This window comes from Sparus aurata, chromosome 20 (assembly GCF_900880675.1).
Source record: "Sparus aurata chromosome 20, fSpaAur1.1, whole genome shotgun sequence".
In the NCBI taxonomy this organism is placed as follows: Eukaryota; Metazoa; Chordata; class Actinopteri; order Spariformes; family Sparidae; genus Sparus; species Sparus aurata.
Window position 1 is genome coordinate 16726150 of NC_044206.1, and position 121896 is coordinate 16848045.

A 121896-nucleotide genomic window follows, 5' to 3' on the forward strand; every position below is an offset into this window, starting at 1 on the left:
CAATCAGCTGATGGTCAAACTGACCAGACCAAAGGCTAGATGCTTGGCTAGCTGAGCTAAGTAGCTAAGGGCAGCTACAGTTTGATATGCAGCCTCCTATTTGTTTGGACTAGGAATCATTCATACATACTGCACCTTGAAAATGGAATGAGTGATCTCTACAAACTCAGACATTGCAACACTTTCTGCTGAAGACTCATTGCTTCATTATTTTTGCAATAGTTAGACCCACACTTCTGATAGTCGTACTCTTTACTTTCGAGGGAAAACAGATCAAAGCCCTGGTTCTCTCCTCAAATTGCTCTAGCCCTATGTAATAGAAATAAACTTTGGTCCGTTGCAAGACCTTCTGGCACAAACACCGATTTGCAGAGCTTCAGACAGCAGAGAAACCGCAGTATCACCTTCATAAGAAAATGAAAAAAAAAATAGGGTTTCTATCTCACAGTGAGTTAGCCTCACAGTGGAAATTGAACTGAATAATGGGAATTGGTAAAATCCCTAAGTAATAAGTCCTCCTCACTGCTCCCATCATTAATTGATAACTTTTTTAATTGTGTCAGGGTGACATGTTTGATTACCTGTCCATACGCTGACAAAAAAACATGAAAATCTGTGAGAAATGCCCAATAAACTATTGCCTCTTTTGAGTACACTAAACAAATGGCTCATCTGGGGATAATTAACAAATCCCTCCTACAAGCCCCGGAGGGATCATAGATACATAATGTATATATTTCACTGATGAACATAAGAAAGTATCCTGGTGAAGATAACTTTTTTCCAACAGGTCCTACACATCATTGCTCCTGTTTTTACTGCACCGCTTGTATGTATTTTTACTGGCTGTCCTCGAAACCACAAACCAACTCACAACAAAAAAAAAACCATGTCCTTCAGCCACAGCAGTCAGGCTTTAGACTGTGTAACAGCACAGTGACTACTACAACTGCGGTCGTGAATGACATTGTTAACCTGCCTGATAAAAAGCAACTCTGTGCTGCACTCTTTGTAGTTCAGTCCAAGGCCTTTGATACTGTTCATGACATGTTATTCAGTGAAAGGCTTTGTGTTTTCTTTTATGTTTCTTTCCACATATGCTCCGAATTATATTTCTCAAATAGAGTTCAAACTGTTGCAGATGAAGGTGCCCCTCAAGGATCAATATTATGCCCACTGCTATTTACAGTGCATATACTGTAATGCTTATTTGTATGCTGATGATACAACTTTGTATGTCAAACTGCAAGATTCTCCAGATCGCAGTTCTCGATGACCTCAGGACCTCCCTGTTTGATTGAAAGCTTGCTCTATACTTCTTAAAGGTCATATTGATGATATTTGGAAGTTGACAAATTACATCTTGGTGCAGAATAAAAGTTTTTCTTTTCCTAAAAACATTATTATGATTGTGAATGAATGATTGAAAAATGTTTGTTGGGTACAACATTTTTTTTGTTTTTGTTTATGTCTTTGTAAGAATTCTGACGGCTTGCTCCAGCTTCTAACAAGGTTTGTGGGCCAACAATATAATGCTGTAGGTATCAGGTGGAATCCATGTTTCGTAGGCATGAAGAGTCTTGATATTTGCCAGTTTGTGGGGGGAAAAAAATGCAATGATGACACAAAATGACAATTTCTACATTATGTTGCTATAAATTATGGTGTTTTCTACCACAGTGCAATTAAATGTTGTGTTGGACGTTCATCTCTAGCCCCGTAGAATACATTGCATTCCTATGCCTTCATTTAAAAGGCCATGCTATCCGTGCTGCAGAGAAATATAATATCCTGGGTTCAGGTCAGAGCTTCTAACCACCTTAATACTGGAATGTCCTGCAAAAAGACACTCAACTTTTAACCTTTAAAGCTTATAATTCCATTATTGTTGTGTGATTTTGCCAAATAGATCTGTATGTCACTAGGATTCCCTGAATAAATATAGCTTAACAAACTAACTAACTAACTAACCAACTCTGCCTGCTCATCAATCATGCAAGAAGCACTTGCCAGCCCTTAGTCACGCGTTACATTTTGCAAACCATCCGAGTCACTTGGGACCAATCCATTGGGCCCATAAATCAGCCCTGGATCTCCACACAAGCCAGCTGAGGCAGGCCGGGGGTGAAAGGGGGGCTGATGAGTCCTCCCACAATGAGATGCACATGTTGCTGCCTGGTGGGTGGGTGCTGCAGAGGTCAGAGGGGGTGTGCAGGTTAATAATGAGGTGAACTTGATCTTCTCCAGTCTCAGAGAAGACCGGTCGCTCTTTTTTTTCCCCCACAGAGGGGAGAAGACCATTATCTCAACTATGCATGTAAGAGGAGGAAAGTGATGAGGGAGAGAGTGGGGATTTTTTCTGAACTGCTGGATCAGAAAATTGTCGTGAGATTATAGATAAATTGATTATTAGTAAGAGCAGTAATATTAGCAAAAGTTTTACCGATAATATTCTGGGGATGAAGCAGGAGGTAGAATAAACAGAAACTCAAAAGAAGAAGAAATAAAACATTAACAAGGTAACCCAGGCTGCCAGTTGTAAGGCTGAGCATCATTTGAAATTCTTCCATCCGAATACCAATTCTGCAGCATTTTCAACACCAAAATGATTGTTATAAACGATACCGTGCAATGATGGGTAAGTATATATTTTTAAGTTTGAACAACCAAATAGCAATGTATAAAAAGTATGGTGGTTAAAATTAGCCCGACATTGACCTGCTACATCACAAATAGTAATGTTATTGTAGTAGTCTTGTGATTTAGTATGTGATACAGCAGCATTGCAATGAAGGGGGGCATTCAGTTGCTTGATAATGACTTTAACTTTTGATACGTTCTTTGCTGTAACTTATCACTGTGAGGTAAATATTGATTTCACAGTTTGATGACAAGAGGAAAAAAATGGGCATGTGGATCAGTTCCCTATAAACCTCACTTTTACTTTGCAGATTTGTCTGTCTGGCACAAAATCTCATGGGAAAATAAAGGCTGACTGGCGACCCAGACATGCTGGCAGCCTGGCACCATCTCTATCAGCTTTGATGACTCCATTAGAGACCAAATTAATGAAAAAACTCCTATTTTTGTCCTGTGTTATTGGTAGCTGAGATCCTGTAGTGTTTAGAGAGAAGCACAACCAATAATACCGCTTAGAAACACCGGTTTCCACTTTAAACTCACTTTTAACCACTATGTAATTCCTGTCTACTAAAGCTAACCCAGTGAGCCCCAATCAGGATTTCAACTTCAAGTTCTGGTTGAAAACGTTTTGTGGCCTGAACGTCTAAGATCTTTTTTCAATCAGCTAAAATGTGTCCCAAAACACAAGCCTTTTTGCAACAAAATAAAAAAAAATAGCATATGGTAATTTTGGAGCGTGATGGAGAGACCACATTCAAATTTCTCAGTTGAAAGCCAGTCTTGCAAATCCCCTGTAAAAAGTGTTCAATCAACATCATCATATAATCGGTGAAAAACATTCACTTTTGAACCAGTTCTCACCAGTTGTCATGTGTCAATGGCTCAAGCTCCCGGCACAAATCAAATTTAAGCAATTTCCAGTCAGATATTTTACAAAGTGCTTAGTTGGTAAAAATCCATCACGATTCCATTGTGGCTGCTGATCTTTCTGTTGTCTGAAGGGATTCTCAGAGGCGTCTTTCTGCCATGATCAGCATGGCTCAGTTATAATCCAGCGGTCAAGGGTGAGTCTAGCGCAGAAGTGCTCAAATAGCTCTAAACCACATATCTGGTTTATGATACGTGACGTGTTGAATGCTCTATTTATAATCAAACACTTTGTAACAAATGTATCTTCAAGCAGACGTTTTGGATGGGCTAAATCGTCAGAATAACTGCCTCATGAGATAAGACTGAAAATGTGCTGAGAATCCAACAGGTAATTTCTCATCTCTATCTGAGAGGCCCAGGGCCAAACATACAACGCTGTCGATCCAGTTTATGAAGTGAGTACTTAACACATTACATTATAAGCTATATGTGGAGAGTGTTTTCTGCCCCTTAACTGGCAGGTAATTCCTCTAAAATGTTTATGATTGAAGCTTAGTAGTTGCTGAGACTAACAGGATTCTGAATGGGCGTTTTTTCCGTGAGCAGTCGAATGTTGCATGTTTAAGAGTGTGTGGAAACGTGGTAGCTGTTGATGATAGATAAAAAAAAAGTAAGGATTAAATGTAATAAGGAGCTCTTTGGTCAATTTAGCAGGGTCAGTTAAGATGATTTTATAGATGATACAGGGTCTGAGATACATTCAACAGCCAAAGGCCCATTGAGTTCAAAACAGCCTGACAGCTGAATGCTCTGAAGATACCGATAGCAGGGCAAAAGGAGAGAGAAGGTAGAAAAGATAAAAAACCTTCTGGAAAAAAAAAATTCTGTCTTGTTTTGCGAGCTTTAAATTGTGTGACGAATGCAGGTGGGGAATTAAACTGGATTTTTATACTTTTTGAGAATTTATACACAGAGAAAAAACTTGGAAAAGCTGCAGAAAGATAAAATCCAATGAGCATTTTTTAAATTCAAATTAAACAGATTGTGAATCTTACTCATGGATAAAAGATCAGCGAAGCGGTTTGCTGCACTTGGTTGATGCCACTTAATGCCCTCCAGGTAAGGGCTGGAGATTGCTGATGCCTCTCTGTCACACACACACACACTCACACACACATATCCCACCCCCTTGTAAGAACGCTCAAGTTTGATTGATGAGGAAATAGATGGCAAATTGCAGTGTCCATCCTGATGGATGACATCATTTGGCCCAATGTGCTGATCACGTATGCCAAAACCGGAGCCTGACTCGCCCACACCCCCTCCCTCCGCTCCCCCTTTTTTTGCTTACAATTGATCAGTGGGAGTCTTGTACACCAGCCTCCTTTGAATTTAATGCATGAGGAGGGGAGAGCAGTTGACGCGGCTCTTTACAGCTCGTCCCGGTCCCTCGGCCCCCCTCCACTCCCCCATCCATCTTTATCTAGAGGGGTCCGAGCCGTGACAGATCCAGTAGCTCTCTGTTTGTTTACCCTCATACGCCGACGATCACTCTGCGTTAAGCGGCCCTTCTGCTTTTAGATGGATTATTGTTTGCACAGGTTCAATTACGGGGGGGGGTGTCTAAATGGAGACTTATTGAAGGGGAGACTAAGAAAGATGGGCAGGGATTGTCAGTGCTTGATATTTTCTGTCGTTTTCCCGTTTGTTCTCATCATCAAACTGGAGCAGACACTGTCGAGCCTTTCATTTCCAGCCACCTTGTTTGCCAGGGAATTTTGTAAAAAGCCTGTTTAAACAATGAGTGTCAACATTTGAGGCGAATATTCAAATTGATTTATAAAAGCCCCCTTTTTCCACAAGATGATGAGATAAACTTGAGAAAACAAGAGAGAAAACCTCTGACTTGGGTGAGAGGGGGGTTGTCACATCCGCTGGCACAGGAGAGCTATGCATATTCCTCAATCAAAATTCCTACACGTGTAAACAGTTTTGCCAGGCCGTGTTCTCCCAAAGGCTTATTCTGTGGAAGCCATCCAAGCGCCACCTCATATTCAAATGGGCTGACAGGTGAAGAAGAGTCAGACGAGGAGGAGGAGGAGGAGGCGGGGGTGGTGTGGTGGTGGTGGTGGTGGGGGGGACGTCTTGATTGATGGGCCAATGGCACGCGGTGGCGGCTGAGTTTATGAGCCAGAGCAAATCTGAATATTGAGAATGCGGCCATCGTGTCACACAACACAATATTAAGAATTATTTGACAATGCATTATGTTGGAGATCTGTCACGCAAAAAAGATGAGCGTGCCCTCCCCTGCGGCTGAAATTACAACCTCACTGCGCTGAAGTGAGGAGTGCCCCCCCCCCCCCGGCCGCCGCCGCCGCTTTGTGAATTCTCTGTGGACGGCTGTGACACGGGGGCCCATCGACAGGGGCCCTCCTCACTTACTCAGAGTTAGTTGACTGCCAAAATAAATGATAAAAAACATCAGTATGCATGGATTCCACTGTCGTTTTGAGTGTCAGATTTGTACTGTTGACCATAACCTCAAGTTTGCACGGGTTTCTTTCCTCTACAAGCGTTTTAAAAGGATAGTTCACCCCAAAATCGAATTTCCCCTCTTAGCTGTAGCGCTATGTATCTATTTAGATTTTTTTTTTTTTTTTTGGTGTGGGTTGGTGAGTTTCAGAGAGATTGCCCGTTGAGATGTTCTGCCTTCTCTCAAAGATTATTGATCTAGATGGCATTCGGCTTGTGGTGCTCAAAGCGCCAAGAAAAATAAATTTAAAAAAACTCAACAGCGATGTCTCTCTCCAGAATTCATAACCCAGATCCCCAAGATAATCCACACTTCCTGTTCCCTTCGTAAGGATTTTCATGTTGAAACTTTTTTCCTCCTACATTCACCGACCATATCACCGCGCAGAAAGAAGTGTCCATCTACTCTACGGACAAGAGGCCTCTATTTGTGAGAGCAGGGTGTAAACATAATGGCATCCTGCTTGGCAGGGATGTGACGTTAGATAGATAGTTAGCTTAGCTAGCTAGCCTAGCCATAACAAGACCTCACAGCACGGTCTGTGGATTATCCCGAGTAAACGGGTCATGATTTCTGTTTTGTTTGTTTAATAGCTATATATGTAGACATAAAAATCAATAAAGAAAACTCGAAAGGCACATCAGGTAGTATAAAAAACATTTTGAAGATTTTGTTTTGAAGGGTCAAACATGACCATGACATGACGGTTGGCGTTTCTCAAACACGCTCTGCTTTAGCTCCTGTCTCTGTAAGGCCCCCCTCCTCCGGAATACCCACTCTCCTCTGATTGGTCAGTTCACACGTGTCCGACCCAGCACTGCTTAAAACAACAGAGCGCCTGTGTTAAATCAATTCTTACTTGCCAAACTAGCCACTAAACCTAAATTATGCAAATCTGTGACATTGTGACATAGTGTGACTTAGGCGGGACTACTGACAAGGTGTTTCAGGAGCTATTTTTTCTGCGGTAGAGGGGAGCTTCTTTCCTCTTTCTCTGTGGACTTTGACCTTTTCAACTTTCAAGAACTTTTTAAAACAACAACAAAAATGAAAAAGCATAATAGGTGCCCTTAAGAACGGAGTGCCTTGGACTGTTTATGTATTTTTTGGCTCTTTGAGCACCACAAGCGTGTCATTAAGTGCCTTTAAATTACAGTATATTTTAGAGAAGGCAGACTTATGTACCGCCAATATCTCCAGAAACTTGGAAACTCATACCAAAACAATATACAGTATATGGATAAATAACACGACAGGCAAGAGGAAAAATACATATTTTTGATTTTGGGATGAACTGTCCCTTTGAACTTGAGCTAGGACTGGGCTTGCAGGCCTACATTTAGAGCCAAACGTGAAATGTTAAAAAGTGAAATCCTGCAGTGCTACAAAATTGTACCCCACGTGAAAGCAGTTAACTGCTGTTTAAGTCTTGGTGCTCTGTCAGTTCCAGTTGAAGTTTTACAGTTCACAGCTTTTCTCCTTTTACGGTTCCATGGAAATTACTTGGCCAATAAACATGCCACCTCAGGTCCATCCCCAGGCTATTTTACGCCGCGGACGACATGGTGCTAACAAATGGTTTCCACCTGGGCCTACTGGATCGGGATCGTCGGACTTGGCTCGCCGCTGCAGATAATAATAGCTTCCCGAGCAGCACGTGACCATAAAGCGAGCTTCATCTGGTTACAAGAGGCCCCGGCTAGACTGCTGTAATGTGACAAGTGATCTTTTGACTCCTGTGTTAGCAGAGAGTGTGGACGTGTGTGTGGGTGTCTCAGTACAACGTGTCAACCTGTTTTGTATGTGGACATTTTAATGAGAGAAATGAACCCCGAGGCTGTTTCTGTGTTCTTTGTCCACTCGACACACGCATGAAAAAAGGACTCTCTCGAGCCCCGCCGCACTTTGGCTCGTTCTCTTTTTCAAGCTCTTTGCGGTGCGTGAACTGAACATGGCAATCAAGCGTGCGCTGTAATGACTTCAAGGTGTTTAATCGGATATTCATTTAGATGTGAGCCGTGTTCCTCCAAAACGGTGGAGGAAACAAATCATTGGCCCTTTAATAATAATCAATGCCTGATCCCCAACCCACCACCACCACCCCTCTTCTCTCCCCCGCGCATCATCTGGTGTGCTGTTTGTGTGTGTACGTGTATATGGTATGGTGTGTGGTGTTTTCTAGGTGTACTCTGTGAGCCATGTTTTTTCCTCTGGGGGTCTCTTTGGCTGACCCCCCGACCCCTCTTTCTCTGAGGACAGCCAGCTAAGAACCAAGCAACATATCAAAGAGTGGGGGGGCACAGCCAGGCCACTGGGTTTCTGGCAAAATCATCTCAATAAATAAATATCACAAGACACCGCTGGAGGGGAAAGCTTTGATGTGGGGGGGTTGAGCCCCATTCTCTCTTTTCTCTCTCACTCTTTCTCAACTTTAATACAGGCGCTCTCTCCTCTAGTGTCTCTGCTCGCCGCCGAACCCTCACCACTTGCTCTGACAAAATGGCTCATGTGTGCTCCTCTATACGCATCCTCGGCAGCGCCAAACGTTCAGGGGCTTGCAGTTTTCCTCTCAGAGGAGGTGAGAGTTGGAGAAGCGCAGTTTTGTTATCGATAGATCCGGGGTGCCGGATTGGTCTACGAGCAGAGAAAAAGCCTTTTATTTACTTCCACAATGTCGGCAGGAAAAACAAGCGCCTGCACTTATTTACACAATATTTTCCGATGTCAGTTCTAGTTTTTTTTAATTGTTTTCCACGAGGTAGGATAAGAAAGGATTATTGTGTAGAGGCACCCTCCGTCAATCATTCTTTTGATTTGTTATAGTGGTAGCTCTGCAACGCCGCATGTTGGGGCAAACTGTGAGTAAATGAGACGTAATGGAAAATATATCCACAAAGCTTCCTCGAAAAAAAGACTCCTTTTTTTCTCTGTCTCATTTCCCAACTTTCAGTCTTTCTCTAATTGTATCAGGTTTCATACGGACATGATCTGCTCACATATTTAACAAGACAGTCAGGAGTTTTGTCACTGGGGGAATGTTTGCAGCCCGGGAAAAAGATAACAGTTGGAGAAAATGTCCTGATGTAAGTGTCCCAAATTTGTTCAAGGGAATTGCAACACTTTTTGCTGGCTGTTGCCTCAGTCTGTCACTAGACAGAGATGCTCTTATTTATAGGGGTAACCCTCAGGGATGAATCACGCTGTCTACTTTATGGAGGAATAAATACACACTGGACAGTACAAGCGATTATGTTCTCCTTTGCAGAAATTGCCTCATGCCTGTGTCTGCAAACAGTGAACTTGAGCACCGAGCGTTGGAAATAGCTGACTACTACTGAAAAAAACAAATCTGGGCGCACTCTCAGGCAAAAAAAGATGTGTAATGTCAAACGCTGTCTGCGGTGAGTGGCCAAAGCTGACAGCAGCATTGTCAGGTACTTTTGTGTGTGATCTGATGTGAACACACAGCGGTGTAACGAGTGGTCTTGAGGGTTTCTCAGGTTAGAGCACTATTTTTTTCCCTCTCCCCTCCTTTTATCCTCAGGTTGTGTTTACGTACGGAAAAGCGAGGATATTACATGATGTAGATCACAGTGAGCACTCAAGAAATCTTTTTGTCAGATTATGTTTCATCCAGTTTGAATTTCTGACTTTAAAGGCGCACTACGTAGTTTAGGGGAAGACATTTTAAACAGAAGAGAAAAATCTTCAGTGACTAAATAAACTGTTCAATGACTGAATAAACTGACGAAACAAATTTAAAGCTTAAAGGACAACACAGTTTCCTACCGTTACTTTGTTTACATTTGGCGGACCGTGCCACCTTTCTTGCTTCAAGCAAACAAGATATTTATCAGATATTCCTGATCATGCTGTGTTTGTATTATTACCTATATTATACTGTAAATAATTAAATTCTGAGTTTTGAATTTCTTCTCCAAAAACTACATAGTGCCCCTTTAAATAAGTCCAAAAGTGCATGCCGAATGATTCTATCTTGAACCTTCAACACGTACGGTCAGGAGGGCAAATTATTCAATGTAATATAATTTGTAAAGTCTGAGTATGAGAACATAAAAAAAATATTTTTTTATAATTCTGTTGACCAAATGCATGCTTGCTGTTTTGTTTCAACACACACAGAATTAGGTAGTGTTTGCAGGTGGGAGAGATTTGTCTGATCTGAGATGTGATGCGAGCATGTGATTATCTAATGCGCGGGTTTTGCCACATTTGCCAGCAACAATATTGGAAAAGCAATCTTTAGAGCCGCAGCATTTAGTGGATTGATAGATGAGTGGTCAACTGTTGAATTAATAGCCAACAATTATGATAATCGATTAATCAGTTTGAGTCATTTTTTCGTCATTCCAGCCTCTTGATTTAGAACATTTTCTCTTTTCTTTACTCCTCAGTGACCCCGAACTGAATATGTTTGGGTTGTGGACAAAACAAATAATTTGAGGAAGACATCTTGAGCTGTGGATTGATATTTTCAATGATTTTTCTGACATTTTAAGAAAATAATCAATGGATTAAAGAAATAATGAAAATAGCTGCCAGAAGCAGCCTCTAGTTTTCTTGTCAATTATTATTATTTTTTTAAAGATTTTTTCCAGCATAGACACCTTTATTAAGCAGTAGACAGATAGGAAATATGGGAGAGAGAGGGGGATGTGACAGGCAGCAAAGGACCTCTGGCCGGAATCGAACCGGGGTCGGCTGCGTATGTGGCATGCGCTCTAACCACTCGACCACCTGCACGCCCATCATTTTGATTTTAAACACAGCAAGTACTGTAACCCTTGTTTTAAAACAATAATAATTTCAAAATGTTTTCAATCAAACCAAATTTCATCTATAATCCATTTTAAAATCATCAGGTCGGCTCCATTCTGTGACAACTCTCCAGCCACCGTCGTCATCACCGTCTCCCATCACTGAAAGATTCTCGTCTGATGGAGCAGCATGAATAAAAAAAAAACCACAACATTACACGACGACAGGATAAAGGCGTGTGGACGAGGTGAGGGTGGATTGCCCGGAGGGTGAAATGTAGGCACATTAAGCTCAGAAATTGGTCAATAATGCTTTCCCTCTCACTATTGAGAGGCAACTGAGTGGAATGTGGATGTGAGGGTGTGTGTGTGTGCGTGCTCTAATACACTCAGCAGTATGGGGGTTAAACTGTGTGTCTCCGGGGAGCTTGTTATTGACTGTTGACCAGCCCAAATTAATTTTCAACAAGCCTCTTCAGGGGAACAATGGAGATGGATTATGGTTGTAAAGGGCCTCGTGTGCGTTACTCCAAGGTCCACTAAGTGGATGACTGGCCTCTTAATATGCCTCCACCTCAGCTGAGACTCAGCACACTGCCTTTGTGATCACTTGTTGTCGATTAGAATTATTTTTTCTGATGTGGTTGCGAGCCACGCACATCCACTTTAGATTTTCAGGTATGTTGACAGGAAGCAGCTTTTGTTATCTTCCCCTTTCCGCCCAAATTCTTTTTCCCGATGACGCTGAGTGCAGTCGTTATTTTCCAAAGTCTCGTCCTCGTATGGATTTAAATGCGCCTGTGTAGTTGATGTGCCTCAGCCGAGGAAGTCAAGCAGCTGAGTTAAACAAGAGGCCTCATTGTTAATTTGAGCATCCTGGCTTATTAGTTTGGTTTTGATCTATCGGAGGCGGCTGGGTGTCATCCCATCGCTTGTTTTTCCCTCTCCCACTTTGAATGGTACAAGTGACAAAAGGCCTCCCACACACAGTAGCTGGCGCAGTGTGATCACTGCACGCTGAGACACAGGGAGGTGTCAGCACTAATCTCCTTTAAAATGGCTCTCTTGTCTTACATCCGATGCTCACAGCGTACCCTCAACACTGTAATTGTGTCTACTCGATGAGACTTGCCGTCCCACTTTCGCACCACTTTTGTTTCATACAGTGAAGCGCGCGCCACTGAAGTTGCGATACATTGCACTTGACTGAGGAGTTGAGAAATCAGTGAGATGTTTTCACCTGCTATTCTCAGCCACATCAGCGTGTCGTGTGCTTTCTAATCTCCCATCACTAAAAGAGGTAATAAGAAGTAATATGCAGTACAAAAAAACACAATCTGCTCCCATTGTCAGCCTTGGGATGAAAACCAACTTGTAAGTATATACTCAGGCAAAGCGACTGAGACTGTTGAATTTCACAAGGGCTTTGGAATACTAATTGACGACCGCCTTCTTCTTCCGGGGCCTATATTCAGCGGCTCATAGGAAAATTGGAGAAGGATTTGAGGTTTTATTTTAGGGACTGCTCAATTTTTTATTTTTTTTGGCAACTGAAAAGAGGGCGACTGCCGCCGCTTTCAGTTGATTTCAGTGATGTTTTACATCCAGGTCTGCAGCTGGTGCATCTGTACATCACTCACTGCATCACTGTTAAGTTGTCACACACTGTTTTTAGATCGCTTTCTCTCCTTCGATTTAAGGCCAAGTGGTCTCTGTTAAGCCGCTCTGGGCCTTGGAGGACAGACTACAGCGTGTTTTGATTTTGTGCTTATAATCAGATATTAAAGGTGCGCCGTGTCGGTTATTGGGATGAAAGAGAAAGATCTTCATTGACAAACTAAATAAACAAGCTACTGTTTTACTTTGTTTTTTATTTGGCGGACCCTGCCACCTTTCTATCTTCAAACAGAGTTCTGGGGACCTTATTTTCATCTGAGAGCAGCGTGTTTATTCAGTTACAGGAAAAAATATGTATTTCTGAGTTTGTATAATTACCTCATTAATACTGTAAATGTAATCTAATACAACTTCACAGTACCCCTTTAATTAGATTTTGCTTATTAACTGCACATCAGAGGCGGCAAAAGTACAAACATTCTTTACTCGAGTAGACATTTCTATCAGCTATTTCTGTGCAAAACTAACTGAGATCTCATGTTATGTTGACATAATTCAAAACTATTAACCTTTAAAGTAGAAGCAGTGGGATTTTGTCTGGGCTGTCCCTAAATGCACCAGAATTCTGGTACGTTTCGGAACAGCTCCGCCAAATCCTCCTGACTCTTGTGGCATTGGGAAGGTGGCTTTCAACGACGCAAAGTATCAATAATTCCTCTCAAATGCACGAAAACCTGTGTGTTCTAAAAATGTAAGGGGTAGAGTTATTTTTAAAGATAGCTGATTGTTGAGTCTCCTTCTCAGGACGTAAAATACCAACATTTTGGGTTATTAGAGTGTTGAGCAAAAGAATGAGAAAATATGAAAATAGAGGCAAAGGGCTGCAGGGTCTCTGCATATACGAGACACCAATACGGATTTTCTTACTATTTTAGTCCCCCTCTCTTTCTGTTTCTGTCTTGTTACATCCTTTACTTTGTCTTGTCTTGCTACGTCTGATAGTCTGGAATCAGTCTTGTCGGTATATAAAGTAATCAATAATTCCTCTCTCGTGGATTAAAATAAAAGTCCAGTAATGTGGTATACTGTGGTTCAACTTCATTACTTTCTACCTCTGCTGCACACGTAAACTATGATGCTGTTTTGATGTTCAGCCTCTCATTCAGTGCATTATCCCTTTAATGTTTACTGTCCACTTGCTCTCCGTGTCAGCCTTTTACAAATGATGGCAGCCGTGTAGAGAGCGCGGAGCAGATCTTCCACATTGACGTTGGCCTCCGTGTTATTACACCGTCGAGGTCAGGGTCAGCCCAATAGCATCGCCTCTCATGCAGTAAGGAAGGAGGACGTGAGCCACTCCATCAATTCAACATGAACAGAGGACGGAGCTGGAGCGGTATGGCATTTGGAAAAGATGTTACCGAGGAATTCCTTCTGCTCCTAATCCCCGAGCAGCAAGCACGGCTGCCGTGTCTCTGCAGTATTCCGCGTATGAGCGAAGGCCCACAGCTGAGGTAGTTTTTTCCCAAGGTCACAGCCTGTGATGATGAGTAGCAGAGCTGACTTGACGCATCTGGACTTCATTATGGGAGGCTGGAACATGCTCTGCTATCATTCCCGCTATCTGCTTGCGGGAGATGGAAGACAGCCGCAGAATCCAACTTAGCGGGGGTTTGTCTTCCATCTTTTGCTCGTGTTCAGGGGGCTCGCCTTCCCTCTCCCTCTCATTTCCCCTTTTGTTATTTCGAATAACTTCATCTTCATCTCCGCGTTGGCCTCTGAAGTGCTGTGTGTTTATGCAAAACCCATGTTTGGCGCACTTGTCGAGACCTGAAGTGAAGATTGAAGTGCTCGTCAGTGCTTTTTCGCTTCAAGTCTGCCTCACTTGGATGATTCCCCCCCCCCCCCCCCCCCCCCCCCCACCTCTCCACCCCCATCCCCAAACCCCTCCACCTCTTCCTCCCCCCCTGCTTTCACTTTGCTGAGAAAGTTTCTTCTTCCTCTCCCATGCCTCGTTGTTGCCCCGGAAAAGTCAGAGCTAAGTCAGAGCTCTTCCCTGTCTCGCCCCCAGGACAAGAGAGCACCTAGCCACATGCCTCGTAGGCTCGCCAGGAGCTCAGCGCCTCTGAACTGACTGATTGCCAGTAAAAAAAAAAAAAAAAAAAACACCCACACTGTTGCCACTCTGCCATTTGCTGTCGTGTGCGCAAACATGGAGCACATCAAAGGAGCATATTCACTTACCCCCTCTCCACAACCTCATCAAGCCTTACACCCCGTTCCCAGAATCCCCCCGCAACCTCCTCCTCCTCCTACCCTCCTGCTTCCCTCTTTTGCCCGTTGTACATTTTTTATTTTTTATTTTTTTGCAGATTAAATCAAACAGACCTAATTTTCATCGGCGCGTCAGAAGCGGTGCACCGGACTGTGTGGCTAAGAGGAAAAATCAATGCAGCCCCTAAGTGGGAGATCAAACTCAATATGTTAGGTTTCGGATTGAGCCGTAGTGTCTTCATTAATATCTATCGTTCGTATATCAAGAAAACAACAAGGATCCATTATTGATATCTGGCAGCTAAAGTTGCATCACCTTGAGAGTTCCAAAGGTGAAAAACAACATCGCACAACTGGGTGTTTTTTTCAATTCTTTATTTATTTCAGTTTCCCTCTAGTGAGATGTCACTTCAAAAACAGCCCGACCAAGGAGTGTTATTGTGCTGAAAGAATGTCAGCCAGTTACAATAGGCTGCTTAATGAGGTAGTGTGGCAAACTTTCAGGCAGGCCATAATATGAATTATTTGTCGTTGGGCTCTGTGTATGTGTGTATGTGTGTGTCTTTGGAAAGGGCCCAGTGTAAAGCGGGATGAAGGCAGGCCTTGATGGAGAGATGTGGCACTAGCCTGGGGGCTCGCTCCACTGTGAGGGTAGTTAGCTCGCTGCACACCGCCATCATTAGGGACTAGGGCACTTGTGCTGGGAAGGTGACACACGAGCCCACATTCAGACAGCGGCGCGCGCACACACACACACACACACACCTGGATATATGCTGCACCTCTTCTCTTCTCTGCTGCTCTCTTCGCTCTCTGTTTTGGCCTCACACTTTGCTCCCAAGTCATCCTCCACATGAAGCACCGTTCAGTCGAAATGCAAATCGGGCTTTTGACTGTAAATACCGGGCCGTGAGTTAACTTTGAAAGTGTGACGGATGGGATGTTTATGGACCCGTTGCATGGATTGAACAGTATATCACTGTCGAGCATTGACAGGGTTGTTAATCAATACCACTGACCTAGTGGTGACTTACAGAGGTTTCAGGCACGGCTGATTATAGCTGTGCTGAGACGTTGATTATGGGCAGTGAAGACAAGCAGCAAACACAACACTGACGTATTACGACTTCATAAAGTTACTCTCGCAGTGTGTACATTTTTGTCTCCCCCTTCTGGCAGTGCGAGTAATAAGACATGCATGGTTGATGTGCTCATGGGCCCAGACGCGTCAAACTGACATCAAAGAAGTTGAAAGCTGGCCATTGCATCGTGTCACGTCGTTTGTGTCTCGGGCAAAAAAAGCTGCACTTGAACACACCGCGAAGACGACGGCCGACGGTGTTCACGTGAGAGCAAAATGTATATACTATACGACGACAGGCTCAAAGGGCTTTCTTTTTCTTTTGCCATCTCTCTCCTTCCGGCATGGATTCGCTTTGCTGAAAAGCCAATCAGAGTCATGTCTCTCACCGATGATCTCCACCACAGATTCAAAAGCCGAGCTAAAAAAAGTTTTGCTCACCGACATGTTCCTCGATTTTCGAACTCCTGGGAAGTTAAAGTGACAGGCGTGCAAATGAAACCCACTGTTACTTGACCAGCAGTGCAGATTTTTTTGGGGGGGTTGAACATTTCTGGAGGCATGTAGGATAATGTAAGTACACAACTCGATACAATATGTAACAAGGGGTCTAGTCATTGTCAACATTTTAATACAGAAATTGCACGTATTATATCTTCAAGACCCACACAGCAGGTTTACAAATGCACTTGTGAGCAACCATCTGCTTACTTACACATCCAGTAGACACTGAGCAGCATTGACATTTATTCGGAGTGATTTTTTTCTGGCCGCCTGATGAATGTGAGTCCAATATTCAATCTTATTTTTTTCCACCAACTTCCTCAGACTGAAGTTTGGCTCTGACTGCTAAATGCTCCACTATGTTCCCCAGCAAGTCACTGACTTTTGCGTGTTTGGATTTGCTAATGGCAAAAAAATAAAAGGCAACAAAGTAAACAAAATGGGAGCCCGGACAACCAAAACAATCAGCTAAAGGACACTAAAAAGCTCTGCTCTGTTAAGTGATAATTAGCTCTGGTTTTGCCACTACGAGTGACCCCTTACATATGCAGATAGTCATTTTGTCCTTGGTTAAAATGATAAAAATATAGATTTGAGCAACTTTGAGATCATGCAGTAGATCACTGAACTCATTCACTTTTGAAAACTACCATTTGAAAACTGTATTATTGATTATTCTCTTTATCTGTATTATTCTATTAAATTACCCTTTAAAAAACGTTTTCTTAAGTTCCCCGAAGCCAAGTTGATGTATGTCTCATTTCATCTGGCAGTTGAAAGTTAGAGCAGATGTCTTGAGCAGATGTCGCTTAAATAACGTTTGCAGGGATGCTCTGAAAGCAACTTATTGTCCTGTTGGCTCACATAGCACAACAGGAGGAATCGATAGATATTAAAATCTGTTTCTTCTCTCGGTTCTGTGTTGCTGCCCAACTGTTGCCACTGTGTGACCTTTGGCTTCATACGTCGGGTTTTGTAGCAATCAATTTTCAAGAAGGTCCGCAGATTTGTGAGAGAGACTCGAGAAAAGGAAAAAGGAAAAAGGCTCTCCATGTTCTGGTCTGAATGCTGAAATTTGTCGCGGATGGAACAGCCCTGCATTCCCTGTTGCTTATTCCTCTCCCCTCTGTACTTGATCGCCGCTTTCATTGTCCCTCTTTTTAGAATCCATTGTAGTGCGATACACACAATATGGCCTTAATGGGTCCAAAATCTTTCTGATTAAAGATGGCCTTGTTACTGGCACACTGCAGGATAGTCCTTTAGGAAAAGCATTGTGCACCAAATTGTACCAAAATTTCCCTTGTGTGGTAGCCCCTATTTATTTCTCAGATAAAAGACACTCTCTCATATTTGTAGGAAAAGGAAAAATCTCTCAAAATACCCACCTTTCATGTGCATCATTTTGTTCTTCAAGGTTGGAGGACAATTGTTACTGAATAAAGAGTGGGGTGATTCTTTGAAAAATCAGTTTTGGAGAAGAGCATATTTAATCTGCTAAGTGGTGTGTATCAGAACGGATGAAAATAGGTCTAGACAAGGGGTTTCGATCATCAAAAGCTAATGACATATGAGGACCAAAAGCACTTATAGAAGCAGAATTCTTTTACTTTCCAGGCTCCTGCCATCCAGGAGTTTCTCTCTCTCTCTCTCTTTTTTTTTTTTTACCTGTCTACTGTATGAGATTCATGCATTTTGCTTAAACTGCAAGTCATTTGTGTTTCCAAATAACAGACGGCGTGCAGCAACAGATGACCCTCAAAGACAAAAATGATGTGGAATAAGCATGCGGACATTTCAAATCGAAAACTTTAGGAACACTTTCCATGCAGCCCACATCTATGATGCATGATAACGCATCATGAACATGCTGCTAATTTGCCTTCCGTGCTGGATCAACACAGTTACAAGCACTCACAGATATTCATGATTCTTTATATAACATAATCTCAGCTCTTTATCACACAAATGTCTAGAATGCATTGCAGACATTATAATGTATGTTAGTGCGTGTTAACTAATTTTATGACTTTACTTGAAGCACTCAATGGCCAATTACAGTAGCTCATAATCACATTATAATGCATCATAATAGTGATTCTAATGTGTTGCAACTATGAGAATTTCAATACACTATGAATCAGTTATGAATTATTGACACTTGATCTTATACATCATCATAAAATGCGTTATACTCCATCATGATTATTATAAAGCATTCTGAACATTTATTTTTGCTTACATGCAGGCCCATTATAACACATTAGTATACTTTTAATGTGTAATACACACACACATCATCATAAGATATGATTATTAGTAAGCTAACACAGCGCTATGGGTGCATAAAAGGTGCAATATGTAAGATTTGGCCACCAGGGGCAGCATATCACTAAGAAACTGTTAATAGTTGCTTCCTGTAGCTGCCACTAGCTACTTAGGTAGCCATGAAGTTAGCAGTCCAGACTAGGAGCTCGGGGACCAGGCGTTGGTGTTTACACTGCTAGCACAGGTGCTTTGGACCGTTTAGCATGCTAACTTCGGCAGATCCTCACATTCTGTGGACAAATTTAGTCAATTTTCTATTTTTTTCAACTTTAATTCTCACACATTGCACCATTAAAACCCAGTATGTTCACAATATGTTGTGATGTATTACGGACACGGGCTTCATAGAAAGTGTTACCAACATTTTGACTTCATTTACAAAATTAATGAGTTTTGTAGCCAAATTTTCTCTACTGATGAGACCCCAAAACTGAATGCATTAGCCATGAATCCATTGACCTTTCACTGAAATACTGCAGCACCACAGTTAATGTAGAGACCCTGCTCTATGTGTCAGTCAGATGTTGTACTCATTTTTGACAAAGTGCTTTCCAAAAGCTTTCCAGAAGCCCATTTACCTGCAGCCTAGTTCTCACTCGAACACACTGCTGTTTAAGAGCACAACACAAAATCATTTGAAACCCTCAGACTTCACTTTATTGTGGGGTTTTTTTTCACCATCACCTCCTTTGTTGATCTGTTCTCTCTCACTCTCTTCACCTACACTGTGGAGTGCAAACTTGTAATAAGTATTGATGTGACCTCAGAATCCTTTACCTCTGTGTTTTTTTTCCTTACAGTCCTGCGGAAAATCAATTGACTCCAGTTCATCCTTAGACACATGACTTAAATCTTGAGATCATGAGATACGGTCAAGAACAGCGCAGAGAGGGCACTGGCTCCGTATTCCAATTCCCAAACAATTACTCAAGTGCTTTTTGAACCTATGAATTTTATTGGCCGCGCAGTGGTCTTCTTTTACGGAGCAGCATATCAAAGTGCATGAGGAATGAATGAAGGTTTTGCTCCTCCCTGATGAAGGTCACAGCGGGGCTTCAATTCATCGGAGATGGTTCGAATACATTCTTTTGAACTATCTGTGCAATTCAGGCTTCTTTAATTGTTTTGCTTCAATAGTGTTATGAGAACTCCTTTCACAAAAAAAAAAAAAAAATGGCTCCAAACTAAAGAGCACCTTCGAAAAACACATCTACGCCAAGAAACTGAAACAGTGACCCTCTCTCTCTTTTTTTTTTCACTCCGTATTAAACCTAATTGGGGTGAAAAGAGGAATGTCATTATGGAGGACAACATCAATCTGGTAATGGGAAGCTGTGTTAAAAACTGTCTGGCATTTTCGTCCTCGGCGAAGGAGACTGTAGATGTTTATGCTCGGCCGCGGCCATTTCTTCAACCTTTCAATTCTCCTCGGCGACTGTGATCAGGGTCAGTGGTATGCATCTCTCTTTTTAATAACATCGGAAACAATATCTTTTTGTGTTCTGTTTGTTGCAACCTGGGGGACATATTTAATGTTGTGCGATGTTTTCTGATTTGTATGCTTGCCTGCAGCGATGGCCTTCAACATTGTTCCTCCATGCCACGCTGACATCAAAAAATGTCATTTCTTTACTCAGGTATACAATGCCTTTCCTCCCATTTGAAATGTAATAGAACTGTGACGAACCCTCCTATGTTATACATTGCCAGCGGGTTTATAGTTCAAGGATATAGCCCACACAAATGCATTAAGTGTGCATATTGTATACATTCAAAGGGAACAAAGCAGAGTCCCGCATTTACTTGATCATAACTGAACCCATCCCCCTGGTTCTTCTCTTCTCGGTATTCACTAGAGGACGACATTACATTACGGCCCCGTTCATGTACAACACGCACGCTTGTACTTCAGCTACACTCTGATACTTTTTTTTGTTGTTGTTTGCTTGGACACTTTGTAGATTTAAGCAAACTTCAAATAAATAAGAAATCAATTCTGCTCTCCGCAGTGTACCGAGTAAATCCATAAAAATGCTGCACTCGCTTCTGTGTGCGTACACACAGAGGCTGTTTTTCCTTGCAAAAAGCTGTTGTTGATCCGTTGAGAACGTCACACAAGCGGAGACCAACCCAAACAGCACAGCCGGCTTTGAGTGCAATTTAACGCCTGTGTGCTGTTTCCAATACAGAAAATTTGTAGACAAAATTTCCTGACATATCCACCGATAGAACTCCAGTGGAGGGACTGACATGGTGCAGCGGCAAATAATTCACAGATAAAGACTCATCCAACAACCTCTTTACTGAAGGCGGTTTTGAAGTGCTGAATGCGCTCCTCAAGTATCTGAAATGTTCAGTCACAGGAAAATGGACAATGTGAACGCCCCTTTGTCAGCAGGAAGCAGCCTTGTTTAAATCCTCCCGGGCAAGTCACTGAATCCGTTCCCGAGGTGCTGCTCTGAGCCGATCCTGAACTCTGGCCTCCATGTAGATGGAAGCAAGGGAGTGGAGAACTTCCCTACAGGGATTAGTCGAGTATAGCTTAATTATTCATTTAGTGCTCGCGGTCCATTTGCATGAGACACAGATATGTGGTCAGACAATGTAGGCAAAGGTGATTCGTCTTATGTAAGGGTGAGAGCTTTGTGGTACAGTCGCTGAGGCATTTCCCTCCAGTTTCGAGCACAGTCCTGTAGTCTTCTCCACACATTTATATAGTCCTCTTTGTCCTCTTATTGATATTTGAAAAATGAATGAAAGCTATTTTAAATCACATTCATATTTGAAGCATGCATTAATCTTCAAAATACAGTTGATACGCACGTGCTTAATGATGCAATTTGTCGAGTGTGGCCAGAATTTGAAGGTAGCTCCAAATACAATGGCGGTAGCATATCGCCAGAGTAACCAACAATTGCCATCCTTGGCTGTAGCAAGTTAAGAGTAATAAGAGTATTTCATTCCTACATTTATTACGTTAACACTAATTTGACTATGGAACTACTGAACTGTCACCTCTTGCCAGTACAAAGTGGTATTACAAGGAAGGACTGGCTGGGGCTAGCTGGTTAGCACGCTAACTTCAGTAGACTTCTCTGCAACACAATACAACACTGTTGTCCTTGATAATTGCCAGCAAATTCTGGCCATATCTTGCAGATCTCTTTATGTCTCGATGAAAAGACTGGATCGCTGGATCGATGGCATCCTCCGAGATGTGCTTGACTTTCTCGTTGAGTTCTGGGCACCATCGTGAACTTGAAGGAGACCAGTATACAACTCTACACCTATTGTTCTTCTGATTCGAGCAGCTGAGGCAATTATCTGTGAGAGGCATCTCGACTGGTTGAAACAAAGGATCAACACAAGGTCGCCACTTTCCTTCTTTCTGAGCTACGTCTTGAGGTTCGAACACAGCTTAGCGACGTCAATATTGGAGCAGTGATCCAACGTGAACTTCAGAGACTGCTTAAGTAGAATTGTATGTAATACAGAACCACCATGGAAATCGACATTGAACTTTTTGGCTGGGGTTGCAAACATTATCTCAATTACCCGAAGTTGGGTGTACTTTCTGGGCCCATTCTGGCCTTTCCAGGTCGCAGCAGCAGCAAACAAGACTTTGGTGTTGCCGTGAGAACCATCCATCTGGAGGAGGACGCGGCTGAAGCTGACCACTGTGGATTCTGTCCTCTTCCTTCACGTCAACTCCAAATAATCCACGATGATTGGATTATGCAAATAGTTCAGTTAACAAGGGTTACAGGTGAGTTGATGAAGATGAATACTTGACCATCATCAGTCAATGGAATTCTCATTTATCAAAAGTCTGGACCCAGCATTGGGATTTAGCTGATGTATAGTTCAGAGTTCCACAGCTTTTTGCTGTGAAGTGTAGTTGAGTATAAACACAGTTTAGGTATTCACACCCTATAAAGTTTTATTTTTTGTATAACTCTAACAGTAAGCAGTCAGTATAAATTGGATTTGGGGTAATTTCTTTCAGAACAACAAGACAGACTTCATAAGAACTCTGCTGTTTGTGTTTGCTGTTTGTTAAATTATTATTGAGTGTATTTAAAGTGAAGGAGTGTGCGATGCCCTGCAGTTAGACTAATAAATGTTATGAAGAACGGTGATAAGTTTGTATGTTCGCAAACACAAAGCAGTGAAAACAATGCCATTTGGGAAAGTGTCCCAGCCCAAGGACTGTGAACTAAAACTTCCTGTCTGGATTCATTTTTTGACAATTACAATTGGAACCAAGATGACCAACTCATTGATACTGTTGGTGTTTATGCGGGTAACTATGAGTGTCTTCTGTGAACAAGGGTTTGAATATAATTACCATTAATCTGGCCACTGAATGTAATTAAACCTAATACAGAAGCGGCATGATTCTCAAAAGCAACCTCAGACGCGATCATTGACGATCACTCTTAACATTTTCTTCTAAGAAGCTACCTAAGTTACTGTGTCATATCCTCTGTTATAATTCCCTGTTTTAAACTTTAGAGGAGAAATGCAGCTGGGCAAGAGCTTCCGGCACAGTTGCTGTTTAAACGCTTTCTTAGGGTCGCCGCACCTGCCCGTGAATTTCAGAATAAAAGCAGGACAAAGATGTGCACATACTAAGTTGCTTTTATTAATACAGAACTGCATGCTACAGAGACTGTACAGCATAAACATTTATTCATTACAAAAAAACATGGTTTTGGAACCATTTAAAATAACAGGAAAAAACAAACGAACAAAAAGATAAGAGCATAAAATAGAACAGGAACATCACAGCCGTTAAGGAAACATTCAAACTATTTATCATTAGCATCTTAATAAACCAGAGAAGAAATCGACAGGTTACAGTCGCGTCATGTCAACTACAATGGCACCGAGTGGATGATTCTCTTGTAGCTTTTTTTACAGCCTCTTGCAACATCAACATGCCTATTTTTTCTATCTACCTATATGTAGTAGTGTACTTAAAAGTGGCAGTTTGTGTATTTTTTTGTATTTAATAGTTTTTTTATGAACCTCCTAATATACATAATTTGGCCCTTGTGGGTTTATACAGTATGATGTCCGCCTTTTTATTAAGTTTAAATTTTAATATTTGACAATTTGCTACCAAACACATTTGTTATAGCAACATTTATACTACATACATAGCAATCTATGTAACGTCACAGCAAAGAATGGTATCGAAATAAAAAAAAAACAAACGACAACAAAACAAAAACAAAAACAAAACAAAACAAAAAAAGATCCCTACAGCGTGGTTAGAGGGGCAGAGAAAATTATCACAAAATTTGGCACGGAAAATCTGTACACGAATCTACAGTCTGAGAGATGTGACTGTGCAATAAAAAAGAAGGGCTTTAGACACTTTTCCAACTACTGAAGACACGGTACCAACTGTCTCTTGTTTCAAGTTTATCTTTTCTTCTTTTTTGTAAAATGGCTTATAGACGCATTTCTTGAAATGAAGTTGTGCATACTTCTGTTCATGAGATCTACACAGTACACTGAGTGGAATCCAGGTTTTTTTTTTCAGTGAGGAAAGAAATCAATAACAAAAAGATTTGCCTTTTTAAAACCTCCTTGTAAAAATGGATCATTCATATATAAGTCGCTTACCTTAAGAAAAAATATTTGTACAATGTATTAAGAAACAAAAAGTCAAAAAGAGACACGTACAAGATACAACAAGCAATCTCTAAAGCAATAAATACTACTGGTCCTAGCGTTGTGACATTTTGAATTTAATAACCCGCGACCCTCCCACCCCGACCTCCCCTCAAGCCCACCCAACTTGCCTGACTCCACCCCAAAGGTAAACAACAAAGAAAAAAGACAACGCAGTGGAAGAATGCATATTTAACACAGTAATCCCCCCCTCCCCATTATTCTGTACATTTAAACAAGAACAAGTAACATCACAATTAAAGTTGTTCCTCAGAGAGGTGTCACCGCTAGCCTCATGCCCCCCTAGAGTTTGAACAGATGTCAAATGATTGGTTCGCAAGCTCGTATTTAATACAAATAAAGAAGGAGAACCAACTCTTTCAAGAAAAGGGCTCGCTGAATAATCTAGCCTACCTTTTTATATCCGTCTTTTAAACATTTTGAAGTTGAACTAAATAATTTTTTCTGTTTGCACTGTTTTAACACTACAAAAAAGACAAAAACAAAATTCATAAAAATTTTGGCAGATTCACAAAGCTATACTACAGCTCATTGTATCATTTCTTTATAATAATTAGATTTTTTTTTTTGATAATGAGGGGTCAAATATTGACCAATGAACTTTTTAATAAAACAAAAACTAAAATTTCAAGCCGTATGGCACAGAAACAGAAAGAGAAAAAACGAACTGACGGCAAGTGAAATATAGCAGAGGGAGGCCCTAGAAAGGTGTGTGTGTGCAGAGCTAGAAAAGAGGAGAAGAATAGGGTAGACTATTCTATAGACTTGGTCACTAGCGACAGAGGCTGAGGGGCCGAGGATGGGAGGAGTGAGTGGGAATGACACAGCGATGCCGAGGGCCGGGCCATTGAGGACACCACAGAGGAGCCCGGCTGCCGCGAGGACGAGACGTCGCCGTGCTCCAGGGCTCCGTTGTGGGAGGAGGCGCCGGGCGTGTTGCTAGCTGCAGCAGAGTTTTCCAGCTGAACCAAAGATGGTGGAGGCCCAGCCAGGAGGTGCGGGTGGTGGAGTGGCTGGTGGGCCGGTTTCATAGTCAGTGAGAGAGGTTGCATTTGTTCAGTCTGAGGTTTGGACTCTTTTGAGGAGGGGGAGGGAACCACTGAGGAGGGGGAGGATGGGGGGGAGTCTAGTAAGCTTCCGTCCGTAGAGGGAGGACTGGCACAGCTGCCTTCACCTTGGATGTAGCGAATGCACTTTTTTTTTCTCCTGGGGGACAAGGCAAGAGAAAGAGAGCATCTTTTAGCATCACGTATTCAAACCGCATCGCCTCTTAGCACGGTTGCTGACTGAAATGCGCCTTAAACGAAGGGAGAACCATTACTTTGGATTAGTTTTACATGACCAATCACATTCTGAAGGCGCATTTAAGTCAACTTGTGCTAAGATTGAAAGGTGCTAGAAATAACAGTCAGTTTCTCAAGGCTAAACCACCAGACAGGACAGACATGGAGGAAGGATCACAGGTGAAGCACCTGGACAGGAAGCAGCGGGGAAATGAAAAGCACAGCACAGATGTGAGGATGATGATGATGATGATGATGATGTTGAAAGAACAAACAGAAGCAGATTTAGATGTAGTGATGGTTGCTCTCTGGATGTAAACTCAGCCTTTCCTAACAGGCACGAGCTACAGCTGGGGATCAGCCTGTTCTCTCCAGCAACGCGAGGTTACTGGACCTGTCTCGCTCCCCTCTACCTCGATCTGGCTCTAACTCGCTCATCTCCTCGGGGGACGGAGTTTGGATGCGAGGCGAAAAAGTCAACACGATCCACACTACCCCGTCTCTGCCCCACAGACACGAGTGTGTGTGCGTGAGGGGTCAAGGCATCATGTTTGCATTCCTGCCTGGGGTCGGGACCCCTCCCCCCCCCCCTTGCCTGCCTGCCTGCAGAGTCCCGAGGCCAGGCCCGTTGCGCTCAGTGGAACCCGACGAATGAGCGCGGGAGGGGGGGAAGGGGAGGCGGGGGGGGCTGGGAGTTAGGAGAGTAGGGGATTGTTGCATTTATCTGTGGTGACTCTGCTGCGAGTGTTCAGATTTGGTTAAGGGGGAATCTCTGCCCACTTCATCTTTACCCTGACCCCGACAGTGACCCTTCTCTCAGCTCTCCGTTCTATCACGAGGAAGCCCCGAAGGCCGTGGAGTTTCGGTATGTTTAAGGCTCGGGGAGGGACACGGAGTAGGTAAAAGGTGCTTAAACAAGAAAGACTGAGCCTTTTGTAACATGTAAGGCGGATTCTACCGTTTAATTTAGGCAAATCAAACCCCCGTTTGAGGTACGTGAATCGAGAGAGCAGGTTTCTGAGAATGAAAAAGAACGAGGGACATCGACAAATCACATAAAAGGGCTCACGAAACCTTGATCGCATTCTGGGGTGAAACACAGGCATGCATTTCCACACAACACCGGACAGCGGAGAACACTAGAAAAATCTGTGAAAGAGCGGGGATGAGGCTTTTAAGTGCACTCTGCACTGATACTGCAGCACCGGGCTGTGCGGGAGGGGGGGGCGGGTATCGACCGCCCGTAAAAAGCTATCATTTTGCTTCTACGTACACATCTTGCTCTCGATAACTGTCTGTCAAAGCGCAACAAATGAGCTAATATCCATTTTTTAACAGACATATCGATTCATAGTATGTGCCCGTGTATGTTATTGATTTCTCCGTCTCGGGGGAAATTACACCAGATGCATCTTTTAGGAAACGGAGCCCAGAGAGAACTTTTAACCTCTCGGCTCCTAAAACGGAAGGGAGACTATAATTATGGCGCTTCCCAGTCTCCCGAATCCACACGATCTGCTATTATTGTTTAAGGAATAAATGGAGTTATATTTGATATAGTCCGTGTCAGCTAGGAAGGAGATAAGAGAGCGGAGAGAGGACTGGGTGGACGGCGGTTGAGCCTAGGACGATTTTAAGACAAGAATCTACGCTTCTTGTCGGACATTTGGAACTGCGGCGTCCTTTTGCACAGATTTAGAGCGCGGCAAAAACACAAAAGTCACGCGATTCAATTTTGATCTTCGAGGCCGACCCATGAGGATGACCACAACAAATGAAAGATGTAGCAGCGGAAACAATGTATGGCGATGGCTGAAAGAGTGGGGGGGGCGGGGGGGTGTGGTGCAAGCCAGACACAGAGAAGGGTATTACTTAGCAGAAACAAATACCTACCATGAAAATATTCCCAATTCAAAGACTGCTTGTGTCAGAACAGAAAGACAACAGGTAGGGACTAAGTAAGGGTTATTGAAGAGGAGTTTGGAGGAAGAAGGAGGTTGGAGAAGGAGGAGGAGGAGGAGGAGGAGGAGGAAGAGGGCACAGAAAAGAGTGTCACTGAGCAGGCCCTCAGAGAAAGCAGGGCTAAATTTGTAAGCATAACATTGTTATTCAAAAAGGACGCCAATTAGAACAAACATGACAGTTAAGATGGGAGGGAATTATCCACCGCCTGGGGAGAAAATGGATTTCAATGAGTCCGATTGTAAGGGAAACGTTATTCCAAATGACACTAGGGGGGAAGCCGTGATCTTGCAGCGGGAGACGTTTGTTGAGATAAAATATTTGTTGATCTTACTTAAGAAATCCATTTTCTGCCATTGGGCTTTGAACCGAGTTCAATGAGGGGGGAGGAAAAAAAAAATTGCTGCGAGGGGAGTTTTACAGCAGGAAGCTCCTCGGTAAAAGCGAAGGAGCGAGAAGAAGAGTTTGCCATCCGTTTCCACACGGATGGAAACTGTGTTTTTTAAGAGGGATATAGTAATAATCATAATCAAGGAGAAAGAAGCTGCTCATTGTGGATGTCTTCCTCCCATTGGCACTACAGCAGTTATACCTGCATGGTTTGCACCATAAACTCAGCTGGTCAAGCCCGAACAAGGCACGACACTTCTTTGGGGTATTTGCATCTGTTAGCCAAAGAGGTAGACACAAACACACACACAGAGACAAACAAAACAAAAAAAAAAAAAAACAGAAAAGAAAGAAAAAATGGACACGTCATTGCACAGACAAAAACATGTAGCCAGGGCTTAGGTTTAGGCTGGCAAACACTGGGATGTCCTCCATATTGTGACCAAACCATCAGGCTCCAGATCCTCCAAGCCCCGACCTGCCAGTTTAGTTTACTGTACTGTACATCCTGCAATGAAACCCCATCAATACATACGCACGAACACCATTCACACAAACACTCTTGCATGTGCTGTTAACAACCCTTCTTCCCAAACAGGAGGTAGAAAATCAAAAATTGTGTGTGTGTGGAGGGAGGGGGGGGGAGGACCTAGAGATAGACCGGCAGGGCGTGGCTGGAGGAAGCTGAGAGGTCACGATAGCCTGGCGGGGACAGACAGAGGGAGGGGGAAGAGAAGAGGAAGAGAAAAAAATAAAGGCAGCAGCGGGGAGAGCGAAGGAGGAAGTCCCAGTGTACAGATAACCCAGCCTTCACCTGGCCCCGGCCGGTGCAAGCACACACCATACACACCTGCACGGGCCACACCAGTTATTCTGTTGATCGAGCCCAAAGCGCGCTCGACACTTCTTAGGAGCGCTCAGGTCTGATGCCGCAACAAGGAAGGGGGGGAGGGAGAATGGGGGGGAAGCCAGCAGAGAGGAGGAATAGAACCAAAAACCATAAGGAACAGAAATCAAAAAAAGGGGGGAGGAGAGAAATAAGGAGAAAAAACAGGTAACAGTGAATCTATGAAGCTTGGCAGTGGCTCATTGTGCAAGAGTAAGAAAACCCCCAACATACCCTTAAAGCCATTCTCAAGTGTGCCTCAAGTGCGTCTCAAACATTAGTGAAACTCAAGGTGCATGCAAATTATAACATTAAAACTGGAAAAACTTTCAGTCGCGTAATCTAAACTCTAGCTGGGAGTTAAAGCAGAAGACAGGAAGTGCTTATTGGGGTTTGAGCAAATGCAGATCGGATTAATTTTACCGCTTAGATGTTAGCATCAGTGCACTATGGTTTTTTCGAAAAAAAAGACAGGGGGTCAAGGTGCTAGAACTAGGCAGCGGTAAGCAGGGTGCTAAAAAAAGCACGGTGGTGAGTTAGGCCTAGCCAAGGGGGGGAAGCGTTAGGAAAAAAAAAGGTCTGGAACCCAAAGAGGGAATCTACTTATTAGACCTGGCATCAAACGGTTGACTGTTTTCCATCAACGTTGGCTGCACTGTCCGAGAGAAAAGCTGCCAGTCACTTTGCTCCATCCAGCAACGGGAAGTGGAGCAAGAGTGACGGCAGAATATTGCGCCGTTTGAGTCCAGGTCTTGTCTCATTAGAGGCAGTTTTAAAAGAGGGGGAGTGTGCCAAACTCATGCTGGCCTATAGGAAAGGCACAGGCAGCAGCTACTGAAGCATATAGATTAAGGAGGTTTACCCTGACATCACAACCTTCAGAGATAACCTAGCTTAATATCATCAGTTCCTGAAGCATACTGCACTACGATAATGGAAAAATGCTCTTAATAACTGAATAACAACATGAGTGAATGAAACATAATCTAGCTCAAATTAACAGTAGCAACATTTTTTTTAGAAGAAAGCAGCAAACAAAGGAAAAAAAAAAGAGCATATTTCAAAGTGAACTTAATCTTACACCTGCCTAACATTGCACATTCATATACATTAATCAATAATGATAATAAAAAAGAGAAGAAAAAAATAATAAAACAAGTTAGTAATTTAAAATACTCAAAATGACATTAGCACCTGTAATCGGAGGGAGTGAAAGGCAAGGGTTTGGAAAATATTCTCTGTGTTCTGAAAAAAAAGAACAGATAGAGAAGGCCTTCAAGAAGAGATCCGTCACCAGAACGAGCGCAAAACACATGATAAACAAAGTCGCTCCTCAACAGTTAACGGTCAGGAAGAATGTGAATCATGGAGAAAATGGGGTAAAAAAAAAAAAAAAAAATCATATAGAATTAGCAAACCTCCTTAATTAAAAAAAAAAAAAAAAAGATGTGAGTGATTCCTCTGGTATAAAAAGCATGCAACGAGGAAAGCAAGCGAGGGGGCAGCCAAGCAAGCACACGCGCAAACAAGCACGCACGCACACACATAGCACTGTAGTGCAGTCTATCTGCAGGGCACAGGCATTATAAAACGGGAAGGAGGGGGGGGCACACACGCACACACACATAACACTAGCAAAGTTAATGGCTCTCACAATGCTTCAAGTTCACATTCTCAAAAAAAACAAAAAAAAAACATACATATCACAATACCAGAACGCTATGGGGCAAAGTGGGGAGGGGAGGGGAGAGAGGGAGGGAGGGGAGGGGAGTGTCAAGAGGGGAGGTGAGAAGCAGTGTGGGGAGGGGGGGGTGTCATGCATATTCAGTTGTTATTAGCTGGGGAGAGGCTAAGGGGAAAATGGGAAAAAGGGGGGTATTACAAGCAACTCTACCATTTAAATATTGCATTGGGTAGCATAACTATACCACAAAAAAAAAAAAAAACAGAAGAGAAAAAAGCCAGGCACAATAACACACACACACACACACACACACACACAAAAGAAAAACATAACACTAGCACACACACACACACACACAAAAAACACTAGCTTGACTTTTATCTTGCAAGATGTCACATCTGCCTGACACATGATGGGGCTCTTCTAATATGAGAGATAATTGCAGCTCACTTACCATTGCTCTCTGCTTGCTGCTTTTCCCTTTTTCTCTTCTTCCTTTTCCCCTGTTGGTTAGCCGCCAAAAAAATAGAAAGAAAAAAATAGACACAGACAGGAACCTTAGTTATTATATTGCAGAATGCCCAAAACATGAAACAGAGAATAGGACTCATCTTTGTGTTTACTTATTTATTCATTCATTCTTTTCTCTGCATGTTTTTTTTTTTCTTCTTCTTCTTCTTCTGTCTCTGCCCTCCGGTTTGTAACAGCCACTGCAGGCCAGACCACAACTCTCCCTGCTCTCTGTTTTCTGTCTTTTTCTACGCTTTTCTTCTTTCGCTGTAATCTTTTGTCTTATTTTCCCTCTGCTCTGTGAACATCTAGACGTCTCCTGACGAGCTTCTGGTCTTTCACCGGACAGATTTTTCTCTACGGCTGCTCGTGGACGACTCTGGTCAGCTTGAAAAACTGGACGAAACCGAAGAGAATCCGCAGCACTTATGTGTCAGAACAAAGCGTCTAGAGCGCGGAAAAGACATTCACCGCGGATTCGACTTTGTTACAGTTATTGGGTCAAGGCAACCTGTCCGGTCTCATCAATACACATCCGAAGGAAAGGGTGAAAGGAAAAAGGCAAGAACTCATCCTGATCATGTCACCTAGTGGAAGAGGGAAAGAAACAGGCTGTTACGACTTGTAAACTTAAAAACTTACATAGTTGTCTCGTGCTGACCAGCCCGGGTACAGCTGCATGTGGAGCTGTCGCTCTTTCCTGGCCAGCTCGTAGTACTTGGCCTGCTCCTCCCGCGATAGGGCGTGCCACTGTAAGATGAGAGACAAGACACAGGAAGGAAGACGGAGAAAGATTTTCAACGTGAACACGAAAAAACAGACGTAATGCAGGTTCTGAACTGGACTTAACGTCGGGTTTCCACATAGTTCTGTGTAGGCAAAAAGTTCCACGGCATATCTCGCTAACATTCGTTGTAACATATAGAGTCTTGGCATAACATTAGTGGTTTTGAGCCTTTTAACAAAATAATGAATAAAACCAGCTTCAGGCCTGGCAAGCAAAAATGTTTTTATTCATCCACAAAGACATGCATTTCCCCGCATTGAACACTAGGGGCGTACGTCTGCAATTACGGACACAGAACTCTGTGGAAGCGAGGCATGAATCTACAAAACTGGGCCATCAGGTCACCATGAAGACCTCTATGTCTCCTAACAAGCCTGTGAATCCCAACAGCTCTGCCAATCTTCTATCCTACAAGGCATTCACTCTCAACCCCTGGTGTATAATAGCCCATGTTTAACATAAAACTAGACCTGAGCACCAGGATTGAGAAGTTGGACCATTCCAATGTTAGTGTGCGTCCGGTGATGGGTTCGGACTTACCCTTCGCCCCAGGATCTGGTTGATGGCGGCACTTTCCTTCAGTGTGCACTCAGCCACCACCTTGGCCCGCATCTCCTTCATGTAGAGCATGAAGGCGTTCAGAGGTTTCTTTATGTGGACCTGCTTCTTTTTCTCCTCCTCCTTTTTAGCGTCTGACTGTTTCCTGTGGAGCACCAGAGAGCGGAGAGGTCAGCAGAGTCGACTTACGACTAAGACGGGGATTCTGAGACCGAGTTTCGGGGCGAAGTGAAAGTTTACTCACGAGCTGTTGAGAGAGCTGATGTCACTGTGGGAGGATTCCTGCTTGACGTTGGGTGTGACGATGGCTGGGTGTGGGATGCCCGTGGTGTGCAAACTGTGGTGAGGGGGCACCATGTGTGGGGGGAACCTGGAGGACAGAAGACTGTGTAAATCGTCAGAATGGACACGGGTGAAATGAGGAGATGGAGCACATGTATACACAAGACTTAAAGGGGCCGAATTCCATTTCTGTCGCTCAATGACACGTAAAAAGTCGTCTTTCAGTTTCTTCAACAGAAATGGAATTGGTCTTTAGTCACAAGAAGAAGACATAAATGCACATTCAACAACATCCACACAAAAATGTCCAAGGCTGATTCCTGTGTCGTTCCTCACGACCAATCAGAGCAGGTTTCTCTCAAAGTGAGCTTTTAGGGTCAATCGGAGCAGTTTAATTTTAGCACAGAATTCAGCCTGGACAGCTATACACATTTATGACAAGATATCAATAAACAAAAGGTGATTTGAAAAAGCTATATTATGTGCCAGTCACACACGAGTGCAATTGGACAAGGATAAACTCATTGAGAGGCTGTACACTAAACATTTTATTCTCGTCATAGATTCAGTTGAAATGTGTTGGCTTGAGGGCTCCGTGCACTTTTCCACTCATGGTCACAGAGACACTGTTCAGACTCATACTAGCGCTGAGACTTCGAGATCCTAGATCCCCCTCACACTCTGTATTTGGGGAGGAAATGGGTTTCCCGGTGAGTTTTAAGTGACACCAACGATGTCTTTCATCCGTTAAGATGACAAATGCCAGTCGTCCAAGTTCAACTCATCGCAAGTGTTTGAGAAAACTGCATTTTTAGCAGTTGCATTGATATGAAAATGTCAGGTTTTGGAGGAGTAAAAACTGAATCATTCTCTCTTATCGAGGAATACTGCAAACCAGATTAAAAATGCTCTATCAAGGTCTGGTATCACTTCAGGTATTGGGTCTCTATTTGCTTCTTCCCCCGACTCTTTTCTGCCAATTCAGCAGCGTCAGCAGCGCTGACATTTTTATCTTCATCCCTCAACGCTTCTATCATCATTTCATCATCTCCAACCGCTCAACACATCCAGGCCAGAAACCCCTTATTTACGAAGACACTCGCTCTACTGTACGCGCCGGCGGAATGTACGACACTAATTATTTGCGTGCGATTATTTGAACGCGTCTATCTGCGTGTGTGTGTGTTTACGGCGCGGCGCCTCGGCTCCACGTGACCACACACACGCATTTAAGAGAGGAGAGGAGGATGAAGGAGAAGGAGAAAAAAAGGAAGAATAATTCTTCTTCTTTTTCTTTCTTTTTTTTTTTTTTTAAAGCAGCTCATTATCCGGCTGTGTCTGGCTGCATGGCTCCGAGCCAGAATATAATGATGAGGATAAACTCGCCAGGAACAACTAGTTTCTGTTGGAGGCCATCTCAGGGGAGTGCCAGTGTGCTCCCCCCCTCAAACTCTTTCCCTCTTTTTCTCCTTTCCCCTCTTCTCCCTTCATCACTGACACATTGGTGTTTGTGCCATGTCATCCGTTGATGGGGAGCTCGGCAGCGGTGGCTGCATATCGCCCATCATTAGGGGCTGCTGCATTTTCTTCGCTCACTCCATTTCCTCTCTCCCTGTTCACCCTCCCTCCTTCTCTCTCTGTGCACTTGTTAAAATTTCCTCTGTTCCAAGATCTATTTTTTTCTACTCTTCTTCTTCTTCTTCTTCTTCTTCTTCTTCTTCTTCTCTACTCCTCCTCCCTGTCCCCTCACCACCTCCGCGCTCCTTCGCTTCCTCTCTCCTTCCCTCCCTCCCTGCCTCCCTCCCCTCCCCTCCTCTCCTCCTGCTGCCACTGCATGGCCCAGGTTATGGTTTAAACATGACGGCCATCCCTTTGAAGCGCGGGGGCATCATCATCATCATCCGGGCTCATCAGCAGCAAGCGGCGCCTTGGACCAATTTAACCAACACAGAGAGAGGGAGACGCAACGGAGAACCCCCACCCCTCCACCCGCCTCAACCCCGGGGCTCCTACGTCTCAATCTGAAAAGGTAAGAATGGCTGGCGGTGTTGGGGTGTGTATGTGAAAGGGGGGGGGTCACTGGCGCAGCGAGCCCAGTGTCAGCCAGTGCCATTTAATTGCCAATGCGAAGCAGTAGCCCCCGTGCCTGTTTAATGTATAATGATCCGGCCGGTGCTCCTCTCCCGTTCCCAAGGAAGAGAGAGGGAGCGGGATGATGGGGGGAACATATCAAAGGGCAGGCTTAAGCATAAGGGGCAAAAGGGGCCTTCACATCCTCCCACCTGTCACACATACATCCACACGCGCACACACACACACAATACAGGGGGACCTGCGCTGGCTCCAACCCCATTATCAAAATAATGTCTTTCATTTGCTCCACAGATCGTCTTCTACTCTCCTCGGCTCTTTTTTCCCCATTCCGTCCAGAAAGAATGCATTTTTTAACAGGACCTAGGTGTAAGGTGCTCATCGCAGGACTACCAGCTACCACGTCCACTCCCTGCATCCTAATTCAGCACGGGCTGTAGCACAAGGGACCGAAAACGAAGGCTCCCGCGAAAGAACCGGCTCCCCGACAAGAGTACAAGGCCAGGACGTGTATTTCTCTCCGATTTTTTCCTGCACTCGGCCTGCTCCCTACAAATCGTTTGAGCTATCACAACAGTCTGGTCCATTCTTTGAACAAAAAACAAAAAAAAAACAATTGGCTGAAGGCTATGTATGAAAGGCTCCTGCCATTTTGCTGACAAAATTAGACAGATTCTTTTTATTTTTTGGACTAGAATTCGTCAACAAATTGATTATTTTTCTCCACACTTTCAAAGTCAAAATTTAGGGATGCATAAGGAGGGAGTTGGGGGATTTCTTTTTTATTTTTTATTTTTTTGGGGGGAGGATGTGTTAAACCCTCCCATCCTCCAGAGAGCTCCCAGAGCCCTCCATCTATTCAGTTATACTAATTTAATTAGGGGCCTCATCACAGGGCATTAGCTCTTCCCCATGGCTAGTCCCCCCCCTGCACCCCAGCCAGTATATTCAATTAACTGCACTGGAAATAAGATGATCACAATGTAGAGGCTGTCATTAAGGGACCAAATTAGCAGTCACTTATAGCCCATGTTGGATGGGCGCTGCTGCCAGATGCCTATGTCTGGACAGACCCTGCCGTCTGACCCTTTGCACCTGAGACTAGGTCGGGAAAAGGCCTGGGAGGAGCAAATCCAGACACCCTTTTTCTACCACAATGAGTTAAAAGTTTGATACGAGAAAAGGGAAAAAGAGGGAAACAGTCTGTACGGTCTGGCTTTCCATTATTCTTAGGGCCACGCTCCCCTCCCCTGCGACTCCTCCCTCCCCTGCATCTACATGATCCATCAATGTCACGGTGGCCTAAACACGCCGCCCTCAGGAGCTGCTTTTCCAATCAGGCTGTAATTAAACTAAAGCTTGGCCTCATCCCTAGACTCTAAACCAGCCCAAAGTCCCCTGCTGCAAGGGCGTATGGAGGGAGGGCGGAGGAGGAGGGAAGAGGAGGAGCGGTGGGAGTGGAGTAGGAGGCTGTTTGTCTTTTTTTTTTTTGCCTTGTTGCTTTTTTGGCTCCTTCAGACACCACAAATCACCGGCCCTTTTCAGTCATCCCAAATTAATTCTTTACGCTTCCGAAACCAATATAGAGGACACGCGTCTCTCAAGGGAACATTAAGTAGTTTAACACCGAAATGAGAGAGAGACACACACACACAGACACGCACATGTATACAAGATGGCAAACGAATACACATACCCCCCACGGGTGCACTAAAGTCCACAGCAGCACTTGAGCTTGGACCCTAATGGGCTGGACCAAAGCGCTAGCCAAGTGTCAGGGCCCCGGCTTATATCAGCCTAGTCCCCCTTCAAAGTGTTGCCATGTTTGTTTATCTGTCTGGCTTCTCAAACTCGCAGCGAGGACATGCCCTGGCTCATTTTCAGATCTGCCTGACATGCAGCGGGGGTAAATGTTCTTCAGGGGCCTCATTAGAAAATGATAAATATAATTAATATTTGAGCGCGCTAGCTGGAGCCCCCCACACTGGAGGATTGGCCTTTTGAACACAAAAGTGGGGGAGTGCGAGCTCTCCTTAAGGGAGAAGTTGCTCGTCTCTGCGCGCGAGCGTGCACGCGCGACCCTCGCAGCCAACACAAACACACGAGTGAACAGAACGAGTGAGAGAACGTGTGCGTGTGCATGCGTGCAGATGTGTGTGTGTGTGTGTGTGTGTTCAGCTCCTAGGGCTCAACTCACCTTGACATGGATGCGTTGACAGTGAGCGCAGTTGGGTAGGGGTGTCTGAAACCCCCTGTTGTGATTGGATAAACAGGTTGACCTTGCCTGGGAAGGGGGAAGAGAAAGAAGAAAGGCGAAAAAGGTAAAGGAACGGGGTTGATGGAAGAGGAGAAGGTAAAGCCCTCTGTCTCTCTCCTCTCCCCACCGTGGGCCTCTTTATTCTCATTTGATCAGGACAAAAATCTAGGGGATTGCAGAGCGCAGATCAAAGGGAGGAAAACTCTGAACAATTTGAATGCCACAAATCTTGATAGCAATGGCTAATTAAATTTCATAACCCTTCGCTCGGTGTCGACAGAGTGGGGCCCTGTTCCTCCCCAAGCTGGAACTAGGTGTTTTGTTGTGATAATTAAAGACGAAGCGCGGGTCTCTTTAATGGAGCCATCACGCTAATTGAGGTCTACACATTCAAAGACAAACAATAATGAATGTAAATTTATACCAAAATAAAGTGCAGCAAATCAAAGGGCGCCATGGCTGCGCTCGGGGCCTCTCTCGGTATTTAGATCGCGGTGAGAAAACATTAAATTAACAGAGCTTAATTTGTAGCCTTTTGTCATATTAACAAGTGTTGACAAGAGTTACCAAGGGAGAGCCCCCGTGTGGAATTGTGGGTAAAATACGGGCAATCATGGTTCATTGCTTTAATTGGACCATACAGAGACATGCAAAGTAGTATTCGCCACAAAAGTAGCAAGTTGAGGCTGCGATTGGGCGGCTGCGCTCCGGCGGCGAGTGCGTCGGAAAGTTAAGGGATCGAGTCGGGAGTTTTTAGAGGACTCAAACGCAGGGAGAGGAGACAGAATTGACTTTGTGTACGGAAAAGACAGAGCACGGCACACATGCATGTATGGTAATATCTTGCTTTCATTGTTCTTCTCTTTGATACACAGTACATGCTTATTAATCGCTACAATACGTAGGCGTTGCTAGCCTTTTCACACAACCCATCAGAGGATACAGTAGAAAGAGGAATAATAAAAAAAAAGGGTTCGCTTACTGTGGTACTAACCATCCTAGCGGATGGGGGATCTGGCCGACGGTGCCAGGTGACAGTGGGTAATAAGGAGATATATCTGGAGGATGTGGAGGCCTTGGAATTCCTGCGGAAGAAAAGGAGGATGACAGGAGAAAAGAGGAGGTGGACAGACAAGAAGATGACAGAAAGACAGAGGGAGAAAGAGAGAGAGAGAACCAAATCTTTGTCAGTGCTGAATTCATTCTTTGTTGAATGGGGCAGACATCACAGGAGTGCAGATGGGAGGAAGAGGAGGAGGAAGAGGGCTTGTTGCTCGCATGTACACAGTGCTAAATCACACTTCCTGATCAAAGGCCTTTGAGGCGGCGGCGGCACAATGTGTTGGAAGAGGCAGAGGGGAGAGAGGTGAGCAGAGAACACCAACACGATTCTTGTCACATTTGTCTACCGATTCAGCTCTAATGATACAAAATGACTGAAGTGTAGAAGTTAACAAAACACAACAATATAATTAAAAGCCTTGTCTGTGATCAGAGAGCTGCTAATACGGGGATACAGGTTGAGTCGGGCTGATTTGTCCTGACATGTTGGATGGATTCTATATGAATAAACCGATATTAGAAACAGGTGCAGACTGTGCAGCTAAAAGTCAGCACAGATTTAACAAGTTCGTTCCAGTTCAGGCTGTTCTCAGAGGAAAATAAGGTCCCCTGGTTTTGAGGCTAGAAGGTAATACCGGATGAAACTGTGTTATCTTTTAAGGTCAGGTAGATCTTTCTATTCTCATTAAAATCTCCTCCATTTTCACATTTTGCACCTTTAAATAAGTACACATGGAGTGCTGTCGTAAGTGTTTTAACACGTTTATGACAACGCTCAACGTTCTGCATTTATCGGCTCATTGGTCTCCATTTGTCCAAACCGATCCTCAGATTTGCGACGAAAACCAGCAGCGGATTCTGTTTGCTGTCCCCCGCAGAGGAGCGGTGACAAAGTTGTCCAATTTGAGGACAGCTCTCGTTGAGGGCCAACGCCGAACAATCACGGCGTCCGCAGCGTCGCCTTTTACTTTCCCGCGGCAGCTGACAGGCGGAGAAGCTGCATCGACAAGCTGCCCTGAACGGATGCCTTGAAAAGGTCTCGTACACAGCCAGGTGTAAAAATAACTTTCTCTCTCATGACAAACTTGAAACAGGGAACACTAGACACATGTAGAAAAGCACAGCGAGGAGGTGTGTGCGTGCTCAGTAGACCAGGAACTTGGGAGGGGGGGGGAACTTTCATTTTTTTCTTCCACACAGCTGGCTCGCCTGTGCAGCTGTTGTTGCAGATATTCCGACCCGTGCCAACACGACGAATTAAGAGCCAGATCAGTCTTCACGGATCAGAACTTGGCGGCTGCTGGTGGTTACACCCAAAGCACGCAGCTGATCCAGGTTGTCCAGGAACCGACTCCGGAGGGGGATTCTGTATCTGATGGACAATGTGCCGTCCAGCAGTTTTGCGTCTGAGCGGAAAAACTTCTCTTGGAATACAACAAAGGCGAGTTCTATTTTAAAAAAAAAAGAAAAAGGGAGAGCCTATTATCCCAACGCCACCCAGCGCTGAAGACCTAATATAGCTCATTAATTAATTAAACACTGAGCCCAATTAAGCAGCCCCCATTAAGCACTACATTAAACAGCAGCTGGCGCATTATTTCCCCCTTGTAAGGACCATCATAATAAGGGAAAATTATTACCTAAAACATTGACTGAATCCACCAGAGACCACCGGAAAAAGCATGAAATTATACACCGCCCTGGAAATGCATTAACCTGAAAAGGACGGGCTGAATGACAGTTAACAAAAATTAAGTGCCGGGGTCAAGATGTTCACAGAAATGAATGAAATTGCCAAAAAATGTATGCTAAACGGCTGTGGGAGAGAGGGATGTGTGGGCAGAAGCGACTGCTAAATACGGATGCTCTAAATCAACAGGCTGTAGAGACGTAGCTGCAGAGCGCTCGGATCACATCGTCCATCTCGAGAATTTATGCAGCGGAAGACATCGTTCCTAAAACACGGCCTCTGATGTGACTTGTTGACTTGTGCCTTGTTTTCCGAGCCTTGGCCAACAGGAGTTGCGGTCACTCGCGGCTGCGGTCGTTTGCCGAGCTCCGTGTTTAACGAGACGTTTATAAGCCACTGTTCAGGTTCAGGTTCTCGCGTGTTGGGCCGCTTTCCTGCTGGGGCCAAACCACACTAAGAATTAGCATGCGAGCTAAATCAATGAGTGACAGGCGAGGGCAGCAGTTGTCAACAAGAGGCGCTTCAGATGACTTTGTCTGACTCTGGCCATCGCAATCTCTTCCTGAGATCATTGAATAAGCAGTTAATGGGTGGTGCCAATGTTGAATAAGACAGTAGTTTAAACAGTGGAGTCTGCTCCGCCTGCACGTGACATCTGAATGGTTTTAATCTCAATCTGTTTTTACAAGAACGCGTCTGCAGACAGACAGACGCCATCAAGACAAACACAGTCCTGACTATGTGAACCGTGGCGGTAATAAAACATTTACACACCCATCAGTGCAAAGAGGTGACGCGCCTTATCTAAGGAGTGCTGCTCCTGTGTTTTTCCTCAACTTTTATGTTCACAAGTTTCTCACCTGACACCCTTTAAGACACACTGTACAGTTTTCTAATGCTGGTTCTTTCTTGTTTTGTTTGTTTTCTAGCAGGAATCGAGCAGCACGACGCTAACTGCAACTCAGTTTTGAATCTCAAAGTCAAACATGAATGCGGCGGAGAGAAGAAAACGTACCTGTTTTGGGATCCACGTCTGTCTGTAGGTGAGGTGGGGGGTTCCCCGGTGTGAAGTGCTCATTGCTGTAGGTGATCAGAGGCGTGAGAGGGTGCACATGGTGAGGGTGCTGTACCACTGGAACCTTATTAGACTGCAGGGATAAAGAAGAAGAAGAAACAAGACAGGAAGGCCGGGGCATTAATATTTGTGTTAAAGGTTCGAAGATTGCACACGCTCGCCACACGATTACAACTTCGGTCTGCAGGGCCCTCGGAGAGAGCGGCGATCAAATTCTGGGTGCTCTCGAGGCGCCAAACCGCCAAGCCACAGCGAAAATAGTGTGGTTTGTAATTAAAAACACTTCTGCGGTGTCACCCTGGAATTCGGTAACACAATCTAAGAGGCTTGGGGGGTTGCCAGTTCACATTTGGGTCTGATGTGTGATGAGGCACTTTCTAAACCGCGGCTGCAGTGAAGTAATCGATCATCTGTAAACCACGAAATCAAGGCAGCGCGTGTAAATCCACAGTCATTAGCAGCTCCAGTCGGCGCTCCGCTCTCAAGCCTCTTCTCGGCCTCCCCTCTTTCCCCCCTCGCTCCCCTTCCCCACATCTATTCCCCCGGGCCCCCCCCGGTTTGTGGAGGGGAAGGGGTGTATTGTAATAAAAGGGTTAGGAGAGAGGAGGTGGGGCCCGAAAATCCATTTCTGCATTTTTGCCAAATTAGTTTTAGCTATGTAATCTTCTCTTTGTGCTCCTAAGTGGCGCAGGCCCCCTTTTTTCAATTACCCAAAGATTACAGTGGAGCTTTAGGGGTGTGCTGCCGTGGGCCCCTTGCGTTAACCGGAGCTCAGCCCCTCTCATCATGGCCAGGCCCGAGACAGACACTAATACGCACACACTAGCGCACAAGTCCCCCCGACCACAAGATAACCAGATTAGAGCTCTGCTGTAGATTAGGGCTGGTGGAAGAGGCTGCTCTCGCCTCTTTACCCACACATCCTTATCCTGCCCTCAGCAGTCAAAGAAGCAGCACTAATCAGGCTTATCATAACATGGATGATATGTTCAGGGGGGAGAGGAGTGAGACACCAAGCTGCCTGTGTGTGTGTGTGTGTGTGTGTATGTTCAATCTGCTCCCTCATAGGCCACACACCCTCATTAGCGACTTTAACCCATGCAAAAAAAAAAAAAAAGGCTCCACTGTGGCACATTTCCAGCAGACTTTGAAAAACATTAATGGGACTAGATGTTGGCAGAAGGGGGGCACACATGCATAAGATGCTCATTGGCAAAACAAATGCAAAGCGGTGGGCCCAGGGCGAGACAAGTTAATGCCGCAAACTAATCATGTGCCCGGGCCGAAGTTAATAACGGGCCCGATGCGCCAACAGTCCATTCAGAACCCCCCCTCTCCGTCCACCATGCTAAATTTTTACTGGCTAGTTAAAGCTGTCCATCTGTATGGCCCGTAAGAGCCCGGCCATCCACACCCCTATTCTGTAGTGGGGGAGTGGAAAGTGGAGAAGGGAAGGGAGGGGGGTGGTTGGGGTGCGGGGTGGGCATTCCCTATTGCCATGGTCCCAATGAAAGATTAATGAACCCCAGCAGAACTCCAGGGAGGCAGAGAGACTCCTGGGACTCATTCACAGCCCTGAGCTGAAAAGGCTATGGTGGAGAGAGGGAAGAGAGAGGGGATGGAGGGGCGGAGGGGGGGGGGGGGGGGGTTGGTATATGTGTGTGTTTGTGTCGGTGGGTGGAGGGGGCGTTAGGTGGAATGGGATTCGTTAAAGAAGAAACGTAAACCTCCTCGTTGCTCCTGATCTGATCTGATCTGCACATCGCAGATAGAAGAAGAAGAAGAAGAAAAAACACGCAGGGAAAACAATCGGGATGGGGGGTTATGACAGCTGATGAGTCTGCAGCCGAGCACTGGAAGACGACGGCCTCTGTCTTTACTCTCCTCTCTTTTTTCTCTTGTCGTCCTCCCCCCCCCCTCCTCCCCTATCTCTCACCTCCTAACCTCCTCCTTCACGACTCCCCGCTCCTCCCTTGGGTAATGATGTGAAAGAATGTTGTCAATTCTTCATCTCTTGGCGCTGAAAAAGCTTTAGTGGCCATTTAAATGAGTTCTTTTGTCCAGGGGCCGCGGCCATTGAGAAGACAGTTCAAAATGCCCATCCACTGAGTCCACATTTAGACAGAGGGTGTTAGAGGGTGTGTATGGGACCGGGAGAGAGCTAGAAGCCAGCCGATTTACATCACAGTCACTTGTGGTCTAAGAGTGTGCTCTTTTTTTTTTTTTTCCCCCTCTGAAAAGCTCAGAGTGAGGCAAATAGCGGTGGGCTGGACTGACTGCGGCCTCTGTGGTCACCTACAGAAAGTGGCTGGATGGGAAGCGAGTTCTGCTGCTTTCCAATAAAAGACAAACTGCTAAGCGAATTGTACCTCACTTTCTATCATTTCACATCCTTTCAGAGGTCTTTTCCTTTGAGTTCTATCTGCCGACTAGGGCTGAAACTCAGGACATTCACTGCCACTGCCTAACTTTAACCCTGACCAGATCAAACTGTTGATCACCCTGTCAGTCGGCCGACTTCCTGTGGTCCGATGTCTTCAATCAGCTCACCTGCTCCCCTCCGCACGCCACGTGATCACCGCACACCCACTTTGTCTCCCGCTGACGTCAAGGCAAGCACCCGGTGGTCCCCACAGAAAAGGAAGGCCCAGCACCTGCCCCCGTGGTCACCGTGGGACAATGCGAGCCCGGGACTCGTCTGGCAGACTGCTGGGCGCTTCAGCCGCACAGAGCGGCGAGAAACAAAAGCACAGGCGACGTGGGAGGCTTTACTCTCCCGGCTCCACAAAAAGCCAGGGGAAAAGAAAGAACATTTCCTGCCCCTACACCCCCGCTGACTTGCATCCTCCTTCCCACCACCTCCGTCATTACAACAAACAAAAATACAGCGAGAAGACAAACAGAGACGCTGCTCTGTAGTCATGACGATGATTCTCCAGCCTCAAAAATAAAGAAGAAGGGATCTTGCATTCAAAAGACCCTGCAGAAAAATTTAAGAGCGCACTCTTGTACAAACATCAATGAGCAGCACATTGACTCTAACCACATCCAGGACACATACGGCGCCTGCTGCTGAGGAGGGCCAGCGCTGTGAAGTGCAGGCAGCTCACTTAAGTGCGGCAGACAAACAGAAACAGTGGCTGCCGCCTCTGGTCATGTTGTTGATATCGCCTTGGCTCTATTTACTCTATTCCATCCTCATCTATTCCTTTATTTCCTGCATGCTTGGAGGAAAAAGGGACTTATATGCGTTTGGGTTTTGTTTCCTCGTGTCACTGATCAGTGGGCGCTTCTCTGCTGGCCACAGACGGCTCGCAAACGCCACCACTTCCAGTGATGTAGCTCTGCGACTCACGTCACAAGCTGCATCGCCGCTAAGTCCAGAACACCATCTCAAGTGTAAAGTGTTTCCTATGCTCGCTGGTGAGAAAACGCTGTTCTGCGTGAAAAGAGCCCTTTTTTTTTTTTTGCAAGTGGACAAATGAATGAGCTGCTTCAAGTCAGACCTCTGGGGAGAGGGAGGGAGGGAGGGGGGGGGGGAGTACAGGAGAAGGCAGAGAGGGGGTGAGAAAGTGACAGCAGGACGGAGCAGGACAAAGGGAGGGGAGACTGAGAGGTTGAGGCTGGACAGGAAAAAGCTGTTGGCCTTGCATTTCCGTCTGGTGGCACCTCGCAGGGCCAATTTGAGCCCTAAATGTGAAGGTGGCGACCTTGCGGGCCCAGGGGGTGGCCGGGGTTTGGGGAAGGGGGGGTGGGCTAGAGCCTCTGCCTCTCTGCTTTATGTCATGATATGATGAGTTGTCACAACAGCTCGCGGGGCGCTAATGAGCTGTAGTGAGAGGCCGGGGCAAGGGGGAGGAGAGGCCGGGGGAAGAGAGGGAGAGGAGAGAGGAGAAACGGGGGGAATGACAGTGCCGTGATGGATTGGGGTCCTCTCAGGCCTCCGAATTCCAAAGCAAGCAGAAAAAGCTGCCAGAGCGCCCTGAGCCTCTCCCAGAGCGTGCAAGTGGCCCGCGTCCAAGGCACATGGAGTGACACCGCGCAGAAAACACACAACAGCAATACTGGGGGAAGCTGGGGGAAAGTGTCAGAGGGAGAGCGCGCGTGTGTGTTTGATTTGCGCAAAACAAAAAGTACAAACTGTGCTGCCACCGATCTGACGAATCATCTGGTATCATTCAGTGTCGTCCCGTTGAAATGTGTTTACACACACGATTGCTGTTTTTTTTCTCCCCACTATGGGAGGTATAGAGTGCCCCCTCCAGGCTAGAGATCTTCATCTCCCTGCAAACCTCATATCAACCAATGTTCACACACACTGGCACACACACACACACACACACACACTAACCCTGGTAGCACTCAGTCAAATCAATCCGCAGATTCAAGCAGACAATCTAAGGGAATACTCAGAGATTAACGGCAATGGAATATGAAATGCTTGGACAAATTCAAGGCTTATCAGAGCCGCGATCCTGCAGCACAGCACGCTGATTAAAAAAAAAAAGAAAACCCTGCTCAGTTCAGAAATAATATTCCTCGGTTAATCATTAGAGGAAAAAAGAAAAAACTCTCGCCAATATGAAGAACCAGGGAATTGTGAGGAAGGGGTGTGTGTGTGAGAGAGAGAGAGGATTTAAAAAGCAGATATGGAGGTGTTGATCAGTTTTCTCTTGCAGAGAAGATGCGTCTCCGAGGGCAAGGGGCTCCCGAGACCACAGTATATTTAAAAGTTAATCTATTCACTTTGCTGCAGTGACATGCCGACTGCTTGATCACAGCGCTGAACAAAAATATTATGTGGGCCAGAGCCTTTGCTCCCCTTCCTCCTGCTCTCTTCACTAGCACTCAAGTCGTTCGTCACCATTTATTTTCGCTTCCCATCTTTGATAGTCGGCACATCAAATAGAATCGCTAGAAAGGACATGTTCTGATATGTCACAGATAAATAAAACTGCGCACAAATAGCTTAAATATGAAGTGGTATTTGGTAGGAACTGTTGTGTGCTGTGAAGACAAATCACCTCTTAAGACGCACGTGTGCGTTAAAGCTTTTTCTTTTCAATGTAAACAGCCTCTTGAGCTCTCGTACCTGAGTTAAAGGGGGCTTCTCTGAGAGGTGATATTGTACGGCGGTGTTAAGAGCCAGACTGAATTCTGCCTTTTGAAATGCAATCAGCCCCTCAGAATTTCAGTTGAAAGCCAGGCAATTAAGAATTTGAATTGGATGGCAACATCGACAAAGGGATATGTTAATCTGTGAGGTTATTGAAATCTTATTTTACATTTCATGGTTAAGACATGAGCTTGATCACATCATTTATTTTGTCAAGGAAATAATATTCCTCTCGAGAGAAAGTGAAAGTGGATGCACTTTTTAAATTAACCCAGATGAACTGTGTGCAACGTTTTATTATTTAGGCCTCAGTTTAGGAAAAAAATAAAAAATTCAAAGTGTGTGACGGTTGCAAAAAGTTTGCCTTGGCATGAATGTATAGTGTGATTAGAACGAGTACACACACACACACACACGTAAACACCAACGTTTTCTACTTCAATTGAGATGACCATGACTCTCTCCACCCAAATACCAAACCCCTCCCTTCCCTTCCACTCAGCGAACCTGCACCACCACCACCACCACCACCACCACCACAACAACAACAACAACAACAACAACAACAACAACAACAACAACAACCTGTCAGAATAATGCTAAAAGCCCTCAGAGGTGAGAAAAAGGGATGCAGAGACGGTGAAGAAGAAGAAGCAGGGGAGCAGTGCGTCGTTACTCACCCAGCTGCTCAGACTGAGGTGCCAGCAGCCCACCTGCTGGAGGAGAGAGAGCCCGGGGCCCAGGACTCCTGCCTTGGCTCCCGTCTCCTCCGGCCCGGCTGAAGCTCCATCCCGCGGGTACATGACCCCCTCTGTCCCACCCCCGCCCCCGTCTCCTCCTCACCACCTCCTCCTCCTCCCTCTTCCTCCTCTTCCACCTGGCCTTCCCCACCCCCAGATCCTCCTTCCCTCTCTACGCCGGGGAGAAGCCCTCTCGCTTCTCTTGGCCGCCTCTCTCCTCCACTTCTCTTCCTCCTTCTTCTTTGTCTGTCTCCGCCTTGGCTCCTTCCTCCGCTCAGTGTGTTGCCGGGCATGTGTGGCGTGCGTTCATGTTTGTCATCCCCCCCTCTCTTTGCACTCCGTGCCGCGGCCGGCTGACCATTGTTCCCCCAGGTTTTGACATTAGAGCATATGTATCTCTTGAGGCGTCTGGGTCTGAGGCCTAGTTTTTTCTCCACTCACACAGTCACCACAATCCTCCCCACCCACCCACATCCATCCTTTAAAAAAAAAAAAAATCCCCCAAAATCCCCCACTCTAACCACAGAAGCTCTCAGCTCTCAGCTCTCAGCGGCCAGCAGTCCCTCTTCTTTTTTTCTCTCAGTGAAAAGTTTTGATGCCGGTGACAAGAAGTAAAAAAAAAAAAAAAAAAGTGAGAGCCAGACAGAGAAAAAGGAAAAATTACTGCGAGCAGCTTTTCAGCACGGCAGCAGTCTTCCCACAAGCAATACTCCAGAAAAAAAATAAAGAATATATACACATACACACACACACACACACACACAAAAATCAGTTATTACCCAAATCCCTGCTGTACGTTGGGTCTGTGTATGTGTTTGTCTTAGAGTATGTGTGTGTGTGTGTGTGTGTGTGTGTGTGTGTGTGTGTGTGTGTGTATGTGTGTGGGCTCTGCTGTGCCTCCAGGATGCCCAGAGACGAACTGGCAGCTTGAAAAGGCTTTGGCTACAAGGTAAAGCGAGCAAGGCGAGAGATTGGAGACAAAGAGGAGGTAGCAGGAGAGGGAGAGGAGAGAGATAGAAGAAGAAGGCGAGCAAAAAAAAAAAAAAAGAAAAGGAACAAGACACAACAACATCCACAAAGGGAGGGCAGGCTCAGCAAAGTGTGGCCAACAGTCACTTTATCTGTGTGATGCTGACAGTCCCCCCCCCACCTTCTTCACACACACACACACACACACCACTTTTCCAGGAGGGGGTGAGCCGACTGGAGGGAGAGAAAGTCTTCACTCTGACACGGATGTGGCACCTTTCGTCGCACTCCACCCCTGCCCCCCCACCACACACACTTTCCTCCCTCTCATTCCAAACAATACCTCAGAGTTCAGAACAATTCTTTCTCTTAACTCCCCGCCTCGACTCCATGTCTCCATTCAAGGTTCATGTGAACAAGGCCTCAAGCCCCCTTCCTCGCCGCCCTCTTCTCCCCATTCTCCTTCTATTTTTTTTTTCTCTCCTCCTTCCCCGCAACTATTTCACCTTCAAATCCATTTATTCCTCTGAATGCCGGAGTCAAATGATGAGCCTCGCACGGTCACGACTTTCTTTCAAGGAGTGCGCGAGAAAAATCCAAGAGATCTGTTGGCCAGCAGTGTGTAAACAGTCAAGGTGCTTTTCTTTTTTTGGGGGGGGGGGGGGGGGTTCCAACAAACTTTAGTTTTTTTTTTTTTTTTTAATCTAAATTTTATTTTGAAAAGCAGAACATTGTCCTAAAATGTGCAGCATTGTTCCTTTTTTTTAAATATGTGCCAATAAAAATTTCAAAAGATTGAAGTATATGAACATTTTTCCTTAGATGAAAAAAGATTTGTTCACAGATTAAACATTTAATATGAGGGCGCTTTTATCTACATGCTCAATAACAAAACAATTGTGTCAAAAAAGGAATGTTATATTTCATTACCTTACTTTTTTTTTTTTTTTCTTTTTGAAGAACATTCTGAAATTACTCTGGATCATTTTACATTTCCACATTCTATAATTAACTCCACTTGTCAGCCTTTAATTACCTTTTATAACCTCTTACAACCTAAACCTGACTAATGACCATGACAAATTAAATATTTATGGGAAGAATTATTCCCACCTAAGCACAGTAACATTTCATTTATTTTTAATTCAGCCTGATGAAGGTTATTGGAGTGAAAGATAATTAAGAAGAAAAAAATCAGCTCAAGTGTTTAACCACATTGTGATTAAATGGACCAAATGTATATTTAAAAGATGAATGTTTTCCAGCTGCATTAAGGTTTTTCAGTAGTTGGCAACAGATATATCTCGAAGACTTTCTCTTAATACGCTGTTCCTTTTTTATTCCTCCTTTTTCCCTCCTGTAGTCGTTGAGCCTCTCTGTCACTGTTAGGACCCTGCTCTTCCCCTGGCCTGCAGCAGGCAGTCCTGAGGCCCTTAAAGCCAAAACAAAGCCCTGGGAATGTCCTTTACACAGCTCGGACAATAGCGCGGGGGGCTCCAGCCTGACAAGTAAAAGAGCCCCGACAAGGCGGTGGCTAATTGCCTGCCCTCCCTCCATTCAGCCGGCCTGCCACGCTCCTGCCATCTCCTTTTGTCCCACGTGCACTTTCTTAAGTAAACTGCCAGTTCGCCAGCGAGTGATGGACAGCTCCCAATCACCCAGCCACAATGGCATCAACGCCACAAACACAAGAGGAGCGGAGGGGGCGAGCGAAGAAAAAGAAAAAAAAAAACCTTCTATCCCTACTCCACCGTCTGAGGTGTTCGCACGAGACCCCAAAAGTGTGCGATAATAGACAAAAAAAGAGGAAGGGGACAAAAACTTTTTTTCACAAAACAAGCTAACGGAATGGCCTCTGACCTTTTACGAACTCATTACGTTCTCAGATTAATTTTAGAGCAATACAGGATAAAAACAGGAAGGAGGAATCAACGACTTCAAAGTCCTGCTTCTTTTCCTCTAAGCACACGCTATAATAATTACAGGGTAATTATGCTATTTACAAAAAAATCATATTTCATTAAAAATGATTAAATATTTCAGACACAACCTACAAAAAATATTAACCCTGATTTATTAATGTTAACAGAAGCACAGGCGCAGCGAGATGAGACACACGATCAAAACGACCTAAATCCACGTGTAAATACAGCACATAATATTTTAAATTGCCCCAATGTATTTATCAGTGAGATTTATTAAAACTGCCCTGAACATCTAATAAACAATAATCATATTTAGTTTGATGTCTTAGAATAATACACCCCTGTCAGGCTTGTCAAGACAAAGCAATCAAACACTGCCTTTCATTATCCAAATTGTCAATCTGTCACTTAGCAACATAAGTGTTATAAATTGCCAAACGGAGCCCAAGGAAAAAATAAACCATGAATAAATCCAATCAAAACATAATATTTAAAGCCAAACAAGCAGCAAGAGAAAATCAAGCAGAGCGGTAATTAAAATGTTGAAAAAGTCTTACCATTTAAAAGAGCTGTATTTGGGATGCTGCTCGGTTCCTGGTTAAAACAAGCATGCTGGCACTCGTGGTAGTGCACAGACTCCAAGCAGACTCCCACCACCATGTCAGCCACTAATCCACTGGGGGGCAGCACCTCATCTACGGCAGCCCCCTTTCGCTAAACGCCCGATGGGTTAAGCCGATAAGAGAGCGGCCGGAGGACCGGGCGAGAGCCAAGGGTGCGCTGGAGCGACTTAGGACGGCAGCCCGTCAGGTCCCAGAGCAGCGAGAGGACCGCGAGCGGGTGGCCGGAGCTGCCCGATTCACTCTCAGCCCCCACATGCATTCAGACGCACACTCAGGCTGCGCCGCTCTTCTCCGCGTCTGACCGGGACTCCCTCTTTCCCCCTCGCCCATCTTCATATCCCCCCTAATAAGCTCTTTTGTGTCCATCTCTCTTTTCTTTGATAAGATGAAAGAACAACAAAAAGAGGGAGAGAAAGAGAACGGCTTTCATTCAGCGGCTTGGCAGACATAAAGGTAGTGGAGTGCCGTCTATAGGAGTTGCCCTAACTTGGCTAAACTCAAGCAGCGGGGTGTCTCTCGTCATGTCATTAATCCCCCCAAAACTAGCCACGCTCCATTCACCGCTAGTCACACTAAATTAAATGCAAAAATCAAAAAAAAAAAGAAGAAGAAGAAAAACACAAACGCCGGGCAGAAAAAGTGTCGGAGGAAGAAGAGGAAGAAAAAAAAGGCTAGAGGACGCGTTCTGATCCAGGGCAAAGGGTGCGTGGTGCCGCAGCCACGCTGCCCCTCTCAGTCCTGCCCGTCGCTAGCCCCCAATTTTTGATGTAACGAAGCCCCCCGGAAAAAAAAAAAATCAAGCGACACACAAAAGACAAAAAACAATTTATCACCAAAAGAGCCTGTCTTTGTGGCGCCCGCTTTTGCACCTCCACAACTCTCCTGCCTGAACTCTCTTAAGACAGCTGAGTGGGGAAAAGGAGCCCCTAACTCCAAAGTCAAAAACCCCGCCAGACAAAACAAGCCAACAACAGCAGTTAAAACAATAACCTCCCCAAAAAAATACCAATAAATGGATACGAGCCCCGTACGGTTTTTGCGGGGAGAGCTGGCAATAGAAAATTCAACCCCGGCCAACTGGTGGCTTGAAGAGAGGAAGCCCACTCTTAAAGCCGTGATCCGACCATCCACCATACCACCGCTGTGAGCCTTTTAACCACAGCAGAAAAAAAGATGACTATTGATCTTCAAATAGCGATAATTGAAAAAGATCAAAACGATTAAACAAACAAAAAAACAAGAAATGTGCTGACTTACCATGTTGTGCTCCTTTTTTTTTGTTGTAGGTTTTTTTTTTTTTTGTTTAAATACAAAAAAAAAGGCTCGCTCAAAGATGCAGCATTGGAGGTGTCAAATATTTGTAGCCGTCTCTTGATCGTATTACTTCCACAGTCCTGGTTTCCAATGCGTCTGAACTTTTTCCCTTTCTCTTTTATTTTGTTTGTGGTACCTAGCCTTTTTTTCCCCCTGCTTAAGACTTTAAAAGCCTTCAGCTCAGCAAAGCAGCACAAATTATCTTGCCACCTTGCTCAGCTCAGATGCTTTGGCCGCTAACTTTGGAAGGCCCTTTACTACTGCATCAAAATTAGCATTGTCAAAGCAGTTAATGAATATTAATATTGTATTTGTCATTGGAGCTGGCCCATTGCTGAACTCCAAGTCATCCATCAGGGACAAGATTAAGCACACAATTATTTCTGACTGACAGGGACCAAATCTGGAAGATTTTTTTTTTTTTTTCCTCCAACAATTTAAAGAAAAAGACACAGCATCATCTTAAGGTACCTCCCATGAGACGAGACAAGATTAATACACTTTTAATGAAGCAAGATTTCATGGTGCACGAACAGCAGGAACCTCGAGAAAAAAGGAGAGGAATGTAGAAATATTTTCACTCTTAATTCCACCCATTTTTTTTTTTTTTTTTTTTAAGGATTGAAATCATAAATTACAAATAAATTTGATGACGGCACACAAAAAAATTTAAATTCAAAGAACATCGTCCTCTTTTTTTCCCTTTTGATGATCAGATTTATTCTCCTTGATTTTCTTTTTTACAAGAAGATCAGGATTTTCTTTCCTTTCTTTTTTTGCACCTTTCGGTGGAACATTAAGAGAAATAAAGATGTACAAGCGCTGCACTGTGAACAACGCCAGCGCTAAATTTAACATGAAACAACCATTAAAGCCCACGGACCTCCAGCACTCTCAGCAGAGCCCAGCGGAGCACGGAGCGCTTGAGGACCACACAGGCAGCCTCCATCAGCACCACCCGCTGCATCCAGGAGCTGTCTCCCTGCTCCCGCTTACCACAGAAACAGCCTCACACTAGGAAACCGCGGTTCTGTCAAACACGGCTCTCTGCACAATTTACCAGACTTCCATCAAATATGTCACAATGAACAATATTTAAACATTTTCCAAATAATTATGTCAGTCCAATTTTTCACACAAGAAATATTTCTGCAGTGACTGAATAAATCTAAATCTCTCTTCATATCTGAAATATCTGCCTGAACGGGAAAGCACTCCTACCTGCACCTGTCTTGAAAAATTAAGCAGATGACAAGCCATCTTCTTCATTCCTCTGTACCGAAAGCATCAGTTTCTCTTGCATGATTTTAATAAATCCAACCCTTTTTCTCTCTTTTCTCACATATTGTAAATTCTGAACGACAGAGAGTCAAGCTTTAAAAGCAGCGTCCGTCCTTTCTGCACAATTATGCGATCAGCTTTTTCTCCGTTCGATGATTTTTCGGTCGGAGGAGCGGCCGAATGCGGGATCTTATTCGGGTCAAGTTAAGAAGTATTTTCTCTCTGCGCCCCGATAAAAATAAAAGCATTCAGGGGGTCGCATGAGGGGGAAAAAAGTGGCAGATGTGGGGCACTAATGCCAGCAGCCCGGTGAATTGTTGTGAGTGCGGGGGTCAAGCTGCGGGCTCACCTTGGAGCGCCGGGCCCCTGCCGACCACCCTGCCGGCTCCCTAATACCATTAGCAACCCTTAGATGAACATACTAAATTGGCCTTTTGTTCTCCAGGTGCCGATCCAGCCTCGCTGGTGTCACCGAACCAAATACAGATGGTGCTGCCTTTTTTCTGGAAATGAATAGCGCGCATAAGAAAAGCGCCTCCGTTTCTCCTGATTCTCCAAAAGCCGTCGGCATTGATACATTTTTTTTCCGTCGGGGCTCCGTTCACATTTAAAACAACGGATATCAGTTGTGATATTTAGTTAATTTTGTCAAAATGTTACCTAAACATGCATTAAAATATAAATAATTTAATTAAAATGTAAAATGTACATTTACAAAGATCTCTTAATGAGATGTCTACTGAATTAGACTTCAGCAGTGAAGAAAGATAAATGTGATAAAATCGCAGAGCCAAATCAGAAATAAACTAAACATTTTATCACATTAATTTGAGTCTTTTGAAAATAATTTGGGGGGTAAAAAATGTAATTATTTGTTGCTTTAAATGTCAATAAAATAAAACAACTCTATTGCAGCTGAGAGGGCTTTAATTCACACGAATGAGCAGAGCCTTTATACGGCAAACATTAAAAATATGGATGTAAAACAAGGGTCTTAAAATACGAATGGCTGCCAAGGCGTGATATAAATTAAATTCCAATTAAACAAAACAATCTTTCAACTGTGGTGACGCAAGCACGGGCGCTGATTAAGCGCTCACGCGAGGCCGCCTATGAAAACAGGCACCGAACACAGAATCCCACGGCGGCTTAATTCGAGTTGAGAGCCTAAAACAGGTCCAATCTAGGTGAGGACGAGAGACGGGGAAGGGAAAGAGACGAGCGAGGGGAGCGGAGCAGGCAGCTCTGTGGCCCAGCGTGATCACATCAGCGCTAGTATCAAATTAACTCTCTGACTTTGAAACTTATTGATCTGCTATTAAGACACTAGTGAACTTGATGAAGTGAGTGCTGTAGGTGACTCTGGGACTTCAAAGTCTCGCACCAGCCACATAAAACAAGCCACTTTGATCCCCGCTCTGCTCCTCGGATCTGGAGAGGGGGCTTCAGAGGAACCCCCCAATTCTCCTCTCCTCTTTTTCTCCCACTCACCCCAGGCCCGGGCTCCGGCTCTCTCTCCCCTTTTCCCTTTTCTCCACGTCTGCCGACGATGCCCCGAGAAAACCCAGGCAGAGAGCGCCGGTTTGCCACACAATGTTCAATCGCGGCCGCATGTTTCTTTTCTTTTTTTCTCTTTTACAGAGAGAGTCAGCAAGTTGAGAGCACAGTGGTGTTACAGTGGTGCAGACAGATCTCCTTTTCTGATTCTCCAGGAAAATAATAAACAACACACACACAAACACACAGGGAAATGCAATATGATGTCAAAACAAACTACTAGAATGAGGCGGCCATCTAAGCGCGCTGGCATTAAAATTCAGTGTCGATAAGAAGGGGGATTCTTCATGCCAAATACGGCATGTAATAAGGTCGGCGATGAGAGAGACAATGCAGAGTGGGAGATAGCAGCACTATTGTGCGGTGAATACATCCCCCTCTACGCTTAAGGCAAGTCTTCCCACTACATTAAATACTGTGTGCTGCCAATCACACCTGCCTTTTTTTTTTTTTTTTCAAATTTTTTTTTTTTCATTTTGTGCCACTGGGTGGAGGTAGCAGTTAATGTTTTCAACATGCACCGCATCACCGTAATATACTGAAGCAGACACAAATCACAGCCGGCCCCACAGAACACCTCTCCTCTTCCCTGCCAGCTGAAATCATTACGGGACAAATGTAAAAATAAATACAAAACGAGAAAAAAAAAAAAAAATGGACAAGAAATCCATCTCTTCCACCTGAATTTGCAACAACGGTGAGAGAAAGGAAATCTCGCGTCCGCCCTCCACTGAGCCGCTAACTTAGCACGACTGAGTAAAATAAATATTAACGGCTAAATTAATCATCGGCAGGACAGTGTTTGCGCTCAGGCTCCAGCGCTCACAGGCGGGGTGTGTGTGTGTGTGTGTGTTTGTGTGTCTGCACTTGGAGTGCCGGGGCTAAGCTGCGTCTGTTTAATTAAGAGGGGTAAAACAGATGACAAATGCGAGACAGTTAAACATTTAATGTGTGCTTATCTCCCCCCTCATTTATTTAGTTGGGAGAGATTCAGAGTGGGTGGCGTTTAAGAGTGATGCGCCTGGCGGGAAAAAAAAAAAAAAAACGCTGGTGGAATCAGAAACGCAGCACCCGCGTGCCGTGACAAGTCAGCGAGCGACGACGCAGCCATTTCCTGACAATTGTTTTGACGTTTCGCAACTTAATTCCGTTTGATGAGAAAGAAAGGGATTACGTGAAAAATCAAATAAACACAAATGCGGATTCCGCAACACAGCTGTTTGTGAGGGCAGGAGAGAAATAAATAAATGAGTCTCAACGTAAATGACACAGTGTCACTTAATTACGGATATGGTATTTTTAGCAGCCTCGCCGAAATTGTCAAAATAAAACCGCGCAATTAAAAAAATGCAATCGTATCAAAGGTCTAGTTTCTCCTTCATTTCACCTGACAGAGATTAATTTTTTTTTTTCTTTCTGGATGATCCCCATTGTGTATGTGGTGCTGATGCACATTGCCTAGAGTCAATGTCAAATCCCAGCTCCAGTAGTCCCGCAAAAAAATACAGAACGAACAGCGCCCGCGGCACACACATCCTTTTACTCAACCCGCTCGCAATATCTCACCAAAAGTTATCGCTTCCATTGTGACAATGTTAAAATGAAAAACTACATTTTGATTATATATATATATATATATATATATATATATATATATATATATATATATATATATATATATGTATATATATATATATGTATATATATATATATTTGCAGTGTGAGAGAGAGAGAGAGAGAGAGAGAGAAAGAGAGAGAGAGAGAGAGAAAGATAGATGGGTGGCAGGGGTGGAGGGGGGTGGATGGGGAAAAGAGGAGCTGGAGCTAAAAAAGCAAAAAAAAAAAGAGGTAGAGGGAGAAAAAGAAGAAAAGGAGGAGGAGGTGGAGGAGAGGAAAAAAAAGCCCTGTGCCACGAGCATATATAAGAGAAACCTTCACCAATTAGTGGGGAGAAACGGGAGAGGGAGCTGCCGCGGCGTCGGCACTCAAAGAGCCAGGCCTCGCGGCGAAGCTGTCATGTCGGCAGGATTGATCAACAGGCCTGCTATTTCTAATGGCATGTTGTCATGAAGCTGCAGCCATGGGGAGCCACCTGCCTCAGTCCTCGCACAGCACTCCGTATGTGTGTGTGTGTGTGTGTGTGCGTATGTGTGCGTGTGCGCGTGTGTGTTTGTGTGCATGAAAGATGGGGTTGGGGGGTACTGCAGCATCCATACCTATTCTGTGCCCATATATCTTTTACTAACAATTTAAAAACAGCCTGGAATCCTCCTCCCACTCTCTGGCAGTCTACCTTGCCGATCCCTGAAGGTGGAAGAAATGTGCCATCCTGGATTTGTTCTTTATTCTCGCCCAGCAGAGCCAAGCTATTGTAAAAATCCAACACAATGGAAACAAAGTGTATACCGTATCGAGGGAAATTGTAAATAAAAGCAGAAGGTTTCGGTAGCTCCATAATAACAATAATAATCATAATAATAATAGATCAGTACAAATCTGAATATTATCAATTATTCTTTTTAATCAATTTCACTTTCTTCATGGAGAATATTTCCACCGTTCGACAAATTAATTCCTCAATCACGCCGGAATTAACACGGATCGTTACATGGATAAAACCATCCTGAGTTATCATCTGAAAGGCATCGCATTTGATTATAGCCCATTTTTCCTTTATAAGACAAAAAGCTGTCAAATAATCAGCGGACAATGGCGGCTCGCCGGCAAAATGTCGTCGCAGGAAAAGCACAATCAAAAACAAGGAAATTGCTTTATGAGGAAAAAAACCCCCCAACAAAAAACGGTCACGTTCGCCTCATTTCTCAGTCATACGGCGACAAAAAGCCGCTTCGTTTTTTTCGGCCTCCGCGGCCAAACAAGCCCGGCCTCGCTAACAATAAAAAGTCAAATAAAAGTTACAGAACTTGAGAGTTCAAGGTACCGCGGGCTGCTTGGAGTGCGTGTCACGTACAGTTAACCTTTTTATCGGGCATGCCTGTGGTCTCATCAGTCGATGAAATTCTTCGCCCGCGGCGGTGGCTTAGCCGAGGGACACGGACCAATAGAAAAATATTTCATTGTGTTAGCATTTCAAATGGCGAGTGGAGGGTGGAGAGGAGGGCATTTGGAGGGGCGGTGGGGGAAGAAGCTCTAACCGATCGTTGCCAGCGGAATTAATTGCCTATTCTGAGAATAATGTCCCTTATCCGCGATCCTCGGAGGGCCGAACGCTAGCAGAGGCCACTTTTTTTTTGTTTTGTTTGGTGTCTTCAAAAAGAAGAGCGCTTAGGGGTACTGGCCGTATTAGGGGTTTAGCTCGGTCCCCTTTAGGCCGGGAAAAATAATCAGAAGCACTGAACCAGACTCAACTAATCTGTGCCCCAATTAAAAACGCAAAACCCATTACACCTTAATGTGAATCCACAAATAAATACTTTTAAACGAATCATGCGATTGGTAAAAATTCGGACTAATAATTTGATTATTCGATGAAATTCACTTTCAGCAACACGACGTGAGAAGTGAATCAGCTTCGTTTTGGCTTCCAGCCAGCGCTCGATAAATGGCTCAAGATGGAGCGACCCCGGTGGTGCTTCTATCCTTTTATTTAAGGGGATTTAAGTTCAGGCTCTGTTACACATTGGCCAAGCATATGCAATGACCCTAACTGATATTGGTGCATCTTTTAGCCCCATCTTAATCTAACCTTTTTAAAGCTCTGCGGCTTTTCAGAATCAAAACAGCATTAAGAACGAGCATTGTTCGAAAAAGGAGGCGGCCCTGGGAGACGAGGCCACGGAAAAGCCGGGCCCGGGCTGGGGCGGGAGCCCTCTGGAAAAACAGCTGCTTATGCACTCCAATCAGTGGGAAACAAAACCGAAACCCAACTGCTAAGACGGGGGGAGAAAAAAAAGTACTTTTTTTTTTTTTTACGGAGGTGGAGGGGGCATCCCAAATGCTCCATCCCTCCATATCGACCTCTACGGGCCCATTCGCGCTAGGTGTCGATTTCATCCCTCAGCAGATGGACGGGCGAATTCGCAGCAGTCCCCATTACACGCCTCTCCTTCGCTCATTGTGAATTCAGTCAACGAAGTCAATCTTATTAACTTCCGCGCCGGTTCACACATGACATTTTCTTCAATTTTCTCGCCGACATCAAAAACATCAATTAGCAGCTCGAAAATGGGAAGGAGCGAATGACAGAGTCCGATAACGCCGACTTATTTGAAGCCGAGGGTAAATCTATTCTCCAGTTTTGAATGTGTTCATTACAATTGCATTTTCAAAGAAGACCTCCAAATAGCAAAGAAATTAAATTTATCTCCTAGAAATGTCCAGAAATTGTTTTTTTCCCCCCTCTTTCGTTCTTTCTTTTTTTTTTTTTTTTTTAATCCTGTGTCTATCTCTCAGCCTCAGTGGGTGACACAAAGCATTGTGGTGCTGCATTTTTCTTTTTCTCATTAGAACAGATCACAACTCCCACAGAAGTTGAAACCCTATACTGTAAACTCTGTAAAAATCATTTTTTAAAACGCGGCCCCGACATTTCTTTAAAGGGAGCCCGATAAAGTAACCCGCCGTTGACCCGCGGCTTTAACACAAAAAAAAAAAAAAGCCAGACGATAATAAATGCAGTGTCTATTTTCATCCAACAAGGGGAGCTATTATCAGATAAAAGAAATAAGACGCTTTGAAGAGAAACGTTCAGTCGCTTTTTTGGCATTTATCAATCTTGAAAATCAATCTTCAAAAAGAGCATTTATTGTTTAATTAACAGACGTGTCGAATCGTTTCAAAGTTATTATTATATTTTGTTTGTCTTGAATTGATATTGTGCTAATTTTATTATATCTATCTGTATAAATAAAGGCATATATTTATTGCAAAACACGTCACATATATTTAAGGAATTAAACAATTTAAAAGCAGAATTTAAAAGCATTTTTCTCGTAAGTAATAAAAACTGTATTCTCTTTGTATTTACAAATTTACGGTGGAAATATTGCAGTGCATTTTAAACAGATTTCCCTTTGCAACCGATTTTAAAACAGTTTTAAACGTATTTTGCTCCAAAGATCAGATGTTGCTCTTAAAAACACATCAGTCCAAAAAAAAACCAAAAAAAAACCAAAAACAAATACCATTTTATCCACCGCCTTATTGATCATTTCCTGCCCCTCCACATCATGGCTACATCAAAAATGTGAAACACAAAACCTACACATTAATGAAGCTCTCTCATGGCTCAACTCTTCTGCCTCCCATCACTGACGAACGTGTAACTCAATAAACCTCGGCTGGTAACCTTTAAGTAAGGGGCTATTTTTTGCCGATATCCAAACATTGTCAGACGGCTTCCTCGTGCTTGAGTTACATCTCCGAGGGGGTGAACAAAAGCAACTTTAGTGGCTGTAGAAAGACACTCGTAATGCGGGGAAGGGGTGGGGTGGTGCTGGTGGTGGGGGAGTCGCATGCGGAGCCGTGCGGATCACGTTCCTCCGGCCCATTGATTTCTGATCTTTTGACATTATTTAGTTGCTTTTTATTTTCTTGCCCGTCTTTTATTCCATGTCACAAAAGACAGAAATGTCCAAACAAGTGATGTCGGGAATATCTACTATCTGTCAAAAGAGCAGGCTTTTCCCGGCATTAAAGCGACCGAATGCTCTGACGCAGTGCCGAGAACCGGCGGGATGAAAATATCACTCTTTATAATGGAGGCTAATCAGATTTCGGATGCCGTTTGCCTTCTAGCTAAAGGGAGATGGAGGCGCGTGGAGCGGTAGGGCTGAAACCAATACACTCCCGAGTTCATCGCCACCCTGACCTCCAGACAAAAGGCCTGGCGCTTTATTTCTCACATTTGATCCACGTAAGTCAAAACGGGTCACACAGTCAAAATCCAAATTAATACTTGACCTAATTTTTGCCCCTAATTTCTGCTCTAAACACGGGCGGCTGAAAGCAGAGACAGACGAGGAGATGCATCTGTATCAGCTGTCGGCTGAATGTTGAACACACAGTAGTGATCAGTTCCATTAAGCAGGGATTTGATCATCTCCCCCATGCGCTTTCACAGCCCGGCTTCAGATTAGATCACTGTGAAAATGGTCAAATGTTGTGTTTATCTCTCTGTAATTATTTTGATGCAGATGACAGAGATTTAGTTGTTTGCATGTGGCTTGATGAGTGTGCACAGTGTGAGCCAAGACGCGCACGCACACATACGAGCGCTCGCGCGCAGACAACGCGCGCTGGCGTGGAAAAAAGAGCTGAATGGCTCCTCTCAACGCCATTAGCCCATTAGATAGTTTCAACAAAGGCCCCCGAAATCATGTTTTATGTGCTGAAAACGACTCAGAGCGCGGTGCACACGCAATTACGGCGCCGTAATCCCCAACTTATGACTAATATTAATGTTCTCGTCGGGTTGACACAAATGGACTTTCAATGAGACTGAAAGAGAAAACCCCAGGCGACAATGGAACGTGTTGAGCTAGGCAACAAAAAGCAGGAAAACACCGCCGCACACATCTGATCCTCGGGTACTCTGGTAAAATACAAAAAGAAATATTTTGCTCTCCTTCTGCTGACAAAAATCTGGGGTTTTTTTTTTCTGATCCCAGGGCAGGCTTTCCAAAAGAAATTCCTCACATTAATGCAGTTTCTTTTATGGCAATTTTGAGAAGAAAAAAACATTCGTATTAAATGCAACAACATTTTAAAATGTCGGAATATTTGCGGAACAACTCTCCCCGCTTTGAATGAACCGACCTCTATTGTGCGAGGGAGGTGCTGCTGTGCGGTGACCTTCGGCGAAATTGTCTTTATCCCGAGGAGCAACTTTTAAGAACTGAATGCACGTTCAGGGTAACGCGTGCGATGGATCCTTTCAATCCGCCCGTCGCCCCCTGTTCTCAATAATCACCTCTATTTTCACTTCACTCGAGTTAGACTGTCACTAGATTACTGGCCCTTCGTATCTACCTTTCCAATTACTTTTAAGAGTTTTGGATGGACAAATTTGCGCTTTCATGTCCCGTGTTAGCGGATGAGTCGCTGCTCCTGGCCATGAAAGGAGAGTTTTTAATGAGCTGAGGTGAGGTTAATTGGTTCGCTAAGATCCTCCGAGTCATGTGCCTCTATATGAAATTAAGTCCATTTCCTGGAGTTTCCCCCGGACGTATTTAATAACAAACACTTCAGCCCAATTTTCATTTCCCACAGACGGGAGCGAGGGTGGCGGAGAGGGGAGGGAGGGAGGGAGGGGGTGAGAGTTTGGTTTGTTTGTGCTTTTTTTTTTTTTTTTTTTTTACGTGCCCCAAACCATAAGCGCTATCTGTGTTTGTGTTTCTTCAAAGACCAATGGTGTAATGTCAGCTCCCATTCAAGAATTCTCCTGGATGTCCTTTTAACTGCAAATACAGCCGTGTTTTCCGCTGATACATGAAAGCTAATTAGCAGCCAAACGTGCGTTTGTTCATGGCGGGACAATGGGACCGCGTGAAGCTTTTGCTATTGTTTCCACTTTCCGAACAATAAGGGTAAATTTGCTGCAGCCGCTCGATCACCGCGAGGGGACCGCTGCGAACGCACCACGACGCACTAATCCTCCGCAAATGACTGGGCCCTTTCACTTGCCATTAGGAACTACATGATGTGAATCTGCCCGGACTAAGAGACCTTGTAATCAACACTGGTGAAAATGTGTTAAGTTCAACGTCTCGTCGAGGGGGTTCAATGGTCCTGACAGTGTAATTACGGGTTGCCGCCACAATGCAGCGGCTGGAGCACTCAGCGCTAATTCAATCCATCTTCATTTCCACGAGCAACGCCCATATCATTGATGGATAGTTATCATTAGAGAGTGACAAAGCGCTGAGACAACTGAGGCGTGAGCGGCAAAAAGTGTGTGTGTGTGTGTGTGTGTGTTTGTGTGTGTGAGGCCAGAATTCAAGGAGCAGGAGGATGTGTCCTCTCAGATTCACACTATTGCCCAAGACAGCAGGATTATATATTACGACAGGGATGAGTACTGGGAGACGGAATGGGGAAGGAACTGTGGGTCAGGGAGCGTCCTTCACACACTCACACACACACACTCACAAATAAATACATAGTATACCCACATAGGGAACGTGTACGTGTTCGCACACACGCACAAACAGTTTGGCTCGCTGTGACCCCGACACACAGAGAGGCTATGGCTCGACTCACCAGCCTTTTATAGCATGCTGCTCAGACTGCTGACAGACACACACACACACACACACACACACACACTTGCGCAGGTCTGGGCACTGTCTGCAGCCAAACACTAAACCGCAGGCTGCGATTGAGACCGACTGGTCTGCTCCTCTATACTTTCAGTCTATATATTCAGTCCACCCTGGGCTGTATATCTTAATTATGTGCTCTGCCTCTTTTCCTAAAAGAAGGGGTGACAGAGTCAGCTAGTCAGGCACTGGAGCAGCAGCAGGCCACTGAAATGAGGCCCTTCCAGTCTTTATGGGGCCTCCAGCTCAGCCACTGCATCATTACATGACTTTTAAGCTCCGAACAAAAACACAGTGGATGCCTCCTTCCCCGTGTCTTTCCTGGCGTAACGTTCCGCAACACAATGGAAACCGTCCTGTTTGTGGCGTTTCTCGCATCAAGCTGCACGTCTTCAAAAACAAAACTGGAACTCCCAAACTTTTTCGGGAAGACTAACAGGCTGTGAAAATGCTGTAATGAGTAAATAGCTCAAATTGGGGGGGGGGGGACACACACACACGCACAAATGGCCAAAAGAATTTTAGCACAACGCTGCGCTCAATGTGATTATCTCTCCTTTTTCCTCGCGGGTCGCAGCTTTAGGGGTCACCGCAGTCTCACACTCTCCATCTCACGCACACACACAGGTTGGGCTTTGCCATTTCAATGACTCAATCGCATCTGGAGCCCTCCATCGATTGTGCTCAGTGACCCAGCAAAGGCCCATGCGGCGAGTGCCGGGCCCCACCTCCGTGAATTAGACCACATTCGAATAAGAGCCGGGATCATGATCGCTCCTGTCCGTTAACCAGGAGGTGGTGCTGCTGGGATGTTGAGCGCTACTCCATCTCCATCTTTTTTTTTTTTTTTTTTTTTTTGCTTATACCACTGAAAAGCAAGGCGGGGATTTGTTTGGTAGGGGTTTTTTCATAATAGCGGGGATTTAAAAAGGCTTTTCTGACACCTGGAGTTGTAGACACTTCCTCAAAAACACAGACGCACTCTTGTTTTACTGTCGGTGTCGATTTAGCGGCGGAGAGCGCTGAGAGATTCACATTCAGGTGATGCCGCCTGCTTGAATGCATAAGATTCTCAGACTTGTGAGCTCTTGTTCACTTGGCTCACTGCGAGGAATGAACGGCTTGCTTACATCCCTCAAAAACCTCACATGCACACACGCCCACGCGATTAAATTTGATGCTTACTCGTGCACATTCCTGGCGCGCTATTGCGCACTCGCATGCGTTGCACATTCGCGCGACCGGCCTCGGCGATCTGCACACGTACGTGCAGGCATGAGCCGAGCGGCCAATGCGCTGCCGTAGACTGGCTGGCCTGCTTGCAGACCCTGCAGTTTGTTTAGTAACACTCCTTTTGACGACGCCCGAAGGGTGCAATTAAGCCCAATTAGAGCCTGTCAGTTTTATTAAGAGGCACAGACTGGCCAGGCTCGGGGGCAGTGAGGGGTAGAGGAGGGAGGAGAAGAGGAGAAGAGAGGGAGGAGGAGGAGAGTCTGCAGCACCAAGCTACCGCTACTCTTGAGAAACCAGGCAAGCACCGCTGAGAGGAAACTGGTGTAAATATGCTGAATGCCAACTAAACAGAAATGACAGCTGTGACACTTAAATAGCTAACTGACGCTACCAGTGTTGGACTTAGAAACAACAAAAAAAAAAATAGCTGCCAAGGGGGCCCTGATTGAGTCTTCATAACCAGGTCAGGTTCTGCAGGTAACCTCGGGTGCCCTCAGTTCAAATGCGCAGAGATTACCTTTATGATGCGACATAAAAGCTACTTAAAAGTGCAGTTTTGTGATCAGAGAACCTGGAGGGATCAATGGATGACAAGACCAACTCGTCTATAAATACTCACCGGCTACAGTGAATGCAGACATGTGTGGATGCAGATGTCACAAAGCATTTTCGGAAGGGGGGGAGAGGGGGGGTGGTGGCTGTGTAGTTATGTGAGCCTGCCCTGGTATATTAGTGTGGTTGTGAATAGAGCAATACAGCTGGCTCGGAACAAAAAACCGCAGCATCTCTTTCATCAGCGAATCAAAAAAAAAAAAGAGAGAGAACGCAAATGAATGTATCATTCCCTCACAATTCCTTTTCCGTCGACCCCTCGACAGAGATGTTTACAGATAGCTATCATTCCCCCTCTTTTTCACATTTGCGCTTGGACATGTTTCAAAAGACGGGGCCTTTTCATCTCCCCTCTCGCTGTGAGGAAATTTGCTCCTTAATGGCTTTCAAAACAGGAAGCGCAGACAATAAAAAAAAGGAGAAGTGAGAGGAACGCTCGCGCTCCCCAGTCCCCCCTTCAGTCGACGCATCCTTTGCGGCGCTGAGTGCTGCAGCTTGTGCCGCCGTGCCAAGGTGCCAACTGTGCCAGTCACACTGACCTCCATCTGCAGGCAACTTGATACCATCTCTCCAACCGCCGCGTACTCCCACTGAATGGGTTCGCTCAGTCACAGTGAAGTCTGAATGGCATTCAAGGCTCAGGCTTGGAATTGTGTTTCGAGTTTGTGTGCTATTGTATTCTTTGTTCACAGCTGCTGTGTAAAAAAATCCTTTATCACTAAACTGAATACTAAAAGGGTTGTATTGGAGGAATGCACACAGGAATACATTACTGCCAATGTGCAAATCATTCTACTATCAGGCAAATTAGAGCTGATTTTTCACAAGTCTTTATCAATGACCCTACGAAAGAGTGAGGTTGAGCTGCTACGGACCAGCTCAAATTACTACTCCTAGGATTGTCTCTTGCCAAGTACTAGGCTTACTATTTTAATAGTATATGTAGGTGTCTGTTTACTCATGTTGTATTCATAATTCCGCCTCCTGCAGGGCATCCGTGTCCACCGAGTGCCCTTGAACATGCCATGAGTAGTCTTTCTGCGCTTCAACTAAAAAGAGACCTGAAAGACAGCTACACACGCTTCCGCACAGTTGGATAAAACAAACCTTAACCACACAACTCAACCTCACCAAAGAACTTGCTTTTTTCAAAAGATGTTCAGAAGACTGTTTTTTTTTCTCTCTCTCTCTCTCTCTCTCTCTCTCTCTCCCCCCGTCTTTGCTTTTTCTCTCCCTGGGTAAAACAAATGCATCATTTTTCAGTTTATAAAAAAAAAAAACTAAACAAAAAAAAAAACATCTTCACTCCCTCCTCCTCTCCCTCCCATTGTGCCATTTCCGTGTATGGAAGTGTTCCCTCCCATTGATTTTTTCTCCCAGCCAGGGCCCTACCCAACACGAGCCGCTTCCTCGCCGGTGTCATCTCCTTGTGCCTTTCTCCTTTTAACTGTGTTTTACTCTTGTGGCGTAATGTACAACTGCCAAACTGGCGGCAGGGGAAGGGGGGGGGGGGGTTAGGTTGCAATGGAAGAAAAAAACTGATGCACGAGCTCAAAAGTTTTGGCTATTGATTGATTTCTTTTTGATGCAGATGGGGAAAAAAAGAGAACTGTTCAAAGCCGCGGAGAGCGTTTTTTTTTTTTTTTTTTGATCACCACTACAGTCGAGCCAGTTGGTAATGTTGGTTGGTAGTACGGCACAAGGATTGCACATGTTTGTCCGTGCATTACACTCCCTTTGTTATCTGTTGTTGCGGTTCCGCGCGGTCAGAAGGGCTTATTAAATGTAGTGACCGGCGTGCACTCGGCGCCAAGGCTCGCCGATGCGCTTGCATCATTAATGTGCGCGATCGCCTGGAGAAAGTGATTCTTCCGATGGTGAATGTCAAAGTGAGCAGATTAGGCCTACAGCTGCATCTCAGAAAAAAGAAAAAAAAAACATAACGGCAAAAAAAAATAAAAAAAGGAAAGAAACGCAGGCTTGTCAGAAAACACAAAGATGAGTTACTCGGGGGAGTTGCCAGGTTTTTTACAGAGACGAAGAAGACTGAAATGTGCAGCACAATAAATGAAGCGAACGGTCGAGGAAAAGAGTGATATATGTAGGGAATATTTCTGACATCCATATGCGCTAAGGACAGGCAATCAAAGGCGCCGGCGAGCCGTGCGCAGATATCAGGAGATGAAGGGGTGAAGCTTGCAGGAGTGTGTATTCCAGCCACTGCAGCTCCTCATCCTCAGCCTCAGCTCCCCTCTCTGCCAGCCCTCTGTGATGAGTGCCTGTGTCCACTGGGGGCTACAATTAGCCCATCAAACTCATTCCAGCCGGGAATCCACACCGCCTCTCCAATCCCCTTTTCTGGCTCTCCGAAGCCCGGGCTCCTCCAAAGAGACAGGCAACTTGTAAGACTAGGGGAGGTAGCCTTTGATGTGCCAGGTTCTGCCGAGGCCTCCCTTTTTGCTCATATCAAGGCTGAGGAGATATAACAATTAAAATGGCGGGAGAGGCAGGCTGACACTGCGGTGTGCTCCGGCGCAGCTCATGTGCCACGTGCTCGCCCCCCGCACACTCGGAGCCTGGCCTTTACAGGTGTTGGGGGGAGGGGGGGTGCACCTCAGCATGAGAGCAGATATCAGATTCCACGGTGACTGTTGAAGCAACGAGGAGTCAAATTAAGTTGAGAGATGATCTTTACGCCGAAGATATGAATCTGTCTCGTGGCTTCTTCTTACTTCAGACTGGCTGGGCCTGTTTCTGTCTATGTCTGTCAGTAAAGAGCTCTCTGCCCTGTGGCTGTGATGCAGAATTTCACAATATTCTCTGGCGTGTGGCCCTGGATTTACAACTAGTCTTAAAAATGATTAATCTATAAGCCAATTCAGCAATGTAAATCAAATCAAGAACAATAATTGTTATTTAAGTATTTAAGTAATTATTTTTCGCTCTTGGACTTGTGGTCGGACAAACTAAGCAATTTGAACATATCCGGGCATATATGGGCTCCGACTAGCGATTATTGTCATTAGCGATCAATCCGACAATTATTTTCACTGTTAACTGATTAATCGTTCAGTCATAAAATTGTGATATTTAGACCGATTATCAACCTGGCCAATCATCGAGGTCGATATTCAGCATTTTTCAGTTATCGATATTTGTGATCTTTCTCTGTCAGATGGCCAATAATAATAAGCGTATTACAAAGAGCGCTTCTTCAGCATCCTCTCGCACAGAGTCCCGCCCACAACAATATCTGACTGGTAACAGCGCGTCACAATTAATAGACTATAAACACTTAAATAATCTGAATCTGCAAAGTAACATTAACTCAATGTATCAAATAAATGTAGCAGAAAATGGGAATTATCGAGTAAAGTACCTGAAAATTGTACTTAAGGTCATTACTTAGGTTCATTTCATCAGTGGGTGATGGAAACTTTGACACACAGATTTCAATTATATATTGCAAATGAATCTCAGTCCAAAATATCTTTGCTTTTTCAGGCCAATTATCAGAAATCGAGAGGCTGAAATTCAATGTGGGTGGGTCGACCCTGAGTGACGTCTTAAGATTTTTTATTTAGTCCAACCATCGGTCCAAAACTAGAAGACTCTACGTCTGCTATCATAAATGATGAAGAAAAGCAGCAATTCCTTACATAAACGAAGCTGAAACCAGCAAATGTTTGACTTTTTTTTTTTAAAAATGACTGACACTATAAATCAATCATCAAAATAGTTGAATATTTTGTACTACTATTTATCATGATTCCAGCAACAACAGCTGTTAAGATCTTAGGTGACAATGAGTCAGTTTTATTTAATATTTTTCATGAAACTAGCTCCAAACATCAGGTCTAAATATATACATTTTGATTCATCAGCCTCTTATAAATCTCCCCTGACCTCGCCAGCGTCCCAAGAGATCCCATGCTGTATCCAAACCCCAAAGCTGAACAAACTCTGGGCCAGCGGTTCAGACGGGCCGCTGTGTTACGTTGTGTAAGACACAGCTCCACTTCTGTCTCTGCTCCAGTGGGGCTCGGTGGCAGACAGCCAGGTAATTACGCAGCACTGACTACCAGCCAGGAGAGAAAGGCCCACTACCACACGCATACACAAAAACACTTATTTTGAAAGCGCCGAGCATCCAGATCACACATCCCCACCTGCACACACACACACAATATCTTTCTCCCCATTCTCTCTCCTCACACACACACACACATACACAGGCCCAGCCAAACACAAGGACTACATTATGTCAAGGAGTATTACAATGACTCCGACGTGACCCGGCTGCGCAGCTGCTCTGCCTTTGGCGTGAGTGTGCCTGAATTTACTGTTTGAGGTAAAAGACTGTCCTCAGTTTAAACAGGTGTGTACTTATGCAGATGCGAAGCTCAAGCATGTGGTCTGCATTAGCTGCTGCAGGGGAGGCACAGTGAGCTTTGGCCGGAGTCAAACTCAACCCGGGGTTGGCAATCTATTCCTAAAAAATCCCACAAAACATGAATGAAGACGTTTCACAGTGCCACCATATGCAGATTTAATCTCTGACAGTGCTGCTTTCCAGCACAGAAATAATATGTGTATTTAAAGGGGTTCTTTACTTGTGATTGCATATTTAAGGGCATTCCTCGTCAACCAATTAAAAAAAGGGAATTTAACTGACCACGTTGAGTATTTACCAAGGTTTTCTGCCAGTGTCACATCTCATTTAATCACATTTTATCAGCCCTTTCTCACGCTTGAGCTTGGCGGCGCACACAGACCCTGCTATGACAACACTATTTCTCTAAAAGCCCTTGCAACAGCTCAAGACATCCAAACACAATGGTGCATAACAGAGTCATGACTAACTCCGCCACTCAGTCTGAAGCCTGGATGTCACTTCAAAAGCAGATATTTTAAATTATCTTCAGGGCTGATTCCATCAGTTTTCTGTTTTTCTTCACTAATCCCAGCGGGTATACCACTTGCTTTGAGTTAGTTGACTGTGAAATAAAACATCAAGAGTGCAATGATAATTCATTACGGTAACATGATTATTTGCAATTATCTCGAGCACATTAACATTTCAAAACCTCCATATGAAGTTGTACAGTGAGTGAATGAATCCATGGCTGGGATACAGCAGCAGCAGAGGTTGGCCATTTCATTCTGACATTACAAAAGCACCAAAAAGTGAGTTGGAATAATAAAAGTAAATTGCACCACCAAAACAAAGAAGAAGTCATGCTTCAGGGAAGCAGGAGGTATTCTCTGTCCCCTTGTTGGTTATTCCAGACTTCTTCCAAAGAAAGAATCTTGTTTGAAAAAAAAAAAAAAAAAAAAAACTGCCATGGATTCCAGTGAATGCCAGTGAGAATCAAGCGAGCTATTCATGCTGCCAGTTGATTTAGGCACGCCTCGCTACACACCAATCAGCCCGGCCCCGGCCTCGCCAGCCACTCACTTGTCTGCCATTCCAACACAAGATGGAGACAGTGCCAAAAGTTCCAATTAAAATATCCATTTGTGATGTCTGTGCAGAAAAAAGGAACACATAAAAAAAAAAAAAAAAAAGAAAACAAGTACCAGGCTTTTTCGATAGCGTAGGAGAAAATACAACAAAAGCTGCCAAAATTCTGTGGACAAGCCACATACTTAAGAGTTTTTCTGTCTACACAAACTAAATAAGTGTGAGGAGTGTGTGTGTGTGTGTGTGTGTCTGTGTGTGTAGGCAGAATGTGTGTGTGTGTGCGCGGGGAGGAGAGAGACAGACAGAGCGTGTGTGTGTGTGTGTGTGTGTGTGCAATGCGAGCGGGACCGTCTTGTTATGGAGGAACAGAGCATGTTGCAGATAAGAGGGCGACGCTGTTCAAAGAGAAAGGCAGGCCGGTAAAGTGCGCGCCGATTCGACATCATCGCCTTACTGTCCCTTAATGAGCCTGGAGAGGAAGTGCGGTGTCCATAGAATCCGCTCCTGTCTCGCTCCAATCACGCTGCCGGGCTTTTTATTCAAATCTCGCACACAACTGTCACACAGCCAGTCTGGCCGCGCTGTTTATCTTACTCCGAGAGGATGTTAACAAGACAAATGAATGAATAAATACACAAATAATGCGTTTAGGTAATGTTAATAATGTATGAAATGGGAGCTGCTTTTTGACAGTAGCGCCGCACTAAGGATTCTTCCCAACTTTGGTGACAGGCTTGTTTATTCTCCTTCCCAGCATGCATTTCTCTGCATCAGGCAATGTCTGGCCGGCGCTCGGCGTCTATAGCACGTCTCGCTGATGAGAAAAAGTGGCCTGACACATTAGTTTAGATTTCTCTGCCCGGATACCATCGTCAGGATTGAGCCGTTTCTTCCTTCATCCAAAACCTCTTGTACAGTGATCCTCCTTAATCTCGTGGAATCCAGGTCTCCGTTTCAGCCCGTCACACTTCCCTCCTGCTATTACATGACTGATTTCAGTGACGTTTTAACAGGCCACTCAATTAGAGTACATATTTGGGAAGGCTGGATGAGTAAATGCGAAAAGCGTGTGCGCACCTGCGCAGGTATGCAGTCGAGTCGCAGCATCACCTGCCTCAAAGAAGTGTCCCAAACTTCCAGGACTATTAGAAAAAACAAAACAAAAACAAAACAAAACAAAACAAAAAAAAAAAACAGGAGCGGGGGGAAAAATGCTCAAAGAAACTGACTGGGTAGGAAAATAAGTCTCACATCAAATTCCTTCCCTGGGCCGAGACAAAAGCAGGGCCTGGCACTCAGGCACAGTCGACTACACAGGCTTGGAAGACAGAGGAGAGAAAAAATAAAAAATAACAACGCGCACATCAAAACCCGAGCCAAACAAATCCAAGAAAAGTTCAGATAGGTCTTCAGTGGAACTGCCAAGAGGAACAAAATCAAATAAATTGGGGGGTTAGTCTCGTTCAGGCTGGCCCGACAAACCTGAAAACACTGTTTAGAATATGTGAGGAAGGTGGCAGAGGACGATGCTAAATGACTCAGAAAGCACATACCCGGTGTTTACCCCTGAAAAAACTCCAAAGCAAAGCCCCCTCTCCCGTTGTAACGCGGGTGGGAACAGAAAATTCAAGGCAGCTTAAGTGCTCTCTGGAATCACTCAGCATTCCACTGTCTCCAACACACACATACACACACACACACATAGACATCCACAGAGTTAAAATTTGACTGTGACAGTGTATTCATCCATAACTGTAAATTGTTCTTTGGGGAATTTGGCGGGGCTTCGTACTCTCTCCCCCTATCTCCCCACCCCACATCCCCCACTCCAGTCCTCTTCTTCTCTCCCTTTTCCACATAGCTGTCTCCATCACTCTCAATCACAAGCCGCTTGTACATATGTATACGACAGGCAGTCGCCGGAGCAATTGTGGGATCGCTCAACACCAAGTCATTACAAAACCAGAGAGATTCACGAGGCCACACAGTGATCTGGAGCTTATAATTAAGGACGCACCGATAACTTGTTTGGTGCATCCTCGAAACTCTTCAAGTTCCGTTATTGATTGCTTTTCTGATGATTGATTGCTTTTGTGGCTTCTTGTAACAGTTGGGATTCTTCAGAAACCATCTTAATTTAGCTTAGCGCTGCCATATTAGCCCACAAGTTAAGGGTATAAATATTTAGGCGTCAAGTGTCAAAGAATCTGAGAGTCAAACGTTTCTCGAGGTGGCAGTCCTACTCAAATCCAACCTTTACTTCTCCTGCTTCCTTGCACCTACTACACTGTGAACCCAGGTCACAAGTTTCCCTTAAGAATGGCTGCCATGAACGCTACTTATGTCCAAGTCCCTGCTCTTGAACAGCGACTCAAACAAGACATCCCATGCACTGCCTGCAGAGTAAAACATCAGACAAGAAAGCCACCCCTCAGCTGCTCCTCCGCTATTTTCCACAGTTTTATTCTGGTTGTTGTAGTAAACTGACAGCTTCCTGCATATAAAAAAAGCCAGACTTGTCTTTGTTGTGATTGGTCGGCTCAAACACACACACACACACACACACACACAGACATATGCACAAAAAAAGCGTGCTCTTCTTAAAAGTGAAACTTTTCTTAACTTCAGAAAGCCTGTCAGTTTGAACGAGGCACCCTCGCCATAGTTATGTGTCTTCGCCCCCCTCAAGGAGAAGGAGGCGATTTCACGGCACTCGTGTACCTGCTGCACATCCGTGCCACGATGCCTGTGTGTGCCGTGTGTCAGTGTCATAACACTCCCAGGCCAAAAACTACTCTAAATTCTGCAAGCCCTCCCCCCCCCCCGGGATATTCGCTTAATCACTTCAACCCACTCTCGAAAGTTCACTTCCAAACTTCCTGGAAAAAGGAGCAGACATTTCTGAGGAATAACAAAGCGGGGTTAGCGGGAGTAATAACATTGTATTTAATCCCACACAATTCTGCCCCATACTGGAGCGAGAGGAGCGAGCCAAGAGGGACTTGCAGCGAAAACAAATCAACGCGCCTGCAGATGGATGTGTGTTGGCAACGCACGACGACAGAGTCAAGTGTCTGGGGTTTGTAACAAAAATGACCTGGGTTCAGTAGGTTAGGGTGAGGGGTTAACTTTGGCTGAGGTATGGTGCACCCTGAGTGAAAAAGTCGCCATGTGTAGACGCTGTGTTTCACCTTTCTCCCTGCTACCGTCCCTCTCCTTTTTCTTTTTCTAAATAGTTCCCTTTCTCTTTGAGGATTGGGATTATGGTTACGCTGAAAGGACAACGCAGAAGAGTCCTGCTAGAGATGATGTGCGCGTTGAGTTAAAAAGTTGCCCTGTGTTGACACCGTGTTTCCCCTTTTCCTCTGCTCCTGCCCCCTCCTACGTTTTCCTACGTAAGTTCCCCTCCTCCTTGTGGGCTCAGCTCAGACCTCAGCCCCTTCCATACCGCTGCTGGGAAAAAAAAAAGGAGGTCACGGATCGCCTTACTCCAGCCCGTCTCCGTATGGTCACAACCCTCCCCCTCCACACCTTCCCCTACCAGCACCTCTCACTCAAAATCTCATTCCATCACTGTGGCCAAATCCGCCTCATCCATTCTCCCTCCTCCTCCCCAGCCCGTTTCACTTCTTCCCTCCCCTCTTCTACTCCACTCCCACCCTTCCTGTGCCCTCAGCCCAGTGCTAATTGGTAAATCTGTTGAACCATGCCAGCCCCAACAATGAGACACCTGGAGTTCTGTCAAAACAAGTTTCCCTGTGAAAACGGCCTCCAGTGTTAATACAGTAGCGTAGGGGAGCTGCTGAGTCTCTTGTTGCTCACGAGGGCCGGCTGCAGGAACGGAGCCGGGGACGGTGCTACCACAGGGGGAATCTGTCAGAGATGAGTGCACTGGACTGTCAGTCATAAATTAGATTATCTATCAATATCACTTCTGAACCTTGATCCTATGTGAAAACGAACTATGACAGAATTGCGATTACCACACAGGTTTTTTTTTTTTTGGGGGGGTTTTTTTAAATCCGCCTCACACGGGCCTGCAAGTCAGATTTCTGGGTCAAACCAGTTCATGTTATTGTATGCAAACACATGGAGGTTTAGAGCCCGGCCCGACCGAGCTCTGACTACTTGTCATCCAAAACTCAAGTCACACCTTAGACACAAGGATACTACAGATACGCTGGTCTAGACAAAGGTGTGTTTGTGAGACACATGCAGAAAGACAGGCACACCCAACAGTGATCCTGCCAGACCTTGTCAAACAAGTTCCAGCAAAGGCGCTTGTATAAGAGAGGGAGGGGGAAGCAGGCAGCAAGCTGACGACTACGCCGTCATATTAATAGCTGTTTTCGCAATAAAGCGTGATTTACCTTCCGTCTTCCTTCCTTTCTTTCTCTCTCTTGTTTTGAAGGACTCGTGCTGTTGACTGGCAACAAAGGCCCGGCGGAGTGTGCAAAATCAACAAGCAATTGATTAGTCAAACAATTCAAGTAGGCAATCCACAGAGTGATGGTCGCCTCAGAGGAGATTAATGGGCTATCCTCTGGGCCAGCGTCTTTCCAGCTTCACAGAGTTGAACCGAAGGGAACCAAAACAAGGCCGACTGATGTCTGCTCTGCGGCAAAATCAAAACTAACTTCACCTTTCCGTTTCAACTTCCTTCAAATGACATATTCAAGGGATTTTTATTTCTTATTTTCAAAGAGGTGCAGGACAATGAAAGGAGTAATCTGGACTGTGACACTGTCATCTTTTAATCTGACAATTTTAGGTTTCAATCACGATCTACTTTTCAGGCGAATCGCAGGGATTGCGCTATTCGACGTCCTTTTATTTCGGTTCCAAACTTCTTAACCTCACTGACTGGCACATCTAAACCAATACAGTGATGTGGAATGTCTTCAATTGGCTCTTCCTTGGTTGCAAAATTGTAGACAATGCAACGTATGTTGGCCGATGAGGAGCTTGTGCTGAAAAAGTGCAATCTTTAAGGCAATGTTGGCAAATAAATGCACCCTTAAATGCACATAAACACTGCGATATTTTGCTCGATCTACCTCTTTGTCTTTGCTTCTTCGATAAGACATACAAACCAAACAGAAGTCTCACTTCTCCTGCTCCTCCCAGAGAGTGGCATTAAACCATAGCGAGCCAGAAACTGACAAATAAAGAAGGCAAACAGAATCCAAGAACACGGAAGTGATGCTAAACAAAGCTGGACGAGGAAACACCTTCACTACTCTGCAAAACCTGGACATATGTGCCATCCAAAACATCCCATCACCTGGATTGGCATTTTCAAGTCATCACAAAGCACACCAGCAACAAAGCAGCAGCACTGGATTACAGCACAAAGCACAACACAGCATGATTATCAGCATCATCACCAGGATTTTTATGTCTGTCATTCATTATTTTTGTTGTATTTTTTTAGGAAAGAATCATCAATTATCAGTTGTTAATTTGAGTGTGTGGAATCAATCAAAAAATCCAAACAAGATATTTTTGGAATTCAAAGGTCTCTCACCAAATGAAATTGGTGAAGGCTCAGATCTGACTGTCCGGGGAATTCCCAGCAGAAGGGCCCCTGAAAGGCAAAGATGGACGTTCCCAAGTCACACAATTATATCAGCTCTCCATCTCTTGTTCGTTCTCTCTCTCTCTCTCTCTCTCTCTCTCTCTCTCTCTCTCTCTCTCTCTCTCTCTCTCTCTCTCTCACACACACACACACACACAAACACACGTATACGAATGTGCACACAATCCCAGCCAACCAGGTTTTTATGCAAAAGCAACGTGTTCTCCCTGGAAATTATGCATCCCCTGGCTTTTTAGTTATTTAAACTACTACCTCGTCTCTGCTGGCTCAGCTTTCTCCTGGGTACGTGTTCGGCCCCATTATTACTAATTTTACACAGAGAGAATAGGAGAACACTGGCTCTGCGCTGGTTACACGGCTGTCGGTATCGGCTGGCTGGTTGTTAAAACACTACTTTGCTTTGGTAGAACATTTTATCTCCTCAGCGTCGACACCTTTTTCGCAGACGTTCAGGGGCAGTCAGCTGGTCTGGGGCTCCACTGTCACCTCCACGTGTCTCAGCACAGACTGTCCTACATATCTAGGGGCGCAAACAGGTACCGTGACCTCACACAGAGGTGTATATAATTTGTGCCAGAGTAAGGTTTTCGCTATGTTAAACGTGAAATTATAAAGTAAATATATGAAGCAAAAAGGGAGTCCCTAAACTTCTAAATTAAAAAAATCGCAGTGAGCGTTTAATTTAAATTACTGGATCAAAAACAGGATTGGCAGTTCTCCCTCTCGCCCTTCTACGTACTTCCAGCTTGCGGTTGTGTGTCTCCGAAGAAAAGTAAAACACAAAAAATTGAGGTTATATCAGACTTGATACCCTGTTGCCCATCTCTTTTTTTTTTTTTTACAGAAGATTGCTACAGTTGGCATAAAACCAATGATGTGTTGATCCTTTCAAATCAAAACTTGACACTCCAACGATGGCGTTGGTGCTGAAATAAATGTAAAAAATCGAATCGAACCCTGACTTCACTATCGAAGGACAAATCGAATCACGGATTTCTTTTTCTGGGGGGGGGGGGAGAGAATCGTGACACATTTCCTGATATTTTTATCACTTTGCTTTGTGCGCTGAAATTGTGAGCTGCATATTCTTGGAGGAGGAGGCACTCTGAGGTTAAACTTGAACATTTGTACCTGCTGACATTCAGATCTCACAACTCTCTGACAGACATCATGAGGCGATAAAGGACAGGAGAGGCAGGAAAGAGGAGGAAAATAGGGAATAGGAGTTATTGATTTCCAAAGGAAAGTGCTAGTAGAGGGCTCAGAACATGCAGAGAAAAGCAACAGTTTACTGAAGGGCTCCTGCATCTAAAAAAGCTACCGTGTCGGTGGCGTTCTCTGCACTGACATCACTGAGTCCTGTTTGTACTTGCGCATGACCCCGAGGCCAGCCAGATAACTTTTCAGAACAGATAGACAGCGAGCACTGCGGTTATTGGTGAAGTGCACACACTTAAGAGATACAAATGTGCATTATCCTTTTTAAATGTGCATGTCCAACATAGAGTCACACATTCCCTGGGGTAGCCTCAGTTCACGGGGGTTATTTGACGGTCAAATACCACAGCAAGGGAACAGGACGACAATGGCCCTCGAGCTATTGACACACAGAGAAACACACAAAGACAATACAACAAACTGCTCACAGTTTCACAATTCCCGCAAGCATGTGCTATAATGGAGAGGCTCCTTAACGACACACATTCAATAATACGCGTTTGACAGAAAATACGCAAACATTTCGAAATCTGGTCGGCAAATTATCAGGTACTTTTAAAATGCTTAAGTATTCTGTTAAGGGAAGACTCATGAGTCATTGTTGTGGTATTGTTGCTGACTAAGCCAACAGTGAGCGGATTGTCTGTGGGAACAAGCGGCCGTCCAGACTGCTGGACCGATGCAATGACCGAGGTGCTCTCATTTTCATTGTCACGGTTCCCGGGGCCTGACGCCACGTCTCGACACGGCCTCAGATTTTGGCCCGAGCCCGATGATGTAAGCGTGACCCCTTGAACAAATGTCTTGTTTGAAGGAGACAGCGAGAGACAGCGGACAGACACAATAGTCTCTATCTGAGGTTCTGGATTGAGTTTTTTTTTTTTTTTTAAAGAACTGGGAGATATGGATAAAACATTCAGCAGCGGTGTATCTGAGTTTGTTTTGTAAATTCAATTGAGGAACTATTTTTGGGAGATTAACCAGTCCACTTCTCTTCCATTCCCATACAAGAACAATAAGAGTAGAAGATGCAGTCTTGGTTTTCTGTTTTTAGAGACTGAAATGTCTCCAAACTAAGGACATGTTGTGTCTGGATATTGTTGTAGAACTGCGTCATTCACAGTGAATATGACCTCTGACCTTTTGGATATAAAATGTCATAACTTCATAATTTCAACCTATCAGACATTTATGTAAAATGTTGTCTGATTTATCATATGGGTTGTTGAGTAATGGCCAAAACTATCTTTAGTGAAGTCCTTGACCTTTGACCTTAGACCACATAGTCCAAATCAGTTTAAATCCTGGACATTTGTGCCAAATTTGAGGAAATTCCCTCAAGGCGTTCTTGAAAGAATGGGACGTACATATAAATGGACAGACAGCCCCAAAAACATAATGCCATGATGCAGATCAGCGGCGTCAGTCCAATATCCAGTGAGCGAATCAGTATCGACACCCAGTACCAATGCTGGATCTGATTGGTCCCAACTCTATCATTTATAGGTAAAAGAAGCAGATGGGAATGTCTGTAATACGGCCCTATCCTGCATGCCAAAAAAACTATTTGCAACTCTGGATCCAAAAGTGGCGACGACAACAAATGCCTGAGATATGAGCTTTCTTTGCAGCAAAGGTTAAGGGTGAATGGAGGAATGCGTGCACAGAAAGACGACAAAAGGGGGCTGAGAGAGGTTATTTGGAGAAGGCTTAAAATGCAGAGTGAAAGAGCAGTTTAAGGTCGGCATAAGGCAGGACGGAGAAAAGCCTTCGAGGTAAAGCCTGTGGACAGTGCGTGGGTGGTGCCTGCTGACCATGGGGTCGCTCATTAACAGCTGAGGAGGCCAGGCATCCCAGAGTCTCGGGCAATTGTGTGGCTAGCCCAGGTGCACGGCCCATTCAGAGCACAGGAAGCCCCCTTTATCCCCGGGCCTTCAAAATGGACAGAGAAGCGGTCAAGGGGGGTGAATGTGATCCTGGACGGAGAGCAACAGTCGCACTCTCATCAGCCGAGTTATTGTGGCATGTGTTTACTTAACGCTTGACTAAGACGCGGTCCTGCCCTTTTGTTTTGTCTTTTTTTTTTTTTTTAATGATATCAAAAACACGTCAGCTCTTTTCACACAGCCTCCTTCCAGTCCACATTCTTCGGAGAGACAAGCAAGACTGAATGAGAATTAAATAAGCATGTTCAGTAGTTGTAAAGACTCAGGTGGGAGGTCTTGCGGGCCATAAAAATGGCCGGATTCCATCACTTCCTCCACACTAATTACCATACACTTGGTGCAAGTGCCCTCCCCTCTCCTCGTCCCTAGGCCCATGCTTCACTACCTCTGACACACATAGACACACACACACACACACACACATTTATACACACAGAGGCACAGTTGGGAAATGGTTAACACTCCAGCCGTCCCCTGCTGCCAGTGAAAGCCCACAAAACAATGGAGACATTGTTCGAGCAGGGCTAGGCTCTAGACTCTGAGGCTGTGTGTGCGCGCGCGTGTGCGTCCGTGTGTGTACGCACGTGAATGTCAGGGGAAGGAGTTGGTGCGCATATGCTCTTAACATTTGCATGTTTCTGCCCCAATTCCCATGATGGCAAATTAAGAAACGTGAATCAATAAGAAACTGTTTAAGATGCCTTTATATCTCGTCCCGGGGGTGCCGCGCTTTATCTAAAAACTGAACACGAAGTCTGATCACATGACCACGAGATGAGCCAAATGATGTCATGACATCACAAACATGAGACCGACTCCAGCTGAGTCCTTTACTGCATCACTGTTGATGCTACAAACCGGAATCAAGCTAGTGTGGTATGTTACGCTGTGTTACAGGGTTAACACAATAATTACCGTCTAAATAAGTGTAGAAGTGTTTTTGGGGGGGGGGGGGGGCAAAAACAATTAACATACACAGACTTCCTAAATTCCTCCACCAGTATCCACAGAAGGCTCTTCAAGTCCACAATGTCAAATTAAAACATCACAATAAAGGCAAGTTGACAAAGCAAGGACTGTTTGTGATCTTTCCCTCAGGAGCTGCGCGAGGCATAAAAAATGTTTCTTGGAGTCTCTCCCTCAGAAAACACACATCAATAGGTGGATAAATATTGAATAACTTTCGGCCAATGGCATAAAAGTTCAGTGGCGGTGGGTTTCGAGGCTGCCTGCGGGGTGGTCAGGCACTTCAAAAAGGCCCTGCGTGGCCCCCTTTGAGGGCATGGTAAACCAGGGCATACGGCGTGCCCTCGGACTGACCAGCCTGCGCGAGGTCACTTCCTCCACCTCGACTGAGCCTCCCAGCCGCAAATGAGACCGCCTTGTCTGCATGTCCACGTCTCCTCCATCCTCCTCCCTCAGCCACAACAGACTCTATCTGCAGCCATCTCTATCTCTCCTCCAGTCTATCACTGTCTATTCTATCGTTGTTTCAACTGTCTCAGGGTCACTTAAGCTTCAGATCGCTGTTATCTAGCAGGCCAATCGACGGCTGCTTATCACTGCCAATGCAGCCGGCTAGCGCTCCAGGCAGGGAGAGGTCAAGGTGTCTGAGTGTTTCCTTGCATTTGTAAACAAAAAGAAACTACCGTTTACAGCCCAATTTATTGATAAGAGGATCACGTACTGGTACATGCATGCCTACATCTTGTACAAAAAAAAAAAAAAAGATCAACTGATTGAGTGACACCAGTGGGAGTCCGTGTGGGGCATCATTGGCATTCACAATGCTGTCCGCAGTTGTCCGTCTTTTCTATATGTACAACAGGCAGTATGATGCAAACCAGGGAAACATTCAATCACACTTCCTTCTCAGTCAGAGGTGGATGCCGGAGCGGGATGGTAGGAGCGGCAACAATACAAGCTGCATTTCACATTCAATTTATCACTTGTGCTAACAGCGAGTTGTGTGCCTATGCCGCGATGCTGCAATGCCTCTGATCTTACCAGCCTGTGTATTCTATCAAACAGATCACACCAGGGCTGGGCAATATGAGCACTAATATTACAATATATTCCCTGATATTGATCAGTGTCAGTACTAATCACGATATTGTTTAATGGGGCTCCAACTGCTCCATTCTGCTGTTGCTTCTGTTTTGTGCTTAGGATAAAAGCACAAAGAAAAACTCGAAAAAACGTCAGCTATCAGGTTGTCCGTCGTCAAATTCTACTGTTGTTTGACCCCACGAAGACACATCTCGAATTGTTTTGACATTTTGTGGCTGAAAATGACCTAAAATCAAATGTTTTTTTAAAAAAGTAGTTTTGAAAATTTAACACAAATACCTGGATAGATGGCAGAACATAAGCGTTTTAAACTCACCACAGATGTAAAACGCAGATTGTGAATGAAAATTCTGTCACAATTTAGTGTTACTTTAAACCGTGCCACGGCTTCATCTGGCTTGAAATCACACGCTTTCTGTACGCTCTGTGACTTTTCCTCATTTTCATAGCACGGGCATGTTTTTAAGTGATTAGCACGCGTTGTTCAAAAAGCTCAGTCTTTTGTATCACAGTCGCTGCATTGTGTTGTTGTGAACGTCTGTACTTCAGCGAGGCTTATTTTTTCCATCTGGCTGGTTGTCCATCTTTGTTGTTTCAAGTTTGTTTTTGCCCCAAAGCCAGTGTCTGTTTTGTGATGAGTTGCTGGCATTGCCTGTTTGTTCCAAGCCTGTTAGTGTTGCACGCTTGACTGTTTGTATTACAACTGTCTGTGTACATTGTGAAAAATAGATGCCTACGTGTATTTTCCCGAAAATAAAACCGACAACTGTTTTGTTGTAATTGTGGATAAGTTCAGCACGCAATTTGTCAATGAGCAATCTGATTTAAACGAAAAAAACATGATCCAAGGGGAACATAAAATGTGTTTCGACGTCACTAATCCATTTTAAGAAGTTTGAGCTGCGTTACACTTTTGGGTTGCTCTCAAACTTCCTTTAAAAGTGAGTTGTACAACAGGAGTTTAGGTGGATGTGAGGTGGGAAGTATTTACAGCCATATGACTCATAGCAGGATAAAACCTCAAGTATTTACCTGCAGCTTTTTGCTGCCTACGACCAGTTTAATGACTTCATAGGAGTTGGTAACTCTTTTCTCAGTGTCTCCTAAAATAACAGAGTACGAAGAGGCCCCTGAACTCTTTGGTATAAAAATAACACCAGCAACGCAGGGAGAGATAAGGAGGGCCTTAACCGGGCTTGTTTTGTTCAGAGTAACACTGTCATCGCTCGCTTTTTGTCTTAAACACAACTTTTGACAAGGTTCCTGTTTCAAATAAACAGCCTTGTCGCCTCCTGCTATTTTAAGACGTGCTTAACTTGAACGGGCAAAACACCAAGAAGGCCCTAGCCTGCCAACTTTTGAGTAACTGTTCAGGATGGTATTTATTACAGACCATAAAAGTAACTTATATGATCAAATGTCAAATGTGACTGAGAGGGACAATGTGTCTCGGCGGCGTAATTTGTGCGATAACAAAACGCCACTGCCTTCCGTGTGAGCTCCAGAGCCATGACGACTACTAACTGTGTTGTTGCATAAACAAAAAGGGTCAGCGGTGTATTATTAGCTCCGGCACTGAGCTGTTACCACAGGAGATATTGTATTCATGAGCATACAAACTTGGAAAGCTTCTCCATCTGCAATCGTTAATGCGCTTTTCAATTTTTCATTTTCATAACGATATGTAGAGGATGCGTGACTCCAAAACAGAAGTAACAACTGTGCCAGTAAATGGCCGAGGGCATCCGTGATCACCTCACTAATTCTGCCCAATCCTCACTCTCATTGATTTTCCTGGCTCGCTAACCCTGTGACCACATACGTACACCTCTCTATGTTCAACCTTTCCCTGACCTCCTGAAAACTTCATGCCTTTGGCTAACTACTAAGTTCACGTTCCAACTGTTCATTCTAGAGCTGCTTTCCTCTTAGATATCGACATGCCTGGGGTGGATGCTCTGTTATGTGCATCTACTGCATATGCCCCTATCTCTGTCCAGCCAACTCTCCTGCCAGACTACTCCTCCGACTACGCAGATAGGGTAATCAATGTTGAAGGAACGCCCACACTTCCCTCAAAGACAGTATGTTAGCAGCCCAGCATTAGCTCACTCTCGTGAAAAAAGTTGACAACATCAGACCAGTTTTCCATAATCATCCAGCTCGGTGCGAGGCCGGGCTGGGAGTTATCGTTTCCTCTGGGATTAAAGGCGACGAGGCTGTCCTAAGAACAACTGCTGCACCTGCCACAGTGGCAGCCCCCAGTCCCGATCGCCACCTGATCACTCACTAACACACCAACTTTCTGGGATTCATCGCTGCCTCTGTTAAACCGACTGTTAGTGACTGAGATTAAACGGTAAATGCAAACCAATGTGCAAAATGGAAGGGCTTTAACACTGAAGCTGTTCAGAGGACGGATGAGAGAAGAAGAGTGTGTCTTTCTGTCATAAATAAGGGAGGAAGAGCTGGTGAAAGAGGAGAAAGTACCGGGCGGAGTGTTACTTACAACGATGTGTGCCGGTGACGGGGACCTGGCATCTTTAAGTGCTTGTCTACTTTGAAGACTTCCTTGTTGAACATCTAGCAGGGGCCATTTCATCTGTAGGTACTGAATGGCAGAAAAGGAAACAGAATGGAAAGAAAGAAACAAAACATGTTAACAATGCAGAAAGAAAACAACTAAAAGAACAAATTAAAAAACAGGACAAAAAAGGGGGAGACGACATTTCTTGACAGGTGTGTGGGTGTGGAAACTCAAAAACATGGAAGAGCAAACAAAGATCTTGAGGCGGATGGTGGATGGCGGTGAGGATGGCCTCGAGCACGTATCGGAGAGTCCGGCAGCAGTGCACACAGTACATAATTACACAATTACACTTACACTCAGACACATACAGCACAGAACTGTTAGCCAGGCTCCTTCAGGTATTTCCTAAACAAAAAACTTTTGATAAAAGCAGCTGAAAAGGTGACTTTGGATTCCATTAAGTCACTAATTTGGAGTCTGGCAGGGCAGAGGTTAGGGTACTGTACACAGCTCAGGGCTTTAAGATGACCTAATGTCGTAAAAGTGGCTGTTGTCAGGCTTTTATTGGAACCCATAAAGAGGTTAAAGCGTGGCAGCTAACCACACTCCTCTGAGGCTAAACCTCCTGACTGCTCCCATAAATGATTGACTTGGCCTCTATCAGAAGTCTCCCTGTCTTTCTCCCACCCTCTTGCTCTCTCTCTCTCTCTCTCTCTCTCTCTCTCTCTCACCCACACACACACACACACACAGACACACACACAAGCACACAATAACAGATAAGCAGAAACAAGGGTCATGAGAAACATCTGTCTTTGTGTTATAAACTTGGGTGGAGTCCTTTTAATTTCACGTCATGCGCCTCGCTGACTGTTCTATCGAAAAATGTTCTACCTCGTCTCTCTTCCCGAAATGAGCAGCTCTGTCCACATATTTCTATATCTGATTGTAATAAAGGATAGTACGTTTTCAAATCGCCGAAAAAATGCAAAGATTCATGCGAAAATGGCCAGACATCAGGTTTCTCTGTGGATTCTAAGACTGCCTGGTGGTGACCTTGCAACAGTATGTGGTCCAGACTCTGCTTATCAATGTCAAGGCCGCCTAATTTGAGGGAAAGAGGTAACAGCAGCTGTTTCAGCTCTGAGGCCTTCCGATGGGCACTGACTAAGAGATGAATGGCCTCAAAACTGGCAGTTCCCTCAGTTTGAAGAGTCAGGGTTAGGTTTAGCAATGAAATTTGCAATGGCTACAGATACTTAGCAAAAGATTAAGCACTGTTAGGTGATATTAGAGCCGGATCCAAATATTCGACTATTCGGATATTCGCATTTTTGCTTTCTTGCTTAATGTAGGCTTGGGATTACAAACATGCATACAACACACCAAACCTTATGGCAAATGTGTTTTTATTCAAAATTAAACCGAAAGACACCATCGAGAACAAATTCCTTCGCGAGACATGATCAACTCTCCCTCCTTGCCCAACCAAAGCTTTGAATACTTGCTGCTGATTACTAAATAAGCCCCAAAAAATTGTATTCGGGACAACAGTCTGACAGGTGAACTTGGACTTGATCTGTGTCTCTGCAATGCCAGTTGGATGCAAACCTTCAACATGATCAAGAAATCGTGCCTTTCCTCTCAAGACTCATGGAGTCTGTTGCTTCACTTGGAGCTATCCGATTCACATTAAATCATATTTCATGAGTGACTAAGTGCTTCTTTGCAAGAATGACATAAGACCTAGGCGGCTCATGCAGTCCTGCTACATTTCATAATTATCTCATGATCATTATTGGCCCACAGCCCAGGATCTTTTTTGGCACTTGGTGACAAAAAGTTTAGACACTGCCGCTTGATAAACGACATCAGTGCAACCATTCAGCCGTCTTGCACAACCCAGGAAGGGAAGTAAGCGTTGGTTCTCTGGTAGTGGTCTGGTGATGCAGGTACATTAAAACCAGTTTTCTTTGTGCGGCCATCCAGCGAGGGTGACCGATAGTTTGTATTCATGTCTGAGGGCGCGCGCGCGTGTGTGTGTGCTGTATGTGTGTCAGAGCTGGTCAGAGAGTGAGTGTGTCGCGACCCTTCCTGAGACTGTGTCTAAATCAGTGGTAATTAGCGAAGAGTTCACTGTGGGGTGCCTGCCAGTGGAAGACGCTGGAGGGAGTTATTGACTCCATGTCCTCAGTTACAGCCCCTGCAAGGAAAAAAAACAGTTTGCTGCCTGGTCTTTCTCCACCACTACCACTCATTTATGACCCCGAGACGGTTTTTACTGCTAAAAAACAGGGTTTGTTTATGCTTGTTTGTATGTCCTGAGAGTGGAAAAAGGAAAGGTTGTAAAAACTCCAGAGTTGAGGTCTTGCGGGTTTTTTATGGACCCCCCACACTGGGTATTAATTGCCATGAAGGGGAGAGAGGAGGAGGAGGGGGGCGGGGGGTGGTGGGGGTGTCGTAACAGTAAAAGAGGAGGAAGAGAGTGACGGGGCTGCTGTCATCTATGAGGTAATTCAAGACAGTGTCCATTGGTGCCAGAGGGGCTAGGAGACATGGCAGCGCTGGAGAGAAGAGGGGGGGGGGTGAAATTGTGAATCCAGTCATGGGAAAGTCCTGCCATCGCGTGTGCACACATGCTCACACATGCAAATATTCAAACACAGCTGCAGCCGGGGAACGGGGTCGAACAAGAGGACGTTCTGAGTAGGTGGGTAAGGAGGGTGAAGGTGACACCCCTGAGTGTGGCAATGGGGTAGAGAGACATTGAAAGACTACAGAGAGAGGGAGGGTGTCGCAGCGCATGCCCTGACAAGTGGCTCCACTTCAGCCTTGCTATTGCAAATATTCTCACACACTAATCTCTCCTGCAGGTTTTACAAGCATGCCAAGGAAAACGGAGCCCTGGCAAGCGCCGGGCTTTCCGACCACCCCCTTCTTGGCCTCCTTCCTCTCCCTCCACCCGCCCGCCTGCCCTGCTAACGGACGCACCGCCCGGGCTTGAGTAGGCCATGACCTCTGACCCCTCTCTGCTGCTCCAAGCCCCTCCCTGTTCCCCACTCCGCGACCTGAAAACTCTCCTGCTATGAGGGGGCCCCCCGGGTAACTCAAGAGCCATTCCAATGTGACAAATTGCTCCGGGAGTTCCAGGATAACTCTCTCCTCTCCTCTGTCTCTCTTCCTGCCCCCCCCCCCCCCCCCCCGCACACACACAAACACCGAGCAGCCCCCCTTTGACAGACCCCCACCCCTGTAAGAGCCACCCAGTGGTTGTGCTCCGGGTCCAGGTTGTGTAGCAGACGGCTTCTCCTTTTCCCCTCTCCCTTTCAGCCTCCCTGCCCCACCTCCCCCGGTTCCCTTCCCCTTCCCCTTCCCCTTCCCCTGCCCTGCGCCCCTCCTCGCCCGGCCAGCACCACAATGGGAGCTGAATGACTCAATTGTCTCTGATGAAGTGAAAGACAACGGAGTCCTCTAAATCCTTACAGAGGGATGAACTCACTCTCACTGTCCCGAATTTGCTGTCCTCCACTGCTTTCCCAAGCACAAGAAGGGGGCTGGTGGTGAGGGGCGGGAGTTGTTTACACAGGCTAATGATTATTTGCATTATTGATTATCTTTTTTCAATTAACCAGACCATAAAATTAGCAATGTTTAGCTATCAGAAGTTCCCAGAGCCCAAGGTCCCGTGGCAATGACTTCAAATTGCTCGTCTTGTCTGACCTTTTGTCCCAAAACACATCCAAGAGAAATAAGCACCAGAACCAACACAGTTTGAATAAATACTGATGATTGACACTATAATTTCTTTTACTGAGGATAGTCGTCCAATTATCGGCCAATAATCAGCGCTGGTAACTTCAGTTATGAAAGTGCAATATTTGTCCCAAGAGTGAAAAGCTGCTGTGGTGCAGCAAAAGCCATTGGAAATAACAAAAATCTCAAATGCAAGTGTACTCAAATACCATTTATTAGGCTTGTTGATAACACATGATCAGTAGTGGCATCAGCCCTAAAAAGACATATCAGTCAATCCCTATTTTTTATTATTCTGTGTTCAAGCAGGTGCTTTCTACTTGCTAGACCTACCCGCCTATTTGTGAGTGACTGCTGCTGCACCAGAGTTTGACATATTATGGGCCACAGAGTGTTAACCCAGATCCACACTGACTGTCATCACAGTGACAACAAGCTGGGGCCCTGGTCCTGGTGTCACAGCTCGTGGCAGAGAGGAAGGACGCTGGAGACAAATAGAGGGGCATCCAGAGCTCTCACACATCATCCTCACGTCTGCACAGCAGCTTCCACCACTGTTGTTACTAATTCAACATGCTGGCAGAGAAGCAATTTGGCTTAAAACACTCCTTCCTGCTACCAGTGATAGACTCTGATCTTTCCAAAAATAAATTTTCCACATCCTATCAAACATTAACCAAACGTCAATATGTGCTATTGACAAAGAAGTGGAGAGAAGTCTTAGTCATGAATCTTTTATTGTGAATGACACACGCCGAAAGTGCAGGATTGTTCTGCCCGTTTCTGATCGGCAACCAGCTCCTTTTCCATCAAGCCCACATCTGATGTGTTTATCACATTCGGCCTGGCGGCTGGGGCCGCAGCCACCGCACGGCTTGTTCGTTTTGTTTTGGATTAAGAGCAGAGGGCTTCAGACCAATCAAACAAACAGAGCTCCTTATGTGCCAATGTGGCTCCCAAACACTAGTCCACTTTCCAACAGGGAACCATGGGACAGATGACGAGGACCACTGGGGGCTCCAACAAGCATTCCAGCCATGTGAGCAATGTGAGAAAGGAGGGGAGATGTACACAGACAGACAGACAGATAGCAGCTTGGGTTTAAAGTCAGCATATGGATGCTGGGTGTTGCTCTAGAGAGTCCAGCAGATCTTCAACCCATCTGTGGCCGCCTCGTATCACAGATATGGCCTCGCTCTACACAGGGCGCCACGCAGATAACACATGTACATTCGCGGTGACCCCTGTGACATACTTTACATGCTTACTCACTCATTCACACCTGAACAACAATGCTCACCCACATTTGAACAGCCTCTGGCCGACAGGCCCGGCAGCTCCTCTGGGAGAGCGCTCAGAGATGGGATTGACAGCTTGCAGATTACACCAATCAGACTGCTACTATAAAGAGCTTTATTTAAGTCTGAAATGATCAAGGCTAGTAAGAGGAGCCCATTCAAAGCTCGGCAAGTAAACTGCACAGAGCTTAAAAGATTAGTTCATCCAGTTTGACTACAATTTTATCCCTTTAAAAACGAGAGCTGAGCATATTGTCTCGATCTGTTGCGGAGATTGCCAGCAGTCTTTGTCCTCACTCACAAGTGCACGAGAGGAAGCAAACATGTGCTTATACAAACACGTAATTTGTTGAGGAGGGGGCAGTCGTTTTCTGTAATTGAGGGAGGGAGAAGCTTAATGCAACACAGACCCTTTGAAATTCCCCCTGGTTAAAAAAAGAAATCAGCATCCAACTCAGCAACATGATACGTAGTTGTGTTTGTTTCTGTGCGCATGTCTTCGGAGGAATGGGATGACTTTAACGCGAATGGAAGAAGTATTCTTGACAAAACTGGGAGAAAGTTAGCTGACACAAGAGGGCCCATCATGGCTGCTTTGGTTCTGCTAATGCACATTTTATGAGTAAATATTAAAGAAAAAAAAAAAAAAAACACCCCACCTGCTCTGATAGCCAGAGGCATTTTGCAACCAGGAAAATAAAAGTGGAATGTGGGAAGGCCTGGGGTTTGTGTGCCCTGGGGCAGGAAGGGGTCCACTGGGCCCATATTTACTCCAAAGCCAGAACCGCTTGGGGGTTCCACTGGCCCTGACAGCACTGGGGCCGCTGACCTGATCCAAAACCTCTCCTCCTCACCTCCTACCCCTTCCCCCTTTGCCAACAGTCTCCACCTCCACCTCAAACTCCCCTTCTCTCTCCTTCTTGCAGAACAACTCAACCTGACACTTTCATATGAGCCTTTTCTTTTCCCACATGGGGAACATGCACGTGACTTCTCCTTTCTCAACTCAGACTGTACTCACTCCTAGAAAAAAGGCTTTAGAAACAGGCTTGTGAAACAACTATTGTTCATAATATCTCAGAAAGCATTGCAATCTTTGACAAGAAAGGGGGGAATTGCTTGGTTTTTAACTGATCTGTTCGGTGTCCTTTCTGTGGACTTATTTTTGTGAACACTTGACTTTTATCTGTCCTGTCCTGGAAGTTAGTTTCGCTCTCTTAAACACTGGTTCATGAGATAAGTATGGCATTGCTGTGACACTGTTTACTTAGCAAGTGTGGACAAATGTGCTGTTCAAACACCAGCTGATTGACCGGAAAGTTTCAAAGGATTGCGCAACATGTAGTCGACACATTTTCTAACAATCACAAAGACACAAAATTGTCAACCAGTCGAACTTTTCGCGAAAATAGAGTTGACTGCCTTTAATTAAATTGATTGGATGATGATAGACTGTCGCAAAGATTGCACCCTTTTGGATGCACATGCAGCGTTCTCAAAGGAAGTGTGAGGGTGACATGATTGCAGTCCAAAACACCACCAACTTCTCAACAAGCCTCAGAAAGTAAACAGTGTTCCATTTCTGACTTTTGCACCCCCCCCCCCCTTCCCACTGTCCCTCTCCCTGTGTCATTAAGAGTATCTCTTGGCTGCTCTATAAATATGGTGGCAGGGAGGGTGAAGGCCAGCAGGAGCTGGCTGGTCTTCCATCAGCCCCGCTAATGAACAGGCGCTCTGGCACCTTTAGCATCAGGCTCTGCTGCACAATGCCGCTGCTTTCAGGTGTTTCTCCCGCTTCACAGAGCTGATATTCTATCTTTTCTTTCTTTCTCTTCCTTTCTTTGTTTTGTTTTTTTTACTTGGACACAAATATAACTTGGGCTTTAGGGTGTTTTCACTTGCCTCCATAATCCCTAGGGTGACAAATGTAGTCGGTTGCGTGTTATGGTGCTGGAAGCTCTGCGGCTTAATCAAAATGTCTTACTTACTCCTATTAGGGATGTAAACGGAGTTAACTTAATTAATGAACAGAGTGGGATTACTCGTCAATACTCTGGTCTGGTTGTTTTTCCATGGTCTGTTTTTGTGTTCATGCCACATGGGCTAAAAAGATATCTAGATGCACAGTGCACAGTTACGTTAAAAATACAAATATCATAGATGAAGATTGATTTTTTTGGCGTGACACCAAAACATCTTTATGCAACTGCTAAAACTGACAGAAATAGAAAGAGAGAAATGTTTTAATTAAGGTGCTCAATGAAATCACGGGCATGATAAACAAGTTCCTCTACTTTCCTTCCTATTAACATCTTTCAGTCATCCATGTAACAGGATAACTAAATGCACTCAGTCAAGGGCAAGCGGATTTACTGGTTTTGTCTTGGGGACATTTTGTCACTTATCAATTCCGAGAACTCATACGCGTCTTGGATTAGTGGTGCAACTACTACTACTTCCCTTTGAGATTTGTTTTTTAAATAATCCTTTTTTCCTTTTGTGTAAGCTTGCCACACATTAATTGTAGAGGATCCACATCTGGAGGTAGGCTGACGGATCGACAGGCCAAAGATCAGGTCGTGGACCTTCCCGGCCGGAGTCTTGCACACACTGACCTACTTCTACGCGGAGGTGAGCGGGCACATCTGCGGGCCTAGGTGTGCCTGAACTCCTTACGCAAGGCAAGGGCCAGGGGAAGGGAGGAGAAGAGGGTTGGGCGACTCATGCGCTCACTACATGCTTACCTTTTGTTTGCAGGAAGCCGGGTCTGAGGCGTGAAGGGGAGAGTTAAAAAAAGGTGAACAGCAGCTGAGCTCTGCTGAGGGAGGAAAAGTAAGCTGATTGCAAGCGCCCACATTGTGCTGGAGAACGCTGTATTTGGTATTGTGCTGGAGGAGAGCTGAACGCTGCCCTTGATGTTGAGTGTCTGGTTTTGTTCTGCGAGAGTTCACTATGAATTAGTTAAACGCTAGACTGGATATAAGGATGCTACGAAACATGCCTCAGAGGGAGAGAATGTGTACACTCTGAGGCTTCACAGAGACTTCCGATATTCTGAAAACACTACACACTATCACACAATCCCACCTACGCATATTCATCAATCAGAAAGCATTATGTTGAAGGCATCACACGCACACACCAACAGGCAATTAATCTTCACAAAAAAAGCATCATACGAAACCAACAAACATTCAGCCTGTTCTGTGTCTCTTTCACACTTGCACATACACCTTGAAGCAGTTCAGCCTCCATATTCATGAGGCCTACTCCCTCAGCATACCTAAAGCCGGGGATTTTCAAGGGGTTTCAACTCAAAACTCAAATATGATTTTAGGTTATGGATCTGTAACCCGACCCACGAGGCTAATGCATCGACTTCAAGCTATCTATTTCGGGTTCAATTAGCTTTAACCTCACCTATTATTGTTGTTACGAAACATGGTATTTACTATGATATCGTGCGTGAAAAAAAACATTCCCACACAAGCAATTACATGCACGCTCACACAGTGGGGTACTGCCGCTTTGCCGCGGTAGCTTAATGAATAAATAAGTAATAAGGGCTTGGTTATTGGAGCTCATTAAAATGGGAGATGCTACCGTGACAATAAGACCTGAGGAGGGTCAGGGGAGGCGTCGGTGGCCCGAGCTACACGGCCGCCTCCCCTCATCCCTCCACAGCCTGACCACGTGCCCCCAGCGCTCACCTCCAAATCAACTCTGTCGGCGATGCACGACAGAGTCCCCCCCCCACCCAAACCTTACCCTCTGCATCCCCACCTTTCCTGACACAGCAGCGCACGCATCCTCATGCACCTAGGCGCACACACACACACACACACACACACACCTCTCTCATGGTTAATTACCACTTAGCTCAATCACATGGTGATCCGTCCAGAAGAGCCACCCCCACCCTCCTCCCCCGCAACACAAACAGCGGCGCACATGCCAATTATTGATGAATCTTTAATATGGCGTTTTACAAAGTCTCCATCTCATTTCCTACCACTGAGCAGGTGATTAGTCTTCCAATAGGACAAGTAATGTGAAAAAAACAAAACAGCTTTAGCATCTAAAATGCAACATGCATAAGCTTGAGATGTAATTAATTAGCTTAATGTGATATCATTGAAGGGTTGAAATAAAGTGGCCTGAGCCATTTGGAGAAGACAGCCAACTTCATTTTTTATTTATTTTTTTTCCCTCCTCCTGCCTTGCATCTCCAGCTAGCTCTGTCTAAAAACCCCCGCACAAAAATCCCACGCCGCGATAGCATGTCAATAATGAGCTGAGGCCATCTATTGATCAGCTTAATTTTGCATCTATTAGCTAGGGAACGGCTTGCTCCGGGGGCGAGGGAAGCCAGGCGCTAACACGCACCGACAGGCTGGATGGAGATCATTACAACTGATGTTCACACACACGCTGTGATTGACATGGAGATAAGGCAGGGGAGAGCCCGGGCTCGCACGCCTCCCCGCACACTAAGCTAATGATACACCAAACGTGTGCTTGGTGTGTGTATGGCGGTGTGTGTGTGCGGGAGCATGGTAGAGAGCGTCTATCTAGAAAGAGAGTTGGAGCAGGGGAGAAAAAAGAGGAGAAGAAAAGCAGGCCACACGCCTTTGCTAATTGGCTCAGTCAGACAGGGAAGCTCATAAAAGACGAAAAAGCATTTAGTGGAGCACCTCAGCTTTCTGGATCGCCTTATCAAGTCTGTGTCATTTAAATACCGTTGACTACACCGCAGAGAAGCCCGGCTTTGACCTGGAATGCACGGCTTCATCTGATACTTCCTTAATTTAGAGAGTTTGCATAAGAAACTCAGTCGAGGCATTCATTATGAAAATCGTTTGTTTTTCCCCCGCGAACGTATGATTGCCAGCCTCATGTGCTCCGTGTCAACACGGCAACCAAAGCAGATGAAAATAAGAAAAAAAAGAGCAGAGAGACGGCCTTTTTTTTCCTCCGAGCTGTTTCCGACTCCCTTTTCTCACATTCTGAAGAGGCGCTGCGGCGAGGAGGGATGGATCCATACAGAGAACAATATGGTGCGATGCCCTTTTTCCTCCCGCCAACCTCTCCACCACCAGCGCGGCGGCGGCAATAGGGCCCCGGCTTGGCATTGATGCAACCAGCTGCAATATAGGATGCTGCATGTCATCCACACAGAAATGGAGGGAGAGAGACAGAGAGAGAGAGAGAGGGAAGGGAAGGGCCGGGCCGCTGGAACTGCACCTTTTGCCACACCATCAAAAAGAAGACGGCTGAATCTTTGTGTACACCATCTGCACGTCTGAGTTTTTTTTTTACGGGGAGGAGGTCTTGTTTTCGACGCCAGATAGATAGATAGCTAGCTCTACGGCGGTGAGGTCAGAGGCACTAAAAAAAAAAAAATAAAAAATACAAAAAAAAAACCTTTGGCTACAAACTGTGTGTTTTTGTCAGCTGAGGGATGCAGCGGAGGGATCGAGGGAGCAGCGAGAGGAGGGGAGGGATGGAGGGAGGTGAGGGGAAGGGTGGGGGGGGAGGAGGAGAGAGGGGAAAAAAAAAAAAAAAAAAAGCCCTCAGCCAAGCCATCAAGTTGAACATTGAACTTCACAGTAGTAGCTGCCTTTCTATGCCTCTCCTTTTGATGTTACCTCCAAAGCAAAGGATCAAAGGCTTGGAGTGTGGCGTGGGGAAGTCCCAAGCTCTTAGCCTGCCAGCCTGTGATATATGCAAAAGTCTACGCCAAAAGAGAGGGAGCGAGCGGGGCAGAGGGAGAGAGAGAGAGAGAGAGAGAGAGAGAGAGAGAGAGAGAGAGAGAGACGGAAACAGAGAGAGAGAGAGAGAGAGGGAGAGGGAGAGGGTGCTGGGGAGAGAAAAGAGAGAGAAAGCTTGCATGGAATGTGGCTAAATAGTATGTTTTGTGTCTAATGAATGACAAGGGGGTGACGCAATCGGGCAGGAAGTCGCGGCGTGACGTAGAGCCGGAGCGAGGTGCACGTGGAGAGGGGATGGAGATGGAGATGGGATGGGGTGAAGCTGGCACAACTCCACCACCATCACCACCACCCTCCCCCAACCCTCAACCAGCAACGCAGGACAGCCCCCCCCCCCCCCCCCCCCCCCACCCACCACCCACCACCCACCAAACCCGGCGTCTCTCTCCCCGACATCAAGGGGGCGAGGAGGCTGTGTCGTCTCGACATAAATATACAGTGTGCCGTTAAAGCGGGGACGGTAAACACACTGCACACGAAATCCTGGTTGTCTCTCGCCGGAGCACAAACACACAACACACACTCGTGCTGTGGGCTCAGCTGGGCCAAAGAGGGGAGCAGAGGTGTGCTAAACTTGACAAATCTCTACGAGACAAACACAATCCGCACACACACACAGACACACACGCTCGCACACACCCTTTCCCCAAGGCTGTAGGATTAAGAGGTCCAGCTGGCTGACAGCAAGCCCTTCCTTCCCACGTATCCCGTCGATCTAAAAAACCCCCCACCCACCCCTACCACCACCACCACTACCACTACCACACTCTTCACACACACCCAACCTCCGCAGCCCCTCCCACACCTCCACCCCCGGGTCTGCCAGCCCATCCAGCACGCCAGGAGGACACACCTGAATTTGACATCGATCGGCCCCCGAGTTTCACCTCCCTCTGCCCTGTTCGCACTCACACAATAGGGAGAAAAACAGACTCTAGAGTGTTCAGGCAAACAAGAAATCCCCAAGAGAAATATAGATGTTGGGTGGAGAAGCTCAAGAGGAGCCACCACGCCATGGCTACACATCATCAGCACCATCCGTGCTCTTGTCCATCCATCTTCCCCCCTGGCCTGAGCTACTGCTTGTATTCCTCAAGTTTACTTGAAACTCGTGGCCTTGAGAGATGGAGGAAGGAGTAGGAGAAAATGAGAAGTGGAGGGGGGCAGTGTGAAGATAACATATAATGAGCCCTGTTGTTGGAGGAATAAGAGAACGTGAGACGGAAAGAGTGGTGAAAGAGAACGCTGGAGTAGGAGGAAGAATATAAACCTTAGCGGGATCTCAACCCCCCCTCCTCCTCCTCCCTCCACTTCACAACAGCTGCCGGGTCACTTTACGAACGTCTGGGAGAAAATATGCAGCAGGGTGCTGTTTGAGTGTTACATGATTTCGTCGACAGGGAAGCATGTGGACGCGAATGTGCAAGAAAAGATTCAGTATTTGAATATGTGAGATGACTGAAAGTTGTCGGAGATGTTCCTATACAAAGTGTACCTTTGCGATACTGACTCTGAATACAGAGTGGTGCCTTAAAAAAATTGTCCAGAATATATATTAACATTATTGTTCAACAGCCATGTACAACTAACCTCTTATGGATGGACAATAGCCATTGTTGTATGGATTGACTCAGGTTAAAACATGGAAAATAAAGGACTAGAATGGCACTCAGTAGAGTGCATACCTCCGCTAAGCCCCAAACAAGCCTAAACGAATAACCAGCTTGATCCAGACTTTTATTGGGATCAACATCAAATTGTGCTCAGTCACAGATACCAGCCACTTATTCCCTAAAGAACATAACTGACTTAAAGAACATGTCTTGCAAGTAAGAAAAAAATGCTGGATCTGTCTCTCTATCTGGATCCCAGCAAAGGTTATTGGGTCGATTCTAGGTTGAGACCCATCATCCATACAAGTTCATGGAAATCTGTTGAGTAGTTTTTGAAACCAACCAACAGCGATGGTTAAAAACCCTAACCTCCTTGGTAGAGACAATAGCATACAGTGAAGGGAGGACCAGTAAGTTACGTAGTACTGAATCACTGCATCACTCGTGTTCTTGCCAGTACCTGATCCATCATTTTAGGCAGAATATCAGCCATTTTGGTATTGGAAGACTTTATTGGGTTCTGTTTAGCAACTCTTGCATGTCAGCATGCATCTGGCCCTGGGGGGATCGAAGACGAATGAAAGAAGCGGTCAACACAAGTAGATAAACAGGAATACGAACGATGCTGGATTTTTGAGTGTGATACCAATAATATTTGAGAGTTCACCATGCCTTAAACCACTCACTCCCAAAACCAAAGAGCAAAGAACTAGGATTTAAAAATTCATCAGAAGGTGAGATCTGTGGAGTCTCTGTTGATTCAGTGTTTTTTTAAGGAAGCGAAACATGTAAATCGACTTCATGAAGCACCACAACAGGTTCTCTCCAATTCACCTTCACCAGCATGACCATTTCAAGCTCAATGGTGGGAGGTTGGGCTCATTAATATTGACTGGATAGTCCAAGGCTATGACAGCAAAACATATGAATTCTTCAACCTCCTTGTTACCTGGAGCCAGAGGTGAGTGACAGGCCTAATGTGGAAAAAAGACCAGGCATGATTTAGGTGAAGTTTGGGTGAAGACAAAACAAGAGCGTAGGCAGCGAGGTCTCATCTTGGTTGTGATCGCAACCAGAGGATGCTAAAAATGTGCTTAGGGCTGCCTCGCCCCGACGGAAAGCTAATGAGAACAGAGAAAAATCTATCCGGCAAATTCACCATGATGCCATCGACAGAGGCAGATCACTACCACGGATTGGGGCTGGGCTGGATGTAGAGAGAGAAAGAAAAAAATAAAATAAAAGCAGACAAGGCAGTGGTGTCAGGAAAGAATAAGAATTAGGGAGTGAGAAGTGGAGAAAGAGGAGAGCAAGAGATAGAAGGGAGGGAAAAAAAATTCACAATGATGACACGTAAGTGCAAAGAGCGATTAAGGATTTACTTTCAAAAGGACTCCCATTGATCTTTTTTGATAGACCTGCAATAAATCAAACCGGATTGACTCGCATGAGAACCAAGCCTAATCCTTTAGTCAGATCCAGGAGAACTCCAACCAAACCAGCTGTTAATTTAGGCTTTACAAGATAAAGCGGGAGAAATCCAACCTGATGTACCCTAGGGCAGAGGCTTACATCATCTCTGTAAAGCAATCAACATATTGCCAGTTTGGAGAGGTAATCAGAGCACATACTGAGAGAGGAGAGGGAGGGGGGGGGGATTGCTGGGTGGAGAGAGGGCGGTGGTAAAAGAGAAAAGGGAGACGAGAGATGGTTGAAGAGATTAGAGAGGGAACAGAGGCTGAAGAATGTAAGAAAAAAAAACAATCCGCTTTATGAATGTTATTTAAAAAAGAAAACTGAAAATTCAATTTTTTTTCTGCATGCTGACCAAAAACACAAGTCCTCAAGACTGAAACAATGAAACTTAACTTCGAGAGAAAAAAAACATGTTTACACAGAGTACATCTCCAATTATCTCCAGAGGGCCAAGATGAAACAGAGAGGAGCTAGCTAGCTGCAAACAGTAGCTCTCCAGGCTGACAGCAGGGAGTGGAGGCAGGCTTCAGCTCTCCCCCCGCCGTCCTCCACACCACCCTGTAATTTCCCTGGAGGCCGGCCCAGACCTCGTCCCCATCCCCAGTGGCCGGTGCCACCTCAGCCGGGTCCTGCCAGCCGCGCTGTGGCTGCTCCATAGCACAACCATAGTAATTAAAATGGTTATTTTTGTTTGGGGGGAACAAGAGGGATTTTTTTTCCAAGCTCTGGGCGGAAGTATTGCAAGACACCATCCAGCCCACACTGAGTAAACCACACTGATGTCTTTTTCAGTTGCTCATTCTGTGTTTCTGTGTACTGTATGTCATCAGGGTACTATGGGGGTTTTAGTTCCTCTTCTCAGCTGGGTGTGTGACACCGCAATGGAGGATGCAGGAGATAAAGCCTGAAAACCACACCAACACCCCCCCTTGTGCGCACACTGGCACAAAGACTCATTAGCTCACCATCTCCCCTGTCTTTAATGTCCTGTTTACAACACTAAACAACCAGATCAGGACTGAAATCCAATCACAGAGCTTTGCAGGGCCCTTCACGTCGGACTAGCAGGAGAGCTGAGGAGAAGCAGGCCTTGTAGTCTCTGGACTCTGTCCAAGGGAAACCAAACCTCGGGAGTCAAAACAAAACCACACATAAAATCAGAGTTAAAACAGCAGCCTCTATTCAGCCCGTCGTGACCCCACCGGCACGCACACACACATAAAAAAACATACACGCTATTCGGCCCGTGCTTCTCTACCAGCTCCTGGTTACACTGCATGCACACAGGGATCACTCCGACTTCAGCCGGGCTCCTCTCACATCGCTAAATTGACTGAGGCTTGGTGACTCGGGTTTTGACACGGGCTCGTTGGTGTGTGGGAATATACACACACACACACAGGACACATCCATGTAAAGGAGACTGCCACTTAAGCTAGACTCACATCAGCCTGCGCTATCTTTAGCAGCTGGGCTAAACTGTTAAAACCGCAAAACAACTCCCCCCCCCCCCCAGCCAGCCTCCCCCCGACTTCAAATAAGACGGCCTGGCTCTTTGGCAGTGGCTGCCCACTGGCACCTCCCTCCACAGCCGCAAGGTCACACGTTTAATTACACAGAAAGTAGTAATCTCACCAGACAGATGGCAAGCAGGCCGCCTCTCAATTACTTTATGCCCAATTGAATCATTACTGATGTTATTTGCTAAATTATGGCACAGAGAAAAATACCACAAAAACTGGATCTGCGCGACAAGTGGGAGGGAGGGGGGGAGGGTTACGGGGTCGTGGCAGCGTTAGGACAGGGAGGCAGATGTGTCTCTCGCCAAGCAACTGTGACAGAGATCAAAAAGGCGTGAACAACACAAGCGCATGACTGTGTTAGCTTTTGGGAAAAAATTGGAAGTTTAATACCGCTGTGATCAGTGCCAGAAAAAACAGACCCTTATTTTTCTCGAAACCAAAACTGGTACAGAACATTGGCCTATGTGGAAACAGTCGGCTCCCGGCAGCCCAGTTGAGGAAACCGCATGACAAGGCCAATTTAAAACGTGAAGAAAGTGTCTGTCTCTTAAAAGAGAGCCAAGGAAAGAGAGTTTAGAGTTTTTTTTCTTTTCTCTTTAAGACAACCAGTTTGTCATTGGGGAGCATCCCAGTGGGCTCGACTTCTTTCCTAACACCCCCCCCCCCCCCCCCCCCAAAAAAAACGGCAAGTGTGATCGGTCTCGTCTCACAGTCCACCCCTGCTGATGCCTCACTCATCGTTTCTCAGCTCCTCCTGCCAATGGCTTCTGTGAACAATTAGAGGTTGACTTTCCCAGCGTCTCAGACCACAGCATCTCAATCTCTGGCCAGGGAGCTCCAACAGTCAAGCTAGCCAGCCAAGAAACAAGATTCGCCTCAAGTTCGGGCCTGAATTTTGCTATTTATTCAAATGCTGACTGCTAGCGAGGCCTCTCTCAGACTGTTTATGATTTAACACTACCACAGAGCTAAATAACAGCAAATTAACGGCGCTGACTGGCCTCATTAATGTCAGGCATAAAGTGCTTCCAGCGAGATCTTTTCTGAATGTGCGAGGCCTACCACTAATGTTAACCCAATTACCAAAGCTTGGTTCTTGGGCATACCAAAAGAGATGAGGCTTTGGACGTATGTTATGACTATAAATCTAGCTGCCTGTTGGAGTGGATATGGGTGTCCAGGGATGGGAATCGATAAGATGTGGTCAGATTCTTTACTGATTCCCTTATTGAATTCTGATCCATTTCAGTCAAGGAGGCTACGGCAACAGGATGTGTATCAACATCTAAAAATGGGTCAAATGAGAGATTATTTGTACAGTTGTTGCTTTCATTCGGGTGTTCTTGGCCAAAGAGTCTGCCTACATGACTCTGATGTTAATCTGAGTGTCAAATATATGTCATTCCTGGCATTTAAAGGTAGGGAAGGGAGAGAGACAGTTTATTTTCGAGTCTCATTCCCAGATCGTCAAAAATATCAATGGTTTGGGTTCTTATTCGGCCCAAAATTCTGTATTGTAACAATCAACTAGCTTTTTCCGCCTTCCCTGCCTTGAAGCCAATGTGGTATATAAAGATGTTTCAGAATACAGCCTGTGTTTCCACCCTGACTTGAAACTATCTTTTTACGGACATGACAACTAGCACTGTTGTCCTCTTTCCTTGTGAATCGTGTTTTCCCCCTCTTCACTTTCTGACCTCTGCTTGTCAAAGTTTCCAACTACTCTTATGCCTCAGTTTGACTATCAATGTTTTTGCAATGCACAACTATCAGGAAAACACAACAGGCATCAATAAAAGGAAGCGAGAAGCTGTAAGGCACACAATGGATCCTACAATTAGGAACCAATTCTCGATTCATGTCCGTATGTGTGCCAAAACTTTACGTCTCATACCTGCAGTAGCGGGGCGGCTGTAGCTCAGTGGGTTGAGCTGGTGGACCAGTGATCGGAAGGTCGCTGGTTCAAATCCCCTGCTCCCCTGGGGTGGGACTGAATTACATGCTGAAGTATCCTTGAGCAAGATACTGAACCCCAGAATTGCTCCTGATGTGCAGTTGGCACCCTGTAGGGCAGCCACTGCCATCAGTAAGGGTCCTGCAATGAGCTGGCGACTCGTTCAGGGTGTACCCTGGCCTTCGCCCATAAGTCAAACTGGATTTGGCCCCAGTAAGCCCCGCAACCCCCCACGGGGGGATAAAAAGCGGCAACATCCCGCAACCCTGACGGAAAAGCGGAAAAGAAAACAAACGAACAAACCTGCAGTGGCCAAATGTATGCCATGTTAAACAAAACTACATGGTGTACAGCTGAGGCCAGTGTTCACTTCTAAATTTACTACAGCATAAGAGGAGGAAGATCAACATGTTGGTTCACCAGCTTGAATAACTTTTCAACCAAACCACATAGTATGAAGCTCAACACAGTGGTAGTAAAAAAAAACATTTGTCCTACTGGTGATCGTAACAAGTCTGGCAGCTCGCCACTAACGGGGAACAGTTGTGTTGAGAGGCACGTATGTAAAATGATCTGTGGGAGCATATCGAAAACTTCCATGCGTTGTCCTGAGGAATTGCACTGGCCCACAGACGGCAGTTGTTCTCCCACGAGGGTGGGCAAGCATCTGGGAAGAAGCAAACAGGCGGGCGGAGCTGGAGAAGAGGATGACTAGATCTGCATATTTACAGGGTTTTCAGATTGCATTCAAAAAGCGATCCCAAAAGGCGAGTCGAGAAAATGAGAAGAAAAGGGTCCGTGGAACTTCCCCTAGAAGGCTCAGAGGGCTTACAGTAATGGCTCCCAGGCACTTCTACAACCCCGCTATCCTGAGAGGACGGGGGTGGTTTCCTGTTCAACTTTAGAGTTGTGACATTGCTCTCTGCCTGGGAGGGAAGCTGCATTGCTGTTACTGTAGGAAGTACTAGAGACAAGTTGAAGGGGCATTTTTACATGATGACTTTGTAACCTGTTAGGGTGCCATTACTAATACTATGTTGGGTTATCAAAATGAAAATGAAAATAAGACTGAATTTAATGGTCACACATCAAAAAATACTATCAAACCAGAATAGAAACAAATCTTTATGAAACTTATTTTGCTCTTTATATTCTTCATTAAGCACCAGATACTACATAGTGGACTATTTTTGACACTGAAAGCCATTACATGCCTCTTGTGGTTGCTGGTGCTCACAAGCACATGACAGTTCTCACGTCTGCAGTGATGTAATCATAGCATGAGTGCAGATCCTATCTGTCAAACTTCGAAACATTGCAGATGCAGTGCGTTAACCACCCATTACACACCATTTGGTGTTGGATTCTCTGGTGTGTTGATAAAATAATGAGACAACAGATAAACTGGACTTTGCAAGTTCAAGTTTGCTTACTCAGATAGCACATAAAACATAGGTAACAGTGGGTTAGGAGGGGTTTATTTCAGATCACAATAACAGCTCTGACTGTAATATTATAAATACAAGAGGGCAGAAAGTATGTATTGAATACTGGGACACTGCAGAAAGGTGCATGCACAGGCGCATACGGCACACACACACACACACACACACACACACAGCATTAAGCCGCATGACTGCAGTGAAGCCTGCTCATTTGATCCCTCAGTGGCAGGGAATTCTAGCTGATGCTGTATCCCAATGGCCCACGCTCAACTGTGGGTCCTGCAGTCTTTCCCCAGCTGCCGTACGGCAGGCATGGGCGGCAGTGCTGGCACCTGTCTTTGACAAGCCTCAGCATTCACACTGACTCTGGTTTCCTGAGCCGGCTGCCTGACAGTCAGGTGACAAATGCTAACAAACACTGCCTTTGACACAGACTGCAATATGCATGCACACGGACAATCCGAAATCTACAGAAGCAAGAGGCACTTAAGTATGGCCCGACCACTTAAAAAGCATCGGCATCATAGTGAGAGAGGTCCTGGCCTCTCATGTTTCTCTGTCTGATAGCAGACCCTGCCCTGATTCAGGCTGTGGCTTGGAGCTGTAAACCAAAGCTTACCTCAACGCCTCTCACCCGCCCGGCTATGCTCTAACCAGAGTTTTTGCATACCGCTCAGCTTGTGTAACTGTTGAGTGGTTTTGCTCCAGCGAGACAATGGCTGTGTAACAGACTAAGCAGAGCGAAGCCATCTAATGTCAATGAGTTGCAAAGAGTCGATTAACATAAATCTGTCCACGCTACACAAGAAAAACAGCCGAAAATAACTAGAAGCATTTAGCAGCTGAGGAGCTCTCATGCTCACAAACTGAAAGGAGCAGAGGTGTGACTGCCTGTGGGAGAGCCAAACACCGCTCCGGCTCAGGTGAGTCGGACATCATGCTGAGGGCTTAGAGTACCCACAGTAAACATCGTCATCCACACTGTAATTATAACTCAATTTGAAACTCGCCCGAGTTCAGAGAGAGTATCAAAGTCAATGTGGGTCAGAGTGAATTCTAACACCATCAACATTAACAGAACCCCTGCGGCAACATTAAGCTTGCACTTCAGGGGGGTCTACAGTTGTCAGACACTTCAATTCAGCGCTTTTTAAGACCATTTAAAGATAACTTTAACCACATTCAATACTGACTTTATGGAAAATTCTGCAGATAATTACTGTACAGAGGTAAGTGGTAATATGAGGTCCCATGCAGAGGTAGGTCTTGTGTAGGAATATGGTTATTAGAGTGAGTTAGGTTGATCTACAATTTGCCAACAGGTAGGTGCAAGTATACAGTATAAAGACAGTATTTGGAAAGTTAAAAGATTTGTAACAGCAAAATGTGGACTTTGACGTAGAAGAGCTTGATTCATTTTGGACAAAAATAATTAAAAAGATGGATGACTGAGACTAGACAAAATGTTTGTGGCAATTTATACCTCATAAATACAACTTTAAGGCTATTAAAGAGCTGTATACAACTGTCGTCTATGCATCATCGCTCTGCGCTCACTCCTCATTACATGAAAATCTAAATGTTTTTACAGACACTACTTGATAGATTGACTCAAGAACCAGAAATCGAGTTACAGGTCTGCTCTTTCAGGGCATTTAATTGCCATGAACGGTCACAGTGGAGCCACAACTGCTGCATATAGAAAAAAAGCAGTCATTTAACTTGCAGGGAGTGGGGAAGACGACAGGACCTGATTGAGCTCTCGGCATGGCAAAGCATGCTGGTACTCACTCCGCCGCCCAGTGGACCACAGCCACGTTTCCCCACCTCATTTGCAAAGCAATCCCGCTTCCCTCCCACTCAGTGCACTCAGTGCATCTTTTTGTCATTTCCATGTCCAGGCTCCATTTGTTTTGTCCGCTGAGACGGCACGAGGGGGAGGAGGAGACGAGAGAAGGAACAAGGTCTCAAGGAGGCTGCTCTGCAACCAAAGAGCATCTTCACATGAGGACCCCCTCCCAAAAAAAAAAAAAAAAATACACATGCACCCAGCCCACTGAGCCAACACACACTCACCTCTCCCCCGCCTGACTAATGTGCCCTGACACTCGTACATCACCCGTAAATTGGCCAAATGAATTAACCACGGCCCCTGCTTAGCTTTACGGGCTTTAAATGGATTTTCTCCTCTCCAGGTCTGCCCAATAATTGCATTTATCCATCTTGTTGAAGCCAGGTTTACACACTCGCGAAGATCATGCCAATCCCCGGATACATTTTCCGCTCTGGTGGCAAGAGCGTGAGAGATTTGTCATCGGATCATAACAGGTAATTCAAACAACAATTAGCTCGACGACTACGCCGTATGTCAATTTCTGGCTCCTTGTTGGACAGGACCTTCTATCTCTTCATCTGTCTGTACATCTCTTCTTGTTGCCCTTCCCTTATGTCTCAGTGTGATGAATTGAGCCTTGCAATACTTTTTATCTCTCATCCGAGCCTCCAGGTTAAAGCAGCAAACACCCACAGTAGGGGAAGAAAGTAACGGCTATCAGTCTTTCACTGTTTCATTGTTCACAAACACACATTCAGATGGAGAGCAGAGGCCGGGTGAATGCATGGCTGTGAACACGGGCATCAGTGGGGGTCATCTGCACACTTGTGAATGTTTGAACAGAAGTGCATTAGACACTGGGGGGGCCCAAAGGACAATTCAGCTATGTAAACATGCAGCAACTTCCTTCCCTCAGCTCCTCCAGGCCTGCACTGAGACAAGCCACTGTTTAAACAGCACACACAGCATTCCTGTGCCTGGGCCCCGGCCAGCTGCTGCATCCTCACTGCAGGCCTGCCTGCCTGCCTGCCTGAGCAGAGACAGATACAGGCCTTGCAACAGCAAGGGTCATCCACAGCGGACAAAGGGCTTTTATAGACATGCAAAACTAGACTCATCTAGTAGAAATGCTCTTGAGCTCTGCGCTCGCCGCTTAAATGCTGATTGCCAGAGTCCACGCTGACCTCCCACGGCGGAGAGATTAGCTGAGAACTAAAATCATCACGTCGCTAAAGGGGCCCATCCTGAAATCTTTGCCACTCGACGCCACCTGTAATGACGAAGCTGGAAATTTATCTTTATTGATATTTCAAATATGCAAAGTGTGGTGGCCAATAAAGATAGAGGAGGCAGTAAAGAGGAGATAAAGAGCGTCCTGGTTCTAAAGGGCACTGTGACGTGCATCACATGACACAAAGGCCACCCCCCGCTCCGTGATGCCACCGTCCGCTTCTTAACTTTCATTATGACTGAACAGGTTTCGGATTCACATATTGATATCTGAAATTGACCTTCGACTTGCCATGCCAGGAGGTAGTAAACGATTACTTTTATTATTTTCAGTAATCTGCCACTTGTTTTCACCTTTAATCGAATAATATTTGTTTTGTGTTTTGTTTCAAAATTTTTGATAAATGCTGCAAATATTCACAATTAAGAAGCTGTAACCAGAAAATGTTTGGCATTATTGATTAAAAAAAATAATGACAAATAGCCGGCCACTAATTTCCTTTCAACTGACTGATCGATACATAACTGACTGCTTCAGCTCAATTTGAGATGTTCGTAACGCTCAACAATTCACAGGTAATCATGTTTGTTACACAAATACACAGCATCACCTCGACAATTTCACTCCCACTCAAAGATAATATTATGTTAAGGTGTTCAGCACACGCCAAGTTTGACCGTATGCTGTATATATAATCCAGACATCCGCAAAGTTAACAGTGCTGTATCGCCTTACTTGTTTATTCTCGAAAGACAAACTTTGGAATTTTGTGGTGTTAATTTTGGACTTTGACAGCAGTCGCTCCACTTAAGTAACTTCCAAACCAAATAAGAAATTCAATCTCGCCCTTCAACGGTTTTGAAAATGGACTGGCCACAAGGGAACCTGACGGAATAATACTTGTGTGTCCAATTTAGGGTCAAGACCCATCATTAAAGAAACCAGGATGTAGACGAGTATGTAAACGGGAGCATGTGCAGCACAAATCTGCATTAAAAAACATCAGCAGGTTTTATTCGGAAGCCTTAAATCAAAACTTCCTCCAACGACGGTGAACTGCGGTTCATTGTTTCAATCTAAAAGTAATGACAAGAGGTGACTGGACTGCATTGTTTTCTGTTTGTCTTCCAGTTCATTTGGTGCTTCTGTCTGTCCGTCAGCTCGTCCCTCCGGGGCTGGACGGCGAGGGCCACTCATCTCACCTCGGGACAGTTGTCCAAACAAGACACTCCATTCACTCTGACCCCCAGAGGGAGGGAGGCCATCGACAATTCACTCAGCGCCGTGAGTCAATTTGTTCACTTTTGGAATTGACCCTGAACACTGCTGACACACCGGCCTCTCACTGGAGAGGAAGGAATAAGTGATGCTGAGGACGGCGGGGGAAGGGGGTGTGGTGGAAGGAGTTTTATTTGAGATGAAAACCTGCTAGAACAACTTCCATACATGTGTTTTCAGTTTCAGTGCTATTCATGTAGAATACAAATAGATTTTTTTTTTGTTAGAAATGTAATTCATTTAAAATATAAAGTCTGTTTACAGAACTACTTGTCAATCTATTTAAATTTGCACAGCCAATCGGATTGCATTTTTGCAGCAAAACAATAACTTAATACGCTCCATACACCTGCACAATGGTTTGGCAATTCCGTGCTCACATGCTAGGCGTAGGCCATGTGTGGATGTGACAAGCTGTTCACATGAAATGTTATCTAGTGCCGTACACAAGTTGACAGCTGTCTCTTTACAAGAGGCGTATTATTATTGTGTGTAAATAGGTTTCTAACAGCTGGTTTAAGAGCTAACACAGGAATTTACTCTTAATCTGTTTTCCACTGGAATTGGTTCATCAAGTAGGAAAAAAAAGGAAAAAAAAAAAAAGCAGGAATCTAAACGTTGCTCCGCACGGCACGCCAGCGCAAAGGGGTTACATTTTATTAGCCTTGTGCATTTTTAAGTAATCTCGCCAGCATTTTTTCCCCCCCAAATCCCACCATAATCCGCAGATTAGTAGATGAATTTATTTCTGCCCGCGCTCTAAAACCTCCCTCACCTTTCGCAGGCGGTTATGAATCCACCACCTTTTTTTCTCAAGCGACAAACAAGCAGACGATCGCCTCATTAGTGGACCGCCTCCCGAAACGCGCACGTAATCGCACGCGCTCCTTGGAGCTTATCCAGCTACAATTAAAAGTTTAATTAGTAGATTAAAAATACATTGACTGGAGTTTTATCACCTTAAACTCCTCCATTATGTGTTTAGCACACACAAAGTGCCTGCTTCCAATCAGAGCCATTTTGAACAGATTATCTGCATACAGAAATTCCCTTGACTGCGTCGAGACTGGAGATACAAACTAGGTACAAAAACAAGACGGCTGAAAAGAGCCATCTGCATCTGCAAACTCTGATACTGCACATAGAGTTTGTCATTATTTGTGTTTAACGTCATGTAATATGCGTTCAAATAGACAGATAAACCGAGGTAACACAGGATCTGGCTTCTATTTTATGTGGAAAAATTAAATTAGCTGACGAGGGCGATGCCATGTATTTCCTACCACTACTGTCTTGATTGGTCAGACAGCAGAGCAGAGAGGTAAAAAAACAGTAAAGTATTTTCACAAAGATATTAGCCTGAGTGAGATTCTTCTTCTGTGGTGCGTTCCAGAGCATTCTACCACAGCCATAAAAGGCTGGTGTACCACAGGTGTTCAGTGCACACTGGCACGGCTAGTCATTATCTAGCCCGACATGATCATTAAGAGCTGTGATGGCAGTGTGGCACCTCCTCCCTGCATGCACACACACACATACACACACTGGCACACACAAGCTGTAAAAAAAAAAAAAAGTCTCCAGTCGAGCACTCCCTATCAGTCGTTGTAAAAAAGGGGTGAGAGGGGAAGCTCCTTTCTCAACGAAAAAGCATGTCAGCGCCGGTGCACTTTGACCCTTCCCATACACACTCCACAATCCAAACAGAAGGCCAGCACCGCCAGAATTCCTCTGCCGTCACAGCGGCCCTCTCGCCCCCGGAGCTTTTTAAGGGCTAATTTTTTGATGACGACAAGGGGTGGGAAGCACGGAGGGGTGGGAAGCACGGAGGGGGGGGGGGGGGGGGAGGGGGGGGGGGGGGGGGGGTTCAGAGGCGCAAAACCACACACATGAACACATGCCCGGAAAAAAATGAAATTTGCCTGCTCCAATCTGTGTTCCTCTCCGCTCGGTCCCTGCTGGGTTTTTTCTCATTTTTTTTTTTTTGTTGTTTTTTTTTTTTTTTTTTTTTTTTTTTAATGGGGAAGATAAATGTGAAGCCTTGGGGCACTATTGTTTGGACATCTAACCAGGAACTGTCGCTGCTCTCATTGCCCTGGCATTAACAGCAATTATGCGCTCCATTCAGACGGCTTTTGTGCGTCCCGACCCCCAGCCTCCCCCCTGCCGTCCCCCCTCTCCACTCACACACAGTCCCAAACACACATTTCCCGCTTTTCTCTGCTACCGCCCCCCCCTCCCACACTGCTACTGGTGAACTCATTTGGCTACTGGAGCACCCTGGACCCATTATGAATGAACTTACAGAAATATGCACATTAAGGGGTGGAAAGGGGGGGGGGGGGGAAAAGAAATGCACATACCAGAAGTGTTTCTGGAGCATTATCTGAGCTCTGCACAAAACAATCTGTGCATGTCTTCCACTCAATCCAAAGTGTGAAATGCACATTTACACATCTGTGCAGAAAAATATTTGAATGCTCAAAACTGTCTGGGCTGGAGAAATACTTCTGCAGTTGTTTTTGTAATTGTGACACTATGTGAAAAAATACCAATTCTAGGTAATCACTTCTTGAAACGCACTTATCCTAACCACAGCCCCTCATATCAAAAAGACGCGATCAATACTCATTTTAACCTTATCTCTTCAGCTGGATGCAGCGCAGCAACAACACCAATAAAAATCTCCAAACTCGGAACGATCTTATCGCCGCTTTCAATAAGTCTTTATTTGAGACGGGCTCCACGCAAGTTGGCTGGAGAGTATGAGGAAGCCTCGCGTTCCCCCGACCAGCACTGTCAACACGTGTGTTTGTGCTGGGGGGCCACTTTAAGAGGGATGAATGGACCGGCCATGCACTGTCCTTTAAGGATGTTTGAATTCAGACAGAGAAAAGAAATTCAGCAAAAGACAAGTACTCTCAGGAAAGTTGATGTCGAAATGTTTCAAAATGCAGACTCCTCCTTCGCAGAATGATAAAATCAGGCTCTGTGCTTTTTTCTTTCTTTTTTGTTTAAATTAAAGGTGATCTTGCCAACAATCCTAGGCAGCGCAAAATGTGCCGTCCATCGAAGGGAAACCAGTAAATAAAAATAAGGCAACGTGCTCTGCATTTAACTGCCGGCTACACGCACGCACGCATGCACACACAGAATAATTTAATTTCCATGTTTCAGGGAGCCCCAAGCCCTGTGGGCCCAGGAGCAGAGCTAGCCTATATTTAACAGATGACAAAAGTTGCATTCCAGATGTACAGTACTATCTTTGTGTTGGGCTCTATAGAAATGCATGGGAGAAAAGAGGGAGCGAGGAAGGGTGGGTGGGTGAGTGTGGGGTTGGGGGGGGGGTGCTGCTGCTGGGAGATGAGGGGGGTTACACTGGGGAGGGGGGGCTGTGGTGGTGGGGGGGGGCACCAGTGCACAGCTGCTAAACTAATGCCTTTTTTTTTTTTTCTTTGCTTAGGCACAGAAGAGCAGAGTGTGGTGGCTCACTGACAGAAACAGGGAAGGATACAGGAGGTGAAAAATGGATTAATCCATTCTGAGAATAATTTGTTTTAACTAAAAAAAAAATTAAAAAAAACACACACCCAAAAAAAAAAAAAAAAAAAACAACATCCAGGCTGTGCTGTGACTTAATGAGTAACAGGCATAATCTGTTACATTGAAGTCAAAATTAGGCATCAGATTAGCTGTTATTACATTAAAAACAATGAAGTCAATGATTTAATTAGAAAAGAAAAAAAAAAAGGTTCAGCCCCAAACCAGACTTGACTGCAGCTGAACGCTAGCTACACCCAGGCCCAGCTCGCTCTGCCACCGGGGAATCACTACTCCCTTTGCACTAGTTAAAAATCTGATTAGAAACACACTCACAAACTGACTGATTTTTTTTTTTTTGCCTCTGCGCTGTTTCAAGCGGAGTGACAGATCGACGAGCGCGTTAAGCTCTCACACGGCTCAGCCTGCCAACATCATCAGCATTAGACAATTAAGCCCCGCTAGCTGAGAAGAGAGAAAAAAAAACTATATATATATCTCCTCGGTAAATATTTACTGCACAAATCTTTTCCATTCATTCACCAGGCAACTAACAAAACCTTACTGTACTCTCCCTCTCTTTTCTGAGTCCTCACCACCGCCACCCCCCACCACCCCTACATCTGCGATTCATTGACTTTACAATTTACCACATGTCGAGATGGGAGAGGTCGAGCCTCCATCTGAATCACGGCACAAATATGCGAGTGATTTATTGTTTTAAAAACCCTGGGCCGATTTAGTGCAACTCCACTTTTCCTGAGCATTACTCCTATTGGCAGACCATGAACAATTACAGTTTGGACTAATTAAGCTCCGAGAATGTGCTGTGCACCGCTAATGTCTAGCAGGCCCCAATTTTAGTTTAATGGTGCCAAACTTTGCTTCCCGACCCCCCCCCCCCCCCCCCCCCCCCAAACACCACCACCACCACCACCACCCCACACCCTCCACTCCCCTCCCCTTTCTCTAACTTAACTCCTCAAATCCAAAGCAGATTGTGCTTTTTATGACTGTTTATTGAGTCGAAGAAAAATAAGGACCTTTTCTTTCCCCTCTCCTCGCACAGGATGAGAGACACAGCACAGAGAGAGAGAGGGAGATAGAGAGAGAGGAAGAGAGGGAACACAGAAAGGAGTAGTAGGAGGGAGAGAGAGAGAGAGAGAGAGAGAGAGAGAGAGCGGGAGCCGCTTCCGCCATACTTTGTAAACAAAAGTGATTTGCAAGACAAAAGGAGCGCAACCTTCCAACTAAATTCAGAGTGCATTTTGCGGCTGGAGGCGCCAAATGCGGCCGCGTCGCGCCACAGAACCCCCCGCGGACACCAATTAGGCCCCATTAACATGTAAAGCCAATTTGATAAGGTGTGGGCCCTATCCCTTTAAATCCGCATTAAAACTATCTTTCCCCCTTGTCAAAGCCCCCCAAAAAAATCCATTTACAGCAGCCGAACACACATAATCCATATGATATACCATTGTCATGCTTATGCTGCTGCCATGTTTAGGAAAGATACTGTCTGTCTGTGTCAATTAGAACAGATAAGGCCACAGCAATGTGCGCACGTGAGCACAAAAGGCGGGCGGCGTTGCATTCACTCCTGCGTGTTCATTACAATAATCTGACCAGAAAATCCTCCATTATTTCTCCCTAAAATAAAATAAAGAACGATAAAGGAAGTAGTCGGGGCCTTGTGTGAAAGGGGATTTCTTTTTTTTTTTCCTTCCAGAGAGGTGAATCTGCGGCAACGATCCTGGCACGACAACACAACCGAAACAAAGAGGGAAAAGGGGAGAAAAGCTATTGTTTCAACCACACAAAGCCTCTTCCACCGTCTTGTAGTAGAATTGCCACGGGTTCTGGGAGCGTCTTTTTTCACTCTAAACACAGCGGTGGATGCTCGGTGTTGCCCCCACCCTCCCCTCCTACTTTCTTGTTCTTTTTTAAACTAGTCGTAATTATACGTCGAAACTCAAAACCTCCGCCAAAAGTCTCCAGGCTTGGAGAATTATGGGGCCAGGGGTGGCGTCAAATATCTTAACATTCATAAGTCCGAGAGGCAGTAAATAAAGCCAGTGGATTTACGGCCCTGCAGCCCCGATGCAGGAGAGCTGGCCGCCCAGATCCCGCTTTCCCCTCCCTGAGCCTCTGCGTCTCCAGACCTGTTGAGGTGTGATGTTAGCCCACAGCACCGGAGTTAACCCGCCGCCTTTTTTCCACAAGACCTGCGTTAGCATCGGCAGGAAACAAAAGGTAGACGGAGGGAGGAAGGGAGATAGAGAGAGCAAAGGCAACAGCGAGAAGGAGATAGAAAACCGGGGGTGAAGCGGGGCAGGCCACTACTCCAATTCGACCTGCGCCAAGTGATCCAGCAGGCCTTTGTGTGAGGTTTAGGGAGGAGGGAGACGGCGAGGGGAGGAGAGGAGGACAGGAAGGCTTTTAAAAGCACGGGCACAACGTCATGTGAAATTGCTAAATGATACTAAATCGTGAGCCTCCTTGGACTTAGGTGGTAGGAAAAACAAATTCTCGCTGATTATAGCTCCCAGAGGTCAAACAAATTATGGTAACCGCCACATGCGGGATATTTTTCCTCCCCCTCCTTGAGTCATGCAAAACAAAAAAAATCCCAGAAATTAGGTAAAAATTCCTGCAGCTGATGGAGCCAAAAATGAAAATTGGTTTGAATTTTTGCTCTCGGAAAAATACCAGGCATTTTTTGGTCTCAATTTAAATCATCCATGTTAAAATCCAAAAATACAGATTTGAAGGCCTGGATATTAAAAAAAAAAAAAAGCCACATCCTAAAAATAACACCACAGCATCGCCCAAAACCAAAGAGGAGAGGAAAAGGGGAAAAGCAGTGAGAATCAAAGCCCTTTTTTTTTCGTGACGAGACAGAGGAAAGTCTCATTCCAATAATACTAGCAGTCATATTCAGTGCCTCACATGACACACGTTAGGGAGCAAGACAGCTAATCAATGTCCAGGTGAATTATTTATGCCAGCTTTAAGTCTAATACATTTATATTACAGCGACCGCTGACTTCAAAGCTCTAATGGCTGGACACACAGGGCGCTGCAGACAGTGGGGGCCGAGGCTGTACAGTAAGGAAGATCACCGCGAGCCCAGAAAAGCCATGTTCGTCTGCAGTCAGCGTTCAGGTAGACCTGCGAATTGAGCTGTGATAAATGAGGTCTCCTCGTTTCGGAAAACAAAAGCATCTGCTCTATAATCAGTGGCATTTCGATATTCTGTTATGACAGAGAGGGAACTAAACAACAGGTAACAAATCAGGGAACGTGTATTTAAAAAGAAATCTCAAAACAAAAAAAAACAAAAAACAAACAAAAAAAGCATCCTTTCCCTTTTTCTGGGTTACGTCTGAAAATAGTATTTCAGGGGTGGAATTAGGGGAGCAAAAGGTCACCGCCGTCTCGCCGCAGCATCCTCCAGCCATGCTGCACGATTTACTGCGTTTTCTAACTGCTGCCTAAGCACAATGAAACGAGAGCTCCACAGACTCGCACAGGGCACAAAGACAAACCTCTGCCACTGAAACAAGGAAGTGCTTCAGTTCAAATCATGTGTGTTGTGCCGTGAATGTGTGTGTGTCTGTCTGTGTCAGCGCTGATGAGAATAATGAGTGACTAATTCCACATACCAGCCGGTAGCGTTAACAAGGCCCGGGCTGACTAAGTGGGGAAAGAATGGCAAAATGCTCTCTCATATGTGCATATGCCGGGAATGATAGAAATCTTTTCAACTGTAAAAACAGAGACGGAGAAGGGGTGTGTGTGTGTATGTGTGTGTGTGTGTGTGTGTGTGAGAGCAGCACAAAATGATTTCCCTCCAAGCAGAAATGGTGTCAAACACAAAAGAAAAGGCGTTATGTGTCAGATGTGTGTTTATTTTCAAGGTGTGCACAACAACAACAAAAAAAAAATAGAGGTAAGAAATATCAGTTTCCTTAGCCAGATCTGAGGCCGCGGTGGTTGTGGTGGTGGTGGTGGTGGTGGAGGTGGTGGAGGTGGAGGTGGAGGGGGTGGAGGGGTCATATTTCCAAATGCCTGGTCTTTGCCTTAACCTTGTAAAATGAGATGACAGGTCCTAAAGTGCAGACTTGTAATTGCAACCGTTTAAAATAGGGGGGCAAAAAAAACACCCATGGTTGAGAAAATTATTCCGCTTAAGGATCGCCCATTGCCCAGTGGGACCAAGCGAGGTGCTGAGCAAATGAGTAAGTGTGCATAATTACAGCGTGGCTGATTGTGTCTAAATAACATGAATTTATTTATAAATACGGGTTTTTACACGGCACATGCTCCTTTTTTTTTTTCCTTTTCTTTTTTTTTTTTTTATTCCCCATTAGAAGCGAAGGTGGCGCACATGCAGAGCACCAAGCAGCCCGGTCTCACACAACCATTTAGATAAATCACACTTTTAAAAAAGAAATACAAAAGAATAATCACCAATAAAAAAAGGAAAATGTACGTTTTTAAGAAAAAGCTGTCACATTTCGAAGCGTGCACCTTTCGTCTCTGTGATGTCTTTACTCGGTTTGACACATGCAAATCACTGGGAAGCTCATTTGCATATTGATTTTATTTGTGTGTGTGTGTGTGTGTGTGTGTGTGTGTGTTTCTTAATTGTTGTTGTTTCTATTTATAATTTTTCTGGTTGCATTGCTTCACACCAGCGTGCAAAAGCCCAGTGTAAAGGTCTGAATGCTCATGCAAGCTTGCCGTTAGAAAAAAGAGCATGTTTGATGAGGCTGTGCACACGCGAGCCAAGTGCATTATTCAGTGGGGGCTGAAAACACATGCACTTGTGGCACACTACTACTAATAAAAACAATAACACATAATAATAATTAGAAAGCAATTATACCTGTGATATTAATGTCTTTTTTGTTTCCCATTTATTTATTTCTCGTGCATTTAATTAAAAAAAAAAAGTTGCAGGAAATAAAATAAATAAAAAAAAAACATGTCATGTGCACATGAGGCTGCCATATAAGCATAATAACGCATTAGCACTTAGCAGAGTTAGCATGCTAGCTGCTGTCCATGACAAACAGAGGGGCGGGGGGAGGTGGTGGGGTGGGCATGCATGCCGCTGTACTGTACACTTCAGGGCGAGTTGTAAAACTTGGCTCTGCATTTTGTTTTTTCTTTTTTTTTTTTACCGGCTGCACTTTCTGGGTGACAACACTCGGACAGTCCAAGTGTGTGTGTGTGTGTGTGTGTTTGAAGGGAAGACCAGCGTGTGTGTGTGTGTATGTGTGTGAGGAGTGTGTGTGCACATAAGAGTTGTAAAAATAAATGAACTTACTGTGCGTGCTGTTGGAGAAAGTGATCCATTGGGAAGGTAGGGGCTTGTGAGATCGGGGATCATTATAAACGGATAGCCCGGGTACGGTGGGCTCTTGAACAGCCCTCCATCTTGCCTTTTCGCAGCTAACATGGCGGGGGGGGAAAAAGAAGACTTTTAATAAAGTGGCCTTGAAAGAATATTATATATATATATTGCATTTGAGGAATTAAAAGCGGAGGGGAGGGAAAGGGGGGAGGCAGAGACCCCCCCTCCCCTTCCTCTCCGTCAGGCACATGTAATAATGTCATGGTGCAACGGGAAAAAAACGAGTGGAAACAATAAACCGTGAACTCACCCTCCTCTAAACTTTCTCTTGTTTTGTCTCTGAAAGTTTCAGATCTAGGCGCAGGCCGTCTTTCCGCCTTGAAATGCAATGAAACACAGGCGTTAAAGTTAACACGATGAAGGCTGGTGGGTTAAACTCAACATGTCACTAAAATAAAAAATAATAAAAAAGCAACCTAGGCCGCTAACTTTACTTTAACAGCGCCGGGGACGATCGATCCCCGAGTTTTTTTTTTCAGTCCTCCCCACGACCAAAAAAAAAAGGAAATCGGCAACTTACCTCTGAATCCGACGAGCTGTTTTGATTCGTTTCCGACTCGTTTACAAGCGAAGATTTGACATCGGCTAAATCCCTTTCTGCCGAGGAGTTCTCCGAAATTTTCTCTTCCTGCTCTCCTTCGTCTTTGAAGGAAATCATTTCATCGTTTGCACCCAGATCGTCCCCTCCACCGCCGTTGAGCTGCGGCATTTTTCCCGAGCGCAAGAATTTCGTCTTCTTCTTCTTCTTCTTCTTTCTTTCTTTTTCTTTTTTAATCGTGGAGGGAGAGAGAGAGAGAGAGAGAGAAGAGGGGGGCGACCAAAAAAAAAACGCGAAGTTTCTTTTTTTTTTGTTTTGCTTTAAAAAACCCTTGATCGCGGTGGATCTGGAGGAAGGAAAGTCCGAGTTTTTAAGTTGGTTTTTTTGGAGGGTTTGCTCAGTGTTTGGCGTTTTCCAAAAAAGCCCTGGCTAAGGATTTTGGTTTAGAAAAACTCTTTTTAAAAAAAAAAAGGAGTAAGAAGAGGGGGGAATCTTGGCAGAAAAAGGGAAGCCGGAGAAGGAGCCGAGCCGCTCGGATTGAGTGAGTTGAAGTTGGTCGGAGTGGTTTTCAGTTCAAAGGCGGCGCTGATTGACAGATAGAGAGGGATGGAAATAGAGAGAGTCTGGATTCGGGATTATTGACAGGGAGAAACACACAAGAAACTTAATGAGATTCAAACAGGGAGGGACTTGAAGTGACGTTTTCATAAATAGGAGGAAGGGAAAAAAAGGGAGAGAGAGAGCGAGGGGGGAGAGAGAGAGAGGGAGAGAGAGAGAGGAAGCCGACTGCAGAAGAGTAAAAGCGTGTGAGGAGGGAAAAAGGCAGTTTGGGAAGCAGGACAGTGATGGTAAAATAGAGGTGGAAGATAGGAAGGGGTTGCTAGCAAATGTGGATTAAACGCACATATGGGCGGTCTCCCGGTGGAAAGGGAGAGAGACACGGAGAGACAGAGAGAGAGAGAGAGAAAGAGAGAGAGTTAGGGGGAGAGAGAGAGAGAGAAAGAAGGTACTTCCTGAGGCTGTTTGCAACCAGTTTGACTCCACCAGCCTGTCACACTGGGGCCAAATTAAAGTCACAGCTTAAATTAAACTTCCAAATCTTTCACATTCACATTCTCTGTAACCTACTTTTCTTTCTATCAGTCTGTCTGTCCCCTCTTTTTTTTTTTTTTTTTTTTTAGTGCGTACTAAAATACAAGAGGCCCATCAAAAAGAAGCAGAATAAAAGCCATTACTCCGAGCTTGTTTTTTTGTTCCTCCCAATTTTATCTGCTTTGTCAGTTCCTTTTTTCAGATCTATTTTTCATTATATTAGATAATGCTCCCTCAGATCTATTTTTTGGGACGGTTGGTTATTGCATCCTGTCTTTTTTCTCTCTCTCTCTCTTGACAGGTGTGATGTCCTCTGGGACTAACCTGAATTCCTCACCGGAGCACAGACTCTTTCTTTTTTTATTATTGTATTTATTTATTTTACTCTTTTCTCCCCCTCAGCAGACAGACTGGACACAAATAACCAATGCAGATTTTCGGATTGCTCCAGTTCTGTGTCTCATTCTTGTATAAAAACAGCCTAGCCTGAAGAAAAAGAAAAAGAGGCATATGTGTGGGAGAATCTGACCGCATGAAATTATAAGATAGCCCTACTAAATCATTTATTTTTTCGTCTTTTGTCCATTTTGCATGCGCACCAGTTGTTCTGTGAAGCCAAATAGGCTTTTTTTTTTATTCCCTATATTCCTATTAATGAACAACTGAGATTAAAAATGAAGAGAAAATAATCTAAAATGTAAAATATTCGACAATTTCCTCTGAGTGAGAAACAGATTAATTAGGGATAAAGACAAAATAACAAAATAAGAAACAACACCTGAAATGTATAAGAAATGCAATAGCAGCTGTTTCCAGCTGAACAAGGTTCGTGCACGTGTGTGATTGTGTGTGTGTGTGTGTGTGTGTGTGTGTGTGTGTGTGTGCGTCGGTGATGAGCTCAGCACCGGTGATTCGCTAACCTTATCTCATCAGCTCAGGAAACGCAGCTTCCATTATAGCCGATATTTGATGGAGCAATCACAGAATCAACAATGAATTTCAAATGCAGCTGCGAGCGAATCGGAGCTCAAAACATACATCCAGGTGACACTTACACTCTGTTGCAACACGCATTGGCTCCTCTCAGGCAAAATAAATCACTATAAGATCAAAAGACGACATAGAATTGCTGATTAAAAAAATATTGTTTCATGTCACTGTGCTGTTCGACGCGTAAAAAAAAAAAAAAAACAATATTATGACAGTAATTCCTCTGTATCTGCTCTCAGCAGTGTTGTCAAACAGCAGTGATGAGGAATTATGTGCACAGTGTAGCACCAAAGTGTTGTGAAATCTGCCTACCAACGCACCTAGACCAGGCAGCACCATGAAAGCAGACTATTCCGCTCAGTGATCACTGATGTGCTTTATCTGGATGAGGTGAAAAGCGCCGTTTGTGTTCGCTGGCTGCAGCCCAGCCTGCAGCCCAGCCTGCAGTTGCAGGGAGCAGGGAGGAAGGGTAAAGGGATCGCCGGCTCTGGTTCTCATCCAGTGTGTCTGTGTTTAGGCAGCCGGTGGAAGAAGAGGCACCCCGCCGCTCGGGGCCCTCCAAAACTGAGCCCACACAGACCAAACCAAAGCAGAGGAGCTCCAAGCTGGCCTCTCCCCGGATCGCCTCAGCAGGTACCTGAGAGTTTACCGGGGGCTGGCAGCGTGTTATCATGCCTGCCGTGGGGACACCTGCCTCTGATGCCGCCCTGGTGATTCTAATCTACAGGACCCTTTAATAAGATGATGATAGGCTGCATTGCAGCCGCTGCTCTGAATGATGGAGCAGGAGCATGCACGGCTTTCTGCTGGTGTTATTTATATTGTTATGGGCTTTGCATGCTCACCTCTGCTCCACGCGCAGATGGGGGTTTCAGTGCAACCAGGGATCGTCTCAGGCGTGCACGTCCACGTCTCTGGAGGGTGGAGGGAGTAAGCGTCTGATCGCAACAGATCTATACTGACTTCATCAACCCCTGATGATAAAGACACTGTTAGGAACCATTAGATTTGAAGTCAGTGATAATAAAAACCTGTGGCAGGATTTAATTATTATTCAGTGTCTAATTGAAGATGTATGCAAAACACAAGTACATTAAATAAAACATGATACTTTCATAATTTTTACATCTCATTGTTTACACTTATTACAAGCTCTGTTTGCCTCTTATGTCCATATGCATGTTTGCTTTTATGATACACATATATAGGACACACGCAGACATCATACATATCATGAGGACAACACACATACATAATGTACCAATTCATTTTCAAGAAATTTTTTCTTTTGGGACATTTTTAAGACTGTGCTCATACAGGTTGTCAGGCAGCTTTTAACGTAATACACATTTTAGTTTTAATCATTTTCTTTCTTTTTTTTTTTGGTTGGTGTCACGTGACTCTGGGGACATCATAATAATCTTTTAATGTTAAATAATTAAACAGTAGATCCATAGTCAGAGAGAACTGAGAGAGAACAGAGCCTCGACAAAGAGGGGTGAGCGTTTGATATCAAGAATCTCCTAAATCCTCTTAATACCACTGAACATATGTTTATGTTTGTAGATCTAGCGGCGTACAAGTAATGAAAATAAAAGAAATAGCAGCTGTATTATAAAGTTAAAGGGGCACTGGGTCAGCTTGGCGGAGAAATTAAAACTCAACATTTTTTATACTTACAATATTAATGAAGTAATAAAACAAACTCAGACATATTTATTTTTTCCATAACTGAATAAACACACCGTTCTCAGAGGACAATAAGGTCCCCAGAACACTGTTTGAAGCTGGAAAGGTGGCAGGGTCCGCCACTTATTAACAAAACAGTGAAACTGTGCTTTCCTTTGAGGTCAGTTTGTTTATTGACGTCATAAACAATCAGTTAATGAAGATCCTTCTCTTCCGACTGAAATGTCTTCCCCAAAACTGCATATTGCACCTTTAATATATATGTAGTGTGTAATACCTGGTTCATACACAGTCTGCATGAGACGCTGACATTTAATATTTTACAGATCAGTGTTTATCTGTTGTAAGAATTGTCCTCTGAAACCTTCACCGGCTGTTTTGTAATTTAAGGTTTTTTTTACTCCATCTTTTTGCACCTACACTAGAAAAACCCAGTGAAACTAATTTTACTACGAGCGCTCGAAGAAGCAGTTTTTTAACAAAATCTTCACGCAGAGCACCAAACTACTTTGAGAAATCACCTACTTTTTTCTGCAAACACCCCTCATTGTTTCATCTCGAGCAGGGGAAGGCAGCAGCGGCAGCACACAGTGCACATCCCCATGCGTTTGCAAACAGTTAATTACCCATCATGCATCCATGTTGCCAACCATACACAGCTAAAAGGTCTCTCATTGCTGATTAACATATTACCGCTGGACATTTTCTTTTTTTTGTGTGTGCGCACACACACACACACACACACACACACACACACACACAAACAGATAAAAAAAAAACATGCTTGTTTTACGGCAACTGTGGTTTGATTTATTCCAGTAATGACGTTTGTTCGCTTGATAATAAGTGAGACTTAACATTAAACTTTAGTTGCATTTATTCAAGTGCAAATTCCCTCCATTGTTGGGAGGGATGCCGTTAAGTATTTTGGCATTTATTGTCGGCACAGCTCATATAAAATGCTATCACTGGGATAAATACTGTGGTTGGCCATAATTACATGTATACTAATGGTGCCTGTCATTTTTATTTTTTTTGGAATGGACAGAACGGAGGAATAGAGGTCTGATTCACCTGATTAGGAAAAGATTGTTTCATGCTGTATATTATTCATTAGAATTAAGCAAATCACGCAACAAATATATATGTTTGTAAATGGTTAATTGCCCTCTCTTGAATGGTGTGCTTGTTAAAATCTGAATATTTCTGTGTTTACTTATTTTAATATCTAAGAAAAAAAGGGAAATGTTCACTCAGTCTCTGCTGAGTTGCTGTTTCTTAAAGAAAATGAATTATATATGTTCTTCCATATAAACATAAGGAGGTTTTCTCTCATTGTACTTGCGGAAAAGGAGCTTCTCTGCGCTCTTGCTCCCCGGCGCTCTAATCATTTGACACAATAGCACAAAACATTTGATTAACACATATAAAAGCTTTGTATCCAGCAATTCTTAAGGCCTTGAAATTGAAAAGCAAAACACTCTGAGTGTTATGTTGACCAAAGCTTATAGGCTGAGGGGGAAGATCTTTTTCACATATAGAAACTGTCGGGATTTGTGAATTGATTCACATGTATAGAAATACATCTGAGGGAGCGGTTTTGCAAGCGCACATTAATCATTAAAAAACACCTTACTGGCAATATGGACAGCACCTTAACATCTATTTACAACACAAATCACAGTAAAGAGAGCAGAGGACGGGAATAATAGTGTAATGAAGAGTGAGTCACATTGGCCTGTGACTGCGCTGCACTCATCTAAAATCAATATCACCCCCCAGAGATGTCTCAACTAATATAACAAACAGCTTAACAGGCATTTCATTAGGTTAAAAGTTTATGATCGATAATGAAAGTAGATCAGATTTCAGGATGCAGAGCCTCATTTTTTATCCCAGGAGCCTGGACACTCATGATTAATGTAGGCCCGCTGCTTTTCATATCACTGTAGGACTCGAGCAGGAGGCCCAATGTCTCCAGAAAAACTCATCCGCACGGCATCGTGGGAACCGTATTAGTCCGTCTACGTGAGCTGTCTCCCGTCGCCTCCAAAGCAAACAGCCAAGTGTTTTTCAGAAATGGACGCGATAGTCATTAATCAAGGTCTGAGGCAGGTCCTGA

At 44.9% G+C, this 121896-nt stretch overlaps 1 protein-coding gene across 25 annotated transcripts; it reads right to left on the reverse strand.

Annotated features, from left to right (window-relative positions):
• Positions 1–23254: 23254 nt before the first annotated feature.
• tcf7l2 (transcription factor 7 like 2) lies at positions 23255–116885 on the reverse strand. Of its 25 annotated transcripts, XM_030399905.1 has the most exons (16): positions 115986–116883; positions 115716–115782; positions 115379–115503; positions 83307–83408; positions 75492–75551; positions 40792–40924; positions 38007–38109; positions 36965–37051; positions 32639–32779; positions 32377–32539; positions 31692–31799; positions 30994–31057; positions 30050–30100; positions 28820–28892; positions 27511–27538; positions 25405–25540 (listed from the first exon to the last, which is right to left on the reverse strand). In XM_030399905.1, the coding sequence occupies exons 1-15, from the start codon at positions 116172–116174 to the stop codon at positions 27529–27531; spliced, it is 1476 nt and encodes a 491-aa protein (XP_030255765.1). In that variant the 5' UTR covers positions 116175–116883; the 3' UTR covers positions 25405–25540; positions 27511–27528. The 25 variants fall into 25 exon arrangements, with proteins under 25 accessions (XP_030255748.1, XP_030255752.1, XP_030255750.1 ...); XM_030399888.1 differs by lacking the exons at positions 27511–27538; positions 28820–28892 and adding an exon at positions 28172–28244 and having other exon boundaries at positions 23255–25540; positions 115986–116885; XM_030399892.1 differs by lacking the exon at positions 27511–27538 and having other exon boundaries at positions 23255–25540; positions 30994–31042; positions 32639–32764; positions 115986–116884.
• Positions 116886–121896: the final 5011 nt, after the last annotated feature.

Coding starts and splice junctions, on each gene's coding strand:
- tcf7l2 (XM_030399888.1), bottom strand. CDS start 116,174: ATGCCGCAGCTCAACGGCGGTGGAGGGGACGATCTGGGTGCAAACGAT. Junction 115,504..115,715: donor AAGAGAAAGTTTAGAGGAGG/GTGAGTTCACGG, acceptor CCGCCATGTTAG/CTGCGAAAAGGCAAGATGGA. Junction 25,541..28,171: donor TTATGGTGCAAACCATGCAG/GTATAACTGCTG, acceptor CTTGTCCCCCAG/GAGAAAAAAAAAGTGCATTC.